The sequence below is a fragment of the Cavia porcellus genome, unplaced genomic scaffold (assembly GCF_034190915.1).
Source record: "Cavia porcellus strain 051 isolate PalLab524CR breed Dunkin Hartley unplaced genomic scaffold, mCavPor4.1 scaffold_40, whole genome shotgun sequence".
Lineage (NCBI taxonomy): Eukaryota > Metazoa > Chordata > Mammalia > Rodentia > Caviidae > Cavia > Cavia porcellus.
The window spans coordinates 9,330,561-9,455,790 of record NW_026947523.1 but is presented as its reverse complement, the minus strand read 5'-3'; the positions used below and the strand labels follow the sequence as shown (position 1 = coordinate 9,455,790).

Here is a 125,230-nt window from a genome sequence, read left to right as displayed (position 1 = left end):
ATATGCGTAGCGCATGAAGTCCTGAGAATAGAGGTTTAGCCGGATTCCGCAGCGGGACGGAAGTTGGGCCTGCGGTTGCGAGTCTCTTTACAGAGACAATAACAGTCCTCCATGTTGCAGCTTCAGAGTTTGGAAGGTGCCAGAAGCCAGGAGAGTTATTAGGTCCTCGGCTAGGCCCTCCTAGGTTTTCTCGGCGGCCCTCTCGCCTCCCTCCGGGGCCGCCGAGACTGGCCGCGCGCCCGGCGCCATTTCCTTTCGGTTGCGTCTAGCGGCGCCGTCGCTGGCAGCCATGATGGGTGCCCCGTGTCTGTTTTTATTTCAAGCGAGTTGTCCAGTTGGCGACATGGCGGCTATGTTAAAGCATTCTGTTGCCCACTGTTTACACTGAAGTGCATTTCCAGTGCCTGGTGCGGCACGGTTGTGCCCACTCCGAAGCAGAGCTGCCAGGAACCCTCCTTAGGGCCGGGGCCTTAGCCCTTCGCCGCCATTGACGGGCGGCCCTCGTGGTCCTGGGCCTGGGCAGCGGCGGCTTCGGCCCCGCGGGGCCGCGTTCTCCGCGGTTCCCTTTCAGGATGGCGCTGGCCCGACGGACGGCCTCACGGGGTGGCGGGGCGGGGGCCGGGAGGCTCCCGGAGCAGAGCTGGAGCCCGGAACCCGCAGATGGCGTTAAGCGGGGTCCCCGACACCCTCCATGGGGCCCGGGCCCATTTTACAGGTCCGGCCCGGATTTGTTGCTTTGTTTTGAGGTGGATAATTTTAAGCATTCCTTCAGGCCCCGCAGCCGGTTGGTTTGCCTGAGGACCAGGTTCCCACTCTTTTTAACAGCCAATTTCCGGGGCGTACAACCTCGAGGAATTTTGGGTGTGATGGATATGGAAGGAAGGAAGCATAAATCAATGAAGGAAACTCTGTGGGTAGCCTTGGGTGACTTTGTCCTGGAAGTTGCAGTATTTTTTTTGTCTTTTTCGTTTTTATCGGTACCAGGGATCGAACTCACGACCGCACATTTGTAAGGCAGGCGCTTATGCCGCTGAGCTAAATCCCCACTCCCTAAGTTGCAGTATTTTTAAGTACGTATTTTTAGTTATAGTTTTCCTCATCTCTATTTTATGTATCTGTGATTTTTGTACTTCACTGTCACTTGGGTCAGAGACACAAAGACAGTTATGAATTCATTGAGAATAGATGGCCAAGTGGCCAGCGGGCCAGCACAGTTCTAGGTGTTGGGGCCACATGATGAACAATTGAGTTCTTTGTTCACAGTGTTTTTTCTCTATTTGGGAAATAGTGGGGTTTCCCCCCCCCCCCACCAGGGGCGGGGGTTAAGACAGGGTCTTGCCCAGAATTACTGTATAGCCCAAACTGACCTTGAACTCAAAGCGATCTTTCTGCCTCAACCTTCTGAGTGCTGGGATTACAAGCATTTACCATCATCCCAGACCAGAGGTAGGTATTAAATGATTATGTCAGGCAGTTGTTAACTAAAATTTAAAAAACGAAGAAAGCATGAAGTGGAGTATGTGGTATTTATTGAATGTTCTAGAAAGGTGTCCCAGATCGCGTGACTTTGGAGATGAGGCTGACTAGGGAACTAACCTTGCCTACATAGAGAAAAGAGCAAGTGAAAAGGAGTATGTGGTATTTATTGAATGTTCTAGAAAGGTGTCCCAGATCGCGTGACTTTGGAGATGAGGCTGACTAGGGAACTAACCTTGCCTACATAGAGAAAAGAGCAAGTGAAAAGGTTCTGGAGCAGAATATGACTACAGAAGAAGCCACATCGTGAAGGCCTGTATACCATCATCACTTTTTTCCTTTTAGTGGCACAGGATATTGCTAAATTGCCTGGGCTGGGGGCAAACTTTAAATCCTCCTGCCTCAGCCTCCCAGAGTGCTGGGGTCACAGGTGTGCAGCACGAAATCCAGCTGCCAAGAATTACTTGTCACAGCCAAAACTGTTGGTATCCATGAAAATATGCAGCCAGGTATAGTAGTCCACACCTGTAATTCCATCACAGGGGAGGTTGATGCAGGAGTATTGCCTGAAGTTTGAGGCCAGCCTGGTGAGATCCTGGGGATTTAGCTCAGTGGCACAAGTGCCTGCCTGACAAGCATGAGGTCGTAGTTCAATCCCTAGTTCAAAAACAAAGGCAAACAGATTCTTTATCAAAAAAATATGCTTAGCTTGGGGCTGGAGATTTAGCTCAGCGGCATAAGCTCCTGCCTTGCAAGCAGGCAGTCATGAGTTCGATCCCCGGTACCGATAAAAAGGAAAAAGACAAAAAAAAAAATATGCTTAGCTCAATGTATCTTTATTAAAAAATAAAGCCCTAAGTGACAGTTGATTGATTATCCTCACTGTGCTTTCTAAATAATGCTTATTACACTATTTTAGTTCATGTTCACCCGTAAATGAAGTAATAGGACCTCACAAAGAAGTGGAAGGAGGGAATAAAATAACATGTGGAATGGCGCCTGGGCAGTGTGAGTAGCAGTCACCAGCTCGATACACAGATGAGCAAGCTGAGGCTCAGAAAGGTTAAGTAGCTAGGGTGGGGTCACACAGCACACAGATGGCATAACAAGGACCCAGATGCAGATGCCCTGGCACCGTTGGCTTTGGGGATGAGTAATTTCCTTGGGGGACCATCCCATGCCTTCTTGAGCAGCATCCTAACCCCTCACACCAGATTCCACTAGAATCACCCTCATCAAGTCAGGACAGCAGAAGTCTTCAGACATTGCCCAGTGTCCCCAAGAGGGCACTGAGAACCAGTCTGCCTGGGAACCACTGTGCTGTCCTCCCTTCCTGCAGAAGCATAGAGTTTTAATGTCCTTTCAGCTGTCACATTGTTCTACAGATGTCATTTGCCATCTGTGAACTCTGCCAGCAGTACCATCGCAGTTACTCATTCGATGTCGTCGGGTTTATTATGGCAGTAAAATTTATACTCGAGACACTGACAACTTTCAACCATAAGAAAATGACTCCTTTTGTGTAGATTTTAAGGCCATATGCCTTTAGTTTTTTTATTTTTACCGTGAAGCACCTGAGTTCTGTTTATGCATTGGATCTAGGTTTCCCAACTGCAGTTTCATAGTCAGTAAACTCACCTACATGTAGAATGCAGTGCCTTCTTTTCCATCTCAGTAGGACCCATCTTGCTTCTTTAATAGTTTGGCCCATTATATTTTCAGTGCCAAAGGTCAAGAGCATAATGGGCTTCAGTCAGCAAAGTAACCTGAACCAGGAGCCACGAAAGAGTGCTACCCAAGGGACTCAGAGGAACAGAATTTTCAAGAACCCATTTCCAGGGCTGGGATTTAGCTCAGTGGTACAAGTGCCTTCCTGGCAAGTGCAAGGTCATGAGTTTGATACCCAGTTCCAAAAAAAAATCCATTTCCAGAACTTAGAACTTGAATTTTCATATATATTCTTTTCTGAAATTAATACAACCCAGAAATTTGCCCACAACCGCATCCTCCTTTACAAAAAACTGCCTTCTTGTACCCAGAATCTCACTAATGGCTTTTGTTATGGAAACGATATTCTCTAAAGTGACAAATAGAGACAGTTAGAAATGATGGCATTGACGTGACAAAAGCGAATGACTGAGTGGTTGGCAGCATCCTTTGGAAGTTAGGATTCCAGTTCTTTGTCTTCAACCAAGGGGAAGGAGGAGGTCTTATAGACTGCTGGATTTTTGAAATGCAGTTTGGAAGATTGGATGAATGACACTGCTGTAAGAGAACTTTCCAATCTCACCAGGTGTGGTGGCACATGCCCATAATCCCAGCACTCAGGAGGTTGAGGCAGGAGGATCACTTTGAGTTCAAGGCCAGCCTGAACTATGTACCAAGACTCTGTCTGAAAAACAACAACAAAGTGAAAACATTCCAGTTTCACCTGCTAAATTATTTGACCAACATTTCTGAGAACTCAGCTATAAAAATGGGAAGATGAAGAAGAGCCAAGGGGCTGGAGGTTTAGCTCAGAGGCATAAGCTCCTGCCTTGCAAGCAGGCAGTCGTGAGTTCAATCCCCAGTACCGATAAAAAACGAAAAAGACAAAAAAAAAAAAAAAAAAAAAAAAAGAGCCAAAAAGAACACTCTGAGTACAGGATTAATTGTTTATTAATCTCCCTTTATTTTATAAAAAATTAATTTCCAATTTTTCTTTTGAAACAGAGTCTCACTCTGTAGTTCAGGCTGACCTGGAACCTACTGTACCCCTGAGATTGTCCTGGAACTCACAGTGATCCTCCTGCCTCAGCCTCCCAAGAGCTGAGATTACAGATGTGTACCACCATGCCTGACTAAAAATGTATTTTTTATGTTTATTATTAATATTTGGAATATATTTATATTGCTTTGATTAATTGTATACTAATGAAGAAATGTTAATACCTAGAGCCTTGGGGTCACTAGAAATAAGAAAAACATTTTCTGTGCCACAGTCTTGTGTTGCAGAGAAATAAGATTAAATGATCAGTAAAAGTCAATATAAAAATTTGGGGGACTGGGGATTTAGCTCAGCGGCATAAGCACCTGGGCGGTCGTGAGTTCGATCCCTGGTACCAATTAAAAAACAATTTGGATAAAATTCTGGAAAGGGGGCTGGGGATTTAGCTCAGGGGCATAAGCGCCTGCCTTGCAAGCAGGCAGTCATGAGTTCGATCCCTGGTACCGATAAAAAAGAAAAAGGCAAAAAAAAAAATTCTGGAAAGAAGCCAGCCACAGTAGTACACATCTGTAATCCCAACACTTGGGATGCTGAGGCAGGAGGAGTGCTGTGAGTTCTAGGCTAGCCTAGGCTATCCAGTGAAATACTGTCTCCAAAAAAACCAAATAAATAATGTGTAAAATAAAAATGTCCATATTTACCAGCTCATATATCGTATCAACCTAAAATGATTTCTGTTTACAATGAAAAAGTTTAGATAGGAAGTTAGGCCTAGAGGTGATGATACTGGATGGGAAACAGGGTGTGTAAGTGACTTTCATGCTCCAGACTCAGAATCCCAGCTTAGCTAGGGGTTTTTAACCTTGCTAGTCTGTATCAGTCCCTTGCTTGAGTCCATGACCCAAACAGTCAGCTGTGACTCCATAATCTGGCATTCAAGGCCTTCCAAAATCAGGCTTCAAGCAAACCAAGGAAGGAGAGGATCAGCTCCACAGTTCACTAGTGATCCGAAGCGAAAGACAGAGTGACTGAGGGCTAGAGATGAACAGGACTTGCACGTCTTAACCCGCCGCATGAGAGGGGGATTATAATTAACAAGGTGTGTGGGGTCCTGCACTCGCATATGGATGCTTGACATATTTTTCAGATACATTCACCCTGCCCTCTGCCTTACTGAATGGCCTCTTTAAAATAGAGTGAACCAAAAAATGTTTTGTCAGAAAAAAATTATTATGACAGACTTAGCTTTCTAAGTCAGGAAGATCCTCGACGACAAAAGTTCTGGGCTGGGCCTCATTATGGTGGATATACTGTGTCCAGTTGAGCAGTTTAGAAGTTTTAAGAGACTCAGCAGGGAGCCAGGTTTCATTCTTTGTAAATATGTACATCCTGTGCAAGAGCAGGGCAAGGAGATTTTATGAATGCTACACCTACCCTGACTGAGGTAGGGTGTGGGGTGGGAAGAGAGGGTGTAGCCTGCTTACAATATAAGGGAGAAGAGGCTTCTTTCCCAGCCCCTTTTGCTCAGGCTGCTTTTGCTGTCTGCTGCCTTGAAGTGTTGCCCCAGTGCAATGCCACCCTGCCTTGAAGCCAGCTGATATGGACTGAAACCTCCACAAACAGCTAAATAAATCTTTCCTTCCTTCATTTTGGGTGTTGACTATTTTGTCCCAGCAGTGAGAGAAATGTCTCATGCAAGTCTGCACTGAGGATCTGCACTGGGAAAGTCCAAAGGTTAGTGGCAGAAGCTAGAAAGTCTGTGCCAGCCTGATGAGGGATCTATGCCAGCAGGCTGAGGGATCTGCACTGGAGCCAGGAAGGGACCCAAAGCACAGACCAGAGCTTCCCTGAAGAGAACCACAGCCGCCATCGGCAACAGCGAGGACCTGAGCTCCTCTGACAGTAACAGCGGAGTTCACACGAGGAAAGCCAGCAGGACAGGCTTCTCCAGTGAAAACAGCAGGCCATCTCCCCTCTGGTTCGCCTCTTAGGCGGTTGTCAATAATCCTCAGGTGGGCCTTCCCCACACAGCATCATGCTGTGTTGTCCATTAGTTAATCTATTACAGTGACACAATTTTGCATAATTGCCTCTTCCTCTCATTTTTTTTTTCTTTTTTTGAGACATCTTACTATGTAGTTCAAGCTGGCCGTGAACTTGCTGTGTAGCTCAGGCTGCCCTCAAAATCACAATGAGTCTTCTGTCTCAGCTTCACGACCATGTCCGCCAAGGAGATGCCTTTAACTTCATGAAGTCCGTATCCCTCCTTGTTTTAAGGTGTTTGATTAATGGAGGCTCACTGAGATGCCCTCGGGTCCTGGGGGCCACTTCACCATGGGTTCCAATTGACCCCCAGTAACTGATTCTCAGTCCAAGGAGCAAAACTCCAGGGTGAAGTTTTCGTTGGTTCCTTGCCTCCCAAGTTTCCCGGTTTTCCCTCCCTCCTGCATGCCTCCCCCAAACCCACTGCACTCCCAGCAGTTGGAGTCCACAGGTGGTGGAGAGACCTTGCTGGCTAATAGAAGAGAAACAGCTGTCCACAGGCTTGGACTGACCAAAGGCAGTGACCATGGCCACTTCAGGGACAGCTTTTCAGACTTGGCAAAGCCCTGAAACTATCCTATGCCAATACAGGGTCCCTGGCTGTGACCATCTGCTTGTCCTGCAGAGCTCCAGCCTCCAAGGTCTTGGCTGGGACTCAGGGTTAAATATCGCACTGCTGGGACTGCTGATGCCTGCAAGGAGGCTCAAGCACCCTCAGACTGCAGCGAGGCGTGGTCCTCCCTGTGGAATACAAGCAGGGCTTCCTCTTTCCTGAAGGACGGTGACTGAGATTCTTGTTCCACTTTTGGCAAGGAACAAAAGTCTCCTCCATCAGCCAGAGGGGAGGGACTAGGTGTAAACTGAAGTTGAAGCCAAATTCCTGTAGCTGAGCAGGGGCTGGAAGGCAGATGATGGGTTTTGATAGATTTTGTTCCCTGGGTTGATAGAGGAGTGTTGACCAGACATAGTAGAGACAGTTGGAAGGTTGGCAGCTTCCTGCTGAGGCACAGAAAGTTAAGAACTGAACATAACTATACAATTATGTGACATCACTTGACTGTACCTAAGAAACACGTAGACTTAATACGGCAGTCCCTATGCATTCCAGGCCTTGCTCTCCGTGGTGCGATTATTCACAGTCAACTGCAGCTCAAAAGTAAAAATGGAAAAATCAAGAAATAAACAAGTTTTAAATTGCAATGTTCTGGGTAGTGTGGTGAAAGCTCATACTGTCTCTTTCCTACCCCAGGAGTATTCTCCTTTTATCCAGTGTATCCACCCTGCATACCCTACCCTCCTGTTACTCATTTCAGTAGCCACTGCAGTCACCAGACCATCTGTTGTGCTTATATTCAGGTACTCTTATTTTACTTGATAATAGCGTCAGTGCACAAGAGTAATGGTGCTGGCACTTGGGTGTAGTGGAGCATGACTGTAATCCCAGTATTTGGAAGGCTGAGGCAGGAAGATCACTATGAGTTTGAGGCCAGTGTGAGCTACCTAGTGAGTTCAAGGTCAACCTGAACTACATAGTAAGACCCCATCTCAAAAAACAAAAACACTACTGGTGCTGGTAATAAAAGAGAACAATATAGTAACAGATATTGCTATAATTCTTCTTAGTGTTCCTAATCTCTTACTATACCTAATCATATCATAGATATGCATACTTTAAAAAACAGTAAATGTAGGATTTGATACTACTATCTGTAGTTTCTGGTACCCACTGGGGATCTCAAAGGTTTCCCCTTACATAGGAGGACTCCTGTAATGTGGACAAAATACTCTGGCATCCACAATCTGAACATAAAGACAAAAATATGGCCATGTCAGTTAAACTGGTGTCTGTAAAATATTACATAATGAAAAGTAAAACATTGATATTTACATAATCTTGGTCACAGGCAAAATATAGTTTACATGAAGTTGGAGGAAAGCCAGCTAGCCTTAGGGTTGTCTCCAAGGAAGGCTCGAGCTGACCAAGGCACCAGCTCATGGACAGGTACACGTGTGCGCGCGCACACACACACACACACACACACACACACACACACACACACACACACCTCTGAGTGGTGCTTCAGCTTTGAACCGGAAGTCAAAGTGGAGTCCAATGGAAGGACTTTGCGTTTGTGTAGTATGTAACTACAGACATGGACATCTGAGAATCAATGTGTGGGATGCAGGTTTGTGGGTTCCCTTGGAAGTGGCTGGTGCTGAGAAACTGTTACTGACCTAAAACAAGGCTTCTGCTTTAAAGGAAATAGTTTATCCTGAGCCAAATACAAGTGACCATGGCATGGGAACATGGGAACACGAATTCAAGTTATTCCAAAATGACATGCTCCCAAGGGGGGAAGTTACATGCTTCTGTCATCACAGAGCATGAGCAGGTGACCAGTCCACACATTCCCCAGGGATGGTGAAGCATAAGGTGGGCGGGCCACGCAAGATAGAGAAGCCCCTTCCACAGGGTCCAGACGTTACCTTACCGTGTTCTTAGCGTTAGGGGCAGTGGGGCTGGAGGACTCCTTTGGAAAATGTTTGGTCAGATGCAAAAGTTAAGAGTCTAGGGGCTGGGGTTTTAGCTCAGCGGCATAAGCGCCTGTCTTGCAAGCAGGCAGTCGTGAGTTCGATCCCTGGTACCCATAAAAGTGAAAAAGACCAAAAAAAAAAAAAGAGTCTAAGATAACCTGAGATAGTTCTAGATCTCAACCTAGACACCCTATCTCTGCCATCAGGATGAGAAGTGGGCAGGGGTCAAGCAGTCTGCAGGCTCTTTAAAGAAACGCAGATGCAGCTTTTCCTGATGACTCCATTCACACCAAGCAGCTTCCCCTGGCTTTGCTTCTGTGCCCATTGGGAGCACTATGAAGAGAGCCCCAGCTGGGAAGTGAGGCCGCTGACCCCGGCAGCACTGCTGGACCTGTAAACTGAGTCAGGACTTTGGGGTTTGGGACAGGCTCTCTGGTCTTTGCCAAGGAGCAGGGAGGCCAGGTGGTGAAAGGGATGGGGAAGAGGCTGACACTAGAGTCTACCACCAAGAATGACCTGGTGGAGGGCACCGCATCAGGACCATGGGGATGTCCAGGGCATTGGCAGCTACACCCCAGCACTCCCAGTGCTTTGTACCTCATCACCATGATTGTCTCCCATCTGAGTGCTAACCAGGCCCGAATCTGCTCAGCTTCCAAGGGCAGACGAGATCGGGTATGTCCACGGACAACTGGCATTGGTGTGTGGGTGACAATTTCTACAGCTTCATGTCCTGGGCACTGTCTGGATTAGTCACTGCCATGTCCACTATATACAGCATCATGATACCGGGTGGATACAATGCATTTATTACTTATATATATGGTGTATGATTAAGAAGGGCATAGAGACATTGGAGAACAAGTTCAGAGAAGTAAGCAATTTGGGAGGGGGAGAAGATTTAATCTGAGACGATATTTAGGGATCTTCCATTTCATTTGGTAATGTTTTATTTTACAAAGCACTGATCACATTATTTTATATCTTTTTCATCTTAAATTTTTCACCATACATTTAAGATACATACATGAGCACACTTATAATCCCAGCACCTTGGGAGGCTGAAGCAGAAGGATCCTAAATTCAAGCCATTTGGACAACTTAGTAACTTAGTGAGATTCTGTGTCCAGATAAATGGATAAATAAACAAATGGCTGGGGATGAAGCTCTGGGTTTCATTCTGATTTCTACAGTCAATCAGTCCATCAGCCAATATGTAATGGGCCATCAGAGCCTATTATTAATTCAAGGTTGCAGCCAAGCAGCTCAGCAGACCGCTTTTTGTGCAAGCAACTCCACAGCTCTGCTTGAGCTCCCCCCCGAAGGCGATGGGTCACCCTTCACCTCTGGTCTGCCTGACCTTGGGCCCTTGCTTCATTGTCCTAGGCATTCTGGTAGTCACTTGCTCCTCGGCAGCCCTCCTGAGCTCAGCTGGAGGTGGAAGACTAACACGGAAGCCTGCCCCTGGAGCATGGGACATTCCCTGCCCCGTGAGCCTTTTGGGAGAAATCCACTGCCTGCCCAGGTGACAGCCCTCTCCCTAGACCTGCCTGCAAATTTACATCAGCTTCAAAATGCTACTCAAGTTTTAAATCTCACTGCTATTTAATCTTTCAGGAGTTTGTGTTTCATGTTCCTGATCATTTTTTCTTTTCTTTCTTTCTCTCTTTCTTTTTTTTTTTTTTTTTTTTTTTTTTTTGGTACTGGGAATCAAACTCATGACCTGGCACTTGCCAGGCCCGTGCTTATGCCTAATTCCTCTCTGGCCATGGGAGCCAAGCAGAGGCTTGATAAGTGCTTGCCCTGTTGGTATCCAGCTGCCACACAGAGATGACTCTTTGTGGGCTGGATGACTGCATGGTGAGGGACTGTGTGGAGAGAGGGCCCATCCTTTCGGCCATCCCTGCCATGGCCCCAAATAGCATGGTGAGACCATGTTACACGGCCAGCCCACGGCCCATGGGCCCAAAGCAGCTGCATTTTCTGAAAGAAAGTCCTCACTGTCTTTCTCTCAGTGCTGTGTCTTAGGGTGTGAAAGTGAAACTGCTGCAGCCATCTTCTGACGGGAGAGATTCTGGAGACTAAAACCAGCACACTGGGGATGGGAAAGTAGAAGGGTATTAGGGGCCCAACCATGAAGCCAACCGTCGTCATCTGAACTTTTATGAGATGGGACTTTTCTTTGAGACAGGATCTTGCTGTGGTGTGCAGACTGGTCTTGAACTCACTTATTAGGTAGCGCAGGCTGTCCTGCAGCTCATGGGGATTCTCCTGCCTTAGCCTCCTGAGTGCTGCCAGTACAGACATACATCACAGTGCCCAACTGGGGTTTTGTTTAAACTATTCTGAGTTGGGTTTTTCTGTTCCCTTCAAAGATTCCTTAGAAAGAAAATAGTAGAGATCACCTATTTTTGTTTTTTTTCCTGGATACCGGGGATCGAACTCATGACCTATTGCTTGCCAGGCACTTATGCTGCTGAGCCCTGAGATCATCTATTTGAATCTCATTTTCTACACAAAGGCACTAAGGGCCAGGTATGGTGGTACATGCCTACAATCCCAGCATTCAGGAAGTTGAGGCAGGAGGATCACTGCGAGTTTGAGGCCAGCCAGAGCTACATAGTAAGTTCAAGGCCACTCTGGACCTCATAGCAAGACCTTGTCTCTAAATAAATGAATACATAAACAAAGGCACTGTTTCCCCTAAGTCTTCACTTCTGCTTCTGATTCCAGCAGTACTGAGTTAGTTCATGTCTTGTACCGCCTGGTGTTTGCTCCTTGACCATAACTTATTCTTCCTGTTTTGGGTTTAATTGTATATCCCCAAAACTCAGAAATTGGGTCTTTGCCAATGTCATTAATATTCCTGGGGCAGGGTGGGCCCCGATGGAACATTCATGATGTCCTAATCAGGAGGGGACATTTGGACACAGACGCACACACAGGGAGGACACCACGTGGAGATGTAGGTAAAGATCAAGGCGCCTCTTCCGCAAGCCAAGGAGCTCACAAGAAGCTAAGGGAGCAGCATAAAGCTGATTCTGCCTCACGGTCCGCCGAAGGAATCAACTTTGATTTTGGATTTTGGTGAGACGAAGCTCTATGTTGTTTATCCCTCCATTTGATGGATGGTGACCTTGGCAAGCTCGTACACTAACTCTTGTCTGGGTGAAGCCCTGATCTTTGCTCCTTCTGCACTCCTGTTCCTGGCATGGTTGGACCTGTCCCAGGTTAGGGAATGGCATCACCAGTCACCTGTGACTGTGCCTTCTGGTCTGTCTCCAGAGTCTACCTTGTGCCAAGTCTTAAGCCTTGCTTTGGAATATCCAATCCTCTGTCTTCTCGATTATCACCACCCCATGCCAGTGGACTATTCCTTTATCTGTTTTCCGTGTCTCTGCCAGGGGCTCTCTGTCCGCAGCCTCTGGGGAGAGAATACATGAAACCTTCCCTTTTCATGCTGTGAAGCTGTCATTCCTGTCTGCTCTGCATCTACCAAAAAGACGCCTGTGCTGTAGCAAGCTCTGAACAAAAGCTCGGTGTGTTCTCACTTGGGTGGTGGTTGTTTATTTCTATAGAATGCATGATCTCTGCTGTTCCTGGTGGGGTTGAGGCTTGGTGGGAACAGCCTCGAGCTGTTAGTGGCAGCTGGGCCACAGCATGGGGACAGCAGCAAGAACATATTCCAGTGACGTCCTTAGAGGTCCTGGCTTCGCCTGTGACTGAGAGTTTTAAATAAATTCTCTCTGTCTCTGACAGGATCTCACTATGCAGTTCAGGATGGCCTCAAACTTGTGATCCTCCTGCCTCAGTCTCTGGAGTGCTGGGACTATAGGTGTGCACCACGACACACCAGCTAAACTCTCTGTTTTGAGGCTGCAGCCTTCCCCCTGCCCTGTGGAATAAGGGGGCAGGGTGCTTTCTACACAAGGTGACGCTTTGGCCATGAGTGACAAAGCCTTGGCCTAGAAAAGCTTCAGGGCACTGGGTGATGCTCTTGCTGGCCCAGACAACCATGCACGTCACAGCATTCTCCCAAAGCTGTCACTGCCATGTGCATGCACAGCTGCCATTCTGCAAAGCAGAGCCCAGGCCGGCAGGTTTCCAGCCCGCCCCACAGAATTGTTGGCCTTCATGTTGAGCCCCCTTTGCAGCCCTGCTGCCTGCCTCTTGGTAAATTTGCCTTATAGTCGGTTTATTTCAGAAATACTTTCTGGTTTTCAGATCTCGAGAGTTTTCTTTCTTTCTCTACAATGGCCTCTGGGCTCCGAGTCACGCCGGATCCTGTTCCAGGGCTTAGGATATTGAGGTAGGCTAGAAGAAATAAAGATAAGATAGAAAGAAAGCCAGACAAGGAAACTATAATTGAAAAATCATATTTTTAAACTGGGCATGGTGGTACACGCCTGTAACAGGATGAGGCAGGAGGATCACAGGTTTGGGTCTATCCTGGGCAATTTAGCCATTTAGGGAGAACCTGTCTCAAAATTTAAAAAAAAAAAGGGTTTGGGATGTAATCTAATGAGAAAGCTCTGGCTTCAATCCCCAGTACCACCACCACCAAAATACTAAAAAATAAAGTAAAATAAAACATAAAATGGTCTTTTAAGACAACTGCAGCTTCAAGACAAAGTTACTGAAGGTTACAATGTCATTTCATCCCTAGGCCTGTTTTTCTTCTAGGTTCCTCATGCCTAAACCCCAGTCAAAGATACATTAAGTCTACAAACTGGGCTTGTGTTTTTTTTGTGATCCTATAAATCCACAAAGTCCATACACTTCCACCCTCAAGGAAACAGCACTGTTAATCGGGTACCTTGTCTGTAAACTTCAAAAACATCTGAAGAGGCTGGGGATTTAGCTCAGTGGTGTAAGTGCCTGCCTAGTAAGCACGAGATCGTGAGTTCAATCCCTGGTACCAAAACCAAACAAACATGTGAACAGTTTGGGTTTTAACCTAGTCCAGTAATAAGTAAACTGACAGACACTGGGGAACATATACCCTAGATCATCCATCTGAGGCTACCCCAAGACCTCGCAAACACCCCAGCCCTAGCCCACGGTCTGCCTTGCCCTCCAGCACCCGCAGCTTTCTGGTTGCATTCCTCTCTGATTGTGTTTAATGAATCTACCTACGCCTCACACTGATGCATGCTGAAATGCCTTTATGTGCTGAGAGTAGTGAGCCCTACTCCATGGGTGGATGGTAGAGGTGGGACGGGCTAAGGGCCCTGTCTCCTCTGGGAGGACCTCCTCAGGTCCCATCCGGCCACACAGTACCAGCTCCTCTCTAGGAGGTGCTGTTTTTAATCCCGGGAGGTGTGAAAACTGCAGTATCAAGTTATGTGTTGGCAGGCTGCTTGGTCAGGTGTGGCTGCAGGAGGGAACACAGGACAGGATTAGAGAGAGGGAAACTTTAGTACCCGTCTAGCTCCTAGACCAGAGGACCCCATGTGCCTGGAAGGTCACATGGGACAACATGAGGGTGGTCAGGCATAAGGGGAGCCCTCGGACCTTCATCCTTTAGTGGAGTTTCTGAGGGAGAAACAAGGCAGGGCAAGACACTTGGGGTAATCAGTTTAGGCTTGGCCGCTGGGACAGTTCCAGGCAGAAGGTGGGTCCCCAGTCAGCAGGGCGATAAAGCCGGAGGAGGACCTGTGCCTGGGTGCACAGGGGCCGTGGTCCGGCTGTAACTGGATTAGTCTGCACATGAAAAGCATGCATGGGTGGGCCCTTTGCAGCTGTCCCTAAAATGGACAAGTCCAGGAGGGGCAGTCTCTCCCTGGCTAGGAAGATTTTTTAAAAATGTCAAGAATATAATCTGCAGAAAATATACACAGTGCATTAAGTAATAAAATCTTCCCTTTTCCAGGACAAAAGTATGCCTTAATATTTACATACTAACATAATTCACTTATGAGATTTTGCAGCGTACCGAAAATCTGCTCAGGTTTTATCTCTGCTTTTTTCAGAGAAGCAGCTTCTGTGCTTTACAAAAAGTGGAAGGGAAGGAAACCGGTGGCTTTCCCCAGAGCCTGTGCCACTGTGGACAACAGTGTCGCCGTCAGCACGCTCCTTTGTCCCTGCTGTGGCTTCACACCGCTGCATTGCTCTCCTTTCTCAGGCTTTTTCTTTAGAGGCCAACATTCGTTATATAATCACTGACCTCTTATTCCTAGTCTTTCCTCTTAACTAATGTGTGTGTTTTGTGGTGCAGGAACCGGCTTTCTTTGTATATTCTTCAGCACTTAACATTCAAGAGCAACTAGGGAGCAGCCGAGCCTCAAATACCTTTTGTGCAAACGGTGCTTTTGTATAAATTAACACAACATCAAAGCTTTTTGAAGACTACACAGATTATCATCGCTTGTATCACTAATATTTACTATTGATTGATTGATTGTCTCTGTGAGACAGGGATTCACTGTGTGGTTCAGGCTGGCCTTTGAATTCACTTTGTAATCCAGGCTGGCCTTGAATTTGCAATTCTCCTACCTCAGCCTTTCAAGTGCTAATATTTTAATTTGCAAATATGCCCATCATATGACATTTTGAAAACTAGATTTTATTTTTAACAATCAGAAAAAACATCATTTTAAACATTTCTAAAATTAGTATTCAGAAATTTTACATTGAATTAACTTGAATTTTTAAAATATTTTGAATAAACCTACCCAAAACTTAAAATATAAAATCATGCCAACCTTATAATGCAAAATTATAATCTCTCTCTCCCTGCAGTGCACTGCTGGCGACTGAGCCCAAGGATGCCTAGGGAAGTGCTCTCACCACTGAGCAATATCTCAGGTCCCAAACTGTGCATTTTCTAGTTACTTCCTCTTTAGCCTTCCAAAAGGGCAGCTAAATGTAAGGTTTGACTTGCCTTTGCTAACTTTCCTTTAATAACATGAAACAAACCAAACTCTTATTTCACGATCTGAAAGTCAAGCCTGTTCTTCCATTTCTTCAGCTCCTAATAAGCACTGAGAAGCAATTTGCATCAGTTCACCACCTACTCCTTGGCATCCCCGATTCCTCCAGCAGTTATTGCGAAGGTGGCTTCATTTTCAGGCATCTCGGGGCTAACAGAATACAAGGGAACAGAAATTTATAAAAAGCCCCGTTTCTATAAATACTGCATTCATGTCACAGGCATCATGCTCCCATCAGTCTGAGTCTCCGGAGACATCTCAGATTTGGTACAGCTAAATGCGAACTGCAGAGTTTACTTGAAAGTATTATTAACCTCCACAAACAGTTGTTTAACAAGTTCTCTCTGTGAGGTTCTGAATGTAGAGGAACATTACCCCAAACTTGGAAATAGGCACAAGAGACAACCAGATATTCTTTCAGTGTGGTGTCAGAAAGCAAGTGGACCCTGGGAGCTTATCTGATTCTGCAGGGCTGTGTACCTTTCTCCAACCAGACTCATGTAGGAGAAACAGTAAATGACTTTGGAAGGAAAGCAAAGATTATTGAGAGCCTGCGATGGAAAGACTACGTTGTCTAGCGTGACCTTCCGGTTCTCCAATTCTAGGAGGCTCTGTGCTGTCCAGAGTCTGGTAGATTTCATAACTTTGTAAGTTATAGCTAATTAAGTGTAATGCAAATTAATCTTGCCCACAAATGTGTAAATTGTGTGAAATGGAATGCATTGATGACTGTTCCACGGACATTGGTTCATTTTTTATCAATTTATAATTCATTTCAGCATTCCTTATTAGAACATGTATGTCAAATGTTTATACTTTTTTTTTTTGGTTTGGTTATAGAATCTTATTGATTTCTTTAGTAACTAATAAGTTAAATAAATTTTGACATTTTCTGTTTATACTAGAGTATTGGTCAAGTATAAATTTTAATATTTATTCTACAGCACTGTAGAGTGAAGGTTAATTTGTAGAAAACCAATAGCAGATGATTCTGTCTGAAAGCAAGACAAATGATTCCAGAATTCAGCAACAGAAACGAATTTCATTGTGCAGAGAAGCAACAGATTTCTTTTCAGCAAAACGGAAAGTTGCAATTTATTTCCTGATAGGGTATTAACCAGGTTTGCATGCAGCAGATTTATTTCAGCATGCCTTTGACTAATTATATAAACCTCTGTTCCTCAAATTATCCTTTGAATTCGTGGTTTCCTCAATAACTAAGTAGTTGAATAAAATCTTTGATACAAGTTCACTTTATATTAATTTGCAAGCAAGGAAAGTTTTTAACTTTTTGAAAATCATACTTAGCATACACTAGACTCTACTGACTACATAAAAATAAGACAGGGTTTTTGTTCTCACTAAGTCCATATGAGAGCTACAGCAATGCAAATATGCCGAATTCTATGCCATAATTCAAAGTAAGCACTGTCTCACAAAATCAGTTTAAATATTGTAGAACTTTTAAGAAGGGAGACATGATGCCTGGTGAGGTTGACTAGGAAAGGTTTCAGAGAAAGTAATTAAAGAGCCAGGGGCTTAGCTCAGCGGTATAAGTGCCTGTTTGGCAAATGTAAGGTTGTGAGTTCAATCCCCGGTACCAAAACAAACAAACAAACAAACAAAAAACCCAAGGTAAATTAAAAATGCCTATGAGGAGGCAGAAATGAGACTATTCCAGCAAAACATAATGATGTGAACAAAATACAAGAATAGAACAATTTATTTTGTGTACAAGAAGAATGACAAATAAGTTATGTTAAGGAGTGTTGTGCTGGAGGTACCTGTGGGACATTCATATAAAGGAATTCTGCAAATAGCTGTAATAATCCTTTAAAACCTGAATAAAGATTAAATTAGAAATAGAAATTTGAAGACCACTGTCTGTGAGAGAGACCCAACTGCTACTTTGTGCTGTTATTAAATCCATGTTATGGTGACCCGTCAGCTGCCATTTTAAAAGAACTTTGCTAATGTTTAGGAGTCAGATTCCCTTATATTATTTCACTTGAACTTTACGACAACTGTACCAGGTATGTATTTTTTTCTTTTTCTTTTTCCTTTTTATCGGTACCAGGGATCAAACTCACGACTGCCTGCTTGCAAGGCAGGCGCTTATGCCGCTGAGCTAAATCCCCTGCCCCACTAGGTATGTGTTATTGCCCATATTTTACAGATGAAAAGACGAGAGTTCAGGGTGAATCATTTTGCCTACGACCACACACTGGTGAGTGAAGATGCCAGGTGCTATGGTTTGGATGTGGTTGGTTCTGAAGGGTTCATGGGTCAGAAGCTTGGTCTGGTGTCAGACACAGGAGAAGAGCCGCAGCCTTCAGCGGGGTGTGTAGCTGCAGAAGGGACCAGCACAGTCCCAGGGAGCGAGCCATCACGGAAGCCTGAGCCTGGCCCCCAGCCACTCTCTGGCTTGTGGTTGGGGAGGTGCTCTTTCCCTCACACGGGCCCCTACCTGAGGCCATTCACTTCAAGGCTCTCGGGACCCCTTTTCTTTATTAATACCCAGTATTAGTTTTTTCATATAGTAATGAATTGACCACAACTAGAGACCAAGGTATTTCACTCCACAGTTCATGTTATTAATCGTATTGCTTCTCAAAGCTTTTGTTTGGCAGTGCTTGGGTTGAACTCAGGAAGCAATCAGCCATATCCCCAGTCCTTTTTGTTAGTCTATAGTTTTTAGACAAGGTTTTGCTGAATTGCCCAGGCTGACCTTGAACTTTATGCTTTTGCCTTGGCCACTTGAAAAGCTGGGATTACAGGTTTGTACCACCATGCCAGGTCAGTTCTTTTGCTTGGACTTTGTGTGGCAGGCTGTTTTATTGGAAGGGTGGAGAAGGGCAGTGTGCCTCTGAGTGCACGGTGGGGAAGGTTGTTTCCCTAGGAAACAGCAGAGGGGACTCCTCTGAAGACAGCAAATGGCCTGTGTATAGTCAGCTCTTGCTGGGCTAAAACTGCAGTAAGAAGGCATACGTGGAATTACAAAACAATTTTTTGGCCTTGTTGGAAACTATTCATTTCACTTCAGAGGGCAGAAGGGAGAATGAAAACTCTCTGGGGGCAGCCTGGAGCTGCAAAGAGAGAAGGCGTGGAAAGCTGTTGTAGAGTTGAACTAAGAGTAGTTTTCTGTTTGTCCTTAACCCAGATTCAGAAGCAATTACTCCAGAAACTTAACTATTTATGTGTCTTTTTATTTGCTGGTAGTGACTTAAAATGTTCTTCTTTGAATCTTTTATAATGTCTGTTGATTTTAGATACGCTAAGGGGATTAGGATAAGTGGGATTTTAATTTGCTCATTTAAAAGTCTGAAAGAGAAAGAAGTGTCCAACTGAGCAGTAACCATGTGACATTTAATGAAAAGGCTGGGTTAATTTTGTTTTTTATTGTAGTACTGGGAACTGGCCCTCATGCATGCTCTACCACTGAGCTACACCCAGTCTAGACTGGGTTGCTTTGTTACATTTGGAGACAGGGTTTTGCTATATAGTTCAGGCTGCACTTGAATTCACTGTGTAGCCCAGGCTGGCCTCAAACTCATGGCAATACTCCTGCCTCAGCCTCCTGAGTGCTGGGATTATAGACCTGTGCTACCATACCAACCTAGGACTGGGTTAATTCTTTTTTTTTTTTTTTTTTTTTTTTTTTTTTTGGTGAGACAGGGCTTCATTATACAGTTCAGGCTGGCCTTGAGCTCATTTAGTAGCCCAGGTTGGTCTTGAGCTGGCAGTGACCCCCTGCCTTAGCCTTCTGAGTGCTGGGATCACAGGTGTGTGTCACCACACCCAACTCTGGTTTAATTCTTATAGTTACTCCTTCATACCTGGAAATTCTTCTGAGAATGCTTTTCTGCTCAGTTTTCGGAGAATTCTTTGCTTTCTTTTAGCAAAACATCTATTTCATTTATATTTATTTAAAGATATCACTGTAGCCATGAGAGTAACTCTAATGAACTAGTTACGACACCTCTAAGTAGAGCATTCTTTAAAGTAGGAAATAGTGTAATGTTTAAAACACATAGGTTTTAGATTCAGATTTTTCTTCTTGTCGCACTTTGTTTACTTTTCCTTCTTTTCAGACTCTAAACCTAGTTCCACCTTTCATTTGTTGTATGAAGTAGCATAATGCATTTATTTGTTATGAAAACATTTATTGAGCACATGCTATAGACCTATTGCAGGCACTTGAGAATTGTAATTTTTTTTTAATAGACAAAGATCCTTGCCCTTGAAAACTTACATCTGGGGAGAGGAAACATAGACAGTGAGTAGTAGACACAATAAATATACCATGTGTTATGTTAGAAAATGAGTGCTACGTGCAAGAAAAATATTTGAGTGAGGGAGATTAGATGTGCGGGAATTTAGAAGAGGTCAGTTGTAACTTTAAATCGGTGGGTCAAGACAGTCACTGTTGAGAAGGTGACACCTGACCAGACTGGAAGCAGGAGCTTACCGGGCAGAGGGCCACACGGGAAAGACTACTGCAGGCAGAGGACCACAAGTGCAAAGACTCCAGCAGGGGCATCCGGCCTGCTTATGGATGGAGGCCCTTGTGTACACATGTGCACCTTTCCTTCTGGGTTGAGACGGCAACCAGAGGGTAAGCAGAGGACAGACGTGACCTTACTTTTACAAAGTTCACTCTGGCTTCTGGTTTAAAATGAATGTAGATGGACACTGTTTACCTAACTGTGTGGGGCCTCACTTGCCTCCTGTACAAGGTGGAGCTAGCGGCCTTTCTTTCTCGGAGTTGTTAGTGATAATGAAACACTACATATAAAGCAGGTGGAGCAAGGCTTAGTACCAAGTAGTGGCTCAGTGGAAGCTATTATTATTAGGATTACCACTTTTTCTACTAAAAAGAATTTTCTCGAGCTGGGCATGGTCATGCACAAATGTAATCTAGGCTATTCAGAACACCAAAGCAAGAAGATCAAAAGTTCAAGGCCAACCTGGGCAATTTAGCAAGACCGGATCTCAAAATAAAAAAAGAAATAGAGCCAGGGGTGTAGCTCAGTGGTAGCGTTCTTGCCCAGCCTGTGTGAGGCCCTGGGCTCCATCTCTAGTACCACAAAAATAAGTAAAATCTTTTTTCTCAAGTCAAGGAAAAGTCTGTGTAAGAAATCATTAGGGAGCAGCAGGAAATGGTATATGCTGTGTGACAAACTAGATTTTGATATTTTAAGCTCCAGTCCAGTTTTGCTATATTGATTCAAGTTTATGGAAACTCAATATAACTAGCTTCCTTGATAATTTACTGTTAAAAATGGTTTGAGAAAGGGTCCCTGAGACAGTGATGTTTAAATTGAAACTTGTAGCTGAGCAAGGTGACATGCACCAATAATCTTAGTGCTTGGTCAGCTAATGAAGGAGGATCATGAATTTGAGGCCAGCCTGGACTACATAGCAAGTTCAAGGCCAGTGTGAGCAATGTGGTACAAACCTGTCTCAGAACCCAAAACTAACCAACCATACCAAAACCCCTGAAACCTGAAAAGCATATGTTGTTAACCTGGCAAAGAGAAAAGAGCGTATATTCCCATACTCTATACTTCCTCAGAACCTGCCTCCCTTTTAACTAGAATTGATGTGACTTCATTATCTAGCTTCTCTGCGGGCTTTGAAAGGTCAGGGACGAGGCATGTGTGCCAACAGAACCTCTGAAACCCCCTGCACTCAGTAGGACCTTTCTGGTCACTGCATGAGTTTTGAGAAGGAAATTCAAGCGCATAGCATCTGCCAGTGGAGTGATTATAGCCTCTCAAGAGCAACCACATGCACAAGAATGTGATGAAGAATAAGAAAATATTTACCTGTCGTAAATCTTGGCAATTCTCAGTTCTCCTCTTCCCTTTCGCAAGCTTATTCTTGTTGTTGAAGCATGAGCCAGAATGTGCCCCCCAATGGGTTTTTTCGGGTCTGCCTGAAAGCTGAATTAATAAAACACCTTTTCGGGTTCCATGATATGGACTATATATAGCAAGATTAGTAATGACAAGGCGCCGTTTCTGTGGAGGAGGGTGGAGCCTGGGATAGGTGTGTGTTCTGAACGAGTAGAGGCTTGTTCCCGAGCCCTGGAGGGCGGCTGGGGCTGGGAGCCACTGCACACCCCTGCCACCTAGTTTAGACTTCTAAGATTCTTATGATGAATAGTTCATGTTTACGTGACATTTTACAAAGAAAGTACTGTTTAAAAACACACAGAAAATATTATTTATTGTCTTAAGATAATTCTTGGAGTTAGAAAAATGTTCTTTATAAAATACAAATAATTCATTCACCAGAAATATTTTTAATGGTCTATTATGCATTAGGTATTATTCTAATCTAATGAATAAGAATCACCCAGCGGTACAAGTGCCTGACTGGCAAGTACAAGGTCCTAAGTTTGATTCTCAGTACAAAAAACAAAACAAAACAAAACAAAAGAATCACCCACTCATTTTCCATGAAGCTATGTAAATGAAAAGCAGATGGAAGCCAGGCATAGTGGACACACCTCTAATCCCAGTACTCAGGAGGCTGAGATAGGAGGATTGCCCCAAGTTTCAATCTATCCTGGGCAATATGGTGAGTTCAAGGTCAGCCTAAACCACATACCAAGAGAAGGAATTGAGATAGTCAGCAGGCTGGGTCATTTTATCAGGCAATTGAAGGTACAGTAAGGCAGTAAAGCCATCTCAGTGGGATAAAACAGCTAAAGAGGTGAGCTGCTTTGATAACACTCACAGCTCAATGCCGCTCTTTTTAACAGAGTGGCTCTAAATTTTCCAGGTTACCTTAGTATGGGTGGTTCTTCATGATCTTAAAATAACCTGCCCTGTAGCAACAGGCTACTTGAGGCCCTGATGGCGTTTGTAACTGGGCTGTGAACTCTGAGGCTACAATGATTTATGCTTTTCCCCCCGCAAATCCATTTTATTTCCGCTTTTCTAATGTACTTTGCCTGATCTGCCTTTGGTACTTTGACTCACTCTCCCCTCACAGCCTTACTGTCTTCCTCAGTCTATTCCCTTCACTAAGCGGCTTCAGAGTCAGTGGCACTGAACTTACTGTGCAGCAACCAGCTACACTGTTTTTGCTCAGACATGTTTCCTGGGTGTAAGACAAGGAATCTATGAAAATTTCAAGGAGAAAACATTTTTCAAAGAGAATATTGGATTGTAGAAAGATAAATGCTCTCGCAGAAATTAAACACAAATACAATGGAAACCAGTTGGAAATTTCTTCAAGAGTAGATTAGAAAGAACAGTCAGGGTTCACTACAGGGACAGAGAGAAGTTTAAGCAGCTGTGTTAGTGCCTGTCACAGGTGATCTCTCAACACTGTGCAGTGATTCTCCGAGTGACAGTTTGCTGTCACTGATTACGCTGTGAAGAACCTGAATGTCAAGAATGTTATCCCCAACAGGAGATGAACCAAATGCAGGAATAAGTGATAGGATTTGCAAAAAGGTTACGAGAATTACAGGAAAGATATTGTAGGATCAAAAAGTTTTCAACAGTGACCCATAAACTAAGAAGTTATATTTACTCAAGATAGTGACACCGTGTAACAGAAAATGAACCCCCCGGCCAGGCCAGTAGACTTCAGTTTCTTAGCTGCCCAGGTAATAGTTCCTGTTCAGTTCTGGTTGCTCCTGTCTCTTAGAAACGGCTGCTCACTGTGACACATAGCTGGTCACAATGGCGCACATTCCCTAAGCCAATTCCCAACTGACAAGCCATCCTGCCTCTGTGCTTCCTGCTTGCTTATCTCAGATGAACCCCAGACCACCAGAAACCAGGGCCTGATATTTTGGGTTTGATCCCAATTTGTGCCTGTCGATGTAAATAAACCTGCCTCCAAATCTGGGTATCATTTCAGTGTTTCTGGTTGCAGTTGCAATAGCATATAGCTTTAACTGAGAGAATTTCAAGTCAGTTCGAATTTTGTTTATTCCATAAAATGTTCAGAATTTTGTGTAGAATTTTGATATGTCTCTTAATGTTCCTTTAATATTTTGATAATTCAATAAAAGATATAGACTCTCTTCCAGCAAAATGCACATATACATATATATAATAGTTATAATAGTTTACATTTGAGAAGATTCATGACCTTCCCTGCGCACAGGTAAATTATCTCAGTGATTATAATTATTTGTTTTCTTAATCACAATCCCTGCTGGTATATGTGAATAATACTAATACAAGTACCTAAGATTTACTGAGTCCTCACTGTATGGCAGACTTTATTTTAAGCCATCCAATTATTTCCCTTTGCTTGGATTCCATACTTTAAGTAGCTACAGTTTAAATTCTGGATCCTGAAAGAATCTACTTACAGGGTGAGAATGGTCTTAAGGGCTCACCCAAATCCAATTACAGCTACATTTTTTTCTTATCAGTACACTCGCCCTCTGGATTTATATTCATCCTAATGCACCTGATGAATGGACTGGTTTTCAGTAGGCTGACCAAATCAAACCTCTGCTTTTGAGGCCGAGACCATGACTTGTGGTCAGTTCACCAAAGTACTAGACACATGCCTGCACCCCCAGGGGACAGTGTGCCAGTCAGATGCACTCTGGTGGATGGGCTTTGGGCCTAGACTTGAGTTCAACCTCTGCCTGGTCGGCTGTGTGACCTCAGGAAAACTGTTTGACCATTCTTCACTTTAAATGAGGAACAACAGCTGTACCTAACTGATAGGAGGTTGTAAGAACAAGACAAAACAATTCAGGCAAATTATCTCAGTGATTATAATTATTATTATTTGTTTTCTTAATCCTGATTCAAAACTTACTATCTATTTACTTTGGGCTACTTATTTTTATGAACCTCAGCTGTTTTTGTTGTTGTTTTTGGTACCAGGGATGGAACCTCAGGATTTTTGTTTGTTTTTGCTGTTATTTTCACAGTAAAATGGGAGTAAAAAAGACTTTACCTTTTAGAAATGTTGTGAGGAATCAAGATATGCTTAATGCAATTCATCGGAAGCCTACTATGTGCCAGGAACCATGTCTACTTTATTTTTATCACAGTCTTGGCACATAAGAGCTCTTCAATAAATGGAAACTATCACGGTTTAAATGCTTCAGTTTGAACAACCACTCTCTGAGTGAAATGTAGACCAAAAACCTTAAAGTTTTCTTTTCTTGGTCTTCAAACTTTCTGACTATTCTCACAGACTTCACCACGTCTTGAGGTGAAATACAAGAAGGTGTAATAGCACTCCACATTCTTGTGGAGGGCTTTAATTTATTTCTATTTCTGACCAAGTTAAAACAGCATCAGAAAGCCACCCACAACCCTCTGTTAGCTTATTCACTTATTTTCTCTCCTTTTGTATTTTATTCTCCTCTCTATTCCTTCTTCCTCAGGAGACTGGGAGCACAGTGAGGAGGAGGAAGAGGAGGAGGAGAAGGGAGAAGAGAAAGAGGAAGAGGAGGAGAAGGGGCGGGGAGGGTATCAGGAGTAAAGAGAGACTGAGCTAGATTAACCCTTTCCCCTCTCTGGCTGAACAGAGTGGTATATCCTCAAGGGTAGGAGCCTGGATACCCTGGCCTCCTAACTTTACATTAGAATGCTAAGGTCACAGAGTGTCAAGTTATAGCATGGGGTGGAATGGGAGGATAGTACAGTAACAATCAAAGAGCATCAGCTCTGAAATCAAAGGTACCTAGTTTCAAGGCCTGGCTTCCTTTTATTTTTTGGGTACCAGAATCGAACTTATGGCCTTGCACTTGCCAGGCAGGCACTGAACCACCACATCCCTGGCCTGGCCTCCTTGTTTTTGAACTGTATGGCTGGACAAGCAGTGAGTACTCTGAGCCTTCATTCCCACTGTTATAAATCAGGAAAATTCATAAGTCCTACCTCAACCTTTGGTCTGGATGAGAACCTTCAGGAGCACAGGTTAGGCCAAGGCAGAGGGACAATAGGCATTCCTGGTGCCTCTGACTACAGATGGGATTTTTGAGAAGGGGTTCATTGAGGAGAGAAAGGCTGAATGAACTAGCCCAAGAATGAGGAGGAGGCTTTGAGAACAGGGGAATGTGGGGAGATGGGAGCACTGCCAAGAAAGAAGAATTTTTGGGTGAGTGAAGAAATGGTTTTTTAAAGAAGAGTATGTTTAAGAAGTTTTGTTAAGTAACATTTCCCTCTGTCTGCTCCCAAAATATGGGGAGGGGGGGAAATCTATGGTTTTCAATATTTTGAAATGGAATTCTGGGGGCTTCTGGAGGTAGGAAGTAATGCATCTGTATATTGAGACTGGCTTCATAAAAAGTACAGAGAAGCCCCAGGAAGCTAAGTTACATCAGGGCCACTGAGAATAATATAAGGTGTAATTCATGGAATTGAGGGCAGGAGAGGCTGCAGTTCAGATAGTTTAGAGGCCTTGCACAGGGTCCCCATCTTGACCCTGGCTTAATATTTTTTCTCTACACATATGACCTGTTAATTCATGCTAATGAGGTAAACTGGTAGGTGACGTCCTACCAAATTTATAAGACTGCAAATGTTCTAAGATGAATTTTTGTTTTGGGAAAACAAACACAAGGAAGAAGGTGACAACAGAACGTCTTATTTAGGGTTCTTGGTGCACAGCTTCCTGGTCTGCTACTTTGACTTTTATCTCCAGGCCTTCATCGGCTGGATTGCTCAGCTCTAAAATCTGTGTCTGGAAGCCTCACTGAGGAGCTGCTGTTCTGCTGTATGATAAGGCAGCTCCTCGCCTCTATAATTTTGTTCCTTTTTAATACGATGTGCCATCAAGTGTAATGCATGGGATATAAGCCTCAATTATTGTCAGCGTACTTGGGGACTCGTACCAATTATAGTGATATTTCTCTGACAGGCCCCAGGCAAGCTGCAGCTTGAAGTTCCTCAACACTGAGAAACAAAGATACTTTCTTTATAGGAGGTTTTCTAGTAGCATCTGAAATCCTTTGGTTTAAAACTGTCCTGATTTTTTCCATTTATATGTGGTAATTTCGGTGCTTTTCATGAAGAGGTATTTAATCTGACCTGTTATAATGTAATATTCTTTAGAACATACTATAACTGCTGAACCTCGTTTCCTTACCACGCGGCTAGGTAGAGGAGAGGCTCACAGCAGCCTCGCTCAGCAAAGCCTGCCTGCCTTAGGTTAGCATGGCTGGCTTTCCCCTAGCTCTCTTAATGACATGTCTCCTCCCCTGTCTAACACCCTCTTCAATCGTTTTCTCTCTGTCACCTCTCCATTTCTCCTCTCATGTCTCACAGGAGTTAATTTGAAATTGTTTTACTCTTTTTGAAACTTTCTACAAACATAAGGAAAAAAACCCCATCTGACCTAATTTTCCCTGATTCCCTCCCCTGCCTTCTAGCTCCAGAGTGACAGTTTGGCCTTGTCGCTGCTCCCTCCCAGCACCTGAGGAGAGAACATTGCTCTTTAACTTGTGCTGTTTTTATTGTATGCAACCCACTTCCTCCCTCTGAGCCAATGAGTCATTTTCTCTTTTTAAAGCGAGCCTTAAAAATCTTCCATTTCTCTTCAGTTTAAAATTATGCTTTTTGTGAAGTACTTCATGTCCTGGGTATGAGACACTCCACAAAAAAGAAAGCTACCTTCAAGCGCTCAAGGACTATACTAGTATATGCAATGCACCGAGACTTAAAATGTTGAGTTACATGGACACCATTTACTTTTCTCTGTGGAGGAAAGGGTTTTTATCTCTTGTTCATTAGTGAATTCCCAGAATCTTGTCACATAGTAGGTTTTTTCCCCCCTGAGACAGGGTCTCACTATGTGGCCCATGCTGATCTTGAACTCACAGCGATCCTCCTGTCTTGGCCTCCTGAGTGCTGGGATGACAGGTGTGCGTCACCACACCCAGTGACATAGTAGGTTTGTAATAAGTGTTTGTTGAGTTAATGAATGATTGATATGATTGATTTTCTCCTCATCAATTTTTTTTTTGTGCTGGGAGTTGAAGCCAGGACTTGGCACACACAGCATGCTAAGTACACAACACTGAGCACTGAGCTATACCCTTGTCCCCTCCTAAATCTTTTTAACTTTTTACACACCATTTGTAGTTAATATTTTCACACTGGGATCTCTTATACTTAAGTAGATGCGTGTAAGAGGCATCGAAGAGAGAGAGAGAGAGAGATGTATCAGACTGCAGAAAATACAGCAATGCTGTGAGGGCAAGTTTAGAAAATGCCTAAAGACAGGCACATTTGCTTGATCACAATTTACAGAATTCATGTTAGTGTGGCACATGTCTTCCAACACCTGTCTCTGTGACTCATTTTATCTGCCATTACAGGATGAATTGCCTTGCTTCTAAAGTAATATCACTTTGTGTCGCAACCATTAGAGCAATAATTGACTTAGGCAAGAATCTTCAGTGGATATTGAAATAAATGGTAGAAGCTTATTACAGAACAAGGTATTCACAGTCTTAAAGTATCACCCCACAAATTATTAATTTCCCAAAGGAATTCTTGTGTCTTCTACAATGAAATCTCATGAATACCATCTTTTTTTCATCATCTTAATCTTTAATCGTCTTAACCACATGATCATAGTTATCTTTATAGGACAAACTGCCATCACGTGCCTCCTGACATGCTATAAGGAGGAGACCATAATATCCTTTATGTATTTTTTCTATTAAAAATGTTTAAGATTGATCCCTGCTACCAAAAAAAAAAAAAATGATTTAAGACTTCATTCAAATAATAAGGGGATGTGGTAGCACATGTCTGGAGTTCCAGCACTAGGGAGCCTGGGGCAAGAAGATTACCACAAATTCAAAGCCAGCCTGGGCTACATAGCTCAAGGCTAGCCTGAACTACCTAGCAAACCCCTGTGCCAAAAAGGAAAAAATAGTTTCAAATAACGAGAAAAAGACTTGATTTCAAACTGAAGGATATTGTAAAATAGTTGGTTTGCTCTTTAAAACGTCAGCATCAAAAAGTCTAACAAAGCTTGAAGAATGTTCTGATTAAAGGAGACTAACATCAATTAACATGCAAAGCATGCTTCTCAATCACTCCTAAATACAAAGCAAAACAAATAAACAAAAAAACGCCAACAACTATAAAGCACCTTTTTGGAACAATTGGAGACACAGATAGAACTGCAGATTAGACAACACTACATATGATACAGTGTTAAATTCCCTGAATGTGGCAATTATATCGTGGTGATGTAGGAGACTATTCTTGTTCTTAGAAGAGATACACCAAACTATTAAGAGATAAAGTGTCATGGTAACTGCAAATAATTCTGAACAGTTAGGGGGAAAATATCTCCTAAACTATATAAACAATGATATATATGTGTGTGTACACATATATATGCATGCACACAATAATGTGATAAAATGTTAATTGATAAATCTAAGTAAATGATATGTATTCACTGTCCTAATCTTACAACTTTTCTCTGATTAAATTTTTTTCTAAGTAAAAAGTTATTTAAAGGATATTTTGAGAAGCAGCATTAACTTAGGGTTATTTTGATTGCTTATTCAGACCCATAAAGCTCAAAGTGTCGGAGAATGACAGCTAATGTCTCGTAGAACTTTCTGTTCTTGCTATCCTGTCTGAGCCTTCCTTGCCTTTTACTTACTTTCCTGCCACCTTTCAAACAGAGCTGTCAGTAGTTCTGGTATGTGAATGCATACTTCAGCAAATTCTGAATATGCCTCATGCAGACTGCAATTCTGTTTCTCCACGCAGAAGACTTTCTCTCTGGTATCTTTTTCAAGGCTATCACATGAATAAGCCTGCTTTTTGTTTTTTAGGCTACCACTTATCAGTGTGATAGAAACCCCTTGTGTATCAGGAATATAATTTTTATTTCCCTTGGGTCTTTTCCCCACTATCCTCCAACATCCTTTGAGTCTTAAAGCAAAATATAGCCCACAGTACTGCTGAAATAATTAAACTATTGCTTTATTCTACAAATAACTATAAAAAATAGATTCTGGATAATAAATAGGTGATACTTGCATTTATGAAGTAATACACACCGTGCAACAGTGATTTGTAATATATATTTGTGCCCTTACCAAGGCTGATTATTTTGAAGTTATTTTATTCTACACTTTAACCGTGTTGGTAATAACCTCTGTAAAATAGATTAACCTCTGTGAAAAAGCAAATATTGAGGCTTACGTCATAGTTGCTCCTGGGTCAGCAGTCATCTGATTGGTCACAAAAACAGCCACATTGTATTCTGTCAAGAAATAAAGTTAAAAAATTAAGAGATGGGCAATAAAAATATAAAGTTCATTGCTTGGGTATTTAGGAATATTATAAAATTATTTTATAAAAATCATATTCCTATTTTTATTGATAATGTAAATTAATTCATTTAAAATTATTATCAGTATTAGGCCAGAATCAATTTTTGTTTAAAATAAAGAGATACATTTCCTTGAAGGTAACTTTAAAAACCATTAACTTCTGACATTATTGTAAGCTTCTCTGCAACCAAGCATAATCACAGGTGCTGTTCCAATAGTGTCATTTTATTTTAAAGCTCTACCTTCTGAGATTTTTTGGAGTCTTGACAACATCTGGGCCAGTTTTTGTTGTCGTTCAGCCAACTCCCCACGACCACTGAAATCCACTCGGAAAAGTGCCATTATTGAATCAATGATCTGCATAGAATAAATATAAAAATAAACATGCATTTAGAAATGGCAGGAATAAGTTCATGTAGATAGAAATCAACAGAATAATCTACTAAATAGCTCTGTAAGCGAGCTGTATTTAAAAACCTATACCAGCAATTTGAAGATGCCAGCTTCTTCGTGGAACTTCGCTGCTACATAATCAAGTAGCTCCATCTGATGTTCACCTCGTGGGAAATGCAGTAAGAAAATGTTACAAAAGCCTGCATAAACAGGCTAAGATCATTTATGTCCATGGGAGTCAGGGGAAAAGAAGCCCTTGAAGGGCTGTCTTAATTGTTCACGGCTTTACTATTTAACAATGACTGCTGCCTTACACACACACACACACACACACACACACACACACACACACAGAACATTACTCAGCATTTCTTTCTTTCTTTCTTTCTTTCTTTTTTTGGTCTTTTTGAGACAGGGTCTCCCTATGCAGTTCAGGCTAGCCTTTAATTCACTTTGTAGCCCAGGCTAGCCTCAAACTCACAATGATCCTCCTGCCTCAGCCTCCTAAATGCTGTGATTACAAGCGTGAGCCACCATGCCCGGCTACTCAGCATTTCAAAGATAAAGAATAATTTGAGAATATAGTATTTTAGCATCTAAGGGCTTAACAAACGATAAAATTTGAGGACTGACTTGGAGAAAAGTAAAAGAAAATGAAGAAAAACAGTTGAAAGTGTTGTCACTCAGAGTAAGTCATTGTTGCCAAAGCATTCACTTGCTCAGAGCTCTTACTGGTATATGCACGTGCATAAAGAACGTTGTCCAGTACTGCATCATGGTCCACGTTGAAACGATCAGCGATGTCCCGAAGGCGATCTGGACGACTGGAGTGTGCCAAGGTTAAAGATCCAGTACATCAAATCCAAAAAAGTTTAGAGAACTACAAAATGTAATACTTTAAGGACTGAGGCAAAAAGTCTGCAAAGGTATTCTGAAAGATGCCAGTAATTACTTAAAGTCTGTACCAGATTTTATTTTTTTAAGTGCCTGAGTTTACCTTAGGGTCATACAAATCGATAGTAATAAATTTAAGTAGTAAATTAGAAAATCTTTTCATACTTTTTTTTGCCCCCCCCAAAAAAAAAAAAAAAAGAAAATCTTTAAAATAGGCTTAAAAGATCTGTAGTACATTTTACAGAAAAGGACACCGATAAACATATTAGGCTTTAAATGATTCAGGATTATGAATTAAATAGTTAAAAGAAAAAAGTAGAAGCTAAGGTTTGTGAATCTCTTTTGTTCTCAGTTCTCAGATCTAAAAATAGATCTAGTCTAGAAAGATAATATCACTAAATTATAATTCAAGTCATTTTAAAAGAGTTCACTCTTCATACTCCTCATCTTTTGAAAACGAGATAGTTAAGAGTCAGGCCTGATGGAGCACGCCTGTAATTCCAGCAATTGGGAGGCTGAGGCAGGAGGACTGGCACAAGTTTGAGGCCAGCCTGGGCTACAAAGTGAGACCCTGCCTCAAAAAACAAACAAACGAACAAGTCACATACTATACCATTAATCATGTGTTGCCAACAAAGGATAAATTCAACTACATGAACCAAAAGGTCAAAAAGTAACCTCGAGAGTACCAGGGACCGAACTCACAACTTGCTGCTTGTCAAGAAGGTGTTATTGCCACTGAGCCAAATCCTCAGCCCAGGTCTAGGAGAAAAAGACCAGCCCACAGTTTCTGGCTTATATACATTTTTTTTTTTTTTTTTTTTTGTCTTTTTTTGAGACAGGGTTTCACTACGCAGTTCAGGCTGGCCTTGAGCTCACTTTGTAGCCCAGGCTGGTCTCAAACTCGCAAGGATCCTCCCACCTCAGCCTTTCAAGTGTTGGGATGACAGGCATGAGCCACCACGCCCAGCTTATATACAGTTTTAAACCACTCTTCTAAAGGAGTTAGATTTCTGAAATGAGTAAATTCATAAGGAGGCAAATTCAGTATATCTGAGGAGATACTTTAAAATATGCTAATAGTCAGTAGTATCTATGAACTACAAAAGAGCCGTGAACATTTTATTCTTAGGTGTTTGATGATCTTAACAGTGTGCCCAAAGTGAAACAACGAAATATAAATGTGTATCTATTATTCCATTTCACTTTAGTTTACTCTGTTTAAGTAACACTGACTATAAGTGATTGTAAAGTATAGACCATGTCTAGTCTTTTTTTTTTTTTCCCTAGTGCTGGGGATCAAATCCAGGGCCTTCCCCATGTTAGGCAAATCCTCTACCACTGAGCTACACCCCCAGTCCTTATGCTCTTGTGATATTTGCAACCTGTTAGATAAGTGTTGAATTGAATGACTTTGGGATTTTCCAGTCATGTATGCATTTAATTTTGCTGGATATTGGGAATTGAACTCAGGACCTCATGCTTGCCGGGCAGGTGCTGTGCCACTGAGCTAAATCCTCAGCCCCTGTTTTTGTGTTTGAGCTTCAGTGATACCCACTAAAATTTTCCATTGCTACTGAGTATATATTCAATAGATGCTTTGCTGGATAAGAAAATTAGAATTAGAAGAGGAAATAAAAATGTTTTCACTTTATCTGTTTCTACAAAACCTAGATACTATGTGAGCAGGAGTGTGGAAGCTGAATTATAGAAAAGTTCAAATCTATAAATGTTTACTAACTGATTACCATGTGGTACGGATTACCATATTAGCCACTTAGCAATGCAAAACACTGGAGGATATAAAGAGTAATAAGATTATCTACTCCCTGGGTAAATTTAACACATAAAGAGACAAAATATAAACACCTAAAGAGGAGAAATATCAAGAGCCGGAATTCTGTGTGTGACAGATCCTGACAGAAAGAATGAGAATGTTTCACTATGGCCTTGTCATAGCGCCTCCCCAGCCCCGTATAACTTAGCTTCTAACTTCCCCTTTTTTCCTTGTTAAAAGCCAAATTGCCCAGACATGGCTGTCAATCTGCAAGAACAATCCCTCTCTTTAAAATTACCCTTAACAACTCTCTTTGAAGGCAGCCTAACTCTACTGGAGCCCTCTTGCTAAAAGCTCTGTGCGTCCCACCCTCCTCCTGCAGTCACAGCCTGTCTGCTAGCCTCGCACTTCCCAGTAAAGTCTTTACAAGGAGCTCTTTGGTTTTCTTCTATAGGAGTTCTGTTGTTGTTGTTTTTAGTACCGAGGGCCAAATTTATCAGTACTCTGCCACTGAGCTACATCCGCATTCCACTTTTCAATTTTGAGACGGGGTCTTGCTGAGTACGGCAACTAAGATCCCCATAGGGACTGGAATTTACAATGCTCCTACCTTAGCATCCCTCAGTGCCGGGGTTACAGGTGTCAGGAACTGAGCTTGGGGTCTACATGAATATTTTAGAGAGTAAATTCTATAATAGATCAAGAAGGACTTTTTTTCTGAATTTGGTAATTAAGAGACAATTAGATATGAGAAGTTTAAATGGTTTATATAACTCAAAAAGGCTGCAGAGGGGATAAAGGGAACAACAACTCACTATGATAGAAACAGCATGCAAATTTCTCTAGGACTACTCAAATTAATAGAGTCAGGCTGGGTTTGAACTTGCAATCCTCCTGCCTCAACTTCTCAGAACGCTGTAATTACAGGTGGATGCCACCAGGCCCATTCAATCTGGATTTTCTGAAAGAAGTTCTTAAGTAGGTTCTACAGCAAAACAAAAATACAAGAAAGAATTTTTTAATGTACAAAGAAAATGAAAATTAGTTTATTTTTTAGGTCCTGAAAGAATTTGTCTTGGGGGATTTAGCTCAGCGGCATAAGCGCCTGCCTTGAAGAATTTGTCTTGACAGCTGGAGGGACCTATTTTGTTTTGTTTTTGGAAACAGGGTCTCACTGTACAGTTCAGGTTGGCCTTGAACTCACTATGTAGTCCAGGCTGGCCTCAGACTTGTGGCAATCCTCCTGCCTCATCCTCCCAAGTGCTGAGATTATAAGCATGCGCCACCATGCCTGGTGAAAATTAGTTTAAATAACTGTTGATATGTGATGTTTTCAAATTTTAATGACTATAATTAGAGGAAATTAGATTACTTTAGAATATATTTATCTCTTTTCTTCTAGTAGTGATAACAGAGAGAAATAAGCCTAGAGAAGCAGGCTGGGACTTCACTGTGAATGGCTTTGTAAACTTGTGCAGGTCTTTCTACTACTAGAAAGAATTTCCTCTAAACCTGGTACCTCCTCCAACTACTGCGTTTCTTCTTCCATCCCCTGGCCAAGTCTATACTGCCTTACTCCCTGACTGTGTGTTTGCAAAAATCACAAATTCTCCATCACCTAACCTACTACAATGTTCCCTCAACACTCAATTTGTAATTTTAGTGATATTTCTCAGTCTGTAGTTTCCAAAGTTTCATTACCAACTATTCTTTTCTCCTTAAAGCTTTCTTTTGGTGTGTTGTGTATGTACATGAAGACCTAGAAGGACATATCCAACTAAGCTGCTTATGGGGGCAAATATCGCTTCTTGTGTTTTTGTTTCCTATAATCCACATATTAACTTTTAAGAATAAAAACTGGGGGGCTGGGGATTTAGCTCAGCGGCATAAGCACCTGCCTTGCAAGCAGGTGGTCGTGAGTTTGATCCCCGGTACTGATAAAAAGGAAAAGACAAAAAAAAAAAAAAAAAAAAGAATAAAAACTGTTTTAACACCTCCTCCCCCCAACTTTTCCTTTAGCTTGGCTTCCACAAGCAGATTTCCTCTACTTCTTTTGTCTGTGTAGGGTCCTCCTCTTTTTTTTTAATTTTAATTTTTATTTTAAAGGGGGTAAAATTAAACACAACAAAACAGAACAAAATAGGACATAAGCAATGTAAGAGATATAAATTTCAAAGCTAGACGACCTGAGATCTTCACTATCATATTGTCTCTTGTTTTCTTCCAAATAGTTGTCCATATCTTCACATACAGAGATTTCATACAAAACAACATAGTATAAAACTGATCTGAACAGAATGAGGAAGGCGTTTTAGGTCTTCAAAACCAGACAACAGGGAAGTCATCAATGGCTGTCGTAGAGTCTCTTGTTCTCTTCACAACAGCTGTGTCCATACTTTCATGTATACTGAAGTTCAACAAAACAAAACAGGCAGGGGGTGGGAATGGGTGGGGAGAGGTTGCTTGGTTTCCTGGCGCTCCAGGTCCCAACATGGCGCGGGTCCCAGTATAGGTCGGTCGCTGGCTCCCGTCCTGGGCCACCACAGCCTGAGAGTCCTCTTAAATACAGCACACGTCAAAGTTAGGCTGCCAGTTCTCCTCTTCTCTCTTTTAAACTCTTTCTTCGCCTTTGCTTAACTCATTCATATCCCTGCCCCTATCCTTTCTCAAGTGGAGTCCAACATTTCCAGCTGTCATTTTCATTTGTTTTTTGAGACAGAGTCTTGTTAGGTAGTTCATGCTGGCCTTGAACTCACTATGTAGCCCAGCCTGGCTTCAAACTCATGGTGATCCTCCTGCCTTCTGAGTGCTGGGATTACAGATGTGCTCCACTGTTCCTGGGCAGCTATCACTTTGTATTTCCTGAGTCTCACATTCACCAAATGAAAAGAAACATCGAAAAGCAAACATCGCTTTTCTCTGAAATATAATGTTTCCAATTCTATCATAAGTGTTAATATTCTCCTGGTATCTAGGCCAAAACCCTGACAGTGGTTCCTCAAGCTTCTCATTCTTTTGTCTACAAATACAGTCATTAAGTCCTATCAGTTTTTCTCTCTAATATTTCTTGTTCTTTTCTTTTTGTTCTTGCTGCTTCCAACTGAGATCAAGTTGTCATTACTTGCCTACAGTATTACAAAAGGGTCCAGTGACACCTACTCTCATGTCAAAGTCCTTCATATCGAAGACCTAAATTATCTATCTAGCCTTGTATTCTAGAATACCTTGATTTTAATCAAACTGCATGTCTTCCTGTGACCCAAACAGCCTTTGACCTTTTCTTCCTGTACTTTTGCTCTCTTCATACTTTTCCCTTTATTTGAAACCATGAGTCTGAATTAATAATCTTTTTCTTTTTCTATTTACAAAAGCAAGAAGATTAAAAGTAGGCAAAGGAAGGAAGATCAATGATTATTAAAAAAAATGATTAAGAGCTAGAAGTGGTACTCCCAGCATTTGGAGGCAGAGGCAGAAGGATTGCTGTGAATTTGAGACCAGCCTCGGCCACATAGTGAATTGAAGGCCAGCCTGGGCTACATAGCAAGACCCTGCCTGAATAAATAAATAATAAACCCCAGGCACATTGTAAAAAAATAGTCAGTGGCAGAGCTCTTACCTTTCATGCACAAGGTCCTTAGTTCAATCCCCAGCACCACACACACACACACACACACACACACACACACACACAGTAATAACCAGGTATGACAGGACATGCCTGGAATCCCAGCACTTGGGAGGCTCTCAGGTTAGTAAGACCCTGTGTCAAACAAACAAACAGAATAAGAAAGGATCATTTTTTTCTTCTGTATTTGTCAGTTTTACACCAAACCCATGGGAAGTAAAATATTAAATAAAAAGTGACTCGAGAATCTGACCAGTAATTGTCCCCCCCTTGGCTTTTCTCATGATTGCTTCTGTTATGGAGTATTCACAAAAATGTATTTCAAGCAAACTATCTTGTAGTAATATCACTATGTCACACTATGTAACAACTTATTAAATAAAAAGGTTACAAAGTATTTTCTGTATCAATGAAGATAATTTTTCCTCCTGAGTAGCCACCTGCTCCTGGAAGTTGAGCTGTTACTAGGGAGTAATGAGAAAAATTCGTAAGAGTGGGTGCATTGTGTACAAATGAATATATAAATCAACACTGAATTTATGCTGGCTGCAACTCTTTAGTATATTTAGCAAGAAATAATGGTCTTTTAGTTTCTAAACAGCATGCTGCAGTTTCATCTTATTAACCTGTGGGTGAAATACTAAATGTGCTGCCAAAATAGTTGTAATTCAACAAAAATTTCAGTATCTTTAGCAATGGGAGATACAGAAGTAAGTTCTCCCCCAAAAATGAAAGCAGAATTTAAATATTACTAATTTTATTTTTATGAGAAAGAATCACACATATAATTTATGCTATATGACTCATTTAAGTTACCTCAGTTAATGTTGGTTATTTTTAATGCATTTGTTTTTGTTTTATGTTGCAGCACTTAGCACTGTACTTCATACCGAATACCTGCATTATTTTTCGAAGTCACCCTAAGATTTGGCACTCGCATTATTTCTATTTTATGGCTGAAGCAAATAAGGGGTAAAGACTGCTTGCCCAAAGTCACACAGCTGAAGGAGAGGGAAGACAGGCGTTAGACATTTTGATTCCAGAACCTTGTATTTCACACTTTGCTATATTTCTTCTACTTAAGTCAAATAAATGCAAAGCAATGTCTTTGTGAAAAAAGGAGCTATCTCTGCTTAGTTTTAGAAAAAAAAATTAAGTTTCTTTTAGATTCCACTTTACTCCATGGAAAGTAAAGGGTTCTAGGCCTCCATGGAGGTGTCATTCTTGTAAAAAAGATAGAACAGATGGAATGGGAAAAACTGAGGCTGTGGACATCTCTCCAGCCCACACACTGGTACACCTGCTTACCTTCTATTTTCACTCAGGTGTTCGGTGTATAGTACACATAATAGCACTTCGGACATCACACATTCAAAAACCAGTTCTTGAATCTGTGTGGCCATGAGCAGGTTACTTAACCTCTGAGTTTTCTTGCAAACTTGTTGAGATTACATGAGATTAGGTAAAATGTCAGGCATAGGGTACACAGATGCTGAGTGAAAGCTATGATGGCTGTTATTATTATGTTGTTGCCATGTGTCCTTACCACAGAGGGTATGAGAGAGCTGAGTTTTTCCTGTACGAAATTCTGTGAAATACAGAAAAGGTAATTTTAAAAATGCATAGTTTAGATATTTTTATAAAAATAAAATATGACCTCAGAGTCTTACTATTTCCAACTATTTTCCAACTGTCAACTCTCACTCCTAAAATACCTCTTTTAGATCTACAGATAGATTCTGTATATGTTGATATCAATAATAAAAAATAAGAGGGGCTGGGGATTTAGCTCAGCGGCATAAGCACCTGCCTTGCAAGCAGGCTCCGTGAGTTCGATCCCTGGTACCGATAAAAAGGAAAAAGACAAAAAAAAAAAAAAGATATTTTTCACAAATATGTCCTTTAGATAAAAATTTAAGCAAATCTGCCATAGAAATAATCATGTAAATGAAAGCTTAGGATCCCCACCATAAGAGAGCAGGCCTGGGGCTCCACCTCTGAAATGAGATCCTCAAGGGGGAGCTGAAGCAATCTCAAATTGATAGCATTGCTTGGTTACCAGCAGGAGAAAATTCTTTCTATAGAAAAACTTCTCCACCTACCAGTTAAGTCCACTGTGTGTTTATAGATTAAAATTAAGAATAAGCTTGCAAATGTCAATAAATACATGAAAAAGTAGGTCACTAGCACTGAGCTGAGTCAACAGAAATAATGAAAAATAGAGCAGGAGTATAGCTCAGTGCCGTAGCGTATGCCTATCATGTGTCAGGCCCTGGGTTTGATCTTCAGCACCACACTCACACAAAAAGACCAAATGCAGATTTAATTCCCCAAATCAACAGAAATGACAAAGCATTTAGCTCCCCGAGAACTTCAAATACAAAATTGTTAGATGTGGTGCATAAGACGGTATACATTAATTGTTTAAAAATATAGAGGATATAATTAGTAAAGAGAACCTCATCTCTGTGTCCATGGAATTTGAATTGCTTAGGCATAAGATTAGCCTTGTTATTCAGTTACCTTTTGGAAAAATAAGAAAAAACCATTTATTTCTTTCTATTGCAATCACAGATGCGAAGATAAAACATCACTATCCTCCATCTGTAATTATTACTTATTTGCATGGCGTCTCAGAATGATCCTGCATCATATAACTGAGATTTCATCCTAACTTCCAAAACAGGAACTGATTTGTTAATTATTCAACTAAATGTGTGTATAAAATTTCAAAAACAAAATATTAAGGTTCTGCCTACCTCCAAAAGCTTCTGTGATTGCCATGCTTTCAATTCCACCTCCTAGCAACTTACTGGAAATAGAAAGAAAGCATTAGTAACAGGGATAGAAATACATATCAAGAAAGGAGAAGGCACTCATAGAATTAGTAACCTATCATTTACTTATCTGTTTCATCTGCTTATCAATCTATCTCTACAACAGGAACAGGAATTCTTGACACTCACTCTGTTCAGATCACAGGTTCTACTGAATAGGGTAGATAAATAAAGCAATTAAGGAGCCCAGTTCTTTTTACTTCTGGGTATCAATGATGAAGGGCTTAATAAGACCTTCTGTCCACTATTCTTTTTTTTTTTTTACTTTTTCCTTTTTATCGGTACCGGGGATCGAACTCACGACTGCCTGCTTGCAAGGCAGGCGCTTATGCCGCTGAGCTAAATCCCCAGCCCCTGCCACTATTCTTTTGAAGAGAATTGGAATTAAAATACATGGTCTTCGAGTTTTTGTTGTTTTGTAGTGCTAGGGGTTGCACCAGAGACTTGTAAAATTCTGGGGAAGTGCTCTAGCACAGCTATACAGCTATTCCCTCAGACCAGGGGTCTTAGTTATTAATTAGGTACTTCAAATTATGCAAGAATAATCTTTCTTTCTCTCTCTCTCTCTCTTTCTTTCTTGCTGGTACCAGGAATCAAACTCATGATCTTGTGCTTGCCAGGCAGACACTTGTGCCACTGAGCTAAACTCCCTGCAAGAATAATGTTTCTAAGTCAACTAAATATTCAATTTTTAATATTCTGAGACATATGAAAGAGATGTCAGAAGAATCCAGTAGTTGTCACCATATGTGATTTATCTCACATATATTAAATTTTATGGATAACATGTCAGAACTGAAATGTTCAAAGATGTTACAGGTAATGTTAGCAGAAGAGTAACTGCTAGGTTTTGACAGCGTACATTTAATTGCTATCCCAATGTTTCAGTGCATTCAATATTCTTGATATGAAAAGAACAAAATTTAAGTTATGATCTCTTTCATTCATTAAATGTATTAAATATTATGTTAACTGTGCTAAGAGATGGTAGGAGCACTTTTAAAACCTTCGTAATTTCTATTAGCATGTCTTTGGGGATGTAAGTACAGATTGGACACGGCTTAACACAGATAGAAATATGACCCAATATATTTACATTTACATGGTTTAAGAAAGCCATTTAAATGAAGAAAAATTGGAAGTTATCCACATATTTAATGAAGCCTGCAGATTACAATGAACAAAGAAAATCTTGATACTGACCTGCAGAATCTAAAAGACATGGGCTGAGAGATCACACACTTAGAGACAGGAATATGCTAAGCAACTGTTAGTGAATTTTATTTGTCCCTCCTCATCTTGAGAAAATTCACCCTGAAAGTCTATAGCTCTGGGAAATACCAGACAAAATTCATAGGTGATATGTAATGTCAATAAGCTGGAAAACGTAACCCCCAAATTTGCCTGCAAGGATACCCCAAAGTATTTGGGATAATATAGTCTTCTTTGTATAACTCAGGAAAATTTTTTTTTTTTTTTTGTATTTTTCCTTTTTATCGGTACCAGGGATCGAACTCATGACTGCCTGCTTGCAAGGCAGGCGCTTATGCCACTGAGCTAAATCCCCAGCCCCAGGAAAATTTAGAATTAGATATAGATGTAATATTTTTGAATCTAGGGAGACTAAAAATGATGATACAAATCCAACCCAGATTATAATATCACAGTAAATTTGGCAATAGTCTGTGCATATTTGACATCTGAGCTTGTTTAAAGTGTAAGAGTACTTGGCCTCTGTTATGACTTGTACCTAGATGTCCCTCCAAAGCCTCATGCAGTCATAAGTGGAGCTTTTTCAGAGGGGGCTGACTCTGGAGTGTGTGATTGATTATGGATATGAGTGCTATCTATTCGGGGGCTGGGGATTTAGCTCAGCGGCATAACCACCTGGCTTGCAAGCAGGCAGTCGTGAGTTCGATCCCCGGTATCGATAAAAAGGAAAAAGACAAAAAAAATATACATATATAAAATAAATAAATGAGTGCTATCTATTCTAAGTACCCTAGATAAAATATAAGAGATAAAAAGGATGTCCGTGTCCCTTGCTTGTTTTGCTACCTACGGAGAGGAATTGTTTCTCCTCTGTGATGCCTGCCATGCCACCCTGCCTTGGAGCCAGCCAATTATGGACTGAAACCTCTATAAACTGTGAGCTAAATAAACCTTTCCTCCCTTAACTTGGGGATGTTGGATATTTTGTTTCAGCAACAAGGAAAGTAACTAAGACAAATTCTTTATCATAACAAAATAACCTCTGGATGATTATATGTTTATATGAAATGTATACAAAATGTATACATATATATGTGTATGTGTATACATATATATATTTATATAGCTATTTATTTCAAATCCAGGGGCATTTCTCAAGTAGCTGGGGTTATAAACTACTTATATGTACCACCTTACCCAGCAAGATCTGTCATTTTTACATTGATAACTAAGTTTATCAACCATGTCTGAACACTTATGAGTATCTAAGTCTCACTATACTTTTAAGTTTATTAGATTTGCAGAAAATATTCTGATAACTGTAAAGATGTGCCTGTTAATAATTAGACAAATATGATAGATGTGGTGGCACATACTTGTAATCCCAGTACTTGGAAAGCTGAGGCAGGAGGATTGCTACAAGTTGGAGGCCAGCCTGGGCTACCTAGTTCAAGGTCAGCCTGAATTACATAGTGAGAACCTGTCTCAAAAACAAAACAAAATGAAAATAAAAACTAAGAAATTAGACAAATAAAGTTCTTAAAGGAAATTATGAAAGCTTCCAGTGTCAAAATGGAGTCACTTATGTCAAATTCTTACATAATGGAGTCAAGGGAGTCCATGAAAAAAAGCCACATATCCATGCCAAAACAAGACTATCAAAAGATGATCCTTTTTTCCCAGACCCCTGGATGTCAGTGGCCGTAGTGAGTATACCCCAAACTGTAATTCTTTGCTATTTCCAAATAAATTCATTTATTCTGGAGCACCCAAAACACAGACAGAAAATTCAAGAGGGTTTCTTCTTAGGTTGATAAAATATATTATACACTAAATGTTTAATTTAAAATGCTTAAGGGAATTTATTAACTATAGTATAAAAGTCCTTTTAAAATCTGCTAGATTTATAAATGCGCTGAAAGCCTAAGGAAAAACGAATAACATTTTAATGACTCAGTTATTAGTTTTTAAAAACCTAGCTCCTTAGCAATTTATTTTGTTTCCAAAAGCAAACATGAAGGACACCAAAAAACTCATAACTGTAATAATTTTTCTAGCCCAAAGTTTCTTAAACTACTGTAAATTAGAATAACTAGAGAATGTCAAATGTTGGAATCAAATATTTCGTTGATCAGCTTGATTTTGATCAATTTGTTTTGGGACAGGATTTTCCATGGCAAAAAACAAAACAAAAAAAAGCTTCTGTGATTTTAAAAGTTTAGAGCAATTCTGGGTTCAACTGATGTTTTTTCCTTACTGCAGGATTTTATAGAGCCTTTTTAGGCCAATGTGTAATGTGATTCTCTAAAAACATATAGTACACTGTCCAATTGCAGGATTAGAATAAAGGTGTGTGTGTATGGGAGGAAGACACCCAGGAAGACTCTGGCATTTTATGTCTAAGGAAAAAGTTCTGACATGAGGAACCTCAAAGAGAGCAGACTTGAGGGAAAGAACAGAAGTTTCATTTTGGACCTATGAAGTCTGATCTGCCCAATAGAAATCCAAATGGATGCATTTTTTCAGCAATTTTTTGTTTGTTTGTTTGTTTTTTGTACCAGGGATCAAACTCACGTCCTCGCACTTGCTAGGCAAGTGCTAAATCCTTGCTAGCAAGAGCTAAATCCTCAGCCTTCAGGAATATTTTTAGAAAAGACTGCTTTTGTTATAATACTTCTTGGTCATATTCTAGCTTAGAGACTAATCCTGTCTAGACAAGGGGAAAAATGCATTCTGCTCAGTTGGCATGGGGGAGAAGATAATGTGTTTCAAGAATCCTAAGAGAGTAAATAAATAAAACTTGTCCCTGCTGAAGAATGAAACCAATACTGGATTTTTTCTAAAATATTCAGTCTAACAGCTGATTTTTAAGTAAAGCCAAAAGGCAAATTAAAATTTTCTTCATCACTGGAGAAGGGAAGGAAATGAAAAGCTAAACTGATTTTTTATAGAGTCAGGCGCGGTGGCACATGTCTGTAATCCCAGTACTTGGGAGGTAAGACAGGAGGATTACTGTGAGTTGGAGGCCAGCCTGGGCTACATAGTAAGCTAAGGCCACCCTGAACTACATGACAAGACCCTGCCTCAAAAAAATAAAAGTTTTTAGATTAATATAGGCTGGTCCAGAAACCACATGTATTTTGGTCAGAATTTCTTGGAAGAAATTTGATCCTGTTTCTGCCAGCAGTATAGAATCTGCTTCAATTTGCATTTTGGGGGAAAAAAATCACAAACTATTTTTAAAGAAGCAGCTATTTCTACCAATTATAGTAGAAAGAACAACCAGATAAAGGAAAATATGGCATTCCAAAATTGTGCTGAGTGGTTATAAAAGAAAATGTGAGATACGCACTCAAATTCCTGGCTCCCGGTGGTGATATGAAAAACCATCTTCCTCTTTTCACTGTATTCAAATGCAGTCAGGAATCCAGGTTCCTGGGGAAAGATAAAGCACAGGATCAAAAAGGAGGGAAGATGATAACTGGAATTCAAATGCCAAAAGCTATATTCTACTTTATTAAAGTTGTCATTTAGTATAAAGAACAGAGACTTTGGGGCTGGGGACATAGCTCAGTGGTATGGTACCTGCCTGCAAGATACTATACCTGGTACCAAAAAAAAAAAAAAAAAAAAAAAGAAAGGAAAAGAAAAAGAAAACAAAACAAAGTGAAACAAACAAATAAAACAGGGACTTTGGAGTCAGCTTACACACATTCAAACTGTACCTCCAATACTTGTTAGTTGTATGAGGTGGAATAAACTACTTAATTCTTGCGGTACTTCAGCTTTCCCTTTTGGGTCAAAAGAGGATAACAACAGTGTTTCTTTAAATGGTAGCCATGAACATTCAATGAAATATATTGTTTATGGCGCAATGATTCCATTCAACACCACTATTTTCCAGCTCTAGAAATTTTAAGGAGCATAGAAATTCCAGTTTTCATTATTCACAACAAAATTTCACATGACTGATTGTCTTATTTATGTGGTGAGTTAATAAGCTACAGCTGATGAAATGATGGAATTGGCTCAAGTGGACCCTGACGGAGTTGGACGTGTTTTCCTCTGTGTTGTTTCATACCATGACAGAGGTTCTCAAATTCTGTGGAACTTGGGGGAGGAAAGAGCAAGCCCAGGCTTGACAATAGCTAAGAAAAGGTAAGACTGAGTGCAGTAAACGGTGCTTGCAAAAGCCAGGGCTCTTTTCTTAAAGATTTGCTTTCCAAAGAAAACGTTAGTGCCCAGGAAACCCAACGCCAAGCCCTGACTGCTGCCCCAGGGCCTACTTAATCAGCCTGACAGTTGGAGACCTGACCTGTGGATACACTAAGCTAACCCACGGGGCTGGGTTCAGAGCAGGTCGGCTGGTTCCTCTCCAAGTTCAGGACCACACTGCTGCTTGCATCACTCTGCAACCATTTTTGAAGAAGGAAACCAAAGGCCAAGAAAACTTCCAGATGCACTGGGAATGAAATCCACACATCCAAATGGAGAAGAGACCTGGTCACAGACAGGAGACTTGGTGACACTTTTGTGTACACTGCCATTTCCAGAACTGGCACTCTAGGATCTCTAAAAGCTGAGGTCTAAAGTAAGAAACCTATGTTTCTGCCTAGCAGCCTGCCAGCTGCATGGGTTGCTCAGTCTGTGGGCCCAGATAGGGGTGACTTTAGCTCAGTGCTTCAGTGAACAAATCTGAGGTTGTGTATATCTCAACTGCACACACGTGGACCCGACCCTGGTAGTCTGTTTCTAACTCGATGCTCGCTCATCAAGTAGCTTCTGCCAGGAGAGAGCAACTTCTTTGATACCACGTGATTTACAGCAATCACTGGTCTATTTGAGGACAGAAGACAAAAGCAAGGAGGAGGAAGGTAAAAAACAAACAGACAAAAGAAAAGTCAGAGACACAGAAAGCCAGATGAAATAATAAAAAGTTTTGGTAAAAATAAGTCCTTCAGTCTTCCAGGGCTCTATTCCCTACCTCAATATCCCACAAACTGATTGCGGTTACTTTGACTGTGAAGTGATAAAAAGTTAGCACGGAGAGTATAGTATATTGTGGTCCTAATAGTAGTTCCTAATGTTCATAATGAGAGACCCACAGAAACCCTTTTAAGCTAAAACAGCAAAGAATAGATTTTACTTACAATAAGTTTGTTGGCAGCCTCTTTAATCTTATCCACCTTGGCTTCTGAGAGACCTTTGATGTTGCATAGGGCTCTTCTTGTTGTCATTTGTATCCCTTTCACAGTACAGATTCCCACCGACTTCAGTTTCTTAATGTCAGCCACGTTCTAGAAGTAAAAGAACAGGCATGGCAGATTGATAAGATTCCACCCAAAATGCGCCTATACTAAGTCATGTGCTTTCATGTCCGTCTCCATCCATCGTGAGGCCAATTTTATACAAGCAACCAGGTGGAACCCACCCACCACGAAGCCAAATGTTCTTGAAATAGCTGGGTAGAACATACCCAGCAGGCTGCCAAATGTTCTGGCTGTGCCCTGATTTCCCAAGAATGTTAGTGAGACCATGGCAGTGTAACAAGGAATGTGCCAGCTGGGGGAAAAGCTAACACACTGATCACACACATTCACCCCCTCAGTTCAGCTCCTTCCTTCTACAGAACTTCTTTACCAGCGTGTTCTAAAATTTTAAAGGATTTTTTTCTTCTTCTGCTCCTGGAAGATGCAAAGAACTGCATCACCAAGAGACTGGGATTCTCTCTTGTTTCTATTTTCTGAAATCAGTAGGAAGAGTTTAATTACGAGGGCTTCAGAGGAGGTCAGACGAGTCTTACTACCAATGGTTGCAACTGAAAGCCGGCTAGCTTGTTACTTAAGTCTGACTTCCTGCCATCCTCCACTCCAGCCACCAATAAACAGGAATGTGAATGAAGGCAGCAGATCTAGATAGATAAGAAGATGGGGAACGAGTTCATAGGTCCCTCTGAACTACTCCAATCGGGTCAGTGGTTCTTATCGGGGACCAGCTTGACCCCAGGTACATCTGATAGTGTCTGGAGACATTTTTGATTGTCTCAGCTGGAAAGGCGCCTCTAGCGGGTAACGAATGAATAGAAGCCAGTTGCATGCATACAGTTTGACATGACTACCACCATCTCAAGTCATAACCATCATGACTTCCCCAAAGTAATACTAATTATTTCCCACACAGTGCACCACGATAACGTAAGTAGAGCAAACCACTAGAGTGATACGTGGAGCTGTACCAGTGGAGTCTAGAATGTGCCTAGCTCTTTGGTGTTACATTAGGATAAATCAGGCATAGCCAGGTGTGAGGGCGCATGCCTATAATCCAGCATGTGGGAGGCTTAGGCAGGAGGATCACCACAAATTTGAGGCCAGCCTGTAATACATATGAGTTCAAGACCAGCCTGATCTGCATAGCGAGACCCTGTGTCTGATTAAATAAATAAATTAGTAGTTATATTCTGGCTTGAAGTCTCTTTGGTCCTAATATACATGACCCTCCCTCTGACCCAGACTGAGGGAATCCACTTGGTCTTGCTGCCACTTGGGACCTGATTTCCATCAGTAAGTTCCCCAATAGTTCACACTCTGTGAAATCCTGGATGAATCTGCCTCTTTTCTTCAGTCTCAGGCCCTGGAGGGGCTAAATTCTCACACAACGGGTTTTTCTGGAACACAAGAATACTGTTAAGCACCCTATAATGCACAGGACAGGTCCCAAAACAAAGAATTATCCAATATTAATATCAAGTAAGACTGACACTGAGAAATTTGTGAATTGAACAATTTAAAACATATTGAAAACCTACTTACAATTCCATGCTTCTGTAATAGGTCAATATCTTGGAACAGAGATTCCTAAGGGAAACGAAACAAAAAAAAAGTCAGTTTTGGGTTTTTTGTATTCAAATGTTTCATAATTTTAAAGAGTTAATTCAAGACAAGTCATGCCTCAAACTCTACTTCTCCAGGCAGACTGAGATGGGAACAATGTTCTATTCACATGGTTAAATATTTATAAGCACCAACATTAAAAGGTGGTGCTTACATCTTTTAAACCTTTATCCAAAACAGTAGAACACCATCTGACCTTTTTAAATTGTTTTCTCAATATCCCTATCCTCCAAATTCTGATTCTATTCCAGCACCAGTTTCTCAGCATCAGTGCACACAGGTACCACTATGGCCACACCGGTTATGTTACTAAAATACTTTCCTACCAGGCTCCGGGGTAGCTCAGTGATGGAGTGTTGGCCTAGCATTCATGAAGTCCTCCAAAAATTTTTTTAAAACAGTTGCTACATAGCTAATCTTAGCATCCCTTGCCAAAGAAATTGTTTCATATTTGTAAATTATGCCTTATTTCTACTTTCAGTTCTAAAAATAAGAGTTGGCAGACAAGAAACTTGATTTTTATGGAATGACTGAATGTCTACACAACTTTCAGCATTCTAGTCTTACCTCTTCATCTTGGAATCCTGATTCCTCTTGCAGCATTTGATCCTCCTTCATACTGAAGGGCAACAGCAGAAAAACAACCAATTCTGAGAAAATAAGAAATATTTAAAAAACAGTCATCCTTCACACAGTAAAATTTCTTTGCCTCTGAGTTAATTTTGAAGTCACCAAAGACCAAAAGGACAATAAGTGGAACATTACTTAGAAAAAGTGAGCTGATCTATCTTCCTTCTGCTGGGTTTGTAACGTGTGTGTGTGTGTGTGTGTGTGTGTGTGTGTGTGTGGTTTATTTAGTTTCTTCTCTTTCCTCATTTTTAACATCTTCTGATTTTCTGCTGCAGTTAATCATGACTCTGAAAGTATCTTTATTGCTTCATTGTAATGTTATTTAGAATTACTTATTGCTATTAATTATTGTTATTATGTTTGTGTTTAACAACACCCTAAGAATCCTGAGACTGTGTTATTCTTCCTGTATCCTGTATAGCATCTCAAACTTAGTCCACTGTCAGGGTTTTATTTTTCGTATATGTGACAAATGCTTTCCTGCTTACTGATTGTGAATGAGTGCTCTGGGTACATGGCAATATCTTTGTTTCATAAATGATGTCCCAGGCATGGTAGTGCGCGCCTGTAATTCCAGCATTGCAGAGGCTGAGGCAGGAAGATTGCTAGGAGTTGGAAGTTAGCCTGGGCTACATAGTGAGTTCAAGGTCAGTCTGAGCTACAAGAGGAGACCCTGTCTCAAAAAAAATCAAAACAAAACCAATGAAATAGTATTTAGACTTTGTTACCCATATTTACTAGTTTTGTGCTTTTGTAAAAATATAGCGCATACCCAATAGTGTGAGGTTAGGGTTGGTGGGTAAATAATCTTTAACATTACAGAGAAAAAATTCTTTTTAAATCTCAGGACTCTCAAGAAAACATATTCATTACAATCATTCTTCTTGGTCTCTTCCACTTGAGACACGGTCTCACTATGTGGTTCAGGCTGGCCTTAAACTCACTTTGTAGCCCAGGCTGGTCTGGAACTTGCAAAGACGGCCCTGCCTCAGCCTCCTGAGTGCTGGGATTACAGGCTGAGCCACCATGCTCAGCCCTCCACATCCTCTCTAATCTACCGGCCAGGGGCTGGAGCGCAGCCCCGCTGGGTATTGAGGCAGCGAGGAGCCACTGTCGCTCAGACGCCACGCAGGCGACGCCGAGAGGCCCCAACGCTCACGCTGGCGCTGGCCGGGTGGCTGGAAACCCCTCAGGACCTCGGGAGTCCGTCCCGCGCGGAGGCGGGGGAAGGGGCGGAATGCAAGAAGTGCCCTGCTCAGGCTGGCGACCCGGCGACAAGGCCTCCACGCCTCTTTCACCTCAGGCTCGTCACCTGCCCTCCCTGTTACGCCAGCCTCCCCGCCGCCCCCGCAACCCACACTTTTCCCGGGGTTTTCAAGGCCAGCACCTCACGTCCCTTCCCCCACACGCCCCAACCCCCGCCAGGGCTTTTCACTCAGGACTCTGACCCTGACAGGAACGCCGAGGCCGGCTTCCCGCGCGCTTCGGGGACCGAAGGGTTTGGCGCCAAAGGAACAGGGATGCGGCTACGGTCGCCCCGAGTGGGGCGGGGCTATGGCTGGGGCGAGGCTATGATCGAGGGGCGGGGCCATGTCTGGGGGCGGGGCGCTCATTTATATGGAGGGCGTGATGGGGGCGGGACTTACATGAAGGGCGTGTTTTGGGAACCTAGAGGAGCCGGCCAGTGAGGACCTAGGGGAGCAACACGGAAGGGGTGAGAGAAGGATGCTGGGGAGAGGAGTCTAGTAGGGAGAGAGCGTTGGGGCGCCCCAAGGGCTGAGTGAGGTGCTGATGTCTGGAAGAGGACTCTGAGGCAGGGCTCGAGGTGGCTTACCTGGGCTAGAGGTGACCGTGCAGATGAATGCTTACCCCAATCCGGGTTAGGTCAAATATGGGGGTCCTTCTACCCCCTGCCCTGAGCCTTTTTTTTAACCGCACTCCAAACTTTCTCTATCCAATTTCCTACTTCGATGTTCTTGATTTCCCCCTGTTCTGGGCAACTTCATGTTTGCCGCCTCCTGTCTGACTGAAACACCAAAAGCCCATTAAGAGGGAGAGTAATTTTTTTGTTGTTGTTGGTCCCACTTAACATTTTAGACAACAGAGGCCAAACATATTTTGGTTCTGCTTTTATTTTTTTAATTTTTTATTTTATTTTGACTTTTTGAGACAGGCTTTCACTGTGCAGTTGAGGCTGGCCTTGAACTCACTTTGTAGCCCAGGCTGGCCTTGAACTCGCAGAGATCCTCCTGCCTCAGCCTTCCCTTCAAAGTGCTGGGATTACAGGCGTGCACCACAGTGCTCAGCTAGTTCAACTTTTTTTTTTTTTTTTTTTTGGTATCGGGGATCAAACTCATGACCTCTCGATTGCCAGGCAGGCGCTTATGCCACTGAGCTAAATCCCCGGCTTGGTTCTACTTTTAAGTAGGAATCTTGGGCCCGCCTTTGCCAGCAGAGCCATCTCTGAGGGCCTCCTTCCGCCTTCAGTGATGACTGCTGCAGAGAGCCAGGAAATGTTTTCAAAAGTGTCTGTCTGTTGAGGTGGAGGTTGCCATGCATCTTGGCTGAACATCTGTGCAAACAGTTCTTCGGGTTCAAGGCCTAGTACAGGGTGAGCCTTTTCCTTCTGAATCATTTTGGTGGAATAAATAGTAAAATCTTCCCACAATGAAAGCTGGCATCACGTAGGGCCCCCCCCCCGGGGGGGGGATTATTTAAAGGGTCAACAAATAATAACTGCTATAACTCTCCAAAATCTGTTATTTTCCAGAAACACAACCTGTCCTTCTTGTTAAACAGAAGGTAATGCCCATTTCGGGAGAAACAGAATAGGGACATAGGCTTTCCCTCTGAGTCCTCACCTGAAGTAATTATAGTAACTTTTGAGCAACCTGTTAGATGAAGACATCAACAGTGTGCGGAGCGGCAAAGCGCACAACAAGACGATTTAGGGAAATGTAGCATATGTAGTTTGGTGTAGTGACAGCTGGGAGAGAGAAATGTTCATAATATTTGAAGGCTGTGTGCACTTCACACAGTACACTTAAACTGAAATGAGCTTGGTACAGTAAAGACAAATTCATGAAGTGAAGATGAAGTCTTGTTGGGATGACGTGTTGAGGGGTAGATACAACTTTAACAACAAACCCACGGAGAGTTAAAAAGTGCATATGAAGACCAGTCAAAGCAGAGCAAAAAATATTGTGTTTCGTAAGCATGCAAAAATTCTAAAAATACGGTGAAGGTGGCATTTCTCATGACTAGGTAGCCATCTGGGAGGAAAATAAAACAGATCGTACTTCACACTTTACACCAAAATAAATTCCAGAGGGGTCAAAAATGAAATGTGAAGAATGTAATAAGAAAAACACTAGAAGAAAACATAGGGAAATTTATTATTTCAAAATAAAAATCTGAGTTATAAGGAAAATCTTTTGAACAAATTTTAGAAGCCATAAAAGACAGCTAAACAGAACATATACATATATTTTAAAATTTAATTAATTTATTTTGAGGGGGTCCAGGAATTGAACCGAGGACCTCACGCTTGCCAGGCTGCATGGCTGAGCTATATCCCTGGCCCCTATTTTTTTTTTTTTTTATTTAGTCCTGCTTGGCAAATTATATTTTCTATCCAAGACATAGAAATGGAAAGCAAAAACTTTCATGCCAACTAGTAACCAGATAATGTAACTGTCCAAGTTTAAGAAAATCTTTCAGGAGGTCCACAATTTCCCTATCAAATTCTGAAGCTTTGTGTTCCTTTTTGTACTCTAAGAAATAATACAAGCAGTGTGATTACTAGCGAGACCTGCATTTTAAACCATTACCCTGTACTGCCACTCTGTGGACAGCCACTTTATAACCAGTGACAGGCACAAGCCTTCGCATCGTGGTCTATTCATGTATGTTCTTGGAGTTTCAAGAGCTCAAATTTAGAAATTGCTTTGGTAACAAATTAAAGAAAGAAGGCTCAACCCACAAAACATTTCACTGGGTGAATCTCCCCTTAAACATATTTGATTCATTCAGAAAATCTGTATTAATTCCCCACTATGTCAGGCACTGTGTAGGGTTCTAGGAATTAACCCATAAAGGTATAATCCCAGTCTTTTTGTTACCCTGTTGAATGATAATTCTCTGTAAATAGTTTCTCCTTTTTACATACTGTGGTTTTATAATAGATAACAAATATGTTTTGGAATCATAGAGAATTGCTCTGGAGAGAGATTTAGGAACATGCCAGGCATGGTGGAACAAGCCTGTAATCCCAGCTCTGGGGAGGCTGAAGCAGGAGAATCACTATGAGTTTGAGGCCAATTTGGGCTACAAAGTGACTTCAAGGCCAGTCAAAACTATATAGCCAGACCCTGGTCAAAAAAATAAAAAAAGAGGAGGAGGAGGAAAAAAAAAGAAAAAAGAAATGTATCTTCTATGGAGCCATTTGCTCACATTCTAAAAATAATAAAACCTTTTCTTCTCCTTTGCTTATAGTCTGGGGTTATAAAACTCCCTCCCAGGAGAGGATTTGTTTACATTACAGAAGAAAAGTCCCTCTGTCCTCTTCCTCCTCCTCTCCCTCCAGAGAGAGAAGCAGATACACCAGTTGCTCTGTTTAAACTCCAAATCTCCTCTTCGTGACACAACTCCCTGTGGCACGCGTAGGTAAACAACTGTCCCTTGTCATATCACCCTGTGGGAAATAGGGTATGGGGCAGATATTCTGAGTGCTAAAATATTCTGTAATAGCATTTTGCTAATCTCTGGGTTCATTTCCCAGTACAGCAAAAGAAAAAAAGTTCAATTTATAAAAGTTATATTTTAAATTTATTTTCCCTTATGTCATCACGAATAATATTTTATTTATAAATCTAAGACTTAAAAAAAAAACCAGGACCTCACACATGCTAGGTGAGCACTCTACATAGACCCTTCTCCCATTGTAAAATTTGCTTTTAGAAAGGTCTCACTAGGTTGCCTGAGTTGTGACTCTTCTGCCCCAGCCTCCAGGGTAACTGGAATTACAGGCATGTGCCACCATGTCTGGCTAATGTATTTTAAGAATTTTTTTTTTTTAAGACAGGGTCTTGCTAGTTCAAGCTGGCCTTGAACTCACTATGTAGCCCATGCTCACCTCAAACTCATGATAATCCTCTTGCCTCAGCCTCCCAAGTGCTGGAATTAGAGGCATGTACCACAATGCCCAGCTAAAAATTACTTTTAAAGGAATTTTGCTTTTTTTTAATCAACTCAAATTCAACAGACCAGACTCCTTTAAACGAAAGGCCCCCTTTACAATGAATCAAATTATATCAAACAATTGAAAAGGTAGTATTAACAGTATATATGAATTTGTTCTGTGGCCTAACCTGATCAGCTAACCTTTCAAAGGTCTTTAAATCACAAAGACTAATTTAATGTATAGTAACTAGCAAGTTCTCATAAAGATTCTATAATTTTGTGAAATGATTTTATATCTTTTAACTAAAAGGAAAGTCAAGTAGACAACTATGTATTTAATTGGGAATAACAAGATCTTTTTTTCTCACATTTGACAAATTCTCTTCACCAATACAATCACTTTGAATATAAACAGAGTATTCCTGACTCACGAGAATCTCATTAACATCTCTGTCTGAAATTCTGAACTTTCATATTTGCCTCCAGGAGACTGGTTTATATTTTCACATTACTACTTCCAAACAAGTGTATCTTCCATCCAGGGATTAGATGTGAAATCTCTGGCCAAGTATGTTTCAGGAGGACTTCCTGAGTGCGCCAGAATTTTAAATTGTTTACCAAAAGTAAATTTCCCCATAGTCCAAGGGGTAAATTCTTTTAAGAAATTAAATTCTTCATGGAGTAGTTTCTTTCTTTTTTAGGCCGAGTTTTACTGTGCAGTCCAGGCTGGCCTGGAACTCTCAGTAATCCTCCTGCCTCAGCCTCTGGTGTGCTGGGATTACAGGCGTTCGCCACCACACCTGCTTCGTGGGGTGGTTTCAAATGGAGGCCTTGTCTGCTCTCATGATCTTTCTTCAAGAAAAAAAGGTTTTCTTTCTGGGCCAGGTGAATCACTCCTTACTATGCTCAAAACGAGCTTGGGCTGCGGATGCCAGGATACGGTCTTTGGCATGACCCAGTGCATGCTACACAGCTCTGAGTAATTCTACCTAAAGCAATAGTCCATTTGCAACAATAATGCAGTGTTTATTAAGCTCCTACTTTGTGCCAGTTGCTGCACCCCCAGGAGCCTCTGCAGGACGCTCACCCGCTTGCTCATGGATCTCAGCAGCCCAGCACAGCAGCCTGATGCTGTTGTTGCTCTGATTTTCACTCTGGTCCTGAAAACTGGTGCTCACCAGGTTTGTTTCCCTCTGAGATCATCCACCAGTGTGAAATATTTTCCACCAAACATCCAGCAAGAACCTGCCAGGCCATCCCCAGGGCTCCTGCAGGCAGGCATTACTTCCCGGACGGCACAGGCCAAACACACTTGAAAAAATGTTTTTCTCATTTCCTCTTTTCTTCATAGCCTCATCACAAAGTTATAAGGAACCACATTGAATGACTTTAGCTCATCTCAAATCGGACCTCTTTAAGAAGGAGGAGCTCGGAGCCAGGCATGGTGTCCTCCAAGCACTCAGGAGACTAAGAAAGAGTTCCCTGAGCTCAAGGTCAGCCTGGGCTGCATAGTGAGCCAAGACCGGCCTAATTTATATAGTTAGACTCTGCTTCAAAAAAAGAAAAGAGAAGGAGAAAGAGAGGAAGAAAGAAAAAAAAGAAAGCAACTTGGGCTGGGGCATAAGATATTCAATGGTAGGACACACGTCCAGCATGCCTGAGGCCCCAGTTTGATCCCTACCACCAAAGAAGGAAAATAACAACACATTGTTGTGTATACTAGGCCTTAAGCCTCTAAGTGACTGCTCTTTTTTTTTTTTTTTTTTTTTTTTTTGGCTTTTTCCTTTTTATCAGTACCAGGGATTGAACTCACAACTGCCTGCTTGCAAGGCAGGCGCTTATGCTGCTGAGCTAAATCCCCAGCCCCTAGTGACTGCTCTCTTACATGAAGTTTTTTTTTTGGTCTTTTTCCTTTTTATCGGTACCGGGGATTGAACTCACGACTGCCTGCTTGCAAGGCAGGCGCTTATGCCGCTGAGCTAAATCCCCAGCCCCATTACATGAAATTTTGTAAAGGGTTAACTAAATCCTTACTCTAGGGTCTCATTTTTTGTCCTTCAATTGCAAAAGTGGGGCACTGAGGAGGCTGAGACAGGAGGATTATTACGAACGCCAGGCCAGCTTAAATTACACAGTGAGACCACCTCTAAATAGACAAAAATAAAAAAAAAAATAACCAGGTATGGTGGTGCACGTCTGTGATACCAGCATTTGGGAGGCTCGGGCAGAAAGATCGCCAAGTTTGAGGCCAGTTTGGGCTACACCGTGAGCTCAAGGCCAGCCTGAACTGCATAGCGAGACCCTACCTAAAATAAATACATACATACGGAGGGCTGTGGGAACCCAGGGCAGGGCCACTTAGCTAGTTTTGGTGGGCAGCAGATGTCTTAGCTACGTTCCTCTTTGCTGGGACAAAATACCCGATCCCACAAATGAAGGAAGGAGAGGTTTATTTTGGCTCGCCTTTCAGTCTGCTGTCCGCTGGCTCAGAATGAGAAAGGCTTGGCGGTGGGCAAAACCAGCTCTCCGCAGGGCAAACAGGAAGCACAGTCAGGGGTGGAGCTGGGAGGGGACAGGCCCTTCCGGCCACGCCCCCTCGAGGCTCCTCTGGGCACCAGACTCTGCCTCCTAAAGCATCATCAGTGCCTAATCCAAGCTCCCCTTCAAAGGTCCCACCTGCGATGGCCTTTGGGGGTCATCTAGATAAAACCTGCACGGGGGCCATCAGCAGTACTCAGGCTGAGACCCACCAGCGTGGCTTAGTCACTAAGGAGGGAACAAGCGTGACTCAGGAGAGTACTTAGCGGGGACTCAGACCTGTTTGCTGCGGAATAAAGGCTGCATCAACCTTACTTTCTCCAGCTCGGAGCCCCTTCCTTTCCCTGGTTAATATTGTTCCATTCATCTTGTTTTGCACTTTTTTCTTATGTGTCTGGCTTATTATAAACATTACAATTGTGCTCATTGCCTCAGGCAAGGGAGCTATTCCCAAAGATACTAATTACTCCAGGATGTGGGGTGGGTGGGGGTGGATGTGGGTGTGCGCACCCACGTGTATATTTCTATTAACCTAAAGGGGATTCCTGCAGAGTTCCGTTTCTAAAAAAAACAGAAGAGATAGAAAATTATTCATAAATATACAAACCAGAAAGCCAAAACAATTTCTTCAAAGCACTGATTAACAAAAATTAAAAATTGTTATATATTTTATATACACATGATAGTTCATAATAATTTATTTCTTTTTCACTTATAATCATTCTTCCATTTCTTAAGCATAACTTTAAATGGCTGCACAGTATTTCATAGCATATCTATATTAACTTATTTTATTAGCAGACATTACAAATTAAACAACTTTTTGTATAGTTTATTTCCTACTTAGAATTACTTTTCTTTAAGGTAGCTTCCCAAGTGATCTGGCCCGCGGATCAATCCGTGGGGTGTACCTGGAGGGGGAATGGGGATTAAATAAACACATGGGGGAGACAGAGAGAGAGACTGAGGCAAGTCGAGAGAATCCGATCAAGTCCCGTTTATTCCGGAAGTGATCACATCTTTTACAGGCCAAGGGCGGGCTGGTGGGACAGGAAGAGGCTACGGGGATGAATACAAACAGGGTCATCATCACGTCCAGGTATGTGAGGTAAGCAGGAGAGGATTATGGTTAATGTAGGCAGAGGCATTGTGCCCATAGGAGAGAGGCAGGGAGGCAGCAATGGGGCTGTCACGTGGCTCCCTACATCTCCTCCCTTTCTATATTATTTAATCAGGAGTATGGCAGGCCCGGTGAGGACAGCATCTGTCTTAGGTCAAGGACCTCATTACATGAACCCAACCAGGCCTTACCCGTCACGGGCTTGCAGGACAGCAGTTGGTCCTGTGCCGGTCTTAGGCAGCCAATGGAGTGAATATGCATGTCCTAGTTGCCTGTCTCTGACTGCCTGTCCATTGCCCCAGGGCAGTTAGGCCGCATCGTCATATGGGCCATTCGTGGGAATTCCTTCCCGGTAGGTTTGTTGATCTGCCATCTCCAGCTGGTGATAATGTACTTGAATGGGCTTTGCCATAAACGCGTCTATCTGGTTATTAGTGAGCGTCATAATCCTCTGAAAAATACAAGGACTCACAGAAAGAAGAAGCAACAGGGCAGCTAGGGGACCCAAAAGGGGCGCTAGGTAAGGGAAAAGCTCCCCCCCCACACACATCGAGGAGAAGGGGTTGGCAGCCATTTGTTGTTGTCGCTGTTGAAGTCGTTCTTCTATTTCTTGGAGCTTGCGTCGCATATCACCAGACTGATTGACATAGAAGCAACATTTTTCCGCAGTCTATTTGGCTGGTTTGTGTTCCTCTAGACCGAAAAGAGCCTCTTCCGCAGTCACAGGGGGTTCTGTGCATGGCTGTCAGCACTTGTAGTCTGTTTGGCGGGGGTCTAAATCCACCATGGGTGGGGTCCGAGGAGAAGGCTGAGTAGGCAGCGTGAGGCTCTGAGAAGTTGTGTCATCTGTAAAAGAGCACAGGGGGTTGTGCCTCAGGAAATGACATTATTCCTGGGCGTTGCATGGGGTCTTTGAAGAACTATTTGTTTTACGAGGCACTCAGGTAGCCATCTAGCCTCTCTATCTTGTTGAGAGTAAACACACACTGAGCCGCGTCTCTATATGAGAACGGGGTCAGGGCCATGCCATGAATTAGTCAGGCAGTCTCTCCATAGTACAGAAGCAAAATGCCTTTGTGTTTCAGAATGCCAAAAACGCGTGGCTGCTGACTGTCCAGCAGCATCCAAATTTTAAAAAATTAAGGATGAATAAGGCATGAGATAGAATATTATTAGGTGTCCCCCCTTGTAGAGTACCATTCCGCCTTTTTTATTTTATCAACAGTGAGTTTTAGGGAGAGATGCGCCCTTTAACTATGCCTTGACCTTGAGGGTTATAAGGTATGCCTTTTATATGATCAATATTAAGATGCTGACAGAAACGAGCAAAGGCAGAACTAGCATAGCCTGGACCATTATCAGTCTTTAATTGTTGTGGGCATCTCAGAACTGATAAGGTAGTTAACATATGGCTAATAATGTTTGGTAGCTTTGCCAGTCTAGGGAGAGGTATAAATGAAACCACTAAAGATATCTATAGTTACATGAACATTTTTAAGATTGCCAAACTCAGGAATGTGGGTGACATCCATTTGCCATAATGCATTGAGGATTGTCCTCTAGGATTAACCCCAAAGTGTGGAACTGGGAGGTGCATGGCACAAGAAAGGCAATTTTTTACTATCTGCCTGGCTTGTTTTCTAGTGATCTTAATACAGAATTACAGAAAAATAAATGGTAAGAAATCAACAGTTAATAAGTTACACATTGTCATCCTAGAAATAGCTGTCCAGGCTACAAAACCAAAGTATGTAAAGTGACATGCACATAGTGACACTGCCAACAGTTTTGCTCAACGACCCCACAAAATCTTAGTAATATGGTTATCAGTCCTACACACTTGTTTTTTATCTCAAAGAGGGCAAAACCAAACATATCAAAACAGAGCAAAACAGTTTTTAAAAAAAGATTTAAAGAAATATAGATTTTAAAGCAAGTCCACTGGAAATCTTCACTGTTCATCTAATTGTCTCTAGTTTCCTCCAAACAGTTGTCCCCATCTTCACGCACATTAAATACACACTGCATATTATAGAACTAATCAAATCATTGCAGGATGATGAAGGCTCCTTAGGTTTTCAAGATCTGACATTGGGGAAGACAATAATAACTACCACAGTGTCTCTCATTCTCCTCTCAGCAGCTGTCCCCATCCTTATATATGCTGAAATTAAACTTAAGAGACCAGACCAATATCACTCCGATCAGTTAAATGAGTCAAAGTAATTGACATTGGAATCTCTATCTCTGGAGTCTTTTTGTAAAATGACCAGTCTCTCTATGGGTAAAACAGTTTTGTTTATGCTTTTAAGATAACAACTGTTTAATTGTCAACCCTTGCAAGGAAGCAGCCATAGCAAGGCCTTGCTGACAAGCAGTTTTAATGTCAATGGTACCAGGGATGGAACTCAGCCTTTTATTTGTCAGGCAGGCACCTGTGCCACTGAGTTAAATCTCCAGCCCTGGGGACTGAACTCACAACCTTGTGCTTGGCTGGCAGGCACTTATGTCACTGAGCTAAATTCCCAGCCCCTGCTTAATGCTCCTGAGAGAGGAACTCATATTGCCCTTAAATTGCTTTTGGGCCTCTCTGTTGGCATAGGCATCTTCCACTATTAATATATTAAGGTCCCACATTTTGCCAGCCTGTGTATTGTGCCTGGCGGTCTCTTTGCAATTTTTTTTTGTCTTTTTCATTTTTATCGGTACCAGGGATCGAACTCACGACTGCCTGCTTGCAAGGCAGGCACTTATGCCGCTGAGCTAAATCCCCAGCCCCTATTAAGGGGCAACTCTTTCTTTCTTTCTTTCTTTCTTTCTTTCTTTCTTTCTTTCTTTTTTTTTGTACCAGGGATTGAACTCACAACCTCGTGCTTGCCAGGCAGGTGCTTATGCTGCTGAGCTAAATCCCCAGCTGCAATTTTTTGTATATTCTGATTTTTACAAAAGATTATCCCCACCCGATAAAGTCACTGGGACCAATCTTTGCCAATTTGTCGGTGTGAGCCAGCCATCAGCCAGAGAATTTAAAACAGCAAGAGTGAAGCAGCTGTAAGGCCATGTTGGACAACCACTGTCTTTAATTCTTTTAAAGCTGCCACTGTGAATGGCGTATGAGTCCTAATGACTTGAGCTAGCGGCGCAGTGCTCCTGCTGTCTTGTGGCTGTGCAGCGCCATCTTGGGGAGGTACGTTTGTTTCAGTCACCAGAAACGCCATTTTGGGGAGGGACCCATGCTGATGTGGCAGAAGTGAGGCAAGCGCCATTTTAAGAGTGTTACGAGGCCTGCCGGAGGCAGGCGCCATCTTAGGAGCGCTATAAGGCTGTGTAGCTTGGAGGGCCTTGTGCGACCATCTCCTCAATCTGAGGATCTGCATGCCACTGGGCAAGCAGCTCAGAAATTAAATTCCAATATGCAAAGGTGGTCACCAGAACCTTTTCCAGTCTGAAAACCCTATAATAATCTTTTAAAGCATCTCTTACTCTTTTCCACCTCTTGGTATCTATAGAACCCTCTAGGGGGAACCAAGGGCAAACCTTAGGAATAAATTGAAAATACTGCAACAATTCTTTTATTCTAATCCTTACCCCTCTTGTCCTTCCTGACTTTATAAGGCCTCCCACGAACAATTTGTGTTCACTCAATGCTTGACCCATGTTCAGGAAAGGGAATGGGGTCGCCGTTCACTCACCGTGACTCAGGTGGTACGTCGGGTAGTTGTCCGCGCAGGCCTCGGTCCTTAATTTAATGTGCTTTTGCTTTTAGCCTTAGTCATTGATTTAGTTTGTTTTTCCTTTCGCCATGGTCTTTCGTTCAATTTGCTTTCACTTTCAGCCAGCTTTCTCAAACGGCTCACTTGTTGACTCCCCCATGTCAGGAGCCCCACATTGGGCGCCACTTGATCTGGCCCACAAATCAATCCATGGGGTGTACCTGGAGGGGGAATGGGGATTAAATAAACACATGGGGGAGACAGAGAGAGAGAGACTGAGGCAAGTCAAGAGAATCTGATCAAGCCCCATTTATTCCGGAGGTGATCACATCTTTTATAGGCCAAGGGCAGGCTGGTGGGACAGGAAGAGGCTACGGGATGAATACAACAGGGTCATCGTCACGTCCGAGTATGTGACGTAAGTAGGAGAGGATTATGGTTAATGTAGGCAGATGCATTGTGTCCATAGGAGAGAGAGAGGCAGGAAGGCAGCAATGGGGCTGTCGCACGGCTCCCTACACCCAAGGACTGGGGATTTAGCTCAGCCATGTAAGCTCCTGCGTGGTGAGCATGAGATCATGAGTTCAATCCCCAATACCAAAAAAAAAAAAAAAAAAGGTAGGTTCCCAGATGCATAATAACTGATCCAGTAGGTGTGGATAGTTTCAAGGATCTTCAGCAAGTTTTTGTTTTGTTTTTTTGAAACAGGATCTCACTATGCAGTTCAGGCTGTCAGGCTGACCCTGAACTCACTGTACAGCCCGGACTGGCCTCAAACTCATAGAGATCCTCCTGCCTCAGCCTCCCAAGTGCTCAGATTACAGGTTGTACCTGCCTTAGTATCCCTGCAGTCCCACACAGATTTCTAGCAAAGCCTGTGTGCAGTTACTGGCTCCCACCTTCTTTCTCCTGCAGACTGTGAGGATTTGCAATTGCAAAGGTTTGGAAATGAAATGGTCCCCAAAACTAATGTGCTGAGAACTTGCTTATCAGCTGATGGGCCTATAGGGTTGTGAACTGGATCATGAGGGCTCTCTCTTAACACTGAGTGACCCAATAATGAGACCCTAACTGGATGGCACTGATGGCATTCCTAGGTGGTAGAGGAAACAGGAAGTGGGGCCTGGCTGAAGGAATGGGTCACGGGGCTGTGATCTCAGGGGCCACATTTGCTCTCTGGTCCCTTCCTCTCTGGCTCTCTCTCTCTCTCCTTGGTTCCTGGTGTCTGTAAGGTGAGCAGTTGTCCTCTACTGCCCCTGTGTTGCTGTGATGCTTCAGCCCCTCCATGGACTAAAGAGCCATCAAGCCAGCTGACCAGGGACTGAAACCATGAGCCAAACCTTTTCCTCCCCTAACCTGATTTCCCCAGGCATTTTGTCATAGTCACACTAAGCTAATAATTCCGCAAGGCCTAGTGCTTCCTGCAAAAAGGGAGGTGACAACACCCACCTGGAGGGTGGGAATAGTCAGCAGAGACAGTGGTTATAAACATAAAAGACTCAGCCAGGCACCCAGCACATCCATATTCAATGAAGTGATGCAGTCTCCTGTGGTTACTTTTATATTTCTTAATGATATATGTGAAAGAATAACCAAGTGCATTAACTTCAGTAAAATCTTGTCTTTGGCCCAGAGTGGAAGTGAACTGTGATGTTATTTGTCCCTTGGATGGGCAACGACCACACGTATCTATGCTTGCACTATTTCTGATTGTTTTGTTCTTTCTGTTTTAGATGAAATCCAGCAACCTGTGCAAGCTTCCTCTCTGAAGTTTCTCCAGTTCTTGAATGAGAGTCATCCATGCAAGGGGGGTGGTAAGGGGCTGAGGAGAAGCGGCTTCTTTTATGGCTGAGCTTTTGGCTTCTTGGTGACCTGTGTCTCTCTGAAGACACAAACAGAAACAGGTTAAAACCTAGTATGATCAGCAGAATGAGGAAGGAATGCCCGGGTTAGGCCAATGGCAGAGAAACCTGTCAGAATGAAGCAGCTCGGGGGCTGGGAAGTTACAGGGTCTCCATGTCCGGAGTGAAGACTGATCCGAGTGGGAGAATTTGGAGGTGAGCTGTGAGAACTGGGTAAGAAGCCAAAACAAAACGCAGAGTAAAGAAACCAGCAAATTAAAACAGATCTTAGACAGCTGCATAGACAGACTTAGCTCCAAGGATAACAAAAGTTTTATAAGAAAAATAAGCTGAGTATGCCTGTAATCCCAGAATTCCTAGGAGGCTGAGGCAGGAGGATTGCAAGTCTGAATCTAGCCTCGATCACTTAGCTAGATCCTGTCTCCAAACAAAAATGTAAAAATGACTGTGGATGTAGCTCAATGAGAAAGCCCAGGGTTAGGTCTCTAGTGGAAAAAAATGAGAAAAAAAGGAAGAGAGAGAGAGAGAGAGAGAGAGAGAGAGCAATGAAGGAAGGAAGCAGAAAGAAACAGGGTAAGAAAGAAACAGAAAATAACCATTGTATATATCATGGCCTCATGGTTCAGCTGACGACAGGATTGATATCATAATGCTGATTAATGAGATAAACAAAATTACAGAATAAATCTGAAACATCAAGGAGGAAAGGAGCACAGCACTCAGACACCCAGAGGGGAACAGGTAGGACAGTGTCGTTGCTGGGAAAGGACAGTTTTTGGGACCGAGCTTGGTAGAACCATGAATTAGTTCATTTCAGGAGCACTTCTGTTGGGTTTACTTTGCAACAGACTTTGTTTTGAGCGCTTTAGGAATATCTGGCCAATTGAACCCTTACAGCTGTTAGATCCCCAGCTGAGAGACAGCACAGTCATCATGGCAACGGCTCAAAGCTGTGCCCCATAATGCACACCTCCTTCTTCCCAGAAGCCCCTGTGGCTTCTCCCTCCCAAAAGTCTGCCAAGCTCAGGCGTGTAAAGGTTTCCCAACCCCTGTACTCCCACAAAATAAATCGGCTCCCTTCAGTCCCCAGAGCCCGCCCCTCATCAGAGCCTGCATCAGGCAGAACCTGCCCTTTGTCTGCAGAGCCGCCACAGCCTTCTCTGTGGGGACTCCCCCCGTGGCCCCCAAACTCTTTTCTTACCTACTTGCCTCCTCTCTTTAATGCTCTGTGCTGCTAAGATTGAGTACAAAGTTTCCACTCCGTCAATAGCAGCCTATTCCATTCCTATTATTATCACCTCCCTTTTACAAATTAAAATAAAACCGAGGCAGGGAAGTTAGTCACCGTTCAAGGCAACCAATTAGGGGTTGTAGCAGAGATGGAACAGAAACCCAGGCAGTCCTGCTCCACAGCTGGCTTTCTGCTTTGCTCCTGAAGGATGAATCTGTATCACTTTAAATAAAATAAAAATGAGTTAGTAAATAGAAATGAAAGTTAAAAAGATCAGTGTACTGTTTTCAGACTAATTTGAGAAGTATAGAGAGGCAAAATTCCAAAATATGCTGTTTTAGGCCGGGTGCAGTGGTGCACGCTTGTCATCCCAGCACTTGGGAGGCTGAGGCAGGAGGATCACTACAAACTCATGACCAACCTGAGCTATAAAGTGAGCTCAAGGCCAGCCTGAACTGCATAGTGAAATCCTGTTTCAAAAAGACTAAAATAAGTAAATAAATATGCTGTTTTTTTCTATAGCCTAAGAAGGTTGGAATACGGGAACAAAAATAATACAGCCCTCTCGGCAAGCACTGCCTCCCCCCACCTCTCATTTTTCCCTGCACCTTTCTGCACCGAAGACAGCACAGAAGTCCTGGGGCCTCCCTGGCTGTGGCGTCCAGCTCCTGGAGCCCCTCCTGACAGTGGAGCTCTTTCCTCTTTTTCCTTTCTGTTTCTTTCAGTAAGCCACACGTCCAGCTTGGTTCCCACTGCTTGCTGTCCTGCACATCCTTCTGTGGCACCGCAGAACAGGGACCAGCGGGAGGCAGCCTGGCTGGTCACAGGCGGGTAGTGAGTCCGGGCAGAGCATGTTGGTGAGGTGGACGGCCTGGCTCTGAGATGCGTCTGAGGTTTTAAGATGCATGTTACAAAGACTGTTACTAATGATTGTCCGCTAAGTCTGTAAGATGCCATGGCCCTAGCTAAACTGCCATCATCAAAAATGATGTGCTCTGGGTGTGGTGGCGCATGCTTGTAATCCCAGCACTTTGGGAGGCTGAGGCAGGAGGATCACAAATTCCAGCACAGCCTGGGGGCAATTTAGTCATTTAGCAGGACTCAATTAAAAGATTAATTTTTTTTTTTTGTCTTTTTGAGACGGGTCTTGCTATGCAATTCAGGCTGGCCTTGAGTTCACTTTGTAGCCCAGGCTGGTCTCAAACTAACAATGATCCTCCTGCCTCAGCCTCCCGCATGAGCCACCACACCTGGTGCTAAAACATTAATTTAAAAAGGGCTCAGTGTGAAAATCCTGGGTTTGAATTCCAGTATCACAAGGAAAAACACATGGTCTTTTCTCAATTCAGTGGAAAGTTTAAATCGGAAGGTTGAAGACTGGAAGTTTTCTTTGGGCAAAAATTTCAATGCCATTCAGCTTTGGCTTCACCTCTAAAACGGTGACAGAGATGGTCACCGGCCATCATCTGCCCTCCCCTTTGCATTTAGCCATGGAGCCGGTTTTCCTTTAGGCAGTGGGTCCTGATTTAAAACAAGTCACACTTCCAAGCCTCCCTGCAGCTCGTACCATGTCACCCCTGACTGGCCCCTGACATAAAGTAGCAGTGTTATATGATATTTCCAGGCAAGGAGGTGCCAAAGGACACGTAATAGGGACTGAAAGCAGATGAGCAGGAGGGAGAGTTGTAAAGTCTTCAAGGAGTTCTAAAACTGGACTGCAATCATGGTTGTGAACTTTGCAAATTTTTAGATTTCAGTTGAGTCCTTGAAATGTCAGTGGTCATCAGATTTCAATGATTTTTCTGAAATCATTGAATTGTATACATAAAATAGGTGAATTTTATGGTAAAGGGTACTTTGACAGTATTATTAAAAAGTAATGACTCAAAATTACGAAGTAGCTGGGCATGTTGGCATACACCTGTAATCCCAGCACTAGGGAGGCTGAGGCAGGAGAATCATTGTGAGTTCAAGGCCAGTGTGGGCTACAAAGTGAATTCAAGGTTTGCCTAAGCTGCATAGTGAAACCCTGTCTCAAAAAGAAAAAAAAAAATTACAAATATTTAAGATCTTTAAAGATTATATATATATGTATATTTTATTTTTTAAAGGAGAAGGTTCTGTAGCACATTACATACTAGCAAGATGTAAGCTGAAACATTTGGGACTTCTGGGAAGGCTGCTTAAAGAATGAAATTAGCCTTCTTCCAACGGGAGGCCTGGAATACAGACTGAATGACAGGCACCCCAGCAGCTATGATGATGGGCCGCAGGCATGCTGTTATGGTTTGTGTCTGGATGTCCCCCAAAGCCTCATGCAGTAATGGGGGGGGGTACCTTTCAAAACCCTCTGAGTCTAGTGTTTGTGATGGGTTCATTGTCTAGTGTTGGGACTGGAGGTGTGAGTGCTGTACCTGTCCAGGGGCAGGTAGCCTACATACAATGGAAGGGAGGGAAAGAGGCCTGCTCCTCTCTTTCTGCCCCTTTTGCTCATTACTTTTGATAACTATCATAAACTGTTGTCCCTCTACCACACCATCCTACCTTGGAGTCTCCTGATTATGGACCGAAACCTCTACAAACTGTGAGTTAAATAAATTCTTCTTTCCCTAATTTTAGATGTCAGGTATTTTGTCCCAGCAAGGAGAGAAAAGTAGCCGACATACACCCTGAAGCACTTTGAGGGTGAGGATGATGAAGCCTGGGCCTCTGAAGACCCTCAAGTCCCTGCCAGCCTTACACCATCCAGGCTTCTTTTATGTGTGAGAATCAAACTTTCTGGCACCATGGCTGGCAGTTTCCCATTCATATACAACTAAGGATAACCCTAACTTGTACACTACCTCAAAGAATTGTCATGAACTTCTCAGAAGTCCCAAATGAAAACTGGGAGGGTTTTGTTTGTTTGTTTCTGGAGAAATGGAAATAAACAGGCTCGGGGTTATGAGGCCAGAAGGAAACCGAATGGAGTGGCCATCTGAATAGTAAGTGTGGGACGCCCGCTCAGGGAATCAAGAGCTGAAAAGGGACCAGTCTTCAAAACTGTGAACTGAAGGTAACGCATCAGCAGGCGGCAGCTGGGAGTCAGCTCAGGCTTCCCAGGCCACACGGTCAGGCAGACCCCGCACAGCCAGAGCCAAAACCTCCAGGTCATTAGGGTAAACCCATCAAGGCAGAGGAGGGATCTGCCCTGTTCCAAAATCCAGCTGGGGCTTTCTCATATGGTAAGAACAAATTCCAGCTGGCAAGGGACAAATGCATGTGTAGCATAGGCCCTAAAGTAAGCAAAATCACACCCTGCATGGAGACCCAGATGGTAAGGACACAGGGTGACGTAGAAGGGCGCATGTGCAGGCGAGTTCCAGCACGACCTGCGATGACCTCAGAGGCCAAGTCCCTGCCTCTGCCACAGATGCCATGGGCACCGGAGGCTTGTCCTTTGCTTCATTTGGCCTGGACTTCCGTTCTGGACTGCTTTCCCCCTTATACTGGACCATGAGAAATAAAAGTCGTGTTCCCACTCCATTGTGCTGCTGTCTGATTTTTCTGATACCTAGGCTCAAGAATCCATGGACTTGGTAACAGTTCTAAACAGCCAAATAAAACAGAATCAGTATGGGGTAAAGAGAAACTTTATTTTGGTCTTTTTGAGACAGAGTCTTGCTATGCAGTTCAGGCTGGCCTTGAACTCACTTTGTAGCCCAGTCTGGCCTCAACCTTGCAGAAATCCTCCTGCCTCAGCCTCCTTAGTGCTGGGATTACAGACATGGCACTACACTGGCAGAAACTTCTTTTTAAGGATGAATATCATCAATAAGGGATGAAAATCTTGTATCTATGGCAAGAGGGTACTATGAAAAAGGAAAAACCAAGATATAAGAGAGAACTAAAACTAGGAAAATAACATTATAGGACAGTTTTTAAAAGTAAGAGCTGGAAGACAAAATGCAGGAACTTCCTAGAAAAGAGGACAGAAATTAGCACCGGGCTGCCACAGCTGACCACATGACAGTGAATCAGTCACTGACATCAGACCCGAGAGAGAGAGAAAGGCTCCTTGGACCCAAGGACCATAAAGTCAGGTCACAGAGATGGGCAAAGAGCCCATGACCCGGGAGAAGGCTGAGGGACCCGGGAGAAGGCTGAGGTACCCGAGAGCTTTGAAGACAGCTGAGTTCAAGCCGGGCCCTGCCACGTGCTGTGTGACCTCTCCATGCTGCCATACTTGGCGCCATGGTGATGGAACTTAGCACTGTGGTGAGCACTGCGTTACGATAGGTCAAGTGTGTCCCACAGTGCCTGGCACCCAGGAAGTGACCCCGAGCAGCTGCTGCCATTACAGGAGAAGGTTCCCAGTGGGGTGTTTGTGAAGCTCGGGGTGCACAATGGGAAAACCGGATGGGGCGACTTGTCAGGTGGCTCTTGAAATGTGAGAGACATTTCTGCATGAAGAAGCAGGTTAGCGGTATTCAAGACAGACAAAATAGCAACTAATATACATGACAGTGAATGAAGATGCTGTCATAAACCAGGCGTGGTGTCACATGCCTGTGGTCCCAGCTACTGAGGAAGCTGAGGCAGGGGATCACCGGAGTCCGGGGCTTTGAAACCAGCCTGGGCCTATTTCAAGAAACAAACAAAACCTATGCAGTCATCTACTTCTGTTCCACAGGTAAAATGACCAGTATTAAAGAACGAGCATTGAAGCCAGATATGGTGGCACCACCTGTAATTCTTGCACTGGGGAAGGCTGAAGCAGGAGGATCACAAGTTTGAGCCTTGCCTGGGCTACTGAAGAGATCCTGTCGCAAAAAAAATTCTTTGAAGGACTGGTGATGTACTCAGTGTGAAGACTTTGGATTCAATCCCCAGTACAACAAAAAAGCAAAACAGAACAAAACCCCTAGCATTGGACTTGGACTAAATCAACCATGATGGGGTCTTTTCCTAAGTCAAAAGAAGAAACTGTTGAAAAAATAGCCCTACTTTTAGGATCTTCTGATGCAACTTCTTCGTACTCTTTTGGAGCTTGTTTCTATTTGCAGGGTGGGGGCAGAAAAACCAGAGGCTTTGAAGCCTACACAGACTTCAGCTCACGTCTTCCACTGTTAAGGAGTCTGTAGCATCTACGACAAATGCAGGCGTGGGACGCCATTGATCCGTGGGGTTCTGATCAGTCATGTGCGTGGCACACAGGGCTCTACAGGAAGCATTTGAATCCTGGGTCCTCTGGCGCAGGCACCCAACGGGCTCCTCCTCTGGCTCCTGTGCGGTGCAGCCTGGTCTCCTCCTGCTGCTGGAGCCCTGCGGGCAGAACACATGGCTCAGGGGCTGCAGGACAGCCAGCTCCGAGGGGCCAGCTGCTCAGGCCTCCCTGCCCCAGGCTTTCCAGCCACAGCGCCTCCTGCTGCAGGGACCCTGCCTCCCCGCCAGCAGCCAGCGGCCTCCTTGGACCCCACTGTACTCTGCGAGGCAGGTGACAGTAGTGTCACTGCTTTACAGACCAAGAACCAAGCCCCACACAGGCCGATCAGTGGACCTGAGTCCCGCACAAGGCAGGAGACAGCTGAGCAGCAACCTCTGGCCAGCGTCAAGGCCAGTGTCCCTAACAGATGCTGTACTAGGGAACCAGGAGTCCCCGAGGTCCCCAGACGCCCTGTCCTCTGGTGAGCAATGTTCCACACTGCATGAGTCGCCTTTTGTTCTCCTTATGGATGCTATTTAAAAGACAAAACACCAGCTTTCTTTTTCTGGTACCAGGAATCAAACTAAGGACTTTGTGCTTGCCAGGCAGGCACTTGTGCCGCTGAGCTACATCACAAGCCCAAAATATAACCTTCAATATATTATCAAAATTGTAACTCTACATGAAGGCAGCTAGTATAGCTGATGATGCCGGCATAGGTCAGGGTGGTCTCAGTGGTTCTCAAGGTCAAGGAGAAGCCAGGCTTGGGGCTGTGTGGACCCTGCCTTATTAGCAGCCTGAGCCTAGCGCAGGGCCTGGGGGTGCAAGGGCAGCGGGGGAAGTGCCTGTCTTTCTGGGCTTCTAGGGATGAGTCCTGCATTCTGAGCAGGCCACAGCCCCATGGCCTGCTTGGGCAGGACGAAGCTGTGGTCTCCTTGCCTGAATACGGCCCTCCCGCTGTGCCCCTGCTGATGGGAGGGGACTGGAAGGCGCCATGGCCCTGTGCCTGGACCTCCAGCTGCAGTGTCACACAGGGGAGCAGGACAGGCCCGGCTCTCCTCCGCTTCACAAGCTCCATCCCAAGCCTGCGTGTTGAAGTCTCCCTCCTGCTCTCTGTCTCTGTCTGTCTGTGGCACCCTGCCTCCACTCCTCCCCCAGGGTGAGAATCACCAGCTAGGGGCCTTCCTGTCATCCTCTGTCTCCAGGTCCTTATCTGTAAAACAGGGACACATTTGGCAGGCTGGTGTGTGCCTGTGATCCCAGCACTGCGGAGGCTGAGTAGGAGGATCACTGGGTTCAGGACCACATAGTGAGTCTAGCCTCAATTACAAAGGGAGACCCTGCCTCAGAAAACAAACAAACAGGGCCGGGGATACAGCTCAGGGGCACAAGTGCCTACTGGCAAGGACAAGGCCCTGAGTTCAATTCCTGGTACCAAAAACAAATCCAGGAAATTAAAAAAAGAACCAAACCAACAAGGCTATGGGATGAGCGTGGTCCTCTCCCTCCGGGTTATCAGCACATCCTGGCCGCTCTGGCACAGCCTGGAGTAGTTCTGCAGGAAGTGCACGACCAGAGGGCTGTGCCCGTGAATGTTGAAGAGGTGTGAGGTCAGCGGAGGGCTTCTGCAGGCCGGGTGAGACTGGAGGAAAGAGAGGAAAGAGAGTGGGACCAGCGTGTGTTAGGGACTCACAGCTGGCGGGGATTCAGGTCAGCGGCGTGAGCGCGTCTGGCAAGTGCAAGGTTGTAAGTCTGATCCCTGGTACCAAAAAAAAAAAAAAAACCCTCAGAGGTGCCCATGTCTTCTGTCCATTAAGTCCCGTTTTAAGCACACACTCTAAAGAAATGATCAAAATAAAGAAAAATTTTAGATGTTTACTACAGGGTATTTATTAAATGCAGGAAAAGATTTTGAATAAGCTAACATCCAAGGAAAAGATACTGATCCCTTTACCCAAAGGAACAGGAGACTACGATTGAGATGTTCATCAGGCTGGGCAGGTGGCTCACAGTCAGCGCTTTCCTGGCATGTGTGAGGTCGTGGGTTTAATCTTTAGTACAGAAAAAAGTATATGAAGCATTATTAGCATTTAAAAAAGTTTCAGATAAAAATTGAGATGCCAATGGTGAACACCTATAATCGCTTGGGAGGCTGAGGCAGGAGGATTTTTGTGAGTTTGAGGCCAGTCTGGGCAACAAAGAGTGCAAACCTTGCCTGAACTGCCTAGTGAGAGCCTGTTTCAAAAAATAAATCTGAGATGCCAAATGAATAGATTATATTATATATTTACTGCCGGCCATGATGATACACGCCTATAATCCAAGTGCTTGGGAGAATGAACGAGGAGGACTGCCCCAAGTTTAAGGTCAGGGTGGACTACAGGGCTTAGAGCCAGTCTCAGAAAAACAAAAACAGCATGCACAGGTTTATTTAAATACACATATATGAAATAATCCAGGAAATAGAAAACGTCTTTCGATGTTTTATAGTACGCAATGCGAAAGTAGACGTATAGGTGGTACATAATTAAACAGGCTACAATGCAGCTTGGTGGCAGAACATGTGTCCAATGTGGGTGAGTCCCTGGGCTTTATCCCCAGTACTGCAAAAAAAAGTTATAAGTAAATAACCAGGCATGGTGGTGCACATCTGTAATCCCAGCACTCAGGAGGCAGAGGCAAGAGCATCGCCCTGAGTTCCAGGGCGACCTAAACTACATATCGAGGTCCTCAAACCAAAAACAAATAAACTAGCAAAAAACCCAAGCTATAAATAAAGAAGCAAATAAAAATCAAGCCATTAGAAGATGTGAGCTTATGACAGTTTCACTGGCAGGCACGTGTCTATAACTGTAAGCCAACGACACAGGGCAGTGGTGGCCAAGCTCTGGCATGCGAGCTGCGGTGGGCTGTTTGTATCACTGAAAGCTCTCAAATGTTCGCCATCACTGACATAGGGGCTGGCATTGTCCCTGAGCACAATGTTTAGCAGTTAGTTTCGACTTGGTGGTGAAGGGGACAGGGGTGGGGACCAAGATGCTGAGGAGGTCTGAAGCTTTGTCACCATCCAAAACACACTGGAAGACCTGGTATTATTTCTCCTGGAGAAAAAAAAGAGGGTGGCAGAGGGGAAAAGACCGATCGATGTCTGTAGAGAGCAGATCAGGGATAAAGACGAAAGTTATTACAAAAAGCACACAATAACAATAACTAATATCACTCCCTACTTGTAATTATAGGTCAACCTCAGTGCTGGGCACACCAGATATTTCTTTCATTCTTCACAATTATCCTGAGAAGCAGTATTTTCTTATCTGTATTAGAAATGAGAAAACCAGAGTAATTAGCCAATGCTCCCAAAGCAGAGAGCCATAGCTGGCTAAAGGTATATAACCAGTTATCCTCATATTAATAACTTGAGAGGTATATTTTTGATTTTTTTATATGTGGTTTTTTCCAGCAGGGTCTCGCTATGTAGTTCAGGTTGGCTTGAATTCACTGAACTGGCCTTGATTTAGCAGTAATCCTCCTGCTTCAGCCTCCAGAGTGCAAGGATTACAAGCATGTGTCACCATATCTGGCAGGAGGCACATCTTAAAAGAAACATTTTTATCTATTGGCAAAAAAAAAAAAAATCCACTATTGGTGAGAGTGAGAGTGTGAAGAAAAAGATAATTTACTATCAGCAGAAATATATAAATTGTTATAATTCTTTTAAGGACAATTAGGCACAACTTAATTGTTTTTAATATGCGTACTTTTTCTTTGCTTGTTTGAGACAGGGTCTTGCTACATAGCTCAGGCTGGCCTCGAACTCAGGGCGATTTTCCTTCCTCAGCTTCCCGAGTGCATGAGCCACCATGTACAGCAATGTGCACCCTTTTTGGATAGCAAAGTTATTTCTAGGATTTGATCCTCCAGAAAGATTTGTACATGCACACATGTTCTCAATTACTTATAACAGTGAAAAATAAGAAATGCTCCAAAATGTCTGCCAAGAGCTGATGGAGTCAAACATACCGTGGCACATTCTTACCCAGGAACAGCAAACAGCAACTCCTACAGTGAGACGGCTGATGTGGACTGAGCAGAAAAACCTCCAAAGCACGTCTGAGCATGAAGAAGCAAGCTGCAGAAAATGCATATGACACAGGCCCTAATGAGATGACACACACAGTATAGGATGTGGCTAAACCTCAAAAGGGGAGGAGCTGACTACCTTGGGTGAAAGTGCCATTTTATAGGTTAAAATAACCTATAGGTTATAGGTCCAATTCAGCAATTTCATCTGATACAATGCAACACGAACTGGGTGTTATGGCACACACACATAATTCCAGCTCCCGGGAAGCTGAGGCAGGAGGATCACTGTGAGTTTGAGGCCAGTTTGGGCTAGATAGCAAGTTCAAGGCCAGTCTGAACTACATATGGAGATGCTGTATCAAAAAGGAGAAAAATTATGAAATCAGATTAAAGAAATATGCTCCTAGATTTAATCGATCCTCACATGCTAATATACTCATGTATCAGTTATGAACAAAACAAAAAACAAATAGTTAGAAGGCAGCCCTGTCCCTCCCAGCATCTGGAGACATCTGAGGAAGGAAATGCCAGTCAAGCGGTTCTCGCCAATCTTCCCAACTGCACCAAGAGCACTATGCCTAAGGCCATTACCTGGATGCGACAGACCAGGGTTCAGGCCTAGCTCTGGCCTCAGATGATTGCTAAACCTCCACTGAGTTGCTCAGTTTCTTGTGGTTTTAACTGGGGCCTCTCACGCATGGCTCACTAATTGTCATGGACCAAAAACTGCTGACCACTGAGGCATGCAACACGTAACAAAGTTTTGATCAACAAAAAAAAATCACATACACAACAGTGGCCCTGTAAGATTACAATGGGGCTGAAAAATTCCTATGATTTCCTGACACTGCGGCCCGAGGTTGGAGAAAACACACTGCCTGCACCTTTATGCTGAGGTTGGCATAAACAAATCTATGGCATGGTCTGTCAGATACGGTACAGTGGGTACAACTGCACACGGCACGTAATACCCAGTAATTAAAGGCCATGCTACTGACCTGTGTTTTACTACGCTCTACTTTTATTATTAGTGTACTCCTTCTTCTTATAAAAAACAGTTTAGGACAGCATCACAGCCCCCTCAGATGTGTCACCTACATCTTATAAATGCATCATTTTCTCCTGTGCTTCATTTAATTGCATGAGTTTTCGTTCACTGTGGCCCTAGAAGCAATAGACTAATACAAACACACACACACACACACACACACACACACACACACACAATCTCCAATGTGTGTGCCAGGCCATTATGCCATTTGGTTTATGGAAGTACACCATACAACCTTTGTGCAAATGGCATCTCCCCCCTACCCCCAACAACATTCTTAGCAGGTGTTCCTGGGACTCAGTGACACAGAAGTGTTGTGGGTGAGGGGAAGGAACAGCCTGGACACGCTGCCTTTTAAGTCAGATCTACTAATTCAGAAACAACTTGGGCTGAGAGGCTGAGAGCCTGAGAGCCTGAGACTCTGGGGATCTGAAGCAGTATTCTGGGCCACAATACTAGCTGACCCTTATGCTCAAGGTGCAGAGCACCTGACTCAACCATCACTCTCAGGGGAGTCTTGCATTTATTCCCTCCGGGATGGCTTCTTTATTTGTAATCATGACGAATAATAGCATCCAACTCACAAGTTGGTAGAGCACTTTGGTGCGCATGAGGCGTGGCACGCCGAGGCCTTCGCAGCACCCCGAGGAGTAGGATCAGGTGTGTTCCCATCTATAGATAAAGATACTAATCACTAAGCGCTGTGCAAAGCTTTAACTTGCAAAAGGCCATAAAATACACTGATCAGTTCTGAGAACAAGGTAAGGGAGGAATCTCTGACTTTCCTCAGATTCTCAAAGGGAAACTCGTCCCCCTAAAGAGTTAAGAGCCAACCAGGTTCACTTCTCACAGGTCGGGCCACAGGGTTCACGGACTAAATTAACGGGTGTGAACACAAATTCACACGCTGGATCTTAATCAACTTCAAGTCTATTTACGGGGAGCAACTCTCATGCCAGCTCACACCCCAAGAAACATTGGGATAGAGGCGGAGTCTACCTGGGGCGACCCTCGCCTATCTTCTCCAGGGGGACCTAGAGTGTCCCAATGCCCTCGGATGACCCCAGGGCTCGCTGCCTGCCAAGCTCATAGATTTACCTATCGCGTTCTAGAAGCTGGGATCAAAGTCAACCCCTAGATGCCACAGGAACGACCCGCCCGGAACCCTAGCAACAAGAATCACACACCTGCTCCCCGCGCGCATGCGCGGGCCCGCCCTGGACTCTACTATCAGAAAGAAGGGGGCCGGCGCGGGGCCAGCGGGAGCGCCCCCGGGAAGCACCGGAGAGGTTTGTGGGCTCCGTCCCGGATACTAACTGTTATACAAATTAAATATTTTATAGTCCTTCGTATCTCCGTGTTATAGAATGGAACGAGAAGCTACACCGTCCCCCAGCAAATACGTTGGTCTGGTCCCCAAACGTCTGGCTGCTGTTACCTTGGTAACGGCGTCCTGCGCGCACAGCCTGAGCAAACCAGGGTTCCGTGGTTGTAGGAAAAGTGAAACTAGTGAAAGCGCACACAGTTGCCTAGAGAACACCCGGACAGGGTCACAGAAGCAAAATGGGCCCCTCCCGACTCCTCTCCTACCCTGCCCCGCCCACAAAGCAAAGGCCACGCCTTCCTGGTGGATGGTGGGCAGCGGGTGCCGGGTGCCCACCCAGAACTCCATGTGGTTCCCTGAGGGACCCGTGGCGTCATCCGCCACCAGTTCGTCGGATTCTGCCGATGCTTTCAGGTAGGGCAAGCTGACAGATGGACGGTGATTCCATTTCGACACGCACGAGGGCGGGGGGGAGGGGTTCGGGGCAGCTCTGTCCCCTCCCCATGCCCTGACCCTTCTCACAAGCCAGGGAAACTGAGGCCCTGAACCACTTCCAAGTCGCCTAGTGAGCCACGAGCAGAAAACTGAGTGAATCCATCTCAGATCTCCTGCTGTCCTAACATCCTGTATTGTTGGTACCATTTGGTAAATGAAGAAACTCAGGTACTTGGGTATCCTAGGTTATGCGTGCAATGAAGGACAATATCCCTGGTCTCTGTCTCCAAGCTCAGTTCTCCTCCAGCTACACCAGACTGCATTACAGCGCGGCACAGTTCTGTGTCCGGGATCCGAAGTCCGCACTGTCTAGGCCAGCACTGTTTCTCAGAGACATAAAGTAAACCACGAGATCCGGACTTTTCTAGTAGCTACATTTTAAAAAGTGGAAACAAAACAAGTAAAATGAATTAGAATGTTTTCACATCATGCAGTATTTCTTTTTTCAAATTCAATCACTATTTTAAATGTAATAGTTTCAGTTTTTAAATTTAAACCAAGTAAAATGAAATGTGTCAATCATGCTAACCAGTTGAAGGGGTCAGTTGTCACATGTATCTAGTGGCTTCTGTGACAGGCAGAGCAAGTCTAGTCCCTTCCAGCCTTTCCAGTGTTGTGGCCCTCTGTAAGCTCCTTCCCCTCCACCTTATCTAATTAACCCCTCTTCCTTCAGCGCCTGGATCCCTCTGGATTACCTTACACCAGTCTAGTGTTCCATCCCAGCCCCTGGCACCTCCCTGTGAAACAAGGGACAGGTATCCACCATTATAATTCATGATTGTTCTTCCTGAATTAGAATTTATACTTCCTTATGAAGTTATTTGACTTTCACAAGTGCTTCCCAGGAGATGTATGCACTATTACTAGAGTAGCAGTAGAATCTGGTTTATCCCACCATCCTGTCCCCAGGAACAGCACGCTGCTGGCTTGTGAGGAGTGTCCAGTGTAGTCATGGGACTGAAGGGTGAAGTGGCAGGAGTGTGCCTGACTCCACAGCCAGCACGCTTCTCACATGCTGGGATGTGCCAGCCTTCAGCAGGGGATACTGAAATCCCTCCTGCCAGAATCTGTGCTCCTTCCGGGTGCAGGGTTTCCCCTCCTCTGCCCCAGGATATAACACAGAGCTTACAACAGTGTAGCTACTCAATGAAGCTAGTTTTCTTCCTTCTCCTACTCAAATAATGACAGAGAAACTTACCAGGCTTCAAAAAATACTCAAATGTTCTGATGAAAAATTCATCAGGGAACAGAGTATGTATTTTAAACATTTGTCTTAAGAAGTGTGCTATTCAGCCTCCCATTAGGCATGAGTAATAATGTTATCGCTGAGTCAGGAGACCTTTTGACAGAGTCACCTAAGCGAGGCTTCTCAGAGACTATCTTGTAGTTTTCCAATCATTTTGGGGAACAGGTGGGAGGAAAATGGGAAGCCCTGAAATGCACTTGCCTCCTTCCACCCCTTGCCCCTCTGCTTATATGTCTAGAAGCAGGGGACAAGAAATGGTACTGATCTGGGCCAACGCCAGCCTTTCCTATGATCCAGCTGATTGTGGACTCCAAAGCAGTGTAGTGAGTGAAGCCAAAAGAAATCAAATATTGAAATGAACTTAATCCCCAAGGAGTAAATTGCCTAATGGAGAAAGATGTAGAAACAGTCTTCGCAGTTCAATATTTTAAGTAGAACTCTGGGCTTTGTGGAGGAGGTGTGGTGATACTGGCTTGGAATGATTCTAGGAATTTTTCCAAAAGATGTTTCACCTGGGCTGAGTCCAATAGATGGAACAGCATCATCAATGCTACAGATATATGGACCAGGAGGAAGTTGAGTGGGTCAGGCACAGACGGCTGGAGACAAGCTGACCCAGGGGAGAGATGAGGAGAGAGCAGTGAGCGGCCGCCTGGGTGAACTTTCCCAGCAAACTTGGGTTTTTCTTTGCTCCTTCCACTGTGTATGAATGACCGGAGCCGCGGGAGACAGGAGACCAAACTCGAGCAGGATCAGCTCTCAAACTTTATTACGTACAGCGAACCGGACCTGACAAGGTCCGCCACCCTCAGTGTTGCTTCCTCTTCCGCCGTTGGGGTCAGGAACAACCTCTTATAAGGGGAAGCAGTATCCAATCACAGAGAAGCGCGCCTAACAAGCTGATAGGCTAGCGTCACGGGTAACTGGGCAGATATGACAATTTGGCGGGCTTGTTCAGGCCGGGAAGAACCCGGAAGCAGGAAATGGGCGCCATTCATAGGCGGCTTCCCACATATGAATTGCTGGAAGATCGGATCTCAGCTTTGACTTCTGTGTGACCAGGCCACTAACACTGGCTCCGGACAGGGGGGTGCCAAGAAATAGTAGTGTTAGATCCTTGGCCACTGAGCAAGGAGCCAGGAGAGCAGTCAAGCTGGAGTGTTCCAGAGCCAGGGAGGAAGGACAGGCACAAGGCCAGTTTCCTGAGAGGAAGCAGAAACCCCAGATATATCGGGAGTTTCATGCTGAGGAATCGGGCCCTAGGACCTAGAATCATCCCATAGGAGATCCTGAAGAGGCTTGGGTCATCTACTCTGAGTCTCCTGTCTTGCCAGTTGAGGCTCAGTGACCAGGGTCTTGCTTTCACTCTAGTTTGGGAGCTGAGTAGTGTGGAAGCCCTGGGCTTGGCAGCCCTGTAGTCTTTTCATTTTTAAAACTAGGACAGTTTTTAATCACGGGTAGAACATGCGTCCACGTGTTGAAAAATGAGTCCCTACCTATTCTTTGAATGGGCTTCCCAGGGAAAAGCCTTTCTTCCCCACAGAGGCCAGGTCATGCGTTGGCCATCAGCCCTGCTGAGCGGTGACCATGTTGGACTTTTCCCTCTGTGTTTCCTAAGCTGGCTCTATGTTATTTATGATTTCCAGGAGGCTGATTAAACAGAGAACAAGACTGGCGGGGGAAATGAGAGGCTTTTGAACGTGGGGACTTTTGTCTGCCGCTTTACACAAAGCTAGACAATGGACTTCAGCAAACAGATGGACATCATCAACGCCGCCGCCTTACCGGTGATACCCATGGCGGAGCAGCGGGCGGCCTCACTCAGTGCCTGGAAGGCGATGGAGCGTGCTCTGAGGAAGGGCTTAGAGGAGCAGCTGTCCAGTATCCTTCAAGGCGGGGCTGAAAACCAGACCAGATGCACCCAAGTTAGGCTGTGGAGGTGTAATTTGTGCTTGTGTCTATAGTGCAAGTTACCTACTAGCCCACTCCATAGTCACCCATTAATTTTTTTCGAGTACTTAAACCTATCCTCTAAAGGAATATGATGCTGCAAAGCATTGACTTAAGCTGTTTTTGTTTTGGTTTGGTTTGGGGGCACTAGGGATGGAACCCAGGGCCTCATATGTTAGGCGAGTGCTCTACCACTGAGCTACATCCCCAGGATGACTTGTTTTATTGCTGATATAATCAGAAAGAGTCCAAAAGGAAAAATCCCTGGAGGTATTTGCCAAAAGAATAAGGCAAAAGTGAGTTGGGGACCCGGCTTTCTGTCTTTACTCTGGTTGACCTCACCTCTCTGCCCACTGATCCTTCAGTCCAGGCCTGCTGTTTGTCCCGCCCAGTACCATCCAGGGCCTGCCCATGTCCACCTTCCCTGGCCCCATCCTCACTGACCCTTCTCTCTTCTGAGTTGCATCCCAGCGTCATGGAGCCCCATCTCTGGAGGCCTCGCCAGCCCCCCAGCAAACAGCCCTCTCAGGTTATAAATAACCCGGGACTGTTCCCATCAGTCACACGGCCACCAGGCAAAGTGCTCGGACCTCTCTGTGCCCCGCCTTGCTGGCCTCTATGAGCAGCAAGGTGATCCCTTCTGAAGCAGCTGCAGGGGCTCCCTTTGCTGGCCCATTCCAGGGCCCCCTCTCGCTTCCTAATCCCAGGCTTATCTCAGCCTCACGGACAGACAGACGGACGCATTTCCTTTTCTCTGCTCTGTCACGGCCCTTCTCGGCGTCCTGTTTTTCAAGTGTCCTCTGATGGGTGAGGCCACTTGAGGGTAATAGAAGGGAGAGTGAAGCCTGCTCTCTGAGAAGATTGAGGAGAGAGAGGATTATGGGGCCTTTACGAAGGTTGTGTCCTAAACCAGCTGAGGCTCAGACAGAAATGCAGAAGTCCAGAGGGCACGGGGAAGGGGACAACGAAAGGAGTGTGTTTCACTTTAAACAGGCTCATGATACCCTCTGGCCCAGCCATCCCTCACCTGAAAATCGCTCTTAAAGAAATTTCAGCGTGAAAATAAACCAGACCCAAGCTTCAGTACCATATGGTGTCTCTCATTTGAGTGAGGCAAAGTTTAAACAAAGAGAATAACAAAGGATGTGAGGAGGGGACAACAAAGGGATGGATCCCTGGCCATAGAGAAGGGGCCCAAGGGAAGGAGCAGAGGGGGAGGAGGGGGGAAGGGAAATAAGAAGAACAAAGGTATGCCACATGCGGGCTGGGGATTTAGCTCAGCGGCATAAGCATCTACCTTGCAAGTGTGTGGTCGTGAGTTTGATCCCCAGTACCAATTAAAAAAAAAAAAGAAAAAGACCAGATATGTCACATGCAGAACCTAACGATCCTGAACGTTCCACACGGAGCTAAGATTAATAACATCACCAAGAATGATGATGAGGACGGGGGATTTGGAGGAGGAGGGAGGGAAGAGGAAAAGAATTAAAGTAAAGAAACAAAGGCCAGGGATATAGCTGGGTGGCACAGCGCCTGCCTGGCAAGTGCAAGGTCGTTTGATCCCCAGTACCAGAAAAGAAAAGAAAAGCAACAAGCTGTATGGTGTACATGCACCACTCCCCAAGAGGACTGTAAGCTGCACCTACTGCAAACATGTACTTATAAAACATTTTTTTTTAAGAGAAAAAAACCTGAAATGTTCCAAAATACAGAGACGGCTCTCTGCGTGACCCTGTGCGTCCAAGCATTACTAGGGGTTGTGAGAAGCTGTGGACAGTTTAATGCTCAGCAGCCAAGGGGGAGGTGAGTGTCCTGAGGTCCATCCTTTCAATGGATTTGTATCATCCTGTTGAAAATAATAATTATTAGGATTACTCGGTCACTTGGAAAATGCCCACAGCTATGTGGAAGTCAGGGCAGTAAAGCAGGCATTTGGTGAGGTTAGAATTCTGATGGAGAGAGGGGGAAGGAGGCGAGGAAGAGGGGAGAGAGAGAGTGAAGGTGAATTATGTGCACGTACCAAGTCCCCACGATGGATGTGACCGCTGTGTACTCCAGATGTGTACTAATAAACATTCACCAAAGAAGGCAGCAAGAATGATGGGACAAGGGTGTTCTGTGTGTTGAGGGGGATTCATGACAATGTGTCTTTTACAATAATGAAGGTTTTTTTAAATTAAAAAAAGGACATTGGAGGCAATGTCACCAGACCCTAATTAAATTGTTAGCATGAATGGTTCTTTGTTCTTTTTATATTTTCCAAAGTGTCTGCAATGTGGTCAGTTGCATTTATAATTTTTAAAGCATCTCACTCACTTTTGTTTTTGACAGGCTCTTGCAGGCTGGTCTTGAACTCACTATGTAGCCCCAGCTGGTTTTGGACTCAAGGCGATCAATCCTCCTGCCTCAGTCCTCTGAATGCTGGAATTACAGGCATGTGCCACCACGCCCAGCTGAAAGCAGTTCACTTAAAACAAGGGGAGGTGTAGTCAGGCGTGCTGGGTATTCCTGTGATGCCAGCTTCTGGGGGCTGAGACATGAAGGTTGTGAATTAGAGGCCTGAATGTACTGTAGAGCAAAACCCTGTCTCCAAAACAAAAACAAACCTCACAAGGGTGCAGTGTGAGGAGATGGGGTCCAAGCCCCGCTCATCTCTCAGCTCAGTGATAGGTGCTTGCTTAGTAGGCTCAAGGCCTTGGGTTCAATGGAGCTGAAGCTCCATTTAAAAAAAGTGTGTATGTTTTACAGGCAAAATAATGCAGGGAGGGACTTAGCATGTAACCCTGTCCTGAGAGCTTCCTTAGCGGCCTCTCCCAGCGTGCCTCATCGGGTCCATTCCCCAGGTGAACTGGAAGATCGCCGAGATGGACCCGAATCCCGACCCCATGGCCAACAGCCTCGTGAGTCACAGGGCTGGGACTGAGACCAGCTTCCGGGAAGGAGGGGCCCCTGACCATCAGGGTGCCGCAGCACTTGGGGGGATCCAGTGTCCATTCATTTGCAGGTGTACTTGCACAAGTGAGGCTTCAAAGATTTTTTGTGTGTGTGTGTATGAACAGTGTTATTATTATCAGTATTATTATTATTATTATTGATACTGGGGATCAAACTTACGACCTCACACTTGCCAGGTAGGTGCTGGCCACTGACCTATGTCCACTAAATCCCCGGCCCTACCACTTTCCTTCTGGCCAGCAGTGAATGAGAGCTCCTTTTGTTCCCTGACCTCACTGGCACTTGGTGTTGGTTTTATGGATTTTGGCTGCTCTACTGTTATGGAGGAGTGCAGTCTTCTTAATTTAATTCACATTGCTCTGAGGCCGTGTGATTCAGAGCATGTGTTTACATGCTTGTTTACCCTTCAAATGGGTCTTTGGTATCAGTTAGGATCTTGGATCCAGTTTTTTTTTAGACAGTCTCACTATCTAGTGCAGGTTGTCCTTGAAGTCACTTATGTAGCCTAGGCTGCCCTCAAATTCATGGTGATCCTCCTGCCTCAGCCTCCCACCTTCTGGCATTACAGGCATGTGTCACCAGGCCCAGCTCCTCATTTTCTGGAAACTCTTTTTTTTGGTACTAGGGAACAAAAGCTCCTGATTTTTTAACTGGGTTGTTCGTTTTCTTACTCATGGGTTGTAAGAGTGCTTTGTTTGCTGGTGATATCTTCTGCAAATTTTTCTCCCAGTTTGTGGTTGTTGCATCACTGCCCTGACAGTGACTTGGCATAGTGGAAATGTTAATGTTCCTGACATGCAGCTTCTCAAGGCCTTCTCTCATGGACTGTGCTTCTATGTCATATCTAAAAAGTCATCACGAATCCCAAGGTCATCTAGGCTTTCCCCTATGCTGCTTTCTAGGGCTTCTATAGTTCAGCATTTTACTTTTTTATCTGTTTGTTTTGTTTTGGGGCAGGATCTCCCTGTGTGGTTCAGACTGCTGTTGGATTCACTATGTAGCCCCAGATGGCCTCAAACTCATGATGATCCTCCTGCCCCAGCCTTCTGAGCCCTGTGATCAGAGGTGTGCATCACCACACCAGGCCCCCATCTTACATTTAGGGCTGTAATCCATTTTGAGTCGATTTTTTTGACCCCTGAGCCTCCAGCAATAGTTCAGTTTTTCCTGCTGGTTCTTGCTGAGGAGTCAGTTCCGGTGAGTTGTGACTACCTGTATCTGCCTGTCTCTGCCATTTGGGGGCAGTAGTTTGCCCTATGACTTCAGTTCTTCAAAAGACCTAAAATAAGTTGTTTCTGTTTCTTCTGCTCTTTATTTGTTAGGGCAGAGTTCTGACTTTTGAGCTTTTTAAATTTTGTACTGGGGATCAAACTCATGACCTCACGCTTGCCAGGCAGGCGCTTGGGCCGCTGACCTATGTCCCCACCTGAGAGTTTTTATACGTTTGACTGTAAACTAGAAGTCGGAAGATTAATTTTGATTCACTATTTGGGGGCAATATTGGGAATCTTTTTTTTTTTTTTTTGTCTTTTTGAGACAGTGTCGCTATGCAGTTCAGGCTGGCCTTGAGCGCACTTTGTAGCCCAGGCTAACCTCAAGCCCTCAGTGATCCTCCTGCCTCAGTCTTACGCCTCCTCCTCCCTCTCTCTCTGCCTCTGCCAAGTCCCACCGTGACCTGGAGGAAGGACTCCTTGCCTGGCCTTTTTATTCTCTGCCCAGGCACTCGGCCAGATCTGCCGATACCTACACCCCATAGAGCCCATCTCTGGGCCACCCTGTCCACCCTCTTTGGACCAGAGTTTTCTCTTACCTTTGTATACCAGGCCTCTACCGGGTGCCCCCTTCTCCTGCCTCAGCGCCACACTGGTTTCTCATCACCCATTCTGTGCTGGCAGCTGGCATCCAGCATCCGGCACATAGATAACTCTGTCATCCGAGCACGGTGTGGGACTCTTAGTTGAGATCAATACAACTCTGGGTCATGATGCTCATTTTGTTTTCTTTTCTAAAAGGAAGTTGGGTGGGGTAGAGGAAATGAGAGATCCAGGGACTCTCTTGATGATTAATAATTTCATAGCAACCCTGTCTGATGACCTCTGTGTCAGTGTTATCACATACTTTTATCTGTGACCATTAAAGGACCCTGGAAGGTGGATGTCCTGGTGACACTGGGGCGGATTTCAGGGAGACCAGTGCCTCTGGGCCATAGGAGGAAGGCAGGAGGTACCGGGTCCAGACTTCGCCCCAGGCCTTTTGGGTACCAAGAGAGCAGGTTCCCCTCATTCTCCAGTATTTCCATCAATTTCTAACACCCCATTTTTTCTCCTGTTTTTGTTTTTAAGGCAATTGAGAGATTTGAAATGGAGAAGAAGGCTTTAAGAGAGAAAAGGCGCAGCAGCCCAGGAGACAGAGGCAAAAGTCTTTTCTCATAGCCCTGAAGGTGTCTTCGTGGGATTTTTACAAGTTTTTAAAATTTTTTGGTTGTTGTTTTTATTAGTTTTTGCAGTGCTGATAGCCAGCTCAGGACCTTGCACCTACGCAACAAGTACTGTACCACCGAGCTACATCCCCAGTCTTGATTTTTAAAGTCCAATTGAGTAGGAGCCCTGAGTTCCACAAGAGGGTATTTTTGTCCTCTTCTGGAGGAGCCTTACATCTGACCTCTTCATCTTGGGCAAGGACGGAGGGAGGGCCATACTATCCAGGGCCACGGCACCGAGTCCCTAGGGAGGGGGATCTTAGTAAGTGAGTGATACAGCTGGGAGCTAGTGAGACCTGCAGGCTGATTGGTGTCACCTGGCAGCTCAGATGAGTGACAAGTCACAGGGCAGTTACCACCAAGCAGCGGGCCATGGAGTTCCTCATTTCTGATTTCTCTTCCTTCATTCTTCTGCAGCCAAGAGAGAGAGAAAAGCACCGTACTGCACAGGCGTGGCCCTGAGGGTGACCAGCTCCTCAATTATGAAAAGGGTGAGGGCGATGGGCCTTTTGCAGATGGGCAGGGGACAAGCAATGGGGGTGGGGGATGTGGAAAGAAAGACGGTGTTTCTGCCCATGGACCAGTTCCCCGCGATGAACGCCATCATTGCGTACTGCACACACGCGCTAATAACAATACAAAGGAAGGAGGGGGCCATTCGCTGTGCCTCTGACTGCCTTCTCCCTCGTATCCACCCTGGGGAGATTCCCCTGTGAGCCGGGGGTGTAGCTCAGTGCTACGATGCCTGCCTCGCACGTGTGCGGCCACAGGTTCGATCCCTAGTACCGCAAAAATAAAAGATTTTAAAAATCTGAAAGGACGTTGCTCTTGCCGGGCATGGTAATCCACACCTGTATTCCTAGTACTTGGAGGCTGAGGCAGAAGAATTGCCATGAGTGCAGTGCCAGCCTGGGCTACAGAGTGAGTTCAAGTCCCACCTGAACTACATAGCAAGACCCTGACTTTAAAAAGAGACTTTCTCTTGCCTGGGTTTTAAAGAACCCCGGGCATACACCCCCAGAGCTTTGCATGCTGGACAGCACGAAGCACTGTGTTATTTTACCCTTGTACACCTGCTAGCCTGGCAAATTCCAGAACAGTATGGAGCCCAAGGGTGCCTGAGGTGGTATGGAGATTGTCTTGCTCTCCATCATCAGTGGTGGCCGAGCAGATGTAGGTTCCCGCCCACGGTGGCACAGCACTGCCACGTGACTCCGGGTCAAGGCAGGGAAGCACCACACTGCTCTGCACTGCAAATCACCAGAGCCCATGAGAAGACAATTCTGTCCCTCAGGGCGTTTCCAGGAGGTGCCTTGGGGGAATGGGAATTCTGTCTTTTTACTTTTCTGGGTTTTTATCTTTCTTATAAAAATCATCTACTAAAAACCAATGTAATGTTACCTGTTAAATATCATAAGGTCATATCCTTTGATCCAGTGTCACCATTTTGAGAAAATCATGCTAAATAAATGACTTAAAAGGGAGGGGGGTTTGGGGGACTATATACTCCCAAGTTATTCATGACTAATATTTATTAGACACAATCAATGAGTAATCTGTAGTATTTTGTTTTGTTTGTTTTGTGAGACAGGCTTGCTCTCTCTATAGCCCAGGCTGGCCTTGAACTTGCATCGGTCCTCTTGTCTCAGCCTCCCAAGTGCTGCGACTACAGGCATGCGCCACCATGCCCAGTTTAAATTGTAGTATTTTAAATGATAATTTTGAAGACGGTGCAACTGGATGAATAGCCTAAAGTAGATAAAGCAGAACATAAAAGTGTATATTTGTGTGGCTGGGGATTTAGCTCAGCGGCATAAGCGCCTGCCTTGCAAGCAGGCAGTCGTGAGTTCGATCCCTGGTACCAATGAAAAGGAAAAAAGACCAAAAAAAAAAAAAAAAAAAAAAAAAGTGTATATTTGTGTCTGTGTGTATAATGATTAAAGTTGCATATATATGCTGGGCATGGTGGTGCACACCTGTAATCTCAGCACTTGGGAGGCTGGAGCAGGAGGATCTCACTGCAAGTTCGAGGCCTGCTTGAGCTACATAGAGAGATCCTGTCTTTAATATATATATTGGCTCAAAGCCTTTAAAGGAAAACAGAAATAAAGTGAACAGACATCTGGTGAGTGTGCTGGAACCATGAAGCCTGCTCATTACAAGGTTTGTGACATTGTCATACTGCCTCCCTAATACCAAGGGGAAGAGATTCTATTGTCCTAAACTGTCAAAATGACAGAACCCATCTTCACATTCTTTTTTTGCTTCAGAAAACTGCAGATAAAAATCTGCTGGCTGAGCTGTACCAGCCCCCCAAATTTAATGACAGCAGGCCCAATGAGCTCCCCAATGGGGTGAACTTCTGTGACATGGTGGGCAATGTGGTCCGTGCTGAGAAAAACCCGCTGACTGGCAAGGTAAGGACAGGATGGTGGCTCACCAGCCTGGGGCCACGCGCTCTGGGGACAGGGCTGAGCTGGGGACTCCAGCCCAAGGTCACAGAAAACCCGGATGGCTTTTCCCTGGGCGGTGGTCCCCGGGGTGGTTTGATTGTGGGCCCCATCATATGCTGCCCTGTGGACACCAGCCCTGTTCCGCTGCCCACTGGGGAGCTTGGCTTGCTTCCTTTCTCTGTCACACCTGAGTTTGCATCTTTTCTTCCTGGCTGGGGGAGAGAACTGTGCCTCAGAGCAGTGCACTTGCACACACTGGGGACCGAGGAAGACAGAATGTCACACCGCAGGACCCCAGGGAGACGGACCCCGGGGAGTTGGGAGTGACTGTCAGGAGAGGACTCCCTGTACCCTCTGCCTCTTCATCCGTCACAATCGCGTAACTCTCGTGTCCCGGGAGCAGCTCTAGTCAGTGTCCCCTCTGCCCTCCACTGGCTGCCCTGCCATTCCCGGGAGTAGACATCTCAGTCCCTTCCTCCTGTCCTCACTGATGTTCCAGTCTCACGGCCCTCACCCTCCACCCTCCTCTCCTCTCCCTCCTCTTCCTGGCTTCTGCCTGCTGCCCAGCTCGGTCTGAGGCCCCATTTCAGTGAATGAGGAATAAAGCCCTCAGTAAATATCCCTGAGCTTTGGGCTTAGGACAAGGTTCTAGACCTGGATGTGCCCACTAAAGCTAAATTTCCTGCCACTCTGCACTCATACATAGTAAGTTTAAGGTTGGAACTTCTCAGACTTATTTCTAACTCAGCCACATCTTACACTGCAGTTATTTTGTGGTTGCTGTTTTGTGTTTGGTCTTTTGAGACAGGGTCTCACTAGGTAATCCAGGCTGGTCATGAACTCACTATGTAGCCCTGGCTAGTGTGGAACTTGTGGTGATCCTCCTGCCTCAGCCTCCTGAGTGCTGGGATTACAGGTATTTGAGCCACACCCAGGTTCAGCGCACTAATTCGGGTTTGTAGACTATCTGGTGGGTGTTGGTCACTGTTGAACAAGCCAGGAGGTGAGAGCCCAGGGAAGCTGTCTAGAGTTACAGGTCCGGCTCTGCTCTGCACGCCAGGTCGTGTTATCTTAGGCCAATGCTGTCAGCCCTTTGGCCCTCACTGTCCTCTGAGAGCCTTGCTGTCCCACTCTGTGAAGGTCATGTGTGCTCCTAAGAGGACTGGAGTATGAAGGGAGGACAGGCACACACCTGACTTGGCCAGGCACCGCGGGCAGTCCCTGAGAGGCGAGGTGGCTTTTTATTTATTTATTTTTTGGGGATACTGGGGATTGAACCCACAACCTCGTGCTTGCCAGGCAGGTGCTTGTGTCACTGAGCTAAATCCCTGGCCCAAGGTGGCTTTTTAGAGAATGCCCCCAAATACACGGTCTCCCAAGGTACACACACGACAGTGACAGGACACAGGAGGGGAGGCAGCTTTGTGCAAAGACGATTATGAATCTCACTGTGGCCCTGAATGAGTAAAAGAAAATCAACAATAATAATGTGAACTTTTCCCCCCCTAAGTCTTTGTGTTCAAATACAGAATTGGAGAAGTTTCTCTCTTCTCCGGCTACCAAAGCGATATGGCTGGATAGCTTTTGGTGGATATTTCATGATATATACCAGGTAAATGCACATCTAATTGTTTTTCTCTCCTTGCTTCAGTTATTTGTCAGAGAATAAATTTCAGCCCCTTTTCTCCCCGCTTAGGAGACAGGGTGTCAGTGGGTGGCCCAGGCTGGCCCTGAAGGCCCAATCCTCCTGTGCAGCCTCTTGAGATTCCAGCCTCTTTGACATGAGCTCAGAGGCACCTCTGCCGCTCCCTTGTCACCTCCACTCCCTACTCAGGTCTCACCCCGAGCTCCAGCCGTTACCCAGCATCCTTTAGGAGCAGGTCCATGTCACATTGCTGGTTAAGGGCGAGGCTGAGAGTCAAACTCAACACCTCCTGGCCCAGGGTTCAAATCCTTTCTTCAACAGAGCTCCGCCTGTTAGGCGAGGGACTAGTTCATAAAGCATGTGAAGCTGAGTAGCTTAAGAATAAAGTCACTTGGGGCCGGGGATTTAGCTCAGCGGCATAAGGGCCTGCCTTGCAAGCGCATGGTCGGGAGTTTGATCCCCGGTACCAAAAAATAATAAAATTTTTAAAAAAAATGAAAGAATAAGGTAGCTGGAAAGGAGAGCAGTGCTTGGAGAACGCAAGGGTGTCAGAGTGATTCCTTCCCCTTTCTGTCCCGGCAGCCGAACAGGGAGACTCAGAACAAGCTGTTTGACCGGATTGCGCGATATTACACCTTCCTGCTGTCTCTCCGGCCCAGGTCCCACTATGAAGAGGCGCTCTTTAAAGTGAGTGTCAATTGTCGCTTAGAAAAATAGGATGTGAGATTTCTATTGACTTCTAGTGTCAAGAGAATGCTCTCAACATTCTCCTATAAAGGAGAAATTAATAATTTTATTTTAGCTGGGTTTTTTTTTGGTATTGGGAATCAAACACATGACTCACGCCTGCCAGGCAGGGGCTGTGCCTCTGAGCTGTATCCCCAGCCCTAATCACTTCTTTCTTTTTTTTCTATTTTTTTCACTATGCATTTTGGGCTGCCCTTGTAGCCCAGGCTCACCTCAAACTCGTGGCCTCCTCCTGCCTCAGCCTCTTGAGTGCTGGGACTGCGGGGATGTGCCACCCTACCCGGCTGTACAACCACACCAGGCTATGCTGCTGCGCCAGGCAGTAAATCGGGATGTTATCTGTATGCTGATCTATAATGCTGTGGTTACAGAAATAGGGCCGAGCTCTGTGTACCCACTGGGAAAGCTGTGATACATTCTAAGTGGAATGTGAGACAATCTGTATAGGTCTGTGTATGTATGTATAGTCACACACCGCGTAAGACAGGGATTTGGTCAATAAGAGATGGTGCATTGTGCAGTGGGCCTGCGGGAGATCACCCAGCACACCACAGCACACAACTACAACGGTCACACAGTGACGAACCGCCTTGTGATAGTTTTCTCAGAATAAGTTCCTGTTGCTAAGTGACAAGTGATAGATATCTATCTACTGTATATATTCCTGCCTAGGGGCACAAAAACAATCAGGGAAAAATTTTACTAAACACTTAACAATGATTATCTCAGGAGAGTAAAGTTAGATTTCTTTTTCTATTTTAGGAGTACTGAAGTAAGCTTATAATAGTAAAATCAAAAGTGTGTTTGTGGGTACTAGAATGTACTTTTTAGATGTATGTGTGTACTTATATGCACTAAAAGATTGCTGTCAATAGTGAAATCTTGTATGATTTGGGGTAAGGAAGAAAACCCTAAATAATGACCTAGAGGAATAAGCCATACAAGAAAATACTGATTGCTTTGTGCTAGGATTATTGCCAAAAGATGAAAAATATTTCCAAAAGATGAGAAGTATAAAATAAAAAAGCGGCCTTTATTCTGAGAACACGGAGAGAGATGACCAGCACCTCCCAGCGCTGGCATCCGGTGATCTCTCCTGCAGACACATGGCGTGAGGGCATGTAAATAGCCTTGGTTTGGGGTGGAACCTAAGGCGGGCATTAGGGATGCACAGGCAGCCCATTGGTCCTAGGTTTGGCACCATATGTAAATTTCCAGGGGTGGGAAGATGGTGTCACAGGTAACTTCCTAGGGGCGGGGGAGATAGGGGATTCCTGCTTCTGGTTGAGGCTTTCCTGGCTACAGTGTCCTGTCTGGGCCAAAACCCTTTCACTTTGTAGATACAGATATATATTTTTTAATTGCCATAGACATTAATTACTATGAACACAGGTAAGAGGCAAATGAAAATTATACAAAAATACTAGTGACATATGTGTTACATGACCTAAAGAACTTATTAATCGATAAGTAAAAAATTAGGCATCCTGTAGATCTGTGGACAAGTATGTGATCTAGAAATTCTCTAAAGAAGAAGTATAAATGGGAAAAAAGGGTCACCCTTAATAATAATTTAAAAATGCAAATTAAAACTCTAGTAATTCATTATCTCTTTTACCTGTTAGGTGGCCTAGATTAGCAAGCACAATTCCCAGGTGGTCAAGGAGGAAGGAAAACAGCGTGGATGGGAAGTGGACCCCCACACCCACGCTGGAAGACACAATATTAATTTAGTGTGGGCTAAATAAGATATCTAGGCCTCACTGCATCACCTATAAATAGAGATAACAATAGTGCTTTGAGCGTTGGTCTGAGGATTAAATGAGATGCCATTTGTAAGATATCTGACTTCCTGCCTGGTACACATCAAGCCTCCCAATATATCCCAGCCGCTGTAATGGCTATTATCATACTATTTTCTGGCAATTGTAACAGAATATTCAGTCAAGCTTGGTGACATACACATAGAAGGCTGAAGCAGGAGGATTGCCATGAGTCTGAAGCCAGCTTGGGCTATGCATGGTGACTTCAAGGCCAGACTGCACTACATAGCAAGACTGTCTTAAAAAAAAACAAGGAGAGAGAGAGAGAGATCACGCAAGAGAAGCTGCCTTCATCCATGTATTCATTCACTCAGAGTTTTGACCTTCAGTAACATCTGCTGGAGGAGGATGTTTAAATTTCCATATGTTATCTACACAGTACGATATTGCAAAGATCACTATCGGGGGTATTTCTTGATTGTACAGCACTTGTGTTCTGGTGTGGATTGAGCCAGTTATCAATACGTAACCCGAGCTCAGCCTTGGGGTTAGGAAGCAGCATACAGCAGGGCACGGCGGTGCTCGCCCACAGGCCTGGCACCGGTACTTGGGAGGCTGACGCAGGTAAAGGGCAGCTCCGGCTCACAAAGAGATTTTTCACAGATCCTTTCTGGAGTCAGGATTTTTTCTCTTGGGGCAAAACTGGAGAAAGCATGGCCTGAACTCCATCCACTCTGTCCCCAGAGGCTGCCGTCTCTGCTGAGCAAAGCTATGTACACCAGCTTCTGCTGCTGCTTCCCACACTCCTGGTTCAACACTCACGAATTCAAATCCCACATCTGCAACACCATGAGCCTGTGGGTCTCAGGTGAGAAGCGACCTCCTCCTCGCAGGGAAGCAATTCTGGGAAAACATTTACCCCTGGAGCCGAGGTATGTTCTTATTTACCATACACCCTCCAGCAAGGTAATCAGATATTAGAGAGACAGACAGAGACAGAGACAGAGAAAATGTGTGGTTAAAGCCCCAAGGGAAGCCGGGCGTGGTGGTGCATGCCTGTGGTCCCTGCAGTCCCAAGGCTGAGGCAGGAGGATCCCAGTGGAGTTGAGACCAGCCTGGGCTGCATAGTGAGTTCAAGGCCAGCCTGAACTATATAGTGAGAATCCATCGCAAACAAAACAAAACTGCCCCAAAGAGTATGAGTTTTCCTGCTGCCTCAGAACAGCTGTGAGACACCCCTTCCTAGTCCACTTCGCAAGCCTGGCTCCAACTGAAGGGAGCACAGAGTCCTTCCTTTTTTTTTCTTATTGGTACTGGGGATCAAACTCACGACCATGCGCTTGCAAAGCAGGCGCTTATGCCGCTGAGCTAAATCCCCAGCCCCATAGAATCCTTTCTTAACAAGATAGGGAAGACTCTGCTCATCCCTGTTAGCTAACCCTGAGCCTTGGTTTATGCAGGAGGTGGGAGCCTGCTGGTTTAATAACCTCTCCCTTCCCTGCCCTGCCTCCCTGAACCCAGCAGGCCTCAGCCTCCTCTGGCTTCCTCTGGAGCTTGGCCTAGGTCATTAAATGCTCCTGAGGTCATAAAACGCTGTTTCTGTGAGGTTTCTGTGTACTAACTGGATTCTGTGTTAAGAAAGCATTTTTACATTTCCTGCTCTGCTGGGGGACCCCAGGAGTCCCTCATACTCGATTTGCTAGAAGGCCCCACAGGTCTCAGTACAGAGGTGCTGTCGTGGCTGAGGTTTATCATGGTGGTGATAACTCGAGGTGCATGGCCAGGGCACAGGGCACAGGGTGGCTCAGAGGAGCCACATGCTCCCTCGGTGGCCCCTTGGCTCTCTGTCCCTCCCGCAGTGAATACAGAGACTCCTGTGTGGTGTTTGTGCCCAGGAGACCCACTAGAGATGCAGTGGCCAAGGTCTCCATCAGGGGTCGTCGTGGAGACACCTTTGTCTGTCCTGGATTGTTGTAGGGAGCCCACTCAGCAGCAGAGAAAGTTAGAGGCAGGCTAAGGCTCTGTTTACCACCCCCTCCCTCAAGTGCCCAGATGTCACCCAAGGGCAGGCCCACAGGCCTCTCTACGGGCCCAGCGTCAAGCCTGCTTTTCCTGGCACAGCTGTTTAATCCTCCAACCACAAACAAATGGAGTCAGACCCTGGTCATGCCAGGCCCACCCCAAGGCCAGGGCTCTGAGCGCTGCAGCCCCTGCCTCCTGTTCTCTGGGCCTCCTCCTGATCCTTCTTCCGGTCCCCCTGTTCTTTGAAGGCTGCACCTCCTTCCCCCAGCCCACTGCCCGCCATAATCCTCCTATCCACTGCCTTTCCAGTGGGACCTCCTGCCCCTTCCCATCCAGCATAGATGGAGGTCTTGCACAGTGGCTCAAAATTCTCGAATAACCCTTGCAAGCCTCGCCACCAAAGGCGAGGGAGAAGCCATTCTTGGCTCGCTACTAAAGGTGCCACAATGGGTTCAGCAAACCCTTGCTCAGCACCTGTCTACTCTGGGCCAGGCTGAGGCCCGCCCTGGGGACCCCGGGTCCAGCAGGCACAGGGGAGATGGGTGGAAAACCACCACAGCAGGTCGCTGCCACATACCTTGTGATCTGACCCCTGGCACCTTCATCAAAACAGGGAGGGCAGCATGGCCCCATCAAGACCAACAAACCCTGAGCCTTTGTAGAGGATGTGACCGCCCAAGGCCGGGGAGAGGGGGCTGGCACTGTCCCAGGACAGCAGGGGGCCCGAGGTCTGTGCTGCGCTGTCCTGGGTGGCTGCCAGCCTCTCTCTGCAAAGGTGCTCACTGTCGCCTTGGACTTCTCTCAGGGATGTACCCGTGCCTGCAGAGCTACCACAGCTGGGACTACTCTGTGCTGGATCCCGAGAGATTCCGGGTGGAAGAGCTAATCTCGCAGAAAAGACGACCCCCGATAAAGGGTGAGCTACCACTGGAGGCCTCCTGTCCCCTCTGTCCCCTCTGCCAGGCCACCCCCAGCCACCCGTGCGCAGGCAGGAGGGCTGTGGGTGGGTGCGCCAGCCTGGTCTGTCTCACCGGCCCCATCAAAATGACTGACCCGTCAGCGCTTAGGAATCGCTGTGGGAGTCCACCCCTCCCAGGCGGGGAGGCAGGGAGCGGGGTTTTATTCAAACAGATTTCTGTCGGTGGGTGTCCACATAATGCTCTCAACAATGCTAGGTTCTTTTGTATTTTATCCTCATGACAGCCCGGTGAAGGACACACTGTACTGCGTCACAGATGCCAAGGCTGAAAGGAGCAAATTCCCCCAAGATCAATTTTTTTTTCAGTGCTGGGGACTGAACCCAGGGCTTTCATGCTGAGCTAAAGACCCAGTGGCCCTTTTTACTTTTTATTTTGAGATTAGGTCTCACTAAGTTGCTAAGTTAAGCTTGCCTTTGCGACCCCCCTGCCTCAGCCTCCCAGAGTGGTGGGATTATAGGGGTGCGCCACCATGCCTGGTAAAAAGCCCACTTTGAGGGTGTAGTGATAGTCACTTGAAAGGGCAGCGCCTCGCCCCAGCACAGGTGAGCTGGAGAAGCTGGGCAGCTGTTGTCCGTGAGTTCCAGGGGACCTGGTCTAAGCCAAAGGGCCCAGAAGCCATGCCTAGAAGTTGTCACAGCTGCCACTGTCACTGCCGATTTTCTAACCATTTATACCCAGTTTGCTTTCCCAGTGACCACCGTGCACATGTGGGGATTTTTTTTTCAAAGTGGGAAACAAAAAACCATATAGTTGCCTTCAATTTTTGAATTCCAGGTTAGCTATCTTCACATTTAATGGCACCTTAATGAAGCTGTAAGCTTGCTAGATTTTCTCTTAAATCTAACCCAATGCTCATGTTGATCATACGGGTCTTGGGTGGATCTTTCTAGGGCAGTATTTCCCCCAGGGTGGGCTGAGAGATCAGAGAGGTGAGGTAACTGCCCAGTTATCAGCAAGGCCCCAGCAAGCGGCTGCATCTTGCCTGAGGCCGCACTTGAGTGGGGTCCCTGGGAATTATTTCCAGAGCCTTAGACTCTCGGGATTGCCTCCTGAATATAATTTGCTGAACTTCTGGGTTCTAGCCTGGGCTTGGCATCTGGTCTTGATAGCAATAGTTCCACTTTTGTGATGATGGGCTTGACACCGTGCTAGGGCCTGTGTGCCTTCAGGTTGCAGGCAGAGGGCTTTCCTTGGCCGGCCAGCCTTGCCAGGGTTGACTCAGGACAGGACAAGCATTGGCATCGTATGTGAGAGTTAGAGAAAGAAGCAGGCTCATCACGTGCCCGTAGACAATGCATTCTAAAGATGTAAGCTATCTTCTTCTTGAAGGAGAAATAGAGGCTCAGAGAAGTCAGTATGAGAATTATTTTTCAAAAAAGCTATTAAAACTGGGAATGATGGCATAGGCCTGGAATCTCAGCACTCAGGAGGCTGAGGCAGGAAGATTGCCATGAGTTTGAGCCAGCCTGGGCTACACAGTGATTTCAGGGCCAGCCTGAACTACATAGGAAGGCACTGTGTCAAAAAAAAAAAAAAAAAGTCACTTATTTGCAATTTAAAAGAAAACTACTTTAGTAAGCCTGCTTGCAGTGAATATCTGCGTTTTCTCTCTTGTGAAAATGCCTTTATTTCATCTTAATTCTTGAAGGGTTTCTCTCCTGGATATATAATTAAGAATTGGCAATTCTTTCTTACAGCATTTAAGATCATTGGTCTGGCTTTATTTTTTTTCTTTTTTTCCTCCTCTTTGAAATAAAATGGATTTGGAAAAAAAAAATTTAAAAATCAATGGTCTGAGCCAGATGTGATGCTGCACACCTGTAATCCCAGCACTTTGGAGGCTGAGGCAGGAGGATTGCTGTGAGTTCAAGGCTAGCCTGAACTGCATAGCGAGACCCTGTCTCAAAAATACCCTAAATTAATTGGTCTGGGCCTTGGAGTTGGCTCTGTGGTGGAACTTGTGTTTAGCATGTGTGAGGTCTTGGGTTTGTTTTCCTCCTCACTCCAAAATTTTGGTTCACAACGCTTTCGTCTCAGAGGTTTCTGATGGAGCCCAGGTGTAAACCGCTGTCCCTTTCTGCATAATTCCCTTCTCTCTGGCTGCACTCCGCTTTTGGCCTGCCTTCCAGCCGCCTGATGATGAAGTGTGTGGCACACATTTCTTTAACTTGTCTGCAGTTTGCTGAGCATCTTAAACCTGTAATTTCATGTCTCCTTCCAAATTTGAGTTTTCAACCATTTAAAAACAGATTGGGGGCCACTTTCCTACCTTCCTCTTAGGGCTTTGAGGACACAACTGTTAGACCTTTTGACACTGTCCCAAGGTCTTTAACGCTCCGTGGGGTTCTCTGTCTCTCTCCGTGCGCATTTTTCAGGTTGCATGCTTTCGTAATAAAGTCGATTTGCCCTTTGTCCCAGTTCCTGGCACAGAGCTCTTTTCTAAAGCTCTTGGCATTTCCACAGTGAACGTGACACAGGGCGAGAGTGGGACCTTGCTGCACGAGTGTGCAGGGAGACCTCTGAGGGAGGGGGAGGAGGAGGAGAGAATGGGCAGGGACTGCTGAGCACAAGCAAAGCTGAGGGCCACCGTGCCGGCGGGGAGCAGCCGACTGGCCTGTTCACAAAGCCGAGCCCCACTTTTCACGGTGTCGCTGCGGGGGGCTGGCTCTGGTTGGTTTCCACTGCATCATGAGTTTGATAATTTCTGAGACTTTTTCTTCAGGTTTAAGGGATTTTGCCCCGGGGGGAAGAGGGTCACTGTCACCCTGGGAGACACCCTGGTGTCGCCCATTTTTTTTTTTTTTTGAGACAGGGTTTCACTATGTAGTCCAAGCTGGCCTCGAACTCACAGCAATCCTCCTGCCTCAGCCTTCTAAGTGCTGGGATTACAAGTGTGTGCTGCCACACCCAGTGTCAGTCCCCTATTTCTTGTAATAAGAGTGCAGGGACAAAGGGAACGTGCAGCCCACATGTCATTAGCCAGCTCACCTGCTACTCTGTATTGTCTAGAGTCCTCGGAGAGCTGCTCCCTGGTTTCTGTCCAGGGGTCTTAGCTGCATTCAGTGGGAAACTAGGCTGAGCCAGAACCCAGATGGTTCCACTGGTTCTGTTTTTGTGACTCTGTTCTAGTTTCTCTACTTGGGGAGAAAGTACATGTTTTGTCTATATTTTTAGCTGCCACTACTCCAGGGAAGTTCTACTGGGATTTAAAGGGTAGAAGTCAAGGGTACAGCTAAATGTCCTCCACTGCACAAAACAGTGCCCACGACACGGCCATCTGCCTCCAGCGTCGGTGCCAAGGCTAAGAAACCCTGCTTTGTCATATGCATTTATCTAAAGCTAAATATTTAAATCCTCTGCCTTCCTGAACAAAACAAAGACGGCAGACCAGTTTAGCTCCAAGCCTCCCTCAGATTTAATGATATTTTTTGTCCATTGGTTTTAATTCTGTCCTATGTTAAAACCCACCAATTAGATGATACTGTTGCTATTATTGTTATAGGCAGTTTTGTTTGGTTTTAAATTGCCATTTTGGCCAGGCGTGGTGACTCACACCTGTGATCCCAGCACTCGGGAGACTGAGGCAGGAGGATCATTGCAAGTTCGAGACCAGCCTGGGCTACAAAGTGAGCTCAAGCCCAGCCTGAACTGCATAGCGAGACCCTGACTCAAAAAGACAAAAAATAAGTAAATAAATAAATAAATAAACTGCCATTTTATTTGTTATCCCGTTGAAGTTCAGACCATCTTATGGGATCTTTTTCCTTCTTTCTGGACAAATGCCTTTATTTCATTTTTATTCTTGAAGGATGGTTTTGCTGGGTATGTAGTCTAGGTTAACAGTTATTGTCAATCCATGCTGGGGTGATCTGGTTCCACTGTTCCCAGTGAGAACTCTGCTGCTGTCCTAATGATCTACTTATGGACGATTAGTCTCTCTAGTCTTTAAGATTTTCTCTGTTAAGACCATATTTTTGTGTGACAGTAGTACTTTTTCCTCTCTTAGCCACCACTACCCTCCTGTTGCTGTTAGTATTTTTAAAGACTTCCGGGTTCTCCTGCCTTTTTCTGGGACTGTCAGTGTATCCTAGAGACCACGGCATTATGGCCTCTGAGCACTACAGTTATGTCCCTTTACCCTGTTAAACGGTGAGGTCCTTGAAGACAGTCTCTTTCTAGCACCAAGTAAGGGCCTGATACATAGTAGATGTTCAGAAAATACTGGTGGGATGGATGAAGGATCACTAAATGGACAGACGTGGTTTGCAGGTATATATCTGGTGTATATTGGGGTATGTTTGAATTTATCATAGCTACATCTTCTAGTGTCTTAGAATGATATGACTGTACCCATGTACTTTAGGAATGCCTTCTAGGTTCTAGGAGACAGATCTGCCATGTGACCTTTTAGGGCTAGCAAGCTCCAAGGATTCTTTTTGTTGTTGTTATTTTTTTGTTGCTATATCATTGTGACAGACCATCATCATCGTGAGATCCTGGTTTTGAGGAAAGCTACAAAGCAAGTCAAGATGATATCAGAAGCGAGAGACTATGAAAAGTTTTTTAAACAGGTGAGCACATACCTGGAAATTCAATGACAGAGATGATTTTTTTTTTTATTTTATTTAAGGAGAAAAGAAAAAAAAAGCAGAGAAAGGGTACAAGTTATACAGATTTGCAGAAAAAAAATGAACAGTAGGAAATTACTAGTTAATGGATTACATATTGTCATCTTAGAAATAATTGTTCAAGTCACAAAATTAAAGCTTGTAAAGTGGACATTCCATCAATGATACTGCAAACAGTTCTGTTCAATGATCCAATAAAACTCTGTGATATCATATTCTATCTTATACACTTAAACATACATGCAGTTATATAATTTAGAGCACTTTCTTTTCCTCTCTTTTGTACAATGACTATTACACATTTTGGGTTTCATTGTTCTCACGGTTCTTATTACTTTTTTGGAAGAGAGTAAAACCAAATGTGACATAACAGAACAGAATCGGTCAAGTCAAAAGGGTGGACATAATAGATAATGTGAAAACATAATACAAGGTGATCAACAATGGTTACCATAATGCCTCCCGCTATCTCTAATAGAATTGCCTATACCATTAGTTATAATACAATTGAACAAAACAGTAAAGAACAAAACCGACAAAACCAAACCATTGGAGACATTGTAGGTCTTCAAAAGTAGATAAAAGTCAACGAGAATGGGCGTTATAATGAATCTCATTATCTTCACAGCTGATGCCTAAATTTTCGAACCTGATACTATCCAGCAAAACAGAATAGGGGAACATCAGTTAAAAACCAGATGGTGAGAGTAATACAGGGCTTTAAATTGAGGTAATGGAAAGTCAAAGTGGGTTACTATAACATATCCTGTTATTTTTTTTTCTTTAATTAAAAGGATAAAAATAAAAAAAGTATTAAAACAGTAAATAATGGAGTGGAGATTGAGATAAAAGAGGGCATAACAACGAAACAGCACAGATCAAAACATAACCATTTAAGCAGAACAGTGTTTCACCACCAGATAATCCTGACCTAAAAGTAGTTACCATATTGTCTCTTTCCTTGAAATCCTTGAGTACAACTTCGTATACTGTAGCATTAAGTATATCAAAACAATGTAAAACCATTTAAGAGAATGACAGCATTACAGAGTATTTAGAGTCGACTAACAGAAAATGAATAATGGTTTCTGTATAATCTCCTTGTCTTTAAAAGGTTTTTGCTTATACTGTCGTACATAATAAAATTCAGTAAGATACAACCTATTTAGACCATTGGAGACAGAAGGACAAAAGCTAGATGAGACTTCAAAACAAGATGATACTAAATCAGTATTACCTATTAAGATGTCATTTTCTCCAAAATAGCTGTTCCTATCATCCAATCTTCTCTGCCTCATTTCTGTTGAGCTCTTATTCTGTCAGTAGCTGTCAGTTTGTCTTCTTCACTTTGTTCTCTGCTCCATTAGTTGTGGCCTCCACTATTTCTGGATTCTTTGTATTTTTCTTTTTTTAGAATATCCTGCAATACTCTCTGTAGAGTTGAATTGGTGGTGGCAAATTCCCCCAGTTCCTCTTTATCCTGGAAGCACCTCGTTTTTCCATCAATTTCCAGGGACAGTTGTGCAGGATATCTCAATCTTGGCTGGAGATTATTATCTTTCAAAGCTTGAATTATTTCCCCCCACGCTCTTCGTGATTTGATGGTTTGTGCAGAGAAATCTGCTGTAATTCTGATGGGTGCTCCCTTGTAAGTGGTCTGTTTCTTGTCTCTGACAGCTTTTAATATTCTGTTCTTGTATTGAATTTCTGGAATTTTTATTATTATATGCCTGGGTGTTGCTCTGTTTGGGTTGTAGGTAGCTGGGGTCCTGTATGCCTCATACATCTGAGTATCTTTACCTTTTGCTAAATTAGGAAAATTCTCCTGGATTATTTCTGTGAGTAGCTTTTGTAGTTCATTTGTTTGTGTCCCTACTTCTTCTTTTATGTTCTTAATCCTTAAGTTATGGATCCTCTTATCATCTTCTTGTCTTTGTATTATTGCTGTTTGTTTCTTTGTTATTTTTAAGAAGTTTTTCATTTCATTCTCCCATATTACAATTCTGCCCTCCAGTTCAGATAGTCTGTCCTTAGTTTCTTTCAAGCTGTTATGCCAGTCTTCGATAGACTTCTTAGTTTCTTGGTAGTCCCTTTGAACCTGCTTCACGTATTCTATGCTTTCCCTGTTTTCTCCATCAAACAATTCTCCCCTCTTTTTCTGTTCTTCCATTCCACCATCTGTTTTTTCTTGGGTGGGGCTTAGCATTTCCCTAACTATTTTGCATACTTCTAGCTTCAGGTCGTTGATAACTTCATTCCTGAATTGGTCTATGAGGCTCTCTATATGGTGCTTTATGTGTATTGGTGCGGTGTCTACTATTGCCTGTTTCTCAGAATTGGGGGCCGAGGAGCCTTTCTTGTTGCTGCCTCTTCCCATATTCTCTGTTCCTTATATATGCAAGCTTATATGAGAGGCCCAGCTTCTCTCCCTGTCAGCCACAGCCTGATCGAATTGCGCCGGTTAGGTGTTCCCACTCACCGCTGTGCACCAGGCAGCCTACGCGGGGGCCCGCCCCTCCCGGCCTCCGTCAGGCTCTGGGATCTGGTTTGGGCCAGCCTAAGGGGCCGCTGGCAGCGGCGTCACGTAGGCCAGGCACTTTTCACCAATCCCGCCCGAGAGGGGAATGTGTGGCTGGAGTCGCCAGCGCGCCCTGCTCCCGCAGGACTGCTCTGGCCCAGAAAGTCCGTTGGAGTCAAACTGTGGTGGAGTGTCAGTTTCTGTCACTCACCTCGCCACAAGTCAGAACATGCCTCCCTGCCCGTCCTGTTTTCGACTCCGTTCGCAGACTCCCGTTCTCAGAGCTTCCGCGCGTCTCTCTCCTTGCCGAGCTGATGTAGAGGCAGCCAGCCGCCGGGCGGCGGGAAACCCAAATCACGGCTTCCAATGGCGCAGGGTCCAGCCTCAGCAGCGAGACTTTTCTGTTCCCGTTTTAGCACCAGGACTGCATTCCAAGTTGGTTTCTCTCAGCCGAGGTCGTTCCTGAGTCAGCAGAGCATAACTCCACCTGCTTATGTCTCTTTAGTCCGCACCATACCTGGCTTCTGAGCCTAGTTTTTCAGAGAGCCTCCGGTAGTTGCTGTTATCTGTCCGCCATGTTCTCCCGGAAGTCGCGACAGAGATGATTTAAAAGCCTATCTCTCTAGCCAGGTGTGGTGGTGCACACCTGTAATCTCAGCACTCAGGAGGCTGAGGCAGGAGGGTTGCCACAAGTTCAAGGCCAGCCTGGGCTATATAGTGAGTTCAAAGCCAGCCTGGAGTATAGAATGAGACCCTGTCTCAGAAAAAAAACAACACCCCCCCAAAAAATCCCCAAAACAAACAAACAAAAAACCACCTAACTTTCTGAAGAAGTCAGGGTAAGGACTGGGGTCCTTCTGACTGGAAACCCAGGTGATGCTCACAAAGTCTCCTGAGAATAACTTCTGGGTGAGGTAGACACACACTGAGAGCATTTTGTCTGGTATTCTCCAGTATCAAGTTAAGTGTTAGAAACCCAAAGGCCCGGCAGCCTCCACCGAGCATGGTAGATAGATAACAGCAGCTACACAGGCTCTCTGAGAAAGCCAGCTTAGATTCCAGGAATGGTGTGGTGTGAGGAGTCCTAAGCAGGGGGAGATATACCCTGCTGACCTAGGAGCGAACTAAGCTGAGAGAAACCAACTGGAAATGCAATCCCGGTGTTATGACTGGATCAGATAAAATCTCAGCACCGAAGCTGGAACCCGTGCCTCTGGAAACCGTGGCTTGAATTTCCTGCTGCCACTGCTGCATCTCAATCAGCACAGCAGGGACAGAGACGCAAAAGCTCTGAGAGCGGGAATTGGCGAACCGAATTGAGAGCAGAGCTGGTGGGGAGGCCTGCATCAACCTGTGGTGAGTGAGAGGAATGGGGACCCTTCCATAGACTAGGAGGCTTCAACAGAAAACATTCTGGGACTGGGCAGACTAGCCAGAACTCTCAAGTGGGATTGGTGGAGAGTGCTTGACCTGGGTGACGCCGCAAACTAAGACCCAGTAGGCTAACCTAAACGAGGTCCCTGTGCCTGGCAGTGCACCCTAATGCAGTGAAGCCTTCAGCAGCTTGACTGACCTGGAGGGGTGGGCCCAGCATAAGTTGCCTCGGTCTGTGTCTCCCTAATACACTGCAGTGGGTGGGAACACCTAGCCAGCATGATTCAGACAAACTGTAACCGACAAAGAAAGAAACTGGGCCTCCTATATACGCCTGTATGGAAGGAACAAAAAATATGAGAAGATGAGGCAACAAGAAAGGGTCCTCGGTCCCCAATCCTGAGAACATTGATCTAGGAAAGGTAAATGCAAAGGAGAATGAGGACAGAAAACATGCAATATCCGACATGGCACCAATAGACATAAAGTGATATCTCCAGGACCTCATAGACGAGTTCAAAAGTGAAGTATGTAACCAAGTAAAGCAAGATATAAGTAGAATAGGTAGAGAAATGCTAAGCACCGCCCAAGAAAAAAACAGATGGTGGAATGGAAGAACAGAAAAAAAGGAGAGAATTGTTTGATGGAGAAAACAGAGAAAACATAGAATACATGAAGCAGGTTCAAAGAGATTACCAGGAAACTAAAAATTCTATTGAAAGCTGGCATAACAACTTGAAAGAAACTAAGGATAGATTATCTGAACTGGAGGACAGATTTGTAACGTGGGAGCATGAAATGAAAAACTTCTTAAAAATAACAAGGAAACAAGCAGTAACAATACTAAGGCTAGAAGATGATAAGAGGATCTATAACGTAAGAATTAAGAACGTAAAGGAAGAAGCAGGGATACAAACAAATGAACTGCAAAGGCTACTCATAGAAATAATCAAGGAGAATTTCCCTAATATAGGAAAATGTAAAGATACTCAGATGTATGAGGCATACAGGACCCCAGCCACCTATAACCCAAACAGAACTACACCCAGGCATATAATAATCAAAATTCCAGAAATCCAATATATGAACAGAATATTAAAAACTGTCAGAGACAAGAAACAGATTACTTACAAGGGAACGCCCATCAGAATTACAGCAGACTTCTTGGCACCAACCATTAAATCACAAAAAGCATGGGGCAAAATAATTCAATCTTTGAAAGACAATAACCTCCAGCCAAGATTGATATATCCTGCACAACTGTCCCTAGAAATTGATGGAAGAACAATGTGCTTCCAGGATAAAGAGGAACTAGGGGAATTTGCAACCATCAATTCAACTCTACAGAGAATACTGCAGGATATTCTAAAAGAGAAAAATACCAAGATTCCAGAAACAGTGGCAGAGAGGCCACAATGAATGGAGCAGAAAGCAAAATGAAGAGGACAAACTGACAACTGATGACAGAAAAAGAGCTCAACAGAAATGAGGCAGAGAAGGTTGGATATAATTTCTAATATAGATGGCCTAGATATACTAACTTAAGGGAAAAAATAGAGAAAAATAGGCAGAGTGGATCAAGAGATAGGGTCCACCGAGAGGCTCTTTATAGGAAATATAATTAGCCTGAAGAAGATTATATGGACCAAAATCAAACATGAGAAAATGGAACTCGATGTGATAGGGAACCAGAGAGTAATAGGGGTAACTAGACCAGTATTTATGGATAGGTTGAACAGACATGCTTTAATAAATGAGTGAGAAAGTTCAGAAACACTTAGGTAAATAGCAGGTTGCCCCCCCCATACAAAATCGTGAGTGTTGGGGAGACCCAAAAATACACAGTTCATTCTGGCGGAGTAAAAGGGAGGAATAGTCCTCAAAAAAAAAAAAAAAAAAAAAAAAAAAAACCAGCAGAAGATATAGCTAATAGTGTATCAGGAATTAAAACCCCTATTACTCGCACCACTCTGCTTGACTGGAACTCGTTCTGTCCTAGTTTGTATACAAGCATTGGATCTGAGGGGCACGGACGGCCCTCCATAGCATAGGGGACATCTTTAATTCCCTATTAACTCAATCAGCATCCATGTATAACTTATACTGTTGTATCATGACTGATCTTAGTTAAATCTGACTTGTTTGATTGCTGCTTATTATTGACAGATTTTATTCAAAACTGTAAGGTTGATGGTTAACAAGTTGAGGAGTACAGACAACCATACTGAAAATGACAGTGATTCACCATGATATCCATTCTGATTTGATTACTACCTGTCTTTGTAGCTCTACACTATCTACAAAGTTGTATTTCTATTAATTGTTATGTACTGATATGCTTAATTATACTTTATCTGATGATATAGCCAATTCTGTTGATGATAACAAGAAACAGCACAGTGACCATGTCTTTTTAGTTTTATATATCTATAGGAAAAAGTTTAGTTCTGTCCTGCTTTGTTCTGTTTCTCCCTCTAATATAGAAAGGATAGAAATACATGTTAAGACGCATGCTTACTTAAACAGTTTATGAGCACTGATCTGATGACACATGATGAAATGAACAAAACTTTTTTTTTTAATTTTATTTAAGAAGAAAAGAAAAAAAAAGCAGGGAAAGGGTACAAGTTATACAGATTTACAGAAAAAAAATGAACAGTAGGAAATCACTAGTTAATGGATTACATATTGTCATCTTAGAAATAATTGTTCAAGTCACAAAATTAAAGCTTGTAAAGTGGACATTCCATCAACGATACTGCAAACAGTTCTGTTCATTGATCCAATAAAACTCTGTGATATCAAAATGAACAAAACTTTGAAGGAAAGAAAGGGGCACTGCAGTACCCAGTGCTGATTCCGGAGTGTTATGATGTGAAATCCAGCAATATTATTAATCTTTATTCAGAAGGATTTTAATCTAATAAACTATGTTAGGTCTCAACATAAATGAAGATATGGATAAACATGTACATGTCTAAGTGTATAGGATCGATAGCCATAATACTTAGTTTTTGTTGGATAGTTGAACAGAACTGTTTGCAGTCTCCCTGGTTGAAATCCCATTTATATGTTCCACTTGTGTACCTTGAATAACAATTTATAGGGGGACAATACGTATATATCAGCTAGTGATTTATTACTATTTCTATCCTTTGAAAGTATGTACTATTTCTGCCTGTTTTCTATTCTGTTTTGTCTTTCTTTAAATAAATAATAATAAAAAAAAGAAACCCAGGGGCCCACACACAATGGAAAGGAGTGTGCACTGACTGTCTATCATGCCTGCTCATGATGTCGTTAGGGGGTTTACCTGAGGTAACGGCAGTCATTCACACTCCACGACCGTTCGGTTATACATCACGCACCGTTAGACCTTAGGCAAGCAGCGGTTTGCCACCGCAGTTGGCTGTAGTTACTACTACAGTTCTCGGGTTTGTTGGTGACGAAATGGGTGCTCAGAGGAGGTACCTGAGCCAAGCCCATATATCGAGGATTAAGCCACGGCCTGCATGCAGACCTGGCTGGCTCTGACCCTGAGCTCTTAACCACAGAGCGTCGCCAGCAGCATGTGAGAGGTGCGAGGTGACGGCGTCTGCTCTTCTCCCCAGCCCCTCATCTCTTTCTGACTCGCCACGTGGTCACTTCTGCCGGTGGCACCTCCCGCCTTGGATAGGATGCCGAAAAGTTGTGGGGTCTGCAAGCACCAACTAATGGAGGATTGGGGCCACATACCAAGGACTGTAGTGTTGGAACCTTCTCCATTTCTGCACGCCAATTACCACTGCCCATTTCTCCTCAGAATTCAGCGGGGAACTTCTGAGAAGGGGCAGGTCATGGTGGATAGACATGGGTTCAAATCCTGAAGCTGCTTCTCACCAGCGCTGCTGCTTGTACCGATTAACTTTTCTGACTTTCTAGAAAATGGGGAAAAAGCAGCCCAGCGATATTCTGGTTCTGAGCTGTCTCAAGGCTGGTGGGTTTGGTGTAGGCACAGAGGAGATGAGTGATCAGGCCCAGCAGTTCCAGGTGACAGTCACCCCTCCACACGCCGCCCCCCAGACCTCGGCGAGAAGTTAAGCAGATCGTGTGAGGGTGCCCTGCTAGAACTCTCCAGGAGATCCCATCACTCTTTAAAAAAAATCCTAACTCCACAGCCACCCCCTCAGCTCAGCCTTTCTTCCCGCTTCTCAGGCTCCGTCTGAGCCACGCGGTTCTTGCTTTTTGTCCCTGGAGCCACAATGAGCTCATGTCTGCCACAGGACCTTCTGCACCTGTTTTCCCCTCTGTCCAGTGCTCCCATGGCTCGCCCACCTGCTGGGCTGTCACCTTGAAAGGCAAGGCGGCCTTCCCCACCCTCCACACCGTCCTCTCCTCTCTTCCGCCCATCATCTCGTGCCCACTTTGCTGCTTGTTATCACACAGCGCCTCATTATTCTGCATCTGTTCATCTGCTTCTTGCTTTCCTTGTTCTTCCTGAATCCCCAGTGCTTGAAATGATGTGTACGCATAATAATCGCTCAGCAAATATTTGCTATGGGAATTGTTAACACTGTAGTAAATATCTCTCCAGGCTCCTGTCAATCTTGTCTATTTACTGGTTTATTTCATATACTTGTATTTAAATAAATCTATATATGGTTTTTTGGTTTTTGTTTTTCTGAGACAAGCTCTAGCTTTGTAGTCCAGGCTGGCCTTGGACTCACTCTGTAGTCCATGCTGGCCTTAAATTTGTGGCAATCCTCATGTCTCAGCCTCCCAAGTACCTGGATTACAGGCATGTGCCACCATTACAAATATATAATCTATTCAGTTTGGCATCTCAATTTCTTTTTGGTCCTTTTGAGACAGGATCTCAGTAGGCAGTTCAGGATGACTTTGCACTCACTCTGTAGCCCAGGCTAGCATGGAATTCCATGGCAATCCTCCCTCACAGCCTCCTGAGTGCTGGGATTACAGGTGTGCACCACTGGCATCTCAATTTTTATCTGAAACTTTTTAAAAATGCTAATAATGCTTCATACACTTTTTTTCTGTACTGAAGATCGAACCCAGGACCTCACACATGCCAGCAAAGCGCTGACTGTGAGCCACCTGCCCATCCTTGTGAATATCGCAATCGTGGTCTCCTGTTCCTTTGGGTAAAGGGATCAGTATCTTTTCCTTGGATGTTAGCTTATTCAAAATCTTTTCCTGCATTTAATAAACACCCTGTAGTAAACATCTAAAATTTTCCTTTATTTTGATCATTTCTTTAGAGTGTGTGCTTAAAACAGGACTTAATGGACAGAAGACATGGGCACCTCTGAGGGTTTTTTTTTTTTTTCGGTACCAGGGATCAGACTCACGACCTTGCGCTTGCCAGACAAGCTCACGCTGCTGAGCTGAATCCCCCCCACCTGTGAGTCCCTAACACACGCTGGTCCCACTCTCTTTCCTCTCTTTCCTCCAGTCTCACCCGGCCTGCAGAAGCCCTCCGCTGACCTCACACCTCTTCAACATTCACGGGCACAGCCCTCTGGTCGTGCACTTCCTGCAGAACTACTCCAGGCTGTGCCAGAGCGGCCAGGATGTGCTGATAACCCGGAGGGAGAGGACCACGCTCATCCCATAGCCTTGTTGGTTTGGTTCTTTTTTTAATTTCCTGGATTTGTTTTTGGTACCAGGAATTGAACTCAGGGCCTTGTCCTTGCCAGTAGGCGCTTGTGCCCCTGAGCTGTATCCCCGGCCCTGTTTGTTTGTTTTCTGAAGCAGGGTCTCCCTTTGTAGTTGAGGCTAGACTCACTATGTAGCCTAGGCTGGTCCTAGGCTCAATGACCCTCCTGCTCAGCCTCCGCAGTGCTGGGATCACAGGCACACACCAGCCTGCCAAATGTGTCCCTGTTTTATAGATAAGGACCTGGAGACAGAGGATGACAGGAAGGCCCCTAGCTGGTGATTCTCACCCTGGGGGAGGAGTGGAGGCAGGGTGCCACAGACAGACAGAGACAGAGAGCAGGAGGGAGACTTCAACACGCAGGCTTGGGATGGAGCTTGTGAAGCGGAGGAGAGCCGGGCCTGTCCTGCTCCCCTGTGTGACACTGCAGCTGGAGGTCCAGGCACAGGGCCATGGCGCCTTCCAGTCCCCTCCCATCAGCAGGGGCACAGCGGGAGGGCCGTATTCAGGCAAGGAGACCACAGCTTCGTCCTGCCCAAGCAGGCCATGGGGCTGTGGCCTGCTCAGAATGCAGGACTCATCCCTAGAAGCCCAGAAAGACAGGCGCTTCCCCCGCTGCCCTTGCACCCCCAGGCCCTGCGCTAGGCTCAGGCTGCTAATAAGGCAGGGTCCACACAGCCCCAAGCCTGGCTTCTCCTTGACCTTGAGAACCACTGAGACCACTCCGACCTACGCCGACATCATCAGCCTGGTCCTGAGCAACATGAAGAAGCGCAGGAGGAACCTGGAGGAGCTGAGCCAGCTCCACTGCAGCGAGTGGACCTACTTTGACAGTCACGTGAAGGAGCTGCGGGACCACTGCCCGAGGTACAGAGGGCGCTGGGGAGGTGGCCTTAAGCTTTCACAGGGGAGGGCGCAGCCCAGCCTGATAGCTTCCTGTGCTCAGAATGAACACTCCTGGGAGGGCAGATCTTTTTTTTTTTTTAAAAAGGCACCCAACGGGCTCCTCCTTCGGCTCCTGTGCGGTGCAGCCCGGTCTCCTCCTGCAGCTGGAGCCCTGCGGGCAGAACACATGGCTCAGGGGCTGCAGGCCAGCCTGCTCCAAGGGGCCAGCTGCTCAGGCCTCCCTGCCCCAGGCTTTCCAGCCACAGCGCCTCCTGCTGCAGGAACCCTGCCTCCCTGCCAGCAGCCAGCTTTTCTGCCTGCTTCCTACCAGTGGGGTGTGCAAGCCAGCGGCCTCCTTGGACCCCTCAGCACTCCGAGAGGCAGGTGCCAGCGGTGCCCCACACAGGCTGATCAGGGGACCTGAGTCCCACAGAAAGCGGGAGACAGCTGAGCAGCAACCTCTGGCCAGCGTCAAGGCCAGCGCCCCTAACAGATGCTGTACTAGGGCAACCAGGAGTCACTGAGGTCCCCAGAGTCCCTGTCCTCAGGTAGCAATGTTCTGCCCGCAGGGCTCCAGCTGCAGGAGGAGACCGGGCTGCACCGCACAGGAGCCGGAGGAGGAGCCCGTTGGGTGCCTGAGCCAGAGGAGCCAGGATTCAAATGCTTCCTGCAGAGCCCTGTGTGCAGCGCACGTGACTGATCAGAACCCCACGATCAATGGCGTCCCACACCTGCCTCTGTCACAGAAGCTACAGACTCCTTAGCAGTGCAAGATGTGAGCTGAAGTCTGTGTAGGCTTCAAATCACAAGAAGTGAAATACAGAAAATATGACAAGTTAGGTGCAGCGGTGTGTGCCTGCAGTCCTGGCTGAGGCTGAGGCAGGAGGATCACTAGAATCCAGGCCAACCTTACACACAGTAGTGAACAATTCTCATTCCCTCTCTTCACTCTGTCCCTATCACAGCACATACTAGTTTTCTACAGTCACAGCAAGAACAAATACAAGTTTCTACTTTTTTTTTTTTTTTTTTTGAGACAGGTTCTTGCTAAATTGCCCAGGGTGGTCTTGAACTCGCCATTTCCTGCCCCAGCTTCTCTAGTACTGGCATTAGAAGTATGATCTACCATGCCTGGCCTCTGTTGTTTTGGTTTGGTTTTTTGACCCCACTGCAAATAGAAACAAGCTCCGAAGCACTACAAAGAAGCTGCATCAGGAGACCCTAAAAGTGGGACTATTTTTTCAACAGTTTCTTCTTTTGACTTGGGAACAGACCCCATCACAGTTGACTTAGTCCAAGTCCAATGCTAAGGGTTTAGTTCTGTTTTGGACTTTTGTTGTACTGGGGATTGAATCCAAAGTCTTCACACTGAGTATATCAGCAGTCCTTCAAAGAATGTTTTTGCGACAGGATCTCTTAAGTAGCCCAGGCAAGGCTCAAACTTGTGATCCTCCTGCTTCAGCCTTCCCCAGTGCAAGAATTACAGGTGGTGCCACCATATCTGGCTTCAATGCCTGTTCTTTAATACTGGTCATTTTACCTGTGGAACAGAAGTAGATGACTGCATAGGTTCTGTTTGTTTCTTGAAACAGGCCCAGGCTGGTTTCAAAGCCCCAGATTCTAGTGATCCCCCTGCCTCAGCCTCCCCTGTAGCTGGGACCACAGGCATGTGACACTATGCCTGGTTTATGACAGCATCTTCAGTCACTGTCGTACGTATTATTTACTATTTTGTCTGTCTTGAATACCACTAACCTGCTTCTTCATGAAGAAATGTCTCTCACATCTCAAGAGCCACCTGACAAATCGCCCCATCCGGCTTTCCCATTGTGCACCCCGAGCTTCACAAACACCCCACTGGGAACCTTCTCCTGTAATGGCAGCAGCTGCTCGGGGTCACTTCCTGGGTGCCAGGCACTGTGGGACACACTTGACCTATCGTAATGCAGTGCTTGCCACAGCGCTAAGTTCTGTTACCATCATGCCAAGTATGGCAGCATGGAGAGGTCACACAGCACGTGGCAGGGCCCGGCTTGAACTCGGCTGTCTTCAAAGCTCTCGGGTACCTCAGCCTTCTCCCGGGTCATGGGCTCCTTGCCCATCTCTGTGACCTGACTTTATGGTCCTTGGGTCCAAGGAGCCTTTCTCTCTCTCTGGGGTCTGATATCAGTGACCGATTCACAGTCATATGCTCAGCTGTGCCAGCCCGGTGTTCTTGGAAGACTAATTAATGAACCTGCAAATATTTGCCCGAAAAGATCTTGTGGGCATGCTGGTGCATGCGTGTTAGCCCAGCACTTGGAGGCTGAAGCAGAAAGATGGTTGGGAGTTTGAGGCCAGCCTAGGCTACAAAGTGAGTTGTAGGCCACCCTGAACTGCATAGCGGGACCAAAACCCCCACACTGAGTCTTCAGTGTTTTCCAGCAGGTCTTTGAGTTCCCCCCATGAGGTTAGGAATAGCAGGAAGAGAGCAGCAGATGACAGGCAGGCCAGTCACAGTCACCCTGCCCTCCTCCTCACCTTGCACTAAGCAGTTGCCTCAAAAGGAATGTTAAGAAACTGTTGCAGAGAAATGGCCTTTTCAGGTTTGGGAAAATGACACAATTGTATATATATAGTCCATAAATAAATATAGAATTTCATTTAGTATATACGAAGAAAACAATGTAGCCTCTAACGTTTTAGGAATTTTTGCTGCTGTTTGTTGTTGCAGGATCATTAAAAAGGTGCATATTCACTATTTTTCTCACCTTTATTCAAAGTCACTTTGGAAAGACCAAAATCTGTCAGTTTAATATAATCCTTATTAGAAATCAGCATATTGTCTGGTTACAAATCCCTGCATGGAAAACAAAAGGTGACTAGGTAACTAAAGAAAAGACTAGTTTTATTTTTTAACTTTTTGGGGTGTTTTTGTTTTTGTTTTTCTGTAGCAGGCTCTTGCTATGTAGTTCAGGCTGGCCTAGAGCTTACTATGTTGCCTGGCTGGCCTTGAACTCACAACAATCCTCCTGCCTCAGCCTCTTGAGTGCTTGGATGACAGCATGCACCACTGCACCCAGTGAAAATCCAGGTTCAATGTTAAAATATCTAAGGAAAAAAAGTCACAGAAGAGGCAAATTCTGTTTATTTCCTCTAAAATAAATGCTTTTATTGGTGGGGTTGCAAAGAACAGGAGAACTTTCTTTCTTTCTTTCTTTCTTTTGGTACCAGGGATCAAACTCATGACCTCACACTTGCCATGCAGGTGTGTAGGCTGCTGAGCTAAATTCCTGGCCCAACAAGACAACTTTCAAAAGCAGCTCTTTGGTACATCTGACTCCACAAAATGTTAAATGATTTAAGATGATTTGTGACACTGTTAGATTTTTCTATTAAAACAAATAAATCACATTAAATAAAACAATCCACAAGTCAGTTCAAAATTGTGTTTATTTCTTTTCTGTTAACATAAGATTAAGCTTTAACAAACCTATCTTTGCACAGAACCAAGCAGTGTAAATCAGCTCGGACTCCACAGTATGGCGCTTTTGTATGAGGGCAGAAGAGTAGAAAAGGACTGAAGTCTTCACACTGAAATATTATGTTCATGTTCAAAGCAATGTGGGAGGCAAAACAGGAGTTAAGGGACTTTCTATACTCACACAAGTTACTATTAAACTTTCATCTGGGAATATGGGCAAATGGTTACAGTAAATATTTGATATCCAAACATTTAATACATAGTGTGATTATTTCTACAGGTAAGTAATAGTTTTGAGAAAAGTGAGTCTTTACCTGTGGATGATTGCGTGTATGAAGGTAGTCTAGAGCCAGCGCTACTTCACAAATACATTTCCCAGCCATCTCTTCATCAAAATAACCACATATATGTGGAAGAGACTTGACATCTCCACCAACAAGATAACCCATTACCTATTAAAAAGAATAGCATGAAATAAAAATATACTTACTTAAAAATACAGTATTTGGGCATTACAGTTACATATTTTTAGTGTAGTTATGTGACAAAACACATTTTCTTTTTCCGTTTTTTATTTTGTTTTTTGTCTTTTTTGAGTCAGTGTTGCTATGCAGTTCAGGCTGGCCTTGAGCTCACTTTGTAACCTAGGCTGGTCTCCAACTTGCAAAGACCCTCTTGCCTCAGCCTCCCGAGTGCTAGATGATAAGCATGCACCACCATTCCTGGCTACAAAACACATTTTCTTGTTTTCACTCATTCTATATTAGTACCAGGTTCACTCACGTTCATAATCTTTTTGTTTCTTAATCGATACCAGTAATTGCCATCAGGCTGATGCTGTAGCCACCATCATGGCTTTTGGGGTGGGGGCCAGGGGAGTTGTCACACTTCATGTGCAACAGGGCACTGTAAAGGCATTGAGGGGCCTCAGGAAATATGAAATGATTAAATGACTCTCTTTCTCTTTGGAAATAACATTCAAGAATATTTTCTTTTTATTCTATAGAGATCCACATAGTAAGTATTTTTGGCTTTGTGGGACTGCATTACCAATTACTGTCACTGGGTCACACAAAAAAGCCATAACGTGTAGACAAAGGATGTGGCTAAGTTCTAACAATACTCACTGAAATTCAAATTGTCTAATTTTCATGTATTACAAAATAATACGTTTTTTCCAAGCTTTAAAAAATGCAAATACAAAAGACAATCCTAAGCTCATAAAAGCCACAGTTGGCCCATGGACCACAGTGGTTAGCGACCACTGGCCTGAAAAAACAAAGTCAATTATTCTACGAGTATTTGGTAGTCTTTTTCTGACTGTAGTGTACGTGCTGCTGAAGGGAGCTGCTGCTGGGCTTCCTTTCGTTACGGCCAGTATGTACACGTTTTTTGACTCAATGGTGAGTCACCCCCAAAAGCGTGTATCTAGCTCATACATCTTCAGAATCTAGGGGTTTCCTGCTCTCTTTTTAACTTTCCTTGCAAGGTGAATTCAAATTCAAATTCATTTCTCACTCCAAAATCCTTCCCTTTTAGTTCCTAAGTTCATCTCTCATAAAGGAATCCATCACATCCAAGTATAGAAATCACACTGAAGAACAATAAAACATTTTTTTAACTTAGAACAATAGTTTTTAAAAATCCTAAAACAAATCATTTGTATATTTATTAAACAAATTATAAAATCCACAACCAATGAACTCTATATTGTCATTAAGGATGAAGTTGTCATTAAGAGGAAAAACAGTATTGCAGTTTTTATAGTATGATCACATTTGCATTGATTTATACTGTGGCTTGATTGATTGATCTATCTGGTTCTGGAACTGAACTTAGGACTTCACGCTTGCCAGGCTGTGGCTTGTATTTTAAAAGGCTTATTTTTCCTGAATTACTCCCGATGGAAAACGAAAAAAAAAAGTGTTCACTGTTACATTCAAAAGCAGCTTTTTATTTTCCAAAGTTCCTAGCCATTCCAATCCAAATGTACTTGAAAATTTACTTAAGGATATCATCAGGTAGCAGAAAAGGTTTTAGATCAGACATAATTTTTCTAATCCACTTAAAGTGTTCCTTAGAAGGATTAACATTTACAGCGGTAGAGCTGATAAAGCAGATTATCCTCCATGATGTGTGCAGCCCTCAATCAACTGAAAGTCTTTGTTTTCCTGTTAGTGGTACTGGAGATCAAAGTTACCACCCTTGCATTGAGCTACATCCTCAGTCTTTTAAAATTTTTTATTTTATGGCAGAGTCTCATTAAGTCACTAAATGGACCAAGTTGGGCTCGAATTTGTGATTCTCTTCCTCAGTCTGACAGAATCCTGGTTTTACAAGGATGTACAACGACACTTGGATAATAGAAAACGGAGTCCTTAGTACGGGGTAGTGGGAGAACTAAGCCAAAGTAGAATCTTTTATCAGTGAAATGAAGTAAAGATAAGTAACAGCCAAGTAAACAATGCACAGTTAGGCCGAGTGCAGACTGTCAGAAGAGCCTCAGAGAGCAAAAAGTTTTGTAGTTTGGAAGAATAAAACCAAGGACCGTATCACCAGAGCAGCAGTGATTAAAGGCAGCAGTGTCAGGCATGAGACTGTAAGAAGGGTTAGGGAGTCTGCATTTCATTTTAAGCCCGCTGGCTACCACTGAAGGTTTTAAAACATGGTAAGACTTTCTTCTTTTTCTTTTCTCTTTTGATCTTTTTGATTCAAGGTCTCACTATGCAGTTCAGGCTGACCTTGAGTTCACATTGAAGCCCAACCTGATCTCAGACTTGCAACGATCCTCCTGCCTCGGCCTCCCCTGTGCTGGGATTACAGGCAAGATTTTCATTTTTACTAGATCACTCCGACTGCTTCCTAGGTGGAAAATATGAGTGGGGAAGCGTGGAAGTGTTAATTAAGGACGGTGTTGCAGGAATCCAGAAAAGACTCCTGCCCCACTAACATGTTGGCAGTGATCATAGAGAGAAAATTTCATGAGAGACACATGTTTCTGGCTTGATCAGCTGGCATACGGAGGAGAATGTGCTGCATACAGAGATGACGGTCTGGAGGAGTCCTAGCAATTGTTTGAGGAAAGTGTGACGTGGCCTGTTCACATCGAGTGCCCCATTTCCTCTGTCAGCTGCATGGATAGTTAGTGCTACGTGAGACTGATAGAGACAGCAAGGTGAGTTTGTGTACTTGGCAGTCTTAACTGGCTCTCATCACCCGAAGATACATACTTTAGGATAAATGTTATACTCCTTCTCCTCTGTACTAACATAGTTATAATTTTAAAAAGATTGTCTGATAGTTTGATTTGCTCAGGTAACAACATACGGATTTGAAGAGGCCTAGTGATAAGCCCTGGGTTAGAATTCTTTCCTGTGCTATCGGGTGACCCTGCACATGCCACTAACTGTACCTGCGTTCCTGCTGCCATCTTCTGTTAAGTGAGAAGTAGCTTAGACTGCATCAGTAACAGAACGCCCTAGCCTCAGCAATTTAGATAACGTGCAGAAATTCATTGCTTCCCAGTTTTGGAAGCTGGGAAGTCTGTTATCAAGGTGCCAACATCTGACAACACGGTGGACCAGTACCAGAGCAGGAAGGGAGAACTTTTCGGTGGTAACTCTTCTTCTTTAAGGTTTTTTTTTTTTTTAATTTAAAGAGAAAAAAACAAAGAAAAATATGGAGGAAAACAAAGGGAGAAATAATACTGAATTACAGAAAAATAAACAGAATTCAGCAGTTGATAAGTTACATATTGTCATCTTAGAAATATAAAGTGATATTCAAATCATGACACTGCCAACAGTTCTGCCCAATGATCCAACGAAAACTTAGCACTCTGGTTGTCAGTCTTACACACTTGTTTTTTAAGTTAAGGAGGGTAAGATTAAACATATCAAAACAGAACAAAACAGTTCATAAAGAAACAATTTAAAGAAATACAGATTTTAAAGCAGGTCCACTGGAGATCTTCACTATCTATCTTATTGTCTCTAGTTTTCTTCCAAATAGTTGTCCCCTCTTTAAGGTTTTAAAAGCAGGGTGTGATGGCACATGCCTATAATTCCAGCACCCTATTCTGCAGAGGCAGGAGGATTGCTGGGAGTTCAAGGCCAGCCTGGACTGCGTAGCAAAGCCCTTTCTCAAAAAGACAAGACAAAAAAATCTTAAAATCTTCTTAATATATTTAAATCACAGGAAAAGTGGAATAGTGACTAATTTTTATGGTCACTAGAGGATTGAATGAAATGAGTGAAACATTAGAAGACTTGGTTTTTAGCTTATTCAGCTACTCAGATATTTGTGTAGCACTGAAATATTGTTTATTGTTAAATGTTGCATGGTTTTGCTGGGATCTAATATTGAATAAAATTGAAAATAAAATTAAAACTGAGTAAGAACAGAAAAATTCTTATGCTGCATGGAATTTACTTTCCAGTTGGAGACGGGTAGTCATTTCTGTAGTCTCTGTGGTCTTCCCGACACAGAGCTTCTAAAATCATTGCAGTCGCTTGAATTACTCCTAATTCATAATCTCTTGTTGATCACATCAGTGTTGGAGCGAATGAGATGGCTTGACTTTAAACAGCCTCAGAATGGGAGTGGGGACCAAAAGCCAAGTGATGAGAGCGCGACCTTCCATTCTCACACCTCGAGAGCAGGGAGGGCACCGCTGGAGTTGCAGCTGTACTAGAAACCACTTGTCTATTTTTGTTTGTTTTGAGACAAAGTCTCTCTGTGTAGTTCAGGCTAACCTTGAACTCACTGTGTGGTCCAGGCTGACCTTGAATTTAGCATGACACTCCTGCCTTAGCCTCCTGGTGGTGGGATTACAGGTGTGTGCACCACCATGCCCGGCTTTCGTTAGCAAGTCCTAACAAGGAGCTGGAGCGGGGATGGTGAGGGGCTGGAGGCAGGAGCCTTGTACCTGAGACCCTTTTACTGTTCGCCTGACATTGCTCTCCATTTGGCTGTTCATTCCTGTTTTGTATTATAGACTGGTAAACCTGAAGTGTTTTCCTGAGTTCTGTGAGCCATTCTAGCAAGTAATCAAACCGGGAAGGGTTGTGGGAACGCCCAGTTTGTAACTGGTTGGTCAGAAACATGGCTAACCTGGGACCCGGCACTGACATCTGAACCGGGGGCAGTGTTGTGGAACCAAGCTCTTAACCTGCGTGGGTTTGGTGCTGACTCCAAGTGGTTAAAGTCAGATAACTAATGATGTCAGACAGACAGAGAATAACCATACAGTTAATTAGGTAAATATGTAAAGTACTACTGCAAAGTGCCAGGAAGATCAGTAGAGCCGAGAACCGGGGTAGGAAATGTCTTTCAGGAGAAGACTGTTGAAATATATAGGGTGGGTAGGAAGAGCCAATGAAAAGAGGACTTCAGAACCTGAACCTAAGGCAAGAGAGAGCGAGCTGTGTTCTGAATGGCAGTGCAGAGGCCTGGGGGAGCCTTGGTGCTCCAGGAGGAGCACGGAGGAGGACGGTGGGGCTGGAGCACAGAGAATGTGGGGAGCAGCGTGGGGGAGTTTGCAGGCCACAGCTGGTTGGGCTGGCTTCTCCTAAACGTAGAAGAGAAGCCACTGTGGGGTTTTGAGCAGAGCAGTGAAGCGAACAGACTGATTTAAATGTGATCTCTTTAATCCTAGACCACAAGCAGCCACGTAAGGGCACAAGCAGGGACTTCAGAACTGTTGTGAAAATTCACATGGAGACGGTGGTGACTTAGAGCAAAATGGTGATAGGAGGGAAGGACAATGTAGAATGCAGAGAGCGTTTATATTTTTTAATGTTGGGGAAGTGTTTCACTCTGTGATAGTGTCATATATTTTGCCATTCTTCTAATGGTATATTCCTCCAGCTAGTGAAAAGTGTTGGTTGGGCATGGTGGTGCGTGTCTGTAATCCCAGCACTTGCGAGGGTGAGGCAGGAAGATCTCCAAAAGTTTGAAGCCAGCCTCGCGAAATCCCCCCTTTAAAAAGTACGAATAAAAATTGCTTCGAGGAGCCAGATGTGCTACTGCACCCCGTAATCCAGCACCTGGGAGGTGGAGGCAGAGGGTCTCAGGTGAGAGGCCAGCCTGGACTTCATGTATACGATAATACTTTTGATCTGTAGATCAAGAATAACAGATCTGCAGGTAGTGAGTGCGTGCTTGTTGTTTTTAACATGTAGTGGGTGTGTGGGGGGCGGTTTTGGGGTCAGACACAGGCCTGCAGCGCACTCAGCACACGCCCTACCACAGTGCTGGGCCTCAGGCTCAAAATGCGGTTTCACTATTCAGCACATTTGTAACTTTCAACATATGCTACATTCTACAAGAAAAAGGAGATTTAAAACATAAATATTACTCAATTCAAACTTTTCCCTTTCTTTAGGCTACAGTTCCTCTTGTATCTTGTCAGTGCCTTCCAGGCACCAAAACCCATGTCTGTCTCAGTCAGTGCATCGGTTGTTCCAAACAGGCATCGGGATGTGGTTCCAGAGCGTGAGGCTGCTGGCAGTGAGTAGTTTCACCCCGGCTGTGTGAGGAAGTCTTTCTGCGGCAGTAAATTGTAATGACGTTTCATGAAAGGTCAGCTGGCTGTAACTACCTGTGCGCACGATAACTCATGACAATTTCCTTCCAAGCCTCAAGGGAGACAGCACAGTAAAAACATCATTTTCTAACTTTCAGAAGCTTTGACTAGAGTTAATCTAGGGTTTAAAAAAAATTTTTTTTTTTTTTTTGTCTTTTTGAGACGGGGTCTCACTATGCAGTTCAGGCTGGCCTTGAGTTCATTTTATAGCCCAGGCTGGTCTTGAACGCAAACGATCCTCCTGCCTCAGCCTCCCGAGTGCTGGGATTACAGGCGTGAACCACCATGCCTGGCTAAAAATTTTTTTTTTCTTTTTGAGTCACTGTTTTGCTATGGAGTTCAGGCTGAGCTTGAACTCACTTCGTAGGCCAGGTTGGTCTTGAACTCGCAGTGATCCTCCTGCCTCAGCCTCCCGAGGCATTTTAACTTAAACATACATCCCTTACACCTCTGTTGATTGGAATTTAGTTTTGGCAGCTATACATCAGATGTAAAAGTAATCTGTCGGGGCTGGGGATTTAGCTCAGCAGCATAAGCACCTGCCTTGCAAGCAGGCAGTCGTGAGTTCGATCCCTGGTACCGATAAAAAGGAAAAAGGCAAAAAAAAAAAAGTACTCTGTCAAGTGACAGTAACATGAAGAGTCCTGCGATCTAAAGTTATTAAATTAATGCTTTCGATATTTTTATGAAAGCAAGGTCATATCACAGACCAAAATAAAGTTATGAAACCCATATTGTGACTTTTAATGTTTGATAAAAATTCTTAATACTTCATGTGATTTTTTTTTTTTTTTTTTTGGTATGGAAAAGCAGGAACGTTGCCTTTAGCAGTTTCCGTCCAGGTCACTAGCTATGTTTGGTGCTCCAGGTTGCTCTTGCTTGTTTTGACAACATCCAAGAACTGTTCAGATGATTTGCTCAGATCTTCAGTACTAGCCAGGTATGAAGCAACACTTGTAGTCATTTTGAGAAATATAACATCGGTTACTTAACATCTTAAGATTTGTTTTAATGATGCTAGTGATTATGACCATCCATTTGCAATCAACAGTAGGACTCAAGAGTGTTTGGAATTTATCAGTTTAGATAGTTGTGTTACTTTAGATCTGGAAAATATATAATAGGAGCTATAAACTTTGTGAGTGACAAACACCATAGTCAATCCAGCTCCTGGGTATTTACCTAAAACTATTTCAAAATAATTGACTAAGTGCGCTTGTTTAGGAGCCCTCATATCAAAAGCCCATTGAAATGAAAGAAAAAATATTAAAATGAGAAAAAAAAAGTCTAGAGGAACACAGGAAGAGTTTTAGTAAATTAAAATAGGTGACGACAAATTGAAAGTAAAATCAAATTTTCGTTCATTGTTCATCGTTTTAAAATAAAAGACAATTTGAAGATGGGGGAGGGGAAAAGAAGGCAGACAGCTATTCTGGATGAGTGGAGAACACGCAAGCGGGAAATGCTCATTATTCACTAATTGGTTACCAGGCACTAGTAACAGTTGTTAAGTGATATTGATAGTTGTGAATGAAAAAGACAAGTTTCATTCTTCACGGAATTTAGGACAGTGTGTCAGGAAAGGGGTACATGCTTCTCATTCCAGTGGAAATCAGAAAAAACTCCAGTCTGAGTAGGAGTGGGCTTTGGTTGATATAATGAACAGTTGAAAGATTGCCAAAAATAGGGACATGAAGGGCCTCCATATCTGTTTGTAAACAAGAATGCCGTGATCAGTGCTCACAGCAGATGAGTTTCCTTAATCAACATTACTGTGCGGTGAATGTATTTGGATACAAATCGTAGATCCGTGAATAAGGTGACACTCCAAGTGTGTCATGATTTAACCTCTTTGTGTCTTTGGCATCAGTGCTCAGCCCAGGAATTTCCCGAGACAGGTTCCCATAAACACACGCACGCTCACATCCACTCCTCACGCCAGTGTGCTCTTTTGCTAACTGGAGCCTAAAAGTTGAGCCACATCTGCTGTAGGATTGGCCTGTTTTGAGATGGAATTTTGTTAGGTGGCTCAGGCTGGCTTCACACTTTCAGTCTTTCTGCTCGTCTCCTGAGTAAATAGGATTCTGGGCATGTACCACTGCATGCAGCTGGGTCAAGGTGGGTTTTTTTTGTTTTGTTTTGATTGAGACAGGGTCTCACTATGTGATGCAGGCTGGCCTGGAGCCTGCTTATGTAGCCCAGGCTGGCCTCAGACTCATGGTGATCCGCCTGTCTCAGCCTCCTGAATGCTGGGACCACAGGCATGTGCCACCAATGCTCGGGCCAGCCATGTTGAACAATAAAAATATATTGAAATATTAGCTGCAAATTAGCAAAATTGACCCAAGAACATGTAGGATAATAACTGTGGATTAAAGGATAATAACCTAAAAAAATTTCCTTACTCCAAAGTTCAGTTAATTTTTTTGCTTGTTTTTTGAGACAGGGTCTCACTATGTAGTGCAGGGTGGCCTTAAACTTGCTGGTGTTGCCCAGGCTGCCCTCAACTCACAATGATCCTTCTGCCTCAGCCTCCTGAGTGCTTCTGGTGATTTTATAGTTACACTCTTTATCTAGAATGATAAATTTCCTGTTGTTTAAAACATTGTTTTTATAAAAAAAAAAAAAAGAGTGTTTTTGTAAGCCAGGTATGGTACATGTGTTTATGACTAGCTGCTCGGCAGGCTAAAGCAGAAATATTTGAAGCCTGCTTGGGGTACATAGTAAGACACTATGCTGAACAAGTGCTGAATAAACACAACCCTAAAAAGATAGCTGGGCACGATGGCATGTGCCATCCACTGGTCCGGCTCCTATGGAAGCTGAGTTAGATAATTACTTCAGTCCATGAGTTCACGGTTACTCGGGACAACATGAAAAGACCTCATAGTCTTCCCAATTTAGATTTTAAGGTTGCTGCTATTACTAAAACTGATCATTATTAGCAGAGAAAAAGAATGCAAATGTCAGTTTCTTAATAAATATCGAAATCCTAAGTAAAATTTGACAAAACCAAGTCTAGACCTGTGCTAAAAAAAAAATTGTAATCAAGGAATACAGATGCAATTTTACATGGTAAATCTGTTAATTCATCTTGTTGATTGCGGAAAAAAATGCTAGTATTTCAATGTCTGATATATTTTAATTGCTATGCTTCTTGAAAACTTAGAAAAGCTAGAAATGGAGGGAAACCTTTTAAAATTTCTTAACATCTGTTATGTTGCCATCAGTGTAAGAAAAACTAGTCTAGTGCCTTCTTTTTAGGCAGGATTTGAGGATTCTGAATAAAATGGTTAAAAAGAAAAGAATTGAGTCATATATAAATTAAAGGATGGAGCAGATTTTAATTGTTTAATTAAAGGAAAGAGCAGTTTAATTGTTTACCAGAAAATCAAAGGTTGCTCAAATAGTGAGCTCACTTTGTTTTCAAACAAAATAAAATGCATAAAAACAACAGCTTTCTTTTAGCAGATTTTATTAGCAGTTTGTTTAAAATGCAATGTTTATCCTGACAAGAAATGCATGTTTATACACATATACATGTGTGCATTTGAAGCTTTACTGAGAAACAGAAGTAAAACAAAGAGAATGTCAAATCATGTTTGCAAGGACATGACATTATAACAGAATCCATTTATGTCCAAATTTATAAAGTTAGCATGCTCCCAGTAACATCTCTAAAGACTTACAGAAATTGGGAAGTTATGTATTTTTTAGCAGTGTAAATCAGTAGGATAGTATCATGAATAACTGTAAAACAACAGAATTTAAACTGGTGCTGGTCTCTGTCAACGTAAAAAAATTCAGAATTTGAATCAGTGAACAAGTGTACATTATCATAGATGTGTTAGATTAGCTGGCTAACCATTTGGGAAAAAAACTAGTCAGGTTCTTATTTTACATTTTGCCAAATACAAATTCCAAATTATAAAGTTCTGAAGGCAATAAATAAATAAAAATCTTAGTTTGAGGGTGGGACTCTTGTTAATGAAGACAAACATGGATAAAACATTACATATTAAAAAGTATGGTTACGCAGGGTGTGGTGCCTCATGCCTGTCATCCCAGCACTGGGGAGGTTGAGGCAGGAGGATAGTTGTGAGTTCGAGACCAGCCTGGGCTACAAAGTGAGTTCAAGGCCAGCCTGAACTGCATAGCGAGACCCTGTCGCCAAAACGAAACAAAACAGTATGGTTACATTAACATATACATTCTTATATCACATAATTGAAAGACAAGGACATAATTAAAATGTGTTTACAGTATACTTCTTTTTTTTTGTCTTTTTTCATTTTTATCGGTACCGGGGATTGAACTCACGACTGCCTGCTTGCAAGGCAGGCGCTTATGCCGCTGAGCTAAATCCCCAGCCTCTACAGTATACTTCTTTAAATATACACACATACATGCTGTATATATAAAATATATGCCCTGTATAAATAAAAGATTACTATCTGTGACATCTATAGTCTACGAAGACATAAAAATGTGAAGTGTGCAAAGGACATAAATGGTCAATTAAGAAAAATAGTAAGTAAAAATACAAAAGAATCTTTTTAAAACTTTCCTAGAGTTTTAATCTGGAGTTTCTAAGACACTAATTTTTTTTTTGCCAAATTTGTGTAAATTAAAAAGGGCTTATTACTTAGTATTGGTGAAGGTATAAAGACAAGGCACTCACTCATTAGTAGGCACATAAAATAACAGTTTCTTCGAAGGCCAGGTCTTAGTGTGTCACTTCTAGTAATTTTTTCTGCCTGTGTTGAAGGATGTATGTATAAGAATGTTCACTGCAGAATGTAAAATATCTCCTACCTGCTTTATGATGCGTAGTAGTGACCGAGCTTTATCAGAGCCATTTTAAATGATGTTCCTCTAGAATGTTTTCTTTCCAGCTGATTACTGCTATTATTTGTCTTTTTATATAAATATATATATACACACATATATATATAATTTGAATTTTTGGAAACTTTAACTGTGCTGTCAGCTTTGGAAAAGGCATCCCAGTTTACTGTGTTGAGTTGGCATTGTACAGAAATTAACAGCCATATTAGTCTAGAAACGTTAAACTTAATTTTTTCCCATTTGTACAGGGTAACGCACTGTATTAAATGCGTAAGGTCTCATCTACGTGAGTTTGATTACAGAAACTAATAAAGTATTCTCTAAATAAAAAAAAGAATGTTCACTGCAATGTTATTTTTAGCAATAAAAAGCTCGTGGAGGCTGAAATAGCAGCTCCTTGGCAGAGCATGTGCTTGGCATACGTGAGGCCCTGGGTGTAATCTTCAGACCAAAGAAAATTATAAAAGGATAATGTCCATAACTGAGAAATGTTTGAACACGTGGTAGTCAGATAAATCAGAAAACTTTTAAGTGGCATTTAAATGGAATGTACTATCTGTCCTATTCTGACATATATCTATGGTATACTATTAAGGAAAGAAGGCAGTTGTACGAAGTTACTTTTTTTTCTTTTTCTGATACTGGGAAGGTGCTGTGCCACTGAGCTATATCCCTAGCCTCAAAGTTGTTTTATTTCTGAATAATTTTTATAGAAAGCATACACATGTTTTGCAAGCATAGAAAAATAGTCATGGAAGTTTTAACAGTGGTTACTGTGGGCAAGCTGGATTAAGCTTTGAGGAATTAGGAAACACTGATTTTTGATACTTTTTAAAAAATATTTTGTAATTACCAAAAAAATAACACATTACTTCTGGATTTACTTCCTTTTAAGGACCTAACATGTTTTGGGAAAAGTGTCAAAGTTTATCAGAATGATTCTTGGTGCCAGAAAAGAAAAAAGAATAAAAGACCAGAAAAAAATTTATCAGA

General features: G+C 43.9%; 2 protein-coding genes and 1 long non-coding RNA gene across 4 annotated transcripts; 1 reads left to right on the top strand and 2 right to left on the bottom strand.

The window, feature by feature from the left end:
- Window positions 1-9,693: 9,693 nt before the first annotated feature.
- Dmc1 (DNA meiotic recombinase 1) lies at window positions 9,694-49,807 on the bottom strand. Its single transcript, XM_003470496.4, has 14 exons — window positions 49,705-49,807; window positions 48,194-48,276; window positions 47,546-47,590; window positions 45,887-46,033; window positions 44,089-44,171; window positions 39,447-39,499; window positions 38,234-38,275; window positions 37,079-37,151; window positions 31,124-31,215; window positions 30,482-30,555; window positions 30,241-30,355; window positions 29,868-29,928; window positions 21,522-21,638; window positions 9,694-15,843 (listed from the first exon to the last, which is right to left on the bottom strand). Exons 2-14 carry the CDS (start codon window positions 48,242-48,244, stop codon window positions 15,774-15,776), a joined length of 1,023 nt encoding a protein of 340 aa, XP_003470544.1. The 5' UTR covers window positions 48,245-48,276; window positions 49,705-49,807; the 3' UTR covers window positions 9,694-15,773.
- Window positions 49,808-67,517: 17,710 nt separating this feature from the next.
- Window positions 67,518-75,389, bottom strand: LOC106027817 (uncharacterized). Of its 2 annotated transcripts, none has more exons than XR_002791410.2 (5): window positions 75,319-75,389; window positions 74,805-74,892; window positions 73,107-73,215; window positions 70,563-70,728; window positions 67,518-69,205 (listed from the first exon to the last, which is right to left on the bottom strand). It is a non-coding gene; the product is annotated as an uncharacterized LOC106027817 (long non-coding RNA). The 2 variants fall into 2 exon arrangements; XR_002791409.2 differs by having other exon boundaries at window positions 73,123-73,215.
- A 301-nt stretch (window positions 75,390-75,690) lies between these two features.
- Fam227a (family with sequence similarity 227 member A) lies at window positions 75,691-112,765 on the top strand. Its single transcript, XM_023565338.2, has 14 exons — window positions 75,691-75,958; window positions 78,932-79,166; window positions 82,053-82,135; window positions 84,533-84,602; window positions 85,087-85,160; window positions 86,940-87,086; window positions 88,633-88,734; window positions 89,350-89,454; window positions 92,022-92,145; window positions 94,105-94,215; window positions 98,756-98,850; window positions 108,252-108,409; window positions 109,170-109,322; window positions 109,910-112,765. The coding sequence occupies exons 2-14, from the start codon at window positions 79,025-79,027 to the stop codon at window positions 109,977-109,979; spliced, it is 1,434 nt and encodes a 477-aa protein (XP_023421106.1). The 5' UTR covers window positions 75,691-75,958; window positions 78,932-79,024; the 3' UTR covers window positions 109,980-112,765.
- The last annotated feature ends 12,465 nt before the right edge of the window (window positions 112,766-125,230 follow it).

What these genes read in the sequence shown, in the direction of transcription:
- Dmc1 (XM_003470496.4), bottom strand. Translation starts at nt 48,244, where the DNA reads ATGAAGGAGGATCAAATGCTGCAAGAGGAATCAGGATTCCAAGATGAA. An exon ending in TATTACAGAAGCATGGAATT is followed by an intron (nt 46,034 to 47,545) that starts GTAAGTAGGTTT and finishes TTTTACTTCTAG; the next exon opens with AACGTGGCTGACATTAAGAA. An exon ending in AGGCTGCCAACAAACTTATT is followed by an intron (nt 44,172 to 45,886) that starts GTAAGTAAAATC and finishes ATCTTTCCCCAG; the next exon opens with GAACCTGGATTCCTGACTGC.
- Fam227a (XM_023565338.2), top strand. Translation starts at nt 79,025, where the DNA reads ATGGACTTCAGCAAACAGATGGACATCATCAACGCCGCCGCCTTACCG. An exon ending in TATTTCATGATATATACCAG is followed by an intron (nt 88,735 to 89,349) that starts GTAAATGCACAT and finishes CTGTCCCGGCAG; the next exon opens with CCGAACAGGGAGACTCAGAA. An exon ending in AAGACGACCCCCGATAAAGG is followed by an intron (nt 94,216 to 98,755) that starts GTGAGCTACCAC and finishes TCATTGTGACAG; the next exon opens with ACCATCATCATCGTGAGATC.